This window comes from Lissotriton helveticus, chromosome 2_1, assembly GCF_964261635.1.
Source record: "Lissotriton helveticus chromosome 2_1, aLisHel1.1, whole genome shotgun sequence".
Taxonomy (NCBI): Eukaryota; Metazoa; Chordata; class Amphibia; order Caudata; family Salamandridae; genus Lissotriton; species Lissotriton helveticus.
Genome location: NC_136059.1, coordinates 737,598,530 through 737,742,708, shown reverse-complemented (window position 1 = coordinate 737,742,708; position 144,179 = coordinate 737,598,530). Strand labels below are relative to the sequence as shown.

The window sequence follows — 144,179 nt, the reverse complement described above, 5'->3', positions numbered from 1 at the left end:
AGCTGGATCTAGGGAGGGTTTTTTTAGCAGCGCCTTGACGACGGCCGCTTTCCAGCTAGGGGGGACGACTCCCTGTTGAAGAGAGGCGTTGATGAGCTTAGTAAGAGGAGGGATGATGGTTGGGGCGACTTCCTTAAGGGTCCGTAGCGGTGCGGGGTCCCTGGGAGATCCGCTTTTGATGGATGTAAGCGTGATCTCGACTTCTTCTTGGGTTATTTGTCCCCACGAAGATAGGCGAGGGGTGATCGAGGTGTCGGAGGACTCGTCAGTCTCACCAATATCAGACAAGGGGATGGAGTCAAGAATTTTTTGAATTTTTTCTTGGAAGAAGCATGCTAACTGACTACATTTTTCCTGATCCACCTTAGGGTCTGGTGGGTTTCTGGGGGCGGGGTCGGGGATCTTAAGCGGTTCTTTCAAGATGGTGTAGGTTTCTTTGCTTGAACAGGCAGCTTTTTCAATTCGTTCTTGGAAAAACCGACTTTTAGTCTTGTCGATAGCAGTTTTATATGCTGCTAGGGCGGTGGAATAGGCGTCCTTATTTGCATTAGATTTTTCCTTCCTCCAAGACAGTTCCGCTCTTTTGCAGTCCTGCCGCAGAGACTTGAGCTCGGGCGTATACCATGGAGCTGGAGGTACACGTTTATTGTGTTTCAAGGTGGCGGTTTTGGGAATAAGGATATCCAGGGAGGACGTGATCCAGGAGCAGAACTGTTCGTCGGCCGTTATGGCGTCGGAGGACAGTACTGGGGTGGTCTTAGCGAGGATGTCAGTCCATTCTGAAGGTATGAGTTTGTGCCATCGTCTGTCTTTGGTTTTAACTTTTGCAGGCTGGATAGGCACCGAGGGGGCTTCCCATGAGAAGGGGACTAGGAAGTGGTCGGTCCATGGCAGTGGCAGAGGTGGACTGGTGGTGATATTGGCGTTAGTGAGAACGGGGTCTAGTAGGTGTCCCTTGTTATGGGTGGGTTCCTTGTTGGCCAGCCTGATATTGAGTGCTAGCAGGTCCACTAGTAGGTCCGAGGCAAAACGGTCGGTGGGATCTGTGAAGTGAAGGTTCAGGTCGCCAACAATGAGAAAGTTGGAAACCGAAGCGGCTAGTTGGGAGGTAGTTTCGGTGACTGCATTGAGAAATTTTCCGGGCGTGCCTGGGGGCCGATAGATTAGGAGACCCGAGAGGGAGTGCCTCGGGGAAGATTGAAGGGAGAAGTGGCAGCTTTCGGAGTTGTCAATTTGGGCGTCACTGGTTCTACAGATAAGCTTTTCCCGGTAAATTATGGCCAACCCTCCTCCTCTTCCCTTTTGTCTATGGAGAGTTTGGATAAGGTAGCCTGGGGGAAGGGCGGATACCACGTCCGCATCGGTGCTGTTAGAGAGCCAAGTTTCTGTGAGAAATAGGGCGTCCAAGCCTTGCTCTTCGATCAGCTCATTGATTTCGAGTGCGTGCTTGGGGAGAGAACGACAGTTAAGAAGACCCAGTTGTAGACTGGGATTAACTGTGGTATGAGTGGTTGGGTGACAGCCCGGGCAGCTTGTAAAGGGTTTGCCTGTTTTGTGCAAGTAACTACATCCTAGATTTTTTTCAGGTCGGAGTTCCAGGAGCCTGTCTACCGAGTATGTCAGACGGCTGGGGGGTGAATCTGGCAGGGTTCCTGAGCCTGAGTCCGTTCGGGCCCGGACGGGCCCAGACGGGCTTGCCTTTGGCGCGCCTTCGGCGCGCTGACGGCGCGCCCGCTGCGCCCGTCCGCTGCGCGTCCGGGGATTACACATTTTTTTTATGGGTGACCACGATGCGTGTGGCGTGGCCTAGAGGTGGGCGTGGCCTCTTCCCTCGCCGTCAATGGCGGCTGGGTTTGTTAGTTCCACTAAATAATCGCTACAGCGCTAAGTCCGCTGTTCAGGGCGATGTCAGCTCGGTTTAAGTGATGCCAGAAGGGTGAGTGCAATATAAAAATAAAGGTCAAACAGTTGCGTGACACACAAAGAAAATACAATTTTTAAAATCAATTTCAGTTTTAGCTCCCGGCTTCAGCCTCAGGAGTAGCGAGGTTCAGGAGTGCGGCGCTTCAGATCGCGCTTTATACCTGGGGTGGGCGTGGCCTAGAGGTGGGCGTGGCCTCTTCCCTCGCCGTCAATGGCGGCTGGGTTTGTTAGTTCCACTAAATAATCGCTACAGCGCTAAGTCCGCTGTTCAGGGCGATGTCAGCTCGGTTTAAGTGATGCCAGAAGGGTGAGTGCAATATAAAAATAAAGGTCCAACAGTTGCGTGACACACAAAGAAAATACAATTTTTAAAATCAATTTCAGTTTTAGCTCCCGGCTTCAGCCTCAGGAGTAGCGAGGTTCAGGAGTGCGGCGCTTCAGATCGCGCTTTATACCTGGGGTGGGCGTGGCCTAGAGGTGGCCGTGGCCTCTTCCCTCGCCGTCAATGGCGGCTGGGTTTGTTAGTTCCACTAAATAATCGCTACAGCGCTAAGTCCGCTGTTCAGGGCGATGTCAGCTCGGTTTAAGTGATGCCAGAAGGGTGAGTGCAATATAAAAATAAAGGTCCAACAGTTGCGTGACACACAAAGAAAATACAATTTTTAAAATCAATTTCAGTTTTAGCTCCCGGCTTCAGCCTCAGGAGTAGCGAGGTTCAGGAGTGCGGCGCTTCAGATCGCGCTTTATACCTGGGGTGGGCGTGGCCTAGAGGTGGGCGTGGCCTCTTCCCTCGCCGTCAATGGCGGCTGGGTTTGTTAGTTCCACTAAATAATCGCTACAGCGCTAAGTCCGCTGTTCAGGGCGATGTCAGCTCGGTTTAAGTGATGCCAGAAGGGTGAGTGCAATATAAAAATAAAGGTCCAACAGTTGCGTGACACACAAAGAAAATACAATTTTTAAAATCAATTTCAGTTTTAGCTCCCGGCTTCAGCCTCAGGAGTAGCGAGGTATTTTAGGTTCTTTTATTTTAGGTTCTTTTATAGCGCAGGAATTCGATCTCCGGAGAGATATCTCCGCGCTTTGTTCTTTCCGATAGCCAAGCCGAGACAGTAAAATGTGAAAAGTAATTGATTGACATATGGGAGCTAAAGAGTGGAAAATAAGTATGTCTTTAAACATTTCCTAAATGCAGGTAGATTGGAATTAAGTCTGAGAGTGAGTGGCAAGGAATTCCAGATAGTAGGGCCTTTGTAAGATAAGGCTCTACCTCCTTGTCTCTCTTTCCTAACTCTGGGGATCGAGAGTAGAGCCTGGTGTTTTGATCGTAGAGAACGACCTGGTTGGTAAGGCTTAAAAACTTCTACAAGATATCTGGGTCCAGTGCCGAACAAGCATTTGTTAATAGAGATGGCGCGCTTTCCATATATGTCCCGATACGGACGGAGGAAGTGGTCTCTTCCATAGCACGCCTCAAGCATCTGAAAGCACCAGGGCTAGGCAGATTCTCCGCCGGCTTTTATAAAGCCTTCTGCCCATTGCTTGCGCCAGTCATCACCAGGCTGTTTAATTCCTTCCAGGGGCTGGGCTCCATTCCACCGGATATGCTCGATGCAGATATCATCGTCCTGCCCAAACCGGGCAAGGACACCTCTCAGTGTGCCGCACATCGGCCCATTTGCTTGCTCAACCTGGTTCTTAAAATCTTCACGGGAATTTTGGCCACAAGGCTTGGGCCATGCCTACCGGGCATTATAGAGCCCGATCAATCGGGTTTCATACCTAATAGGCAGTGCAGCGATAATACCAAGCGTCTACTACACGTCATAGATAAAGCTCACTTTAACGACTCGGATGCGGCTCTCCTATCTGTCGACGCCGAGAAGGCATTTGACAGGTTGACTGGGGATACATAGACAAGACTCTGGCGCACTTGGCATCGGGGAGCGCTTCCGCGCATGGGTCGCCAGCTGTTATGACACCCCCAAGCCACGATTCGGGTGAATGGTATTGGTTCGCAGCCCTTTGATATCCGGCGGGGCACCAGGCTAGGGTGCCCGCTCTCACCCCTATTGTTTGCGCTATACATAGAACCTTTTGGGCAAAAAATCAGTGACAACCAGGATATCACGGGTATCATGTTTGTAGGTGAGCCACACACCCTCAGCCTTTATGCCGATGACATACTGGCAGCGGTCGACAACCCCATGCGGTCCGTGCCTGCTTTTCTCTAGGAAATGGAGGCCTTTGGGAAGGTCTCGGGGTTTAAAATGAATACGGGAAAGTCCCTGTTCCTTCCCCTGGGCCGTAACGCCCGCAGATCCGCAGGCAGCCAGCAACAGTTTGGGGTACTCTCATCCCGTATGTCTTTGCCGTACCTCGGGATTACCTTGATGCCCAGCACAGCACAAACTGGTTGATCACAACTACATGATACTACTGGCTCAAATCCAGGGGGATTTAAAGACAGTTGCCATTGTCTTGTTTGGGGCGAGTGGCGGCGATTAAAATGTCTTTCTTACCCAAGGTCCTCTATGTGTTTCAAACCATTCCGGTGATTCCACCGATAGGGATGTTTCAGAAAATGCAGGACGCCTTGAGGCAGTTCGTTTGGGCGGGCAAGCGGCCGCTGCTTCGTAGGGACTTGGCTAGACGGGCTCCTGCGGAAGGCGGTTTGGGCATCCCTGACCTCTTTCGATACTTCCAGGCGACACTGCTTCGCTACCTTTTGGAATGGAATCGTCCAGAGTCGGAAAAGCGGTGGCTTTTCCAGGACCGAGCGTCTTTTCTTAAAAAGTCACCTATTACTCGTTCGCTACTTAAAGTGTGGGACGCAGTAGCGGTCAACAGGGGCCTTACTACTTTCCCCTCACCTATTACGCCACTGTTTGACAACGCGGCGTTTCCCCCCGGAATGGAGCCTAGAGCATTTGACCAGCCGAGCCTCGGAATGCAAGTCAGCTGGTCACTTGTTTGACCTAGACGGCTTCATCCAACTTGATCCCTTGATACCTTGAAGGAGATGTACGCGCTGATAGAGCCGCATCGGTTTCAATATTTCCAGATCCGTCATTGGCTGACACAATGAGACGTGCTGCCTAAGGTGAGCCGACGCCTCACACCGCATGAGAAGTGGTTAGTCACGAAAAAGAATGACAGGAAAGCAATTATGGACCTATATAAAATGTTAAGCCTGCCCCTGTCTATCTCATGCTCTGCTGGCCAGAAGCGTTGGGAAGCGGAGACGGGGAGGAATCTCACAGATAGTGGCGGGATATTTATCATAGAGCCCATTACACCGCTAGGAATGTGGCCGGTAAGGAGTTTGCAGTTAAGATCGCATACTACTGGTACTTGATGCCGGCCAGGCTGCATCAAGGTAATCCGAAGCGCAGGTACGCATGCTGGAGGGGATGCAACAAAGTAACCCACTTGTTGTGGGAATGTAAGTAGCGGCGGACTATTGGACGAAAGTACTGAACAACATTGACTTACATTTTGAGACGGAGATCCCCAGCTTCCCTGCCTATACACTACTAGGCCTACCAAACGCCTTGACATTTCCAATAAAATCGAACAGGGGAACGACAGTTGGGATTGGCAGCAGGGGCAGCAGCACATCAAATCCTCTCACTATGGGGCACCACAAAGCGACCTACACACACGGGCTGGCTTCACAGGCTTTGGTATATACTAGGTATGGAGCGGATTCAGGCGTCTCTAACTCAAGCCTCAGACTCCTTTACCACCATATGGCAACCTTTCCTTGCGTTGCTAGCTGGGGAATTCCATGAACTCACGTGCTCGAAATACCTTAGGTTGCTGCGACTCTCAGATGAGCCTGCACGGAGGGTCGTCTCCCTACGATAGAGCCCGCTTGAACTGGATACCGGACCATCACCAAGAGGAAGGCAGCGACACACCGAGGGGGTGGGGTGGGAGGGAGTTGGGGGGGAACGGAGGGGAGTTGGGTTGTTAAAGGGGCATCTAGACGCATTGCTGACAGAGGGCTTTACGCTACTTGCTTACATGGACACATCGTATCACCCGGTAGCTCGAGTAGCTTTCACATTGCGGCAGGAGGGTGGTTTAGCAAGGGTTTGCAGGGTTGCTCTCGGGGTCCATGTTTCTTATACTGTATTGTGATTGATGCGCTGGAACAAAAAAAAGTGTGTGGGGTTCAGCAGTGGATGTTGGAGGTAGTCAAGTTGGAGATGGAGACATTAGCAGGCACTCTTGATGGAGTATCTCAGTCCTAACAAGGGCATGACCAGGCAATGACTCCATTTAACTGATGGTTTCCTAGCAGATATAGCTGAAGTGACGAATGAGAAGAGTATGAAGATCGGGCTCAGCAAACATTCCAACAATATCATATCACTGAGCTAGAAAACACTGATTCCCCAAACTAGTCATTCAATTATGGAATGGAATCCAAGATGGACTCCTTCAATGCCACTCTTAATACTGTGTTAGAGAGTCAGCAGACATTTGCCAGCAGCATTTTCTACCCTCACTAATGTTATATCTTACTTGAGTCTGACGTCTTCTTTCTCTGCCAATTCTGCATCAGCACCTGTTCAAACTTTGGTTTCTCATCATTCTTTCATCCCACTGCAAGATGTATAGCATGCAGAATCAGCAGAAGATGAGGAAGTATACTTCTCAGTTTGGCACCGCAAGGCTGGGAGGTGAGCATTAGCGGGTCAGTTTTGACCAGTTCTTTTTTTTTGTTTTGTGTTTGTTGTCATGCCATCTTCTGCACCCCATCTGTAGACCACTGTTTCGGCAACAGTGTTTATTTTGTACATGTATTGTTTCCTGTAAGAATCCTTTTTAGATAATGGCAATTTCTGTATTGCTCTATTTATTAATTTCAGTAAAGTTGACTTTCCTTTCTGTATCATTATTGACACTCTGGGGCAGAAGTACAAGCCCCTTGCGCCACCTTTGCATAATTTTTAACATGGGAAAAGTGACGCGCAAGGGGCTTGTAAATCTGCCCCTCTATATTTGAATTAAATATTTTTAACACAATTATGTCACTCAAATATTCCTTCCTTGTCTTTATATTATTTGTTAAAAATGTTTTGACATCATAATAATTAAAACAAATCAGTCAAATGGGAATGACCACATCTTTTAAAGGCTATGTGCGCTTTAAGGTGATCTAAATAAAGAGGAATGTTTGACTTTAACAACCTTTTTGTAGGCATATTTCTGAGTCTTAGATCCTGTTGCTAAACACTGATCACTTCTATGTCCTGTGTTTGGCTATATCAAGATTTGTGCATGACCTGCTGTGACTGCATGCTCTCCATAAGAGTACCCCAACAATGAAGTGCAGTCTTCAAATTGAAATACATACAGAATTAGTTTGTCTTCATTTGCTTTTATTAAAGTCGAGTTTCATACTTGAGATTTTAAATTGTGGAGCTGGAAATCATCTTGGCTAAGTGCAGCACAATTTTATTCCAGTGTATTAAAGACTGAGTAGAACTGTTGAGAGAGTCTGCAATGTTGTGTGTGAGAAAATAAACATACTAAATTAGGAACACTCACGAGGAACAAGCTTCTGCATGTCCACAGACCAGTGGGCCCTGTGAGGAGATTGAGTTTGCCTTGTGGGAGCAAGGTCCAATAGTTGTCCTATGAAGAAGATCACAGGAACACATTGTGCAATCCTTAGCCATGATTAGAATCGGTGCTTTAGAATATATTCCTAGAATTACTTAATGCAAATCTCTGACATGCTTTTGGAATTGGTAATATGTTGAAACCAACTATTTGATTTTATGCCCCATTCTTGACCACACTGTAACCTGTCACGTGTCACTCTTTCTCCCGCCCCGAATGCCTACCCCTCCGGGAACGACATACCCATGTATTAGCCCTTACCTACTCTCCACCTATTTCCCGGGCAACCAAAAAGGGCTCATTCTGAGGCGGGAGCCCTGTAGTCCCTACTATCCCCTACAAGAAATGATTCCTTTTAATAAATCACCCTCCGAACCTTTCTAAAAAACCCCAAGAGAAATCTCAAACATAAAATCCTCAAACTCAAGAAAGAAACTCTCCTAATCAACCCCTACTTCTGGCACACTAAGGGTACCCTCTTTAATGACTTCATCTTTTCAAGCAATCGACGTGCCAAACAGAGGAAACTCCTCTCTACCTCTCCCAATACCAAAATCACCAAAAAAGTCCCACATGGCACAAACGTACTATTGAACCCTCCCTTATATTCAATGAAAATGCCACCACGCGGCTGACATAGCTGAGCTTATACTCAATTCGGACCTAGACATCCTCATACTCACTGAAATCTGGTTGAATTAATCCTTTACTCCTATCCTAGACACCATTATCCTTCCCAGTCATGGCATCATTAGACTAGACAGCTCAGGACACTCGGGAGGTGGTCTAGCATCTCTATAAAGACCATCACTCTCTATAAAACAATCACACACTATGTCTTTGCCCTCTAGACATAGTTGTTAGACATCACCACCACTAACAATTCAAGGTGCTCCATCCAAACGTTATATCACACGCCAGGGGAAAACCACACATTCATTAAACAGATCAAGGAGATTATTACCGCCAACAATGAAGAGCACAACAATCACATTTTCCTCTGTGATTTCAATATCCACTGGAACAATTCCAATGACCCTCTCATAAACAGTTTTAAATCTTCCCTCCAGGACCTCAACCTTCTCCAAGCCTGCAACAGCTCGACCCATAACAAAGGAGCCACCAAGACCTAATCATTGCTAAAGACCACACCATTCAAATCGAATCCATTCTTCCTTGCGATTGGACTGACACCACTGCAACACCTTCTTCCTAAAAAAAAAAAAAGCTATCACTTCAATGTGCCAACCAATGTTAGCCAAATACTGGGTCAGAGAAACTTGCAACATTATCTCACACACTTTATCGATGCTCAGCAACAACATCCTGCTCCCACCCTCCCCTATGAACAACATCCATGACCTCGCTGATCATTACTTCAATCCATGACCAAAATCATGGATACCCTGACACCCATCGAAATTGATGCATTTGATGGGTCTGAATTATTCGGGTTTTCTTTTAAGAATGCACAGAGGCATCTTTCAACTGGTATTATTTGCTATAGACCCCCTGGGATTTTCACCTTACTCCAGCAGCAGTTGTTACTGGAATTGTTCACCAACATGGCTGCTACTCATAGTCAACTGGTGATTCTCTGAGATTTTAATCTGTGGTTGAATGGCTCCCTTGATGTAGGCTTTTTTAATGTGCTCCATTCGTGTGAAGGTCTTGGGCTCCTCCAGCGGGTTTCTCAGGCCACCCATATAGGTGGAAACCTGTTGGATTTAATCTTTTCTGAGACCAATCTTCTCACGGTGGGGAATATTTAACCCATGGTCTGGACTAATCATTTTTTGATAACATTTTTTGTGAAGTCGGGCACGTGTAATGTCAGGACATCTAGTCAAGTGAGGGAGTGTTAGTAGGGACTGGAAGACTCTTGTTCGGAAAAGAGGCGTGTCACCCTTGTTTAAGGTCAAGGAGTGCTTCTCCCCTGCTATGCAGATAGAGGAGAATTATGCTTCTCTCTGCTCGAGGATCATTTCGGTCCTAGACGCATCCGCTCCATTAAAACACCATTGGAGCAGGGGGAGACCTTCGGCCCCCTGGTTCACGGATAGCCTTAGGAGCCTGAAATTAGAATGTAAACAAGCGGAGAGGAGACGGAGACAAGCATATCTGGATAAGGATAGGCTTATTTGGAAAGCTAGGTCGATAGATTACAAAAAGGAAATCCATACGGTCAAGGCAGCACACTTCTCTAAGGTGATACTTGACGCCCCGAATAGCTCTCGAAGCATTTTTAATATTTTGAATAGTCTTATTAGTCCGGACTGCTCGAAGAATGAATTTCCCCCCTCCCAGGAACTTTGTGAGAACCTGGCTAGGTTCTTTCAGGAGAGAATTAAAATGATTATTAATGATTTGGGGGGGAGCAGCAACATATCGGAGCCGATCCCTCAGTGGTGGGTGACTGGCGATCCTCTGGAGCAGGTTGTGGTGGATCTTGGGGCCGTCTCTGAACAGGGGGGAGATAAGTCCCTCTCAAAGTTCGCGTTGCTGACTGCAGAGGAGTTCAGTAGAATGGCCCTTGGTATCATGTCCGGGTCTCCGCTTGACCCGATTGCATTAAAAATTTGGAAAGAGTTCCGGGCAGAGCTTTTTCCTACGCTCCGGTTGGTTTGCAACCAGTCTCTTTCTACAGGAATGGTTCCACCTTAGTGAAAACATGCGGTGGTGACCCCACTGTTGAAAAAGAATTTTAGGCCTATTTCGCTTCTGCCCTATCCAGCTAAAATTGTGGAGCGGGTGGTGGCGGGCACTCTCTCCAGGTACCTAGAACAGCATAAACTCCTGGAGGAAGTCCAGTTTGGCTTCCGGCCAGCCCATGGAACCGAAACGGCCTTGGTGACCGTGTTGGATGAGCTTCGTTGGCTGACAGACAGGGGTCAGGCAGGTGTTTTGATCCTACTTGACTTGTCTGCCGCCTTTGACACGGTGAACCATGGGACCCTGCTGGGTAGGCTGAGAGAGGTAGGGGTTACACCAGAGTGCTTCCACACCTCTCTCATGGATGAAGAAATTGTTCCTTAGGGAATCCAACCCTAGAAAAGATGGCTGTCTAAGGGAATCCAACCCTAGAAAAGATCGCGGTTTTAGTGTCCTAGCTTTCCTTCTTGCAGTTGTGCTCCTAAGAGGTACTTCCTCCAGAAACCTGGTAGCATAATCTACCACAAGGTGCAATTTTTGCCTGGAACTGTGGTGCGGTCGGGTCAAATGGAACAATAATGCCAATGCCAGTAGAACAAAGGGTCCAACATACCCTGGGTCTTTCTGAAGCCCAGGTTTCCTGCTATGGGCACTCAATGGGCTACTAATCACATGACATTCTTGTGCACTTGTGTAACCACTAGCCTCTTGCTAGTTCCTGGCTCGAGATACACAGGCTTGCTACATATAAAAGTCTACTCGCTTAGCCAACATAGTGTCTTCAATCACTCCCTTGCAGACCAGTCCCTGGGCTTACTTCTGAATTCCTACAAGTTTAGGCTACTCACCTTGTGCCTAGCAGAACCCCTATCAGGTAGGTCATCCATCAGCAACCACCCCATTCAGCTCAGACAGTCAGCTAGGCTCCAACAGCGTGTCTGCTTCAGCTATGTCATTCTCCATCTGCTTCTTGAACAGGGCATTGGACACCACAACAATCTCCCATGACCAACTTACTAATTTGTTCTGATCTAGGCAAATATGGCATGGTGTCAGCTTGTTCCTGAGATTGTGCTTTGGCCAACAGAGTTGTTGTGGTTTAAGCCAGGTAGGCTTCTGATCCTGGTATTAATCTAGAGACAATCAAGTCATTAACGAAGAGACATCAGACATCTTGCTTCTCTCCTACCCTTACATTCATCATGGCCAACGTGCTACTGACTTCCATCTTAATTCAGGCGATTCCCACTGGCTACCAACCCTGTGCCATTAGCATCAGGGAGAATTGGTTTGAGATAGTTCTTCTCAACTATGGACATGTAAGCACCTGTATCCTTAAAGGAAGAAGGTTTGCTCCTATGGACACTTGCTTCCAACACAAACCCAATTTTATCTGGTTGGATGTGCTTAAGGGCATGAAGGTCCCTTTCCCAAATGTCAAATTTTAGCAGATTGACTAAAACAGAGCACTCTCAGCTACCTTCATCCGCAGTTACCAAACTTGTGATTATCAGTGCAGTTATATATGATCTTTCAGCTGTCTCTCTTTGAAAGGCCCCACAAATAAGTAATCACCATGGGATTTGAAGAACGTTCATAGCCTCCCTTCTCCATGTGTTCCTGAGTAAATGAATTCCCTTTCGGATAGTGTCTTCCCTAGGATTCTTGGTAATTGCCGGGGTCCCAGCCGTCCAGTTTGGTGCCAGTCTGGAGAGAGTTCCTCTCTACCTTTGGCTAAGAGCCAGGCTGCTCCGGTCCTTTGTTAACCTGTAAGCCAATCACTTGTCAAGCAACACTGCAGGTTTCTCTGGATCCTTTTCAGGCAAGTCTGACAGGTATTACTTAAGTGGGGAAGAGTACTCCTCCTTAAATCGCTCTATCACCATCAACTGGTCAGGCACATGAACATTTTTGTCTCTATCTCTTCCAGTCATTAAATACAACATAAATCTATGTCTCCTAATGTAGCTAATCTGCTCTCTTGCTTTACAGCGCCACCAGATTGCATTGAAGGGCATATTTGTTGCTCTCCTTGCATACATTGGTTTGAGCCAGTTCAGGAACCCTTGGTTCCTGCTCTGGAGCAAAACTGGAAAAAAGGACAGGGGAGTATCCTCCCCTAAGTCCAGCCCCCCCCCTCTTGGAGGGATCTCAAGAGTCCTTCCAACCCTTTCCTTGAATTTTTAAGGGATCCCTTGTGGGTGGGTCCTCAGATTCATAATACAACAAGACTCATCTCTGAAACCAAGAAATCTCTTCGACTGTCTGGACACTTGGACTTCGTTGCACTTTGCCTGGAACCAAGACTGCATCAAGGAAGACTCCTGCTGCTCCTAGTCTCGCTGTCCTGCAAGTCTTCTGCCTCGTCTGTGCTTCGCTCAGGTTCTCCAGAAGACCTGTGGGTATCTAGGACATTCGGAAAAAAATCTCACTTGGAGTTAAGGAGTCGCTCCCTTGCATCTGCAGGCAAAGCAACATAGCTGACCAGTCTGCTGTTCTTGTTGTCCTACGAACTTCCCGAGGATCATAAACAAGTCCCGAGCTGTCTTTACTGGAATTTGGAGGACAGTATCCCTTGTGGGAGCTGCTGGGACGTAACGCCTGTGCATCGAGTCTACTTGCCACTGCCAAGACTTGTTGGCTCTGCACTCCAGAGATATTCGGGCTATAAGAAGCTCCAGCCTCCAGCCCCTCATCCCTCGAAGATCAGTGTCCTCACTGCATCCTTTGTATCGTGGGACTCCATCTCTGGTGAGATGCCTAGGTCCTCTTGCGACTTCTGTGCCTTCAACCTGTGGGTCCTCTCAAGGATCAAACAATATGATCCTATCAAAAAGGTTTAAGTTTTATTTTACTTTTAATTTTATGTGTTGTGAAAATAGTGGGTATATCTGATCCTTCTGATTGACAAGGAAAAGCACTAAGTGTTTTTAAAATACCCCTCACACACTATGAATCCCATAGTGTCATGCTTCATCATTTTAGTCTTCCCGTCCCTCTTCGGGGCAGGGCGTGCTACGACCTGCGGACTACGCGGGAGCACTTGTTGTTATGACGATAGGCTATGTGTGGTGTAGGAGGAAAGTGTGAGTGGTAGGGGGGGTCAAAGTGAAAATAAAGTTACAAATTCCTTGGCTAGTGGAAAAAATAGTTTATTTGCTTCCCTAGCTGGAAATGTTAAAAAGGGGTTGTGGTAAGGTTGATTATTATGCCTTACTTGGTCGACATATTTCATAAGCAGACCCCTCTGCTTATTCATCAGGACCTATATTGATCCCTACTGCACTCAAAAAACTAAATAAAGGATAGTATGCCTACTTTCCTAAAATAAATCAGCAAAAATCAGCTGGTTTAATTATTCCAGGGCTTCAGTGGGCCCTTGTCAAAAAATGACCCAATCTGGTCTCTGAAAAGAAAGGAACAAAGAAAAACAAAGAAAAAGGATTCAAAAATGCATTTTTCGGAACTCATTGTTAATAACACATCATTTTTACGCAGATCATGATGTGAACCTGTTGAGAGAAGTGATATATTTTTCTTTTTCTTTTCCTCATATTTTTTCTCATGGGTTACCTCATTTTGGGACCATACGCACAAGTTACTACTTGTGTAACGCTATATCTGTAAGAGACATTAGTTAGTGATAGATTCCTTACCTTAGAATATCCCCAGGCGTCAGACTGGATCCGGAAATTATTTGCGTAGCAGTACCCTTGCGCGTCGGTAGGCGTCGTCTGCGGCTCCGCGTCCGTCGTCGGCGTCGTTGGTGCCGTGATGACGTCATCGGAGTACTTAGACGCCGCCTCCGCGTGCTGACGTCAGTTCTTAGACACAGCTTTTCCACGCCAGAAGCGCTGAGCCATGTTAAAAACCAACACTGGTGCCATTAAAACTAGGGCCCTGAAAGGGGATAACCCTAACCCTAGCTATCGATTCGCAGAACGGGGAGGATGGGTGGGTCGGTAAGGAATCTATCACTAACTAATGTCTCTTACGGGGGCGTGGCTTGGACGCTGAGGGAAATGGCTGCGTGAGCTCGGAGCTCCGCGCCCGATCCCCCGAATTAATCCTGTAAACGAGCGCTGGGGTGCCTGGGGCCGCTCTCCCGGACAAGCGGCGCCCGCACTAAGAGCGGAGGGCTTCCCTGAAGCCACACACGGAACCCGCCGACCAGGGATTACCGGCGAACGCCGACCAGCGCTGACTGTGCGTGAAAAACAAGATGGCGGGCGCGGCCGAAGTTGCGAGGACCTAGTCGCTGCACAGCACAGAGGGCTGGTGACTGAGGGCGACGACCGCGCACTGTGTGCAGACCTTCGGAGCCTACAGGGGGACCCGCCGGCGGCGGCCCCGTTGCCGGAAGCATCGATCCCGGCCGCGCTGGAGCTCGACCTGCGGGAGGGCCGATTGCAAAATGGCAGCGCGGCGCTCCCCGACCACTAAGCCTAGCCGAGCCTGAGATCACAAAGAAGGCTGATCCGCGGATCAGAGCCGCTGGGAGACAGACGTGCCACTCCTGCTGGGGGGGGTCGCAGCGGGACCGCGGCGACATCGGAGTGCTTGGAGGCGGGGGCGGAGCCACCGGGACTGATCGCTGGAGATAGGTGAGGTCCCTGAGCTTTCCTGAAGTGGCAGTGGCTGCTGGTTGCGAGAGGAGAGGTGGCTGGTGGAGAGCGCAGTGGCTGCTGGCCGCTGCGGGTGGTATTCTTGGACGGCGGAGGCGGCCGGCTGTGGGACTACGAAGCAAGAGGGTGATGGTCCCCTACTGAGCCAGTGGCGGGGAGCCCACCCGGGTCCGGCCCAGAAATGAAGAGCTGCGAGGAGTGAGCGCGAAGGCGCAGAGCCCGCGTGGTATTCAGCCGGCACGTGCCTGGAGACCGGGGCCCACGCCGATGAGCCACGGGGATAGCCTCCAGCGGAAATCGGGGACTCCTAGCCAAGAGAGGTGAGCCCGAGGCAGAGCTCTGACGGGGCATTGACGGCGAGGTGAGGAGCGGCGAGCGCTGTTGCTGTCGCAACGTTGCTGGACTGAAGGTGGGGACATCAGGAAGCATAGCCCAGAGATCTGAGCGCCTCTGGATCAGCGGCTGCACTCCCGACCGAGACTGTGCGGAGGGTCTGCTGGAGACCGCTATTTCGGGAACGACGACGCCCACGGGGACGTAATCAAGCACAAGGGCAGCCGACGCTGTATCTAGTGGTGACCATGGGGAAGCCTACCAAGAAAACTGAGGGGGCAACGACGTCAGAGACTTCGGATGGAGGCCAGATGGGCCCGGCGGACCTGCAACAGCTCCAGGACCGGATACTAGAGGCCATCGCAGCAACTAGGGACGCCCTACAGCAGGACATCGCGCAGGTGACCTCAGGACTGGGCCTCCTCCACGCAGAACACTACAAACTCAAGGACAAAGTGAAGAACGTGGAGGCCACCCTGCAGGAACTGTCCCCAGCCCACAAATCAACGGAGGGGAGGCTGACGGATGCCCTTGATCGCATACAAGCGCTGGAAAGGAGGGCCGAGGACACGGAAAACAGGAACAGACGTAGCAACATACGCATAGTGGGTATGCCCGAAAAATCAGAAGGAGGGGATATGATAGAATACTTGGACACCTGGCTTAAAACCGTGGTGGCCCCGAGGGCCTCTCCCCTTTCTTCATGTTGGAGAGAGCCCACCGTGCCCTATCCAGGCCGCTTAAGCCAGGACTGCCGCCACGACCGATCATCGCCAAATTGTTACACTATAGAGACAGGGATGTGCTCCTCCAGAAGGCTTGTGATGCGGGGCCATTTCAAGTGGCGAACAGCAAGGTGACATTGTTCCCCGACTTCACGTTTGAAACGCAGAAAATTAGAGCCTCTTTCCAGTCTATCAAGAGAGAATTGAGAACTGAGGGCATTCAATATTCTCTGCTTTTCCCGGCAAAGCTTCGGGTGGTGGTGGACGATAAGTCGACCTTTTTCTCCACATCGGCCGATGTCTGGTCGTGGTGGGACACATACAACGCCGGCACGGACGGAGCTAGGATTCAAGAGGCGAGAGAGGGTCGACACAAGTGCGGAAATCGCAGAGGCTGCGTGGGAAACGGCATGGATCGCAAAAACCCACTGCAGCCCAAACGGATGAGGAGAGGAGAGCAGCGCTGAAAGCGGTGGAATCACTGTCGAGAGACGAAGCCTCCTCGGCTAAGCTGGACACAGATTCGGAAGGCCATGTCTCCGGCACGGAAACGGACCACTCGGACACACTCAATGCTGAGGGCCCGCTGGTGACACCGCAGACCTCGGATGAGATCCTGAGCCAATGACGTGGAGGCAGTGGGCACTGGACATTCTATGAGTAAGAGGGGGGCCCGGGGAGTGGAGCTAATGGGAGGGGGCGGACTCGGGGCCACTGAGCAAGCACAGACATGGGGGGGATCCATGGGCGCGGGGGGGGGGTGAACGCTGCCGCCACCTTACCTGAGCCACACCTCATTAGCCCTTAAGGCATCCACGGTCACGGCTGTGGAGTAGTTGGGAGTGCAGGGATTCACCTGAGTTTGGATGGGTACCGATGGACCAATATTGGGGCCTGTTCTGGGGAGGGAGGTTTTGGGAGTTGTGGGGATGTTTATCTGTTGGATACAGGTTCAGTTTGCGCACTGGCAAAGTGCGAGTTCTAGAAATGTTGGGGACGATTGGGGGACATTCACCACCACAGTAGGAACGAACCACTATGACATGATGCGACACCTCATTAGGGACAATGGCTAATACGGGGGTATTACGGTGCATAAACTGGAATGTCCGGGGGCTACACTCAATTACGAGGAGACACAAAATACATGCTTATTTGATTCGTAGGGGGACACATATTGCCTTTCTCCAAGAAACGCACCTCACGAAACAAGAGGGTATAGCCTTACAGAGAAGGTGGAGGGGCAGTTGTATTACACTACTTACTCGGCGTACGCTAGGGGGGTCTTAATCTGGGTAAGGGCCGGGGTCCCTTTTCAGGCTACGAAACACGTAATTGACACTGAAGGAAGGTATGTGGCAGTAGAGGGGAGGCTCAGGGGCAAGGACATAAAGCTGTGTAGTGTATATGCGCCGAACACTGAGCAACTACACTTTTTAGCGCGCCTCTCTGGCACACTGGCGCATTACTTAGCGGGCCCTGTTATACTTGGGGGTGATTTTAACTCCATAACGGACGTTATCTTGGATAGATCACACCCGCCCCTCCACGACTCCCCTGTGCACCGTCTCACGAAAGGCAGGGTGGACTGGCAGCGACGCTGGGGGCTCTTGGATGCCTGGCGGCTGCAGCACCCCACGGACAGGGATTACTTGTTTTTTTCGGGACTGCATGACTTGCACGTGCGGATTGATGCACTCTTATGCTCTCCGCTTGTGGTGCCATTTATAGCGAGAACTGAGTACCTCACCAGAACACTGTCGGATCACAATCCTGTGCTGGCATCCTTAAATGGATGACGGAAACCCCATGTGTCCCCACATGGCGATTACGCCCGGAGACACTGGACGATCCGTTGTTTCACGAGGCGCTGCGGGACGGAATCACGCACTATTTTGAGGAGAATGAGGGATCCACGGCCCCTAGAGCGATGGAATGGAACGCCTTTAAGGCGACTATAAGAGGCCAATGCATAGGGAAGCACGTGGGCGTGCGCAGGGTTTTGCAGGATGGTCTGACTAAGGCCGATGATAATCTGAGGGAGGCCGAGAGGGTGAGACCTGGCTGCCCTGAAAAGCAGGAGGAGGTGAACCGAGCTAGAGAAGCGGTGGCGGTGGAACGCCTCCGATGCTTCGACCACAAGGCTTATCTGCTGAGAGCACACACTGAAGGGGATAAATCTGGGACGTTACTAGCGTGGCTGGCCAACCCCACTAAACGGAGCCCACCGATACTAGCCATTACAATGGCGGACGGGCAAATGGAGTACACCCAACCAGGGATACTAGAGGTTTTTCAGCAATTTTATGGGGCCCTCTATAAGAGTACACTAGCGGGGCATGGCACTGACATCGATGGGTATCTCGAGGACCTACAATTGCCTCGACTGCAACAGGAGCAGGCGGAAGATCTGGGTAGAGACGTAGAGAGCAACGAAATCAGAGCAGCGATAAAGCATATGGCCCGCAACAAAACGCCGGGGCTTGATGGCTTACCCATCGAATTCTATAGCAAGTATTCGGACGTCCTTGTACCCCGCCTCCAAGTGGTGTACAACGAGGCCAAAACTGCGGGCTTTCTCCCGCAGGCTATGCGGGAAGCGTTGGTGATCCGATTATTGAAACAGGGAAGGGAGAGCGATGATCCGGCTTCCTATAGACCGCTCTCCATGCTAACTACAGACTATAAAATCCTGAGTGCCATACTCGCGACTAGGTTGTTGCAGCATATGCCTACCCTGATACACCCTGACCAGTCTGGATTTATCCCAGCACGCAACACCGCCATAAACATTAGAAGACTCACACGGCTGTTGGCTGACCCATGCTCGGCGGCCCCAACGCCTCTAGTGCTGTCCATTGACATAGAGAAAGCTTTTGACAGCCTAGAATGGGAGTACCTATACAAAACTATGGAGAAATTCGGTCTCGGAGAGGGCTACATCAGATGGACTAGGGTGTTGTATGCTGCGGCAGTGGCTAGAGTGCGAGTGGGCCCTCCTATTTCGCGGCAATATCCAGTTGAGCGAGGAACCAGACAGGGGTGCTCTCTGTCACCCCTGCTGTTCGCTCTGGCGATCGAGCCTCTAGCAGCGGAGGCGAGGACAGGGACTCATTTCAGAGGCCTAGATAGCAGCAGAGGCACGCAACATATCGCGCTTTACGCGGATGATCTGTTACTATATCTAGAAAATGCGGAAGGAGCACTGGAGGGAGCGGAGGGAATGCTAGCAACATTCGATAGGATATCAGGATTAAAGGTGAATTGGTCAAAGACGAGTTTGTTCCCACTGCGCCATGGTACACCGCAACCACATTGTAGGCTGCAGCTGCAGTGGGCCCCCACCTGTCTGAAGTATCTAGGGGTGTACATATACCATGAGGCAGCGGACATGCTGGAGGGTAACATTGGAAGATGAATAAGAACACTACGGGGTAATATGGAGTTCTGGGCCACTCTACCCCTGTCGCCGATAGGCCGTATTTCCCTACTAAAAATTCTCACCTTGCCGCGCCTGCTCTACTACTTCCGCACTCTGCCCATCTGGGTGCCCAGCTCTGTATTCCGTAGATTATGTTCGCAGGTCAATTCCTTTATATGGAACTCGGGGAGGTGCAGAGTGGCACTGACAACGCTCATCCGTCCGAAGGAAGAGGGCGGTCTAGCCGTACCGGACTTTGAGCTCTACTATCTTGCGGCTCAATTGCAGCTCTTCACGCAAGAAGTAGCAAAAGTCTACCGTGGCCCGGAACAGGAAAGAGAGCGGGGGACGCCGCGTCACGTACTAGCGTATATAACTCTGCAACAGAAGATTGCCCTGACAGGTTTAACTCCTGAAGAACAGACGTTCAGGCTGTGTTGGAACCGATCGCAGCGCCGAGCGGGTCCGCAACACCCATATGCCCCTGAAATCCCGCTTGGGATGGTGACCGCGCTCCAACATGGGGGGGATTGGTCGCCGCTACAGCAATGGGAGGCGGCGGGGCTGCAGGTGCTTGGTGACTTGTATGAAGAAGGGGCACTGATACCCTAACAGGACCTGCAGGAGAGATTTGGCCTTCCGCGAGGAGATTACTTATTACACGCAGCAGTGACGAGGGCCATCCGAGCACATTGGAAGGGGGGCTTGACGGAACCGACCACCACCATGGCTTGCCAATATACAATGATGGCGGCGGGGACCTATAAGGCAGTGACGTGCCTGTATTCCAGAATGGTGAGGGAGAACCTTCCGCCGCTCACGGCGCTTAAATCCAAGTGGGAAGTAGACATTGGCAAAGGCACACCGGATGCTGCCTGGGCCCAGATAGTGCGACGGGCTAGTAAGAGCACGAGAAACGCGAGATTCCAACAGTTCCATTTCTACATCTTACATAGAGCCTACATGACACCGGGCAGAAATAAGAGACTCTTTGGGGCGACCGAGGCGAGGTGCCCACGCTGCACCCTGGAAGGGGCGGAGCTAGACCATATGTTATGGAACTGCATGAATACTGGCGGGCGATAGGGGAGACGCCTAACGAGGCCACCGACAGAACAGTGACCTTTGACATGGCGACCTGCATATTACACTGGTTCCCGCACACACCTAAGAATAAAACCACTAGTAAATTTATAGACCTGGGATTGATTCTGGCCAAGAGAGAAATTACAATAGTATGGAATGCGAGGGTGGGTCCCACACACAGAAAATGGGTGAATGAGCTTCTAAAATGGGCTACTTGTGAAAGCACGCTCAGATACCAAGCAGCCCGAAAACGACCAGACGAGAGAGCAACAGACACGGCTGCAGCATGGGAGATGATAGTGCAGGCACTGCGAGATAGCACTCTGCAGGAAGACGAGGAAGCTCTGAACACACATAACAGCCCCCAGGCCGCACCAGAAACACCACATGACTGATTACGCACCAATTCCTGGAAGAACCCATACAGGTAGTCAAGAGAAGGCATTCCTACGCAGATGGTGAAGTCACGGGGGAGGGGGGAAAGGGGGAGAGTTCGAATTGAAGTGTTCTGGATTGTGCCACGGGGAGGGGGGATGCACAACCACAAAAGCAGATGTACACGTTTTTTGACTTTGTAGAGTGCAATTGCTATGACACTGAACGATGGGCTTGTCCCCTTTGCTGAGTGCCGCCCGACCTCCGGGATGTGGGCTGAAAGGCTGCGTATCGAAAAGTATGGCGGGATGGATGAACTGGGGTTGACGTAGCACTGCTAACTGTGTGATATCAGATGTACTGCAAACCTGCAATAAAAATTGTTTTACAAAAAAAAAATAACTAATGTCTCTTACAGATATATCGTTACACAAGTAGTAACTTGTGCATCTGAAAGAGACACGTTAGTGATAGATTCCTTACCTTAGAATAGATACCCCAGCAATACCAATCCCGGTGGTGGGTCTGCGAACCAATAATCACACCAGAAAGTCCTGGAGGACAGAACGGCCAAAGAAGCCATCCCTCCGGACTTGGCTGTCCAGGCAGTAGTGTCTTGCAAACGTGTGCAGCGATGCCCACGTAGCTACCTGACAGATGTCTTGTAAGGGCACTCCCCGGCCCAGGGCAGTTGTAGTTGCCGTGGCTCGGGTGGAATGAGCCCGCAATCCAACAGGGGGCTCCTTTCTAGCCAAGGAGTAGCATGCCTGGATACACAAGATGATCCACGAGAGATGGTCCTCTTGTGCACCGCTTTCCCCTTCTTAGCGCCCACGTAACCAACAAAGAGTTGGTCAATCACCCGGAACTGGCGTGTGCGATCCAAGTTGAATGAGAGCGCACGTTTTGGGTCCAGACGGTGGAGCCGCTCTTCCTCTTTAGAGGGGTGCGGTGGCGGAAAGAAGGTTGGCAAGGTGATGGACTGCCCAATGTGGAAGGCTGTGACAACCTTGGGCAGGAAAGATGGCTTAGTACGCAACACAACCTTGTCCGGATGGGCAGAAAGGAAAGGAGGAGTACAAGAAAGGGCCTGGAGCTCACTCACTCTCCTGGCAGAGGTGATGGCAACCAGGAAAGCAGTCTTCAGAGTTAGAAGGCGGAGAGGACAGTTGTGAAGTGGCTCAAAGGGAGCGCACATCAAAAATGTAAGAACAAGGTTCAAGTCCCACTGAGGCTTCACAAACGGAAGAGGACGGAACGTGTGTGTGATGCCATTTAGAAATCTATTTACAATAGGGTACTTGAACAAAGAAGGTTGATCAGGCAGCCTCAGAAATTTATTTTTATTTATTTTTTAAATTTGTATGGCACACAGCTACCCAAAAAGGGTTTCCCGGCGCCGATTTCAGAAAGGCTGAAAGGGCAGAAAGGTAGCCCTTGATAGTGCCCAGAGCAGAGCCCTGCTGGGCAAGAGAAAGAAGGAAGAGAAGAACCTCAGAGAGAGGGGCAGCAAGAGGATCCACAGCCTTTGCTGTGCACCATGCCACAAATCTGTTCCACCTGCAGGCGTATACCGACTTTGTGGAGGGACGCCTGGCTGCCAGAATGACGTTACAGACTTCAGGAGGCAAGTCAAATGGCCTCAACTGTCGCCGCTCAATCTTCAAGCATGGAGGTGGAGACTGGACAGGTTCGGGTGGAGGACCGTCCCCTGTTGCTGCGACAGAAGGTCCTCCTGAAGAGGCAGATGAACCGGGGATCGACTGACATACTGAGTAGCTCTGGATACCAGTACCTTCGTGCCCAGTCCGGAGCCACATGGATGACTTGGGACCGGTCACGATTGATCTTCTTCAGCACTCTGGGCAGAAGTGGTATAGGCGAAAAGGCGTACAATAGACCGCAACTCCACTCGCGACGAAAAGCGTCTCCGAGCGAGTGCCGCCTTGGAAATTCCAACACGCAGAACTGATGACATTGCGCGTTCTCTTCTGTGGCAAATAGATCTAACCAAGGCTCTCCCCATTGCTGAAAAAGGCCTTGCGCCACGTCCGAGTTCAGACGCCATTAGTGATCCATCATGCACCGACGGCTGAGCTCGTCCGCCCTGGCGTTCAGAGAACCTGCCAGGTGTTGAGCCACCAGGGACACGCCCTGGCGTTCCAGCCATTGCCAGCGGTGCAGAGCCTCCTGGCAAAGGGTCCACGACCCCACCCCGTTTGTTGCAGTACCACATGGCGGTGGTGTGGTCCGTGAACACCTGCACTACACTCCCCCAGACAGAGGGGAGGAATGCCTTCAGTGCTAGACGAATTACCCGTAACTCCAACAGGTTGATGTGGAGCTGGGCCTCCGCCGGAGACCAGGGGCCTCTGATCTCCGCCTCTCCCATGTGGCCTCCTCAGCCCTGGAGGGACGCGTCCGTCACAACTTCGTGCTCCGGTTGGGGAAGGGAGAGGGATCTGCCGCTGACACAATCGCGGTCCGTGAACCACCACTGCAGCTGTCTTGCAGTGCCCTCCGAGATCAGGACGTGGTCGGACAGGTTGCCCTGATGCTGGGCCCACTGAAACGTCAGGTTCCACTGCAGAGCCCGCATCCGCCACCTGGCGTGATGCACCAGTAGGATGCAGGAGGCCATCAGCCCCAGAAGCCGCAGCGTCAACCTGACCGAGACCTGGGATAACGGCTGAAAGATGGGAATCAGAGCCTGAATATCCCGGACCCGCTGTTCAGGTGGATAAACCCGAAACCGCGCCGAGTCGAGAACCGCTCCGATGAAGAGGAGCTTCTGAGAGGGGAACAGGTGTGACTTTGGCACATTGATGGAGAACCCCAACTGGTGCAGGAGATCTGCCGTAGTCTGGAGGTGGCTGACGACTGTCTGGGGGCAAGCCCACCTTCAACAACCAGTCGTCGAGGTAGGGGAAGACTGAAACCCCTAACCTGCGCAGATGAGCTGCGACCACCGCCATCACCTTTGTGAACACCCGTGGGGCGCTGGTAAGGCCGAAGGGGAGCACGGTATACTGAAAGTGCTCATGGCCAACCGTGAACCGCAGGTAGCGCCGGTGGGCCGGCAGGACGGGGATGTGGAAATAAGCGTCCTGCAAGTCCAACGCTACCATCCAGTCTCCTGGGTCCAGGGCAGCTAAGACCTGAGCCAGTGTCAGCATTTTGAACTTCTCCTTCCGGAGGAAGCCGTTGACATCCCGTAGGTCCAAGATAGGGCGTAGGCCCCCTTTGCCCTTCTTGGGTACCAGAAAGTAGTGGGAGTAGCAACCACACCCTACTTCTGGCCCAGGAACGCGCTCAATGGCCCCCTTGGCCAAGAGGGCCGTAACTTCCTCCTGCAGAAGTCGCAAATGATCCCCCGATACACGGTGGTTCTGCGGAGGCATGGCTGGAGGAGTCGCCTCGAAGGGGAGGGAGTAGCCCCTTCGGACGATTTGCAGCACCCACCTGTCCGACGTGACAGTGCGCCAGTGGAGGAGGTGATGGCGTACCCTGCCCCCCACTGGCGTCACATGGGCCTGAAAGCACGGACTAGGAGCGTTTCGAGGCGGATGCTGCGGGGGAAGGTGTGGACTGACCTCGCCGCTGTCCCCGACCGCCGCCACGGCGGTTTCCACGGCCGCCACCCCGTTGGGTATTACCCTGCAGAGCGTGGCTGGCAGCACGTGTGGGTACACCCCTTCCGTGGCCACGAAAGGAGTGAAAGGTAGCCGATTGCTGGCGCGGGCCGAGAGGCCCAAGGACTTGGCCGTAGCCCTGGAGTCCTTAAAGGGCTCAAGCGCATGGTCTGCCTTGTCGCCAAAAAGGCGACGGGCATCAAACGGCATGTCCATCAGTGTGTTTTGGACATCGGCCGAAAAGTTGGCGGACCTCAACCAGGTGTGGCGTCTGACCGCCACCGTCGTTGCCATCGCTCTACCTAGTGAGTCAGTGGTATCCAGCCCACACCGGATAGAATATTTGGCTGCATCCCGGCCCTCCACAAGGGCTTGGCCGAGTTTGGCCCGTACCTCCAACGGGCACTCTGGCAGCACTTCCGCAACTGTATCCCACAGAGAGTGGGTGTAGCGGCCCAAGAGGCATGCGGTGTTGGAAGACCGCAGTCCCAGACTGCTCATACCTCTTGGATTCCCTATCCGGCGGAGCCGACGGAATGCGGTCTGGGAATTGGAGGCCTGGATGACCAGGCTCTCGGGGGTGGGGTGGGTGGACAGGAAACATGGGTCGCCCGGGGCCGGGCGGTGGCGTCTGGCCACGTTCCTATCTACCGGCGAACCCGTAGCGGGCTTGGACCAAGTGCCCAAAAGAACGTCGTTTAAGGCCTCGTTAAACGGCAGCAGAGGCTCGGCTGAACATGACTGCGGCTTAAGGACCTCGGTGAGGAGGTTAGTCCTCACGGCCGCGACGGGGAGCTCAAGGCCCAAGGCTTTGGCTGCCCTCATGAACACCAAACTATAGGTTGCCCCCTCCTCCGTAGCCACGGTAGGAGGCGAGACAAAGCCAGTGTCAGGCGAAGTGTCTATACCACTGCACGTGTACAGCTCCTGGTCTTCCACAGCGCCACCTGATCCCCACAGCTGCCTTTGAGAAGGTCCTTGTCAACCATCTGTCCCAAGCTCCCTGCCAACGGTGGGCATAGTGCTTCCATGCCTCCTGGTCACCTCTGAGTGGCATAGACTGTCACATCTGCTTGCAGGTTCTCCTCTTCAAGAATCCACCCTTAGATTCCACGGACATCTTCAGAGACTTCTCCAGAGCCCTTTCTTCCCAAGTCTTCTGTAGTCATATACGGGAGGTTCCGACGTCACTTCACCCCTATGCACCTGGCTTCCCTGGTGCAGGTAACCTGGTTCCTGGGTTATCCATGGGTTGGATGGCTCTCCTAGCTTCTGTGCTCCAATGGATTTCTACTGGGTCTTTTGGGAAGGGTCCTTTCTCTTTAAAACTGCAACTGCGACTTCTCCATAGACTTCAATTGGGCATGCAGCTATGTATCCAGTCTGCACAAAGCTTCCGTGGAGTTCCTGGTTACTTACCTCAGGTGATTCCTGGTTCTCCCAGCTCCTCTAAGTCCTTTGGTCCGAGTCCCATTCATCGTTGCAGCTCGCATTCCACTTCTTTAGTATATGGTTGGTCTGCCCCTCGAGACCAGTGTATATTTGTGCTACTTACATGATTTCTTTGAAGTATTTTCATGTGTATTGTTGATATCTCCGGGTAGGAGATATACCAATGTGATAGTGATTGTGTTGTGTAATAAATACTTACTTTTCATAACCACCGTGTAGTTCTTGGTTATCTGATCTACACGGTTGATTAAATGTGGTAAGATAGTATGCTTTACACTACTTCAAGATAGCTGTGGAGAGCAGCCTTCAGGCCTATCACTTAGAGAGCCTAAGGTTAGCAAAAGGCCACTACAGTCATGATTAAGGGTTGCATGGATTAGTGCAAGGTGCATTACTGCTTTCAGTGTGCACCATATACTAAGCCAGCCTCCTACAGTGGTCTTTAAAGAGGTTAGTCTTAAATTATTTCCTAAATTGCAAGTGCACAGTACAGTCCTGATGGGGTATACTGTCCAGATTCAGGAAGCTTAGATAAAAAAGTTCTGCGGTCTTTTTTTTTCTTTTTTCACACTTAGTCTGCAGTCTGCTGTTGTCCTGGTTGCAGGTGTGCCAAGAACCACCAGAGATGGTGAGTTTGTCTGCAAAATAAGCAATGGCTGGCTGGTCTTGGTGGCTTTGTAAATAATCCAGCTAGTTTTAAAGATGGTGTGGGCGGCAAGGGGATGTGGGTGATGCAATCATATTTCTTTAGGCCCTGGATTGGATGTGCGTAGGATGTACCGGAGTGGTGCCAGTGTGGAGTCTGCAATGCCATGCTATACAGCATTGCCAAGATCTAAATGTGACATTTTAAGGGTTTGAACAGCAGTTTTGAAGTCGGGGGAGATGCCTTGATTGAGGGATCATTGACAATAGAATGCAGCTTTTACAGAGAAATAGAAACATTTTAGAGCACTTTGCACCAATCACATAGGCTGTTACTTGCTTTGAGTGGAGTTTTCCCCTCAATGATGGGTCCTCAAAAAAGAACGTATGTTTATTTGCACTTCCTGATTTAAATCACATACAAAATCAAAGGCAGCATGATGTGGTGATACATCACTGGGCACCGCCTAGAAACTGCAAAGGTTTTTGGGAGCAGGGCAAGATGGCACCCTCTTTGCTGAGTTCCTGCCAGACGTGGCCACTACTGCCACTGACATCCTAGGTCCTGCCTCCCTCAACCTCATTAGGGCTGTACAGTTTCTTGAATAGCCTTTCATGGACTCTATTTTCAGCTTTTATTTCCTTCCAATTCTTAGAACCTCAAACCATCTTGCCATCAGTCAGTTTAAAAAGATGGTTCAGTCAGACTGGAGGTTCTGAGCTAGATTAGTGTGTCAAAGACGGAAGCTAACTATTAGTTGAACTGTTATATTGCTATTATTAGTTTGTTAGTGAATCAAAGAGTAGAGGTTGAGCAGTGCAGATGTTGAATTGCTTTTGTAGTCTAGACAGTCTTCTGGCTTAAATGTCATTAACCTCCCTGTGATGGGAATGTTAAGGCGGACGTCAAAAGTATGATGGCCAGACCAGGTAAAACTATGGTTTGCTGTGACCATGTTGGCCCTGAGGATATAAACATTGTGTTCAGAATGTGTACATGAGTGGGGTCGGAGAGTAACTTATGCAGCTTCAACGCTTCTAGGTTCGACAGCCGGGATCAAGGTTGGGAAACATCAGGTTTGTGTACCCAACGTTGCGGCTACCCAAGATGCATAGGTTTTATGATTGCTAATGACAACAAGGAAGGTATTTAACAATATATACAAGAGGTAGTGGTGGCATATAAGGTAGCACATCAATTCTAAGAAAAAAATAGTTAAATTCGGATTTTTCTATAGAAGCTCGTCAATAATGGTGCCCCTAAAGGTAACAGAAAGACGACACCACACTACCACGGATGTCACCACAAGGAAGTTCAGCAAAACTCCCTTGTTAGATTAGACAAAACGATTGTACCTCGGCACTCTCAGATTTCACATTTCTATTCATGAACAGTAAAGCATATTTCTTTATCTAAAATCAATGTAACAACTCACAGGAAAATCAGTTCAGACAGTCAATTACGCAAAAAGGAATATGCTACTTACCAGTATGCATCTGTTCTTGGCATGTAGGGCTACTAACATTTATATCTATGCATAGATCGCCGCCTAGTGTTGGGTCCGGATGATTGCACATTGTTGTCCTGGAAGAGTCTTCGAAGTATCACGAGATAGGTGGCTCCTCCCCTGGACTACAGTGCGCATGGGCATCCCCTCCATGCTCAGATTGTTTTTCGCATTGTGGCAGAGATGGAGTATGATACAGTAAGTGATGACCATGCTTGAGAATAATACTGTGTGCTACAGCTGCGACAGGCACCGGTGAGGAGGGCGGGCGATATAAATGTCAGCAGCCCTACATGCCAAGAACAGATGCATACTGGTAAGTAGCATATTCCGTTCGAGGCATGTGGGCTGCTGAATTTATATCTATGCTTAGAATAAATAGTAGTACCCTCCTTAACGGCGGTTGCCCGTGCCAGCTGCAGCAGTCTGAAAAAGAGTTCTGAGAACAGCCTGACTTACAGCAGCTTGCTGTTTGGAGTGTACATCCACGCAGTAGTGTTTGGTGAATGTGTGTATGGTGGTCCATGTGGCTGCTCTACATATATCCTCTAGAGGAATGTTACCTAGGAAAGCCATGGATGCCCCTAACTTGCGTGTGGAATGCGCTCTTGGGGGAACTGTTAATGTGCGTTTAGCCTTTTGATAACAGATCTGGATGCACTTAACAATCCATCTGGCTATACCTGATTTTGAAATTGGGTTGCCTTTGTGATGTGGAGAGAAGGCAACACACAGTTGCTTAGTTTTTCTGAAATCTTTAGTTCTGTCTATGTAATACAGGAGAGCCCTTTTAACATCTAGTGTGTGTAGTGCTCTGTCTGCCACTGAATCAGGATTTGGGAAGAATACTGGTAGTTCAATAGTTTGGTTAATGTGGAACTGTGACACTACCTTAGGCATAAATTTAGGGTTGGTACGCAGCACCACCCTAGTAGCATGAATCTGAACGAAAGGCTCCTAATAGTGAGGGCCTGCAGCTCACTAACCCGTCTTAGCGATGTGATCGCTACCAGAAAAGCCACTTTCCATGTGAGAAATTGTATCTCACAAGAGTGAAGAGGTTCAAATGGTGGACCCATGAGCCTGGTGAGAACTATGTTGAGATTCCAGACAGGCGAAGGCGGGTGTCTTGGAGGAATTACCCTTTTGAGTCCCTCCATAAAAGCTTTAATGGCAGGCACCTTGAAAAGGGAAAGGTGCTGTCTGTTCTGAAGATAAGCTGCCATTGCAGCTAAATGTATCCTGATGGAACTATATGCCAGATTGCACCTGTAAAGGTGCAATAAATAACATATGATGTTTTGCGCTGATGCATCTAGCGGATTTATGTTATTATTGGAACAATAGATGACAAAACGCTTCCATTTTGCCGCATAGCACGCCCTTGTTGTAGGACGCCTAGCCTCCTTGATGATGGCCATACAGTCGGGGGGCAGGTCTAGGTAGCCAAACTATGACCTCAGGAGCCATATTGCAATGTTCAACTGTTGCGGATCTGGATGCTGAATGTCTCCATGGCTCTGAGTGAGGAGACTGGGTGTGAGTCTTAGTCGCTGGTGGGGCAGCGCTGAAAGTTCCAGGAACGTGGTGTACCATGCTTGTCTCGCCCACGTTGGAGCAACCAGGATGAGGGTCATGGAGTGCTGCCTCAGTTTGCGCGCCACCAGCGGTATGAGCGGTGCTGGTGGAAAAGCGTACGCAAATCTGTTCGACCAGTTCATCCATATCGCATTGCCCTGAGACTGCAGGTGTGCGAACCTGGCGGCGAAGGTGTGGCATTTTGCATTTTCTTGTGTTGCGAATAGGTCTATCTCTGGATGACCCTACTGCTGGAAATACGGTTGTAGCACTGAGGGATGCATCTCCCACTCGTGCATTTGATGGCTGTGTCTGCTGAGCAGGTCCGCCATCTGGTTGTCCTTGCCTGGGAGGTGTTCCGCCATGAGGAACATGTTCCTTTGAATGGCCCACTTCCACATGCACTGTGCTAGGTGTGACAATTGTGGAGAGTGTGTGCCTCCCTGTTTCTGGATGTAATACATTGCAGTCATGTTGTCCGTCCGGATTAACACGACTTTGTTGCACAAATGCAACTTGAATGCCTTCATTGCCATGAAGATTGCCATCAGTTCTAGTAGGTTGATGTGCATCTTCTGCTGCTGTGTCGTCACAGTCCCTGCACCGTGTAATTGAGGACATGCGCCCCCCAGCCCTGGAGAGATGCGTCCGCAGTCAGCACTATCTGTGGTACAGGCTCTTGGAACGGTCGTCCCCTGCAAAGGTTTTGTGTGTTCGACCAATGCAGAGAGTTGTATGCACGACCGGTCACCAACACTAGGTCTTTCAACTGTCCCCGAGCCTGGTTCCACTGTTGCGCCAAGCACTCCTGAAGCGGACGCATGTGCAGCCTCGCATATGGGACTATAAAGATACAGGAGGCCATCATGCCTATTAGTTGCATGAACACTTGCGCTGGGAGTGAGTGTTGGGGCCTGAATTTTTGAATGAGCACCTGCATGCTGTTGACGCTTGCTGAGTTTTGCCGTGCTGTTGCTGCCAGGGTGTTTATTTCCGCGCCTAGGTACTGTTGTACATGTGCAGGTTGAAGATGAGATTTGGGGTAATTCAGTGAGAACCCTAGACTGTGTAGGAGGTGAATTGTGCGGGACATGTGGCTGGCACATTGCTGGGCCGACTTTGCTTGGACAAGCCAGTCGTCCAGATATGGATAGACATGGATGTGTTGTCTCCGAAGGTGTGCAGCTACTGTCGCCAAGCACTTGGTAAACACCCTGGGGGCAGTTGTGACCCCGAAAGGCAGGACTTTGAACTGGTAATGCTGGTTGTTAACGGTGAACCTGAGATATTTCCTGTGACTGGGGTGAACGGGAATGTGGAAATATGCATCCTTCAGATCTAGTGTTGCTAGGAAATCTCCCTGACTGAGCAATGGTAGAACTTGGTGCAAAGTGAGCATGTGAAAGTGTTCTGACAGGATGTACTCGTTTAAGGGCCTGAGGTCTAGAATGGGCCTGAGAGACCCGTCCTTTTTTGAGATTAAGAAGTACAGTGAGTACACCCCTGTACCCCGTTGTTCCAAAGGCACGAGTTCTATGGCCCCTTTTTGCAGCATTGATATGACTTCTTGCTGCAATAAGAGCATGTGCTCTGCGGACATAGGACGGTGCCTTGGGGGTATGTTGGGTGGAGTGGAGGTTAGTTCTAGACAATAACCGTGTCGTATAAGCGGTCTCACCCACCTGTCCGTGGTAATGCTTTCCCAGACTGGCAGGAACTGCTGAAGTCTTCCCCAGACCGGTGTTATATGGTCTGGGGGCAGTGACAAGACATCACTGTTTATTAGTGGCGGAAGATCTGGCATTGCTATTTCCTCGTCCTCTGCCTTTGGTACTGTTTCCACGGTATCCACCTCTATTGTTCTTGTTATAGGTGGTTTGTGTGCTTCCTTTGTTGTATTGGGTTTGCTGTGACGCTTGTCCTCTAGACGCTCCCCTGTTACCGGAGCGACGAAAGGAACCGCCCCTGAACTGCTGTGACTGTAGAGCTCCCATGGACTTGGCAGTCTCTGTCTCTTTAATTTTTTCTAGGGTGGTGTCTACTTCTGGACCAAATAGAAAGTCCGGGTTAACTGGCTGATTAAGCAGAGTTTTTTGGATCTCTGACTTGAAACCAGAAATGCGGAGCCAGGCATGCCTCCTGAGCATTACGCTAGTGTTGATGGCCCTAGCCGCTGTGTCAGCTGCATCTAACGCACATTTAATAGATGCGTTTGAGATTAGCTTCCCTTCTTGTATGAGCAATTCTGCCCCCTCCTTATAAGTATCAGGCAGGTGTTGCATGAGCTGCTCTAATGTGTCGTAGTGAGCCCTATCGTACCTTGCTAATAGGGCCTGTGTATTTGAGATTCTCCAAATATTAGCCGCTTGAGCTGCTACACGTTTGCCAGAAGCTTCCAAGATCTTGGATTCTTTGCCTGGAGGAGGAGCATCACCACTTGTTTGAGAGTTTGCTCTCTTGCGAGCATTAGCCACCACTAAGGAGTCCAACGGGAGCTGGCCCTTGATATACGTAGGGTCCACAGGTGCAGGGCGGTACTTCCTCTCAATCCTGGGGTTTATTACCCTTGCTTTTGTTGGCTCTTTAAAAATGTCACCAGCATGTTTGAGCACACCTTTGAGCATAGGCAGAGTTTTCACAGATCTTTCTGAGGTTGAGAAGGTATCAAACAGAAAGTCTTCCTCCACTGGGTCAGCGTGCATGTCCACATCATGGTTAAGGGCTGCCCTCTCAATCAATGCGTTAAACGAAGCTGTATCCTCAGTAGGTGATATCTTGACCGCATAGGACTGAGTGTCAGGGTTGGTGTGTGGTTCATCAGGGTCAACAGGGTCAGCCCATGGTTGGGACTCCTCCTGGCTTGTATCAATGGGATAATTAAACTGGTCCTCATTGTACTCTTCCTCCACATCCTCGGTGGCAGGTGTGGGAGAGTAAGTATAGTTTTGTCCATAGCATTGTATGGGTTCAAAAAGAGTAGGTGAGGTGGCAGAGTCCCTTTTTCTCCTGAGTGGTATCTTGTAGGATTCCATAGGAGTTTCAGGAACGATTTTCCGTTTATAAATGGTGAGTCGCCCTGATTCGGAGTCGATGAATAGTTTCGACTGGTTATCATAGGACGGTGCCTGGAACAGAACGTCTTCCTGCATGTGCTGAGCCATTGCGGTCGCCGATGATGACTTGGATGCGTCGGTGCCCTTTGGGAGCTGGACCGTCTTAGGCCGTGCTGTTGGTGGCAGTCAGTATTTTATTGGCGCCGTAGGCATCGGCGACGGACTGACCTGCTTCGAGGTAGGCGTCGTTTTCGATCCGACAGACTTCGACGGTTCAGCCTGTTGCTTATGGCTATGCGTCGACTCGAGCTGTTGTTGCGCAGTAGGCACGCCCTTTTGCTTCGACTTGCTCTGTTCTTGTGGGCCGAGTTTTGTTTTCAACTCGAAGGCCTTCACTGTTAGTGGCTTTCAAGGCTTCGGATCGAGGCTCTTTTGGGTCTTGCGTCCCTTGGAAGAGTCGCCATCTTTGGACCCCGACGTCGCGTGAGCTTAACAGCAGACACGGGCTTCGGCGCCCCGATCTTCGGGTCGACACCCCCTTGCGACCCCGAGGGGTCGTTCACACGTTTTGACTTGGTATGTTCCGGAGTCATCGAGCCGATAACTGTCTTCACCAGTTTCGGTTTCGATTTAGTGTCTTTAGGTTTTGGTTTCGATTTCTCCACTGTTTGTGGCCGATCGACCGATGACTCTTTGGAAATGTTCTTAGCCTGGCTTGGAAGCGGGGCTATAGAACGTGTATGAAGGTCTTGGATAAGGCCTTCCGGCGATGCCTCGACCTGAGCCGTGGAAGTCTTTTTATTGGGCCCGGCTACTGCGGTTGGGCCTTGTTCATCGCCTGAGTCGTCATCGACGGCTCCGATGGGTTGCGCGTCGTCCCCTACCTCGACGATGTCTTCATCAAGAACGTAGAATTCTTCTTCGTACTCATCGTAGTTGGAGTCTCGCCCCGACGCGGGATCCGACTGTCGATCAGGATCCTCCTCTTCGACACTTAACTCGTCGTCAGCTCCGAAGAGGTTTTCTGGTTCGGGAGCTGATTCCCGCGCCGACTGTCGTGCAGCGCGTCGAAGGCGAAGAGTTTTCTTCGATCTGAAGTGGGAACAGGCCATGCAGCTGGCCTCGTCGTGGTCCGGTGAGAGACATTTATTGCACACCGGGTGCACATCGATGTGAGGGTATTTGGAGTTGCAAACGGGGCACAGTTTGAACGGGCTCCGTTCCATCGTTGATCGTCAACGGGGCCTTTGGTGTCAAAAAGCAAGCGGCCTTCGACGTCCGTCTCGAAGAACTGGAACAGTACAAGGTTCCGAACGAAGACAATACCGACGCCCCTAAGGCCTTCTGGCCTCGAAAAAGGTGTTTTATATCGATTCCGAACGTGAGTTACGAAAATACATCCGAACCCAATGGCGGAAAAAAACAATCTGAGCATGGAGGGGATGCCCATGCACACTGTAGTCCAGGGGAGGAGCCACCTATCTCGTGATACTTCGAAGACTCTTCCAGGACAACAATGTGCAATCATCCGGACCCAACACTAGGTGGCGATCTATGCATAGATATAAATTCAGCAGCCCACATGCCTCGAACACTCCTATTTATTTCTTATTGATATTGTTTCAACATCATATAACACTGTTTACAATTTCACATGTAGAGGTCCCAAACTTGAACCTTCTTTGTTAGCATACAGAGATGGCAGCCGACACGTGTTTCGTTACTGATGTAACTTCTTCAAGGCTTATATTTGTATGATTGTTGACTTTTATCAATTGTCAACCCAAAACATAAAGTCAATATTGCCGGTATCGAGTCATTCTTTGTGGACATCCACATCGAATAAAGGGGATCCTAGGAAAGCTGTAACCAGCCTCCAGTATTAGGCATGTACTCTTTGTCGTTTTCTAACTTAGTGTGTAGAAGTAACGGGCTCAAGTGTGCCTTTCGTTGTAACATGAAAGCACGAGGGCTAAGTTGTGCCCCTGCTCGCCGGCATTCCTGCCGTATGTCCGTATATCCCCTCGAGTCCAATAAGAATACTGAAAGAGAGCAAGACCATCTGATGAGAATGGAATTCCACTCTGCTGCTGCAACGTACTACAAGCTGGGGGTGGCTAAGGAACCCTCAGGGCAGCTACACCTCTGATTTATTTTTGTATTGTGGTTTATTGACCAAATAAGGTAGCCAAGTCTTAGATATAAAGGGGGAGAATGATCCAGCCTAGTGTGCATGACCAGGTCATGAATATTCAAACAATTCTTATTTATGGATCTAGTGGCATCCAGGAAGCTGGGGATAGAGAATTGACAGGGGTAGTGTTGAACTCAATTGTACGAATTGTGGTAGGTGGGACAACTGAGAAAGATGAGATGCAATAGAGAGGAAGAATAGAAAAGGACATGACTGGGAACAAGTAAAAGGTGCTACGATGGCAAGGCTTGACAGAAGATAGAGGAGGGTGGTCTGCATCACCTGTGCTAGGACTCCTGGGGTGAAGCATGTGTAAGTGGAAAGCAAATATAGGAATTAATTTTAGAATGAGAACTTTGAAAGCAGAGAAAGAAGAGCTGGGTTAGGATATGTGGTATAGGGCAAATGAGAGGGGATGCTGACAGAGGCAAATCCATCACAAGTGCAGGGTTGGGTGAGGATTGGGGAGAGATGGAGTTAAAGGGGGAAGAGGGGGGCTAGTCTGCCACCCTCTGTCCTTAACCAGGCAACTGTCTCTTTGTTGCAAGGAGTTCTATCAAGAGAATGTCCACTTTTCTGTCCAAATTCCGTCTTTTTACGGAAAGATGAATTCCGAACTGATGCACTTATGAGACTTGGGAATACAGCAATACCAACTGCTGGTTGACCTACCTTGGTTCAAATAAAAAGAACAGCACTTCTCATGCTACTTTATTTCAAGGGATCTCCTTTGTAGCTCTGTGGGAAGGGCCCATTTGAATGATTGTGCCTGAATAGATATGCTCATCATGCAGCTTCTTTGGATCAAAGAACCAGCCACTGGCACACCAATACAACAACCTACTAAGGGAAGCATGCGAGTACTTTCCAAGGTTGAACTTGTTTCCAGTGCTGTTCACCAATGAAGAAGTGTTACGAAATTGTTTTGAATTGCCAGTCATGGCCTATGCAGAGTTTGTCATTCACTCATTTTTCAGTGTCATTTAAACTGACCCAGGCATTATGCAGAAATCCATTTATAGCACCTTAAACTCAATCATAATTTACTTGACTCATGTCAAGTTATTAGGCTGCTTGTAACTAGTGAGGATCTACCTTGAACCAATTTGGAGTCACCGTTAAGCAAGATGCCCTGAATGAAGACTTGCAAAAGAACTTCGCAGTCAAAAGTTAAGGAACAACAATCACAGACAGACCATATAATACCAAAGAAATTGATATGAAAGATGCATTGTTAAATTTGTGAAAAGAATGCGTTATAACCAAGAAAATAAATGGTTGTTTTTATATACTGTTTCTTACCACAATCCCCACATTTTTAAGCACTGAAAGTAACAGGGCCCAAGACAATGGTACTCAAGGATGTACTTATATCAATTGGTTGCATCAAGAGGTCACTGTTATCTTCACATTATGACTGATTTATTGGTGTCAAACCTAAGCAAGTATCACGACCTTCGACAAAGACATATGCTTGAACTAGGAAATGCTGCACATCATTCTACAAGTAAAGAAACTTGGGCAACAAAAATAAAAAACTATTTGCAACAATAATATTGTTTACCACTGTATCTTAAATTAAAACACACAACACAATTTCACTTCCCCATTTAATTTCAAAGTCAAAATTGACAGGTTTATAGGGTGATCAATAAATAACAATTTTGAGGCTTCAAACAAAGTAAACTAGTAGCATTCTTCCTATAAAGTCATGGATAGCAAAACTACATGTTCTTTATAATCAATGTATTAGTTCAATTCTTTGCAAAAAGGACGCTTCAATGTTAAAGCCTCAACTGTAATAGCAAGATTTTGTACACAGGAGAAAATGGTAGACCCGTCAGACAATCAGACTGTCTATCAATCATAGTAAGTGAGATCACAGATACAAAAATCTGTTATTTTACAAAGTACAGTGCATATGTATGCCGGAAAACTACAATATTTTAAATAGACTAGAGGGAGCAAGCTACCCCACAAGAAATTAGCAGGTTTAGAAAGAAATACATTTTCTATAAGGGGATAAATACAACTGAACATTTTATAAAAGCTGCTGGTAATAGGTTATAGATCAATTTCGGCTCCATGTTTTGCCCGTGAATCATTTATACAGAAAGGATCAAAAATATTATCTGGCAAACGTAACCACATGTACATGGCTTATCAGAGGCCATTTCCTGCTGCAGCACTAGAAATGATCCAGGAAACGAAAGTGCTGCACGTTAACAAGCAACGTACTTACAAGCAGTCCTGCAATGTGCCCAGTGCCTGAAATAAATCAACTTTAAAGAAGTGCATGAAGTCACTTATTTTAAAACTCATGTACAATTTGCTGGACAATATGGCTTAAGTTACTTCTGAATATAAAGTTTAAAGTCGCAAGGTGGAGCTACAGTCGCACAGCGGCCATTACACACGATCATTGCTTCCACAGTGACTAATGGTAGTCCATTCATTGTTCACCTTCAAGACAATGTAGGTATCGTGTTAGTGGTAAGTGAACGCTGATCAGTGTGGACAATAACAACAGTGATGCATATGCAGTTTAATGTGCAGACCAGCAATCAGCTACTCCCTTTTCAAGAAAGTAGGCCTGTCTAATTGCTCATGGAAAGCCAAGAGCTTTGTGGCTGTAATGAAATACAATACTCTGCCAAAGCCTGAATAAATAGCAGCATTAAAATAAGACAGCTGGAAAAACCAAGTGTAGCTGTGACATCTGCAAACATTTTTCCAAATCTAAGATTTAAATGATTTGATCATATAAACATAAAACTGTTTACCAAATAAAATACACTCTTCTTTTTGAAAGCAGATCCTTAATGTTCGAGTAGTTTGTCATTTGCACATATACTCCCCTTTCTTTCAGACAGAAATACCAGTAAGGTCATCGACCATAGTAGTTTTTATGGTCACTACACTTGAGCTTCCGAACGATGCAGTCCAGCTTATTCTACAAGATTACAGGGCTTCATCAGGGTGGTAAAAAAACCCGCAATGCACGTTCTTGTACTTCGAAAAAGAATCTGTTTTGGAACCAAACAATTTTAACTTTGAGGTCACACTTAAATCAACTGCAAGGAATTAAAAAGGTCAGTGAAATTATGAACTGAATGAAATAAATTGACATAAAAGTAGATTATGTGCTGTGAATGCTAAATTTGGTTGAAAAGTAAAAATCCTTAACAAATAAGAAAAATTATAGGCAATACCAGAAGCCCCCTTACCAAGCATGGATTTGCCTTGACTTTCTCTTTCAGTCGAGACGCGCATCAACTACAAAGAAGAATGCCAGCGGAAGCAAACGACCTAGGCTATTAGTCAACTGTATATGAACGCTGTCTGCTATTCTTTGACATACAGAGGGTACACAACTGTAGAATAGTTAAGTGTAACTCCCCAATAAACTCATTAACACATGAGCATAATCAAGGAAATCATTCAGTTCTGCACACTGGAACGCAACAGTTACCCTATGCTGTCCGTGCTCAATAAAGGTATAAGTAAGGAATCAACCAATGCACTACTTAAAAAAGCAAGTAGGAGTGATAATGCTGGCCAACCTATATGTTCTAGGAGACATCCTACAGTTTAATGAACTTGGGACGTTTCATACTCCAGGACAAACCAACAGGCTGCATTCTTGACATGGAAGCAGAAATGGCCTATCACCATTCACTACCAAAGTTGAGAATGGAATCAGCTTCCCCTTCCTCTTTGCTGTCCCTCCCTCGTGATTCGTCCTGCGGTAAAGCCCTAAAAACCTCTCTCTTCTCAGCAATGTAGCTTGTTCACCTGGTCTTCCTTACTTCAAGCTTTCAGCGACGTGACACTCTCTGGTGAAGCTGTGTGCTTTACAAATCCTCCTCGTTCGTTTATTCCCTACTGCCATTGTGGCAGCTTCCTACCCAGAGAGAAATGCAGAAGCCAACTGTAAAAAGTTTGACACCCCATAAACACATACATTTTTTTAAATGAATTACTAAATTCCTTCATGCGCCTCCAACAAGCAATTTTTTCAGCAGTGCTTGATCCAAACATTTCAGCCATTAGTTTAAACTCCAGCAGACCTTTTAAATGTGTGAACCAGGGCACCAGTGCTCCCTCAGAGAGGCTGGAGTTGGGGCAAATGACATCTGTTAATAAAATGTTAAGTCAAAGATGCAGAATGACAAATCTAGGCTACATATTTATTGGAGTTCCCCAAGGTCTGCCTTTCATTGAGGATATCATAAAGGCAGCACCTATTCTGCTGTGACATTCGATCTGACCAAAGCAGCCCTAAATAGGGGCACTGTAATCTATTGCCTCTCCCATGACCACTCGCCAGAGACACCCTGCCTGAGTCATATCAGAGAGGCGTATGTATCTCTGAAGATTCCTTTTATCCCCCCTGGGGGGTGATACAATTTTGATTACTCGAAAGTAGAGTTAAAGGCCAGATTACGTGAAGAGAAGTAGGCTGCGAGAGAGCGACACAACCTCTTGAAGAGGTCAGTGGTCTCATATTTATCTATTTCTCGAGTGTGCGGCATGCAGCCATATCCGAGCGACATTTTATCTGCCCACCATATGTTTATGTTAACTAGGTTCCGCCATACTTTGGTCCATTTGATGGTGGCCTACCTTCTGGAAGCCAATGCAACAGAGAAAGGAGGGTCTGTCCTTGGGAAGTGAAGTCTGTTCAATGCACGGTGCACTTTGTTTTCTTTTGCACTTTTTACTGCTCTATCAGAGCGAGATTTAGAAGACCATATGTTTTAAATTTTGGGCAATTTAGGCAGGCATTGTTGTTTCTTAAGACTGTTCCTAATGAGTTGCAAGCCCCATCAACTGATTTGTATGCCATCACAAAATGTAGCTGATAATGCCTAGCGTGTTGTTATTGATAGATGTTATTCTAGGCCTTAGCGTCATGCATTAGTTATGGATGCCAGTCTGACATTTTTATCGGTTTGTTCTTTCACTGTCTCGTTGCTTTTCCCTGCATTTAGTTTTATGTGAGGGTAGAGCGAGGTTTTCACTCCCACTAACATTAGTTAGGTTTTTGTTTGTAGATTTAGACAATCTGTGCTTCTATCCTCAGATATTTATGTCTAGCCATAGGGCGTAGGCAACGAGTTTTGTGATCTTGTTTTAAATGTTACTGTGAATACATTATTTGTATAAATTGTGCAGTTTTATTTAAGTATTTTGTTCTCTTTGTCAACATATTAACTATGGTGTTTTAACTGTGTACCTTTATGGGCTTACTTGTGATATCAGAATAAAGAAAAAGAATCCAATTGATTTCCCCAAAAGGCTATGGTAAGCAGTACTGTAGATCCAGGATAATCACAGTTTACTTCATGCAGACCGTATTTATCTTTTGAATCTTTAATCAGCTGCAGTAGGAACACGAAGCAAAAGAAGCCCAGTGGCCTGAAATCAATATGCTGCTACTTGAGAATCCTTCACAAAACTGTAGGTGGGTGCTAGATAGTTGGACACGCAAGAACAATACTTGTGGAGCTGTTATATGGTCATGAGAGTTCTTGAGTCCCAATTTTACTTCTACAGGAATAACAGCTAAACGTGTGAGAAAGGAGTAACATATGAGGCAGGATACCCAGGTCAGGGTTGTGCTTTCTAGAGTTAACAGGGAGCCAAAGAACAGCTCTTACAAATTAATATTATGCGTTGTGTACACACACACAAACACAGGTGTACAGTGTATTGTTGTGTAAGGTGCCATGACACCGCAGAGAAAGCCTCTCAACTATTCTGATGGCCAGTTGTTGTCAGCTGTAAAGAGATTGTGACCTATAGTCTGTGAGGTATTAGTATTAGGCAAAGGTTTTTCAATTACACTGTTGTAGTAAGTGTGTGAATATAGGTTTAATAGTTCAAGTGTCCAAATTAGCATGTTTTATTGGGTTTTATTCATTATTACTTTCTGGCAGAAATGAAGTTACTTACCTTTGCTAATGCTCTTTTTGATAGAGACTACCTAGCCTCAGATTCCTCACCTACTAAATATTCCTCCAGTGTCAGACTGGTTCCGAAATAATTTCAGCAGTATCTCTGCGTGTCGGTATATGTGGCAGTGCGTTTTCACACATATGCCATTTTGCTCCAGAAATGACGTGTGGTGCCTATAAAGGCACCACTCCCACATGCTGACATTCGTTGGTTTCTATGTGTCTATACCCCCAGACGCAGAGCCCCAAAATAAATTTCGTGTGACCAGTGTGCAGAATCCTAGAATTGGGATCTTATTAATGGATAGCGTTCAACCATGGAATGGGGAGGATGGGTGGGTCAGTGATGAATATGCAGCAAGATAGCGTCTATACCAGAAAGAGTGTTACTGAAGTTAAGACTTCTAGCCCCAAATTCCTCACCTTCTGAATAGAAACCAAAGCAGTACTTATTTGGAGATGGATCTGTAAATGCACTAAAACCAGAAAGACCTGCAGGAACAAGCAGGCAAAATGCCCTGCATGGAGAACCCTACTATCCAGATGATAGTTTTAACGAACATCTGGAGGGACACCCATGTAGCTGCCTGGCAATGTACAGGACAGCGAATCCATGTGCCAGCGCAGTGGTAGAAGCTTTGGCCTGGTAGAATGACCACGCAGTCCTTCCAGAGGCTGCTTTTAGCCAATGCATAGCACGTCTTAATGCAAAGCATGATCTAGAAGGAGATGGTTTCTTTTCTGACAGCCTTGCCTTTTTTTGCTCCAGAGAACCCTACAATGAGCTGATCATCCACCCAGTGTTCTTTGGTATGATCTATGCAAAAGCTCAGCGTGCTCCTGGGGTCCAAACAATGAAGTCTCTCCTTCTCTTTACAAGGGACAGGTGAAACACAGAATGCTAGAAAAGTGATGTTTTGACTGACTTAGAAAGCTGTCACAACTTTAGGTTGAAAGGATGCAAAACTAGCTTGTTTTGGAAGGAGGTAATATACGACGGTTTGACACCAAGAGCTTGAAGCTCTCTCACGCCGCGCCGATGTTACGGGACAAGGAATACTGTCTTCAGGGTGAGTAGCTGCAAGGAACATCTGTGAAGCAGATTGAAGGAGTGTACTGCAGAAACTCTTAAGAACCAAGTTGGTCTCATTGTGGCATGGCAAACGAAGAGGGAGGAAACAAACGTTCTAAACCTTTCATAAAGCGTGTATCAACGGTGGACTTAAACAATGAGGGCAGATCCGGCAAAAGCAAAAACAGCAGAAAGAGCCAAAGGGTGCCATTTAACTGTGCGCAGTGCAAAGTCTTGACGAACAGTGATAAAACAAATCACAAAATGTCAGATAACTTTGCCTCAAGGGGGCCTATCTGCAGAGTACCGGGCCAAGCCTGTGTTCGGCAAGAGTAGAACGTTTTTGTCACGAGACACCGTGCTGCCAAGAATACAGGAGGCAGGTTAAATCATGCATTGCACACACCGCTCAGCGGCTTTGCTTATTTTTGTTGCTGCTAGAGTTTGGACTGACTGGCTGCTATCCATCTTGTACTGACCTTGTACTCCCGCAAATGTAATTTCTGGATTTCTCTGCATTATTATCTGAACATTGTATAGACCCGGTTATTCCCCAAACGTTTCACTTCCTTCTGTCCCATCTCATATATTTTTCTTTCTTTGACTATTTCATACTTGTATACAACGTGTTATCCCTGTAAAGCACTCTGATACCCTAACGGGTCACGTTCATGCTCTATAAAACACTAAATAAATAAATAAATAAAATGTTGAAATTGTTCAGCTGTCCCTGCTTAACCTCCAAGCATGATGGTGGACATTGCAAGACCTAGGTGCAAATCTTTACCCTGCTGCTGCAACAGCAGAGACACTCGGGGGGCAGCCTGATTGGAGGGAAGATGCTCAAGCCCAGGAGGTCTGAGTACCATACTCTGTGCCCAATCTGGGGCCACTAAGATAAGTTCTGCCTGATCTTTTTGAGGACTCAGGACAGGAGTAACATCGGCGCAAAAGGCATAAAGAAGTCTAGAGTTCCACACGAGGCAGAACGCATCTCCGAGATAGAGATGCCTTTGAAACTCCAATGCGGGTTAGGGCGGATATTGCAGGTTCTCTGCACTGGTCAAACAGATCGAACTAAATTTCTCCCCATTTGTGGAAGAGAACTAGCACCACCTCCAGGTGCAACTACCACTTGTCATCCATTAAGCAACAAAGGCTGAATTTATCTGGCCTGGAATTTAACGATACTACCAAGTGGTTCTCCTCAAGGAAAACTCGTTAGTGGTCCAGTCCTCTCTAGTGCCATAGGACATCCTGGCACAGAGTCCATGTCCAGCCCTGCTTCTTGCAGGACCACATTTCGGCTGTGCTGTCATTGAGCATCTCTAGCTGCTTTCCCTTGAGTTGAAGAAAGCCTTTTAACACCAAGCAGATGACCCTCACCTTGAGAAAGTTGATATGGAGCAACAACTCCACCAAAGATCAGAGTCTCTGATCCCCACCTCTCCCAGATGGCCACCTCAACTCAGTAGAGATGCATTGGTCAATGCTGTCAGCTCTGTGTGGGGAAGGGAGGGCATGACTGGCACCCCTTAACTCCAAAGGTATGCTGCCACCCCCACTTTCGTGAACACCTGAGGGGCACTGGTTAGGCCAAAGTGGAGCACAGTGAACTGAAAATGACGTGTCCCATCACAAACCACAGGTAGTGCAGATGATCCGACAGGATCCGTATATGGAAATATACATCCTTTAGGTCCAGGGCCACCATCCATTCTTCAGGGTCGAGGGCAGACTATGCCTGGTCCAGTATTAGTGTTTAGAATTTCTCCTCCCAGAGGCCCTGCCCGATAGAATCGGTGGTGTCCAAGGTACAACAAATTGTGAACTTGTGTGCATCATGACCGTCCGGGATAGCCTAGGCAAGGACTGGTCAGCGATCTCGAAGATGTTCTGTAACACATTGGAGGACTTGAGCCACCGATTCCCAAAATGTGTGGTAATAGCGCCCCAGAAGGCAGCTGGAGTTTACAGACCTAAGCACTAAGCTGGTGGACAAGAAAACCCTCTTTCTGAGCACCTCCACATATTTTGACTAACTATCGGGGGACTAACTGGGAACATGTTGGGGTTAGTCATACTTGCAGATGCCTGCATCACCAGGGAGGGGTGGGGAGATAATAAATTAGTGTCACCTGGGGCAAGGCAGTGGCGTTGCGCAAACTGGTGGCTGACTGGTGGGCTAGAGCAGGGTTTGGCCCATGCCCTCAATAAAGTATCTGTAAGGGATGGGTTAAATGATAAGTCAGTTCTCAGTAGATGTTTGCCCCGGCAGAAGAACCTCTGAAAGAACAGTGGTCTTGACCACCAAGGTGAGGAGTGGGAGCTTAAGACCTTCAGCTATTCTATGAATTTTCCTGGCGTAAGTAGCACTATCCTCAGTGGCAGGACTGGGGGGAAGAGGAGTCACGACTCCAGGCCACTAGTCTTTAGCAACTGATTGCACTACTTCTCTTCATAACAATGGCTGCCCAATCTCATCACCTGCGGCGTAGTTGTTCAATCATGAAAGGGTGGCTGGGAGAAGAGGGCACACACACTTAATGTAGAAATAAATCAGCAAAGAGTCCCAATCACTCAAAGCTTGCCCAGTTTTAAAATAAACATTAAAAAATTAATGATTGATTTAAGTAATTCCGCTAAAATGTAAGATATTATTTATTCTGAAAATGGCGGTTTAGAATGGGCCCAAACATATCTGAATCATCAGTATTAAACACACTTGAATAAACAATGGTAGGCCAAAAACCCTAGTCACAATAGAAAAAAAGGAAAGAATAGGTCTCTCACAAGGAAAAACAACAGATCCCCAGCTGGGCACATGTTTTTTTTTTTTACTTTAAGAATGCAACTAAATAGAACAGTAATTGCATTACTAGTCAAAAACACAAAATCTGATTTCAATCACAAAAACAACTGGCTACAACCTATTTCAACCAGATCAATCTAAATAAAAATATGCCCAATTTAATCAGGCTTACTTTTCCTTAAAGGTTGTTAATGACTAACAATTCATATTTTACTGTGAATGCTCATATATTGCAAATAAGTGTATACGAGTGCCTGTCTTACAGCACTTCCCGAAAGCAAGCTGAAATGTTTCCAGTGATCAAGCAGACAATTTCAAATAGGTACAGCATTTCAGATTCAGTAAATATACATCAAGACGCGTTCTTATAAGTTTAAGAAAAAATTGTGCGTCCAAGGATGACTTGAAAAACCTTTCCAGACTTTGCCTCCCTTAGCCATTTTTTTCAATGCCGAATTCTACATTCTTCAAACCCCCCCTTTTTTTTAATTTAACAAAATTTCACTATTCATATAATCCATTTCAGACAAACCCACATACAAGGTGGATACAGTGCAGCACTGGATTCTTTCATATGTATGGAAAGCTTCTGCTACCATCGGAATCCAACTAATTTCAGCTCCAAGCAATGGCTGCCACCTATGTATTGTTTCGTGCAAACATACGGTCCCCTCGGAGGGTGAGGTGTTGAAGTTGGTATTGCAGCACTTCTGTGTCAGCTGGCTCTTTGATGTTCATTTTATCTAAATTGAGGTAGTCCAACGATTTTGAATGTACCCTTTTACCTTTGAGGAGGCACAGTGGCAAAGGCCCGTGCAGGGCTTTGCAGGGTTCGTACGGTAAAGTCTTGGTACATTTATCCCCTGAGCTCGGCATCCGCCGTCGCCTGCGTCCATTAACAGCTGGGATCTCATATGGCTGATAATACCTACTTCTTGTTCTATATAAACGTGAAGCACGAGTAAGTCCTGTATCAAGTGGTTTGGGGCGAAACGTAGGTAAAAGGTCTCCTGTACTCTCTTCTGTTCCTGTGCACTTTTGGGCTAACTTCAAGAGCTCCTCACCTGTTGTGAAGCCAACTAAGTAGTTAGAATCCATGTGGAGTATCTGGTAACCAGACACAGTCCGTCGCATTGGGGAGCAAGGGGTACTTGAACAGCGAGGCTTTTCCAACTCACATTTGGCTGGAGAAAGTCCTTCTCCTAATGTTGGTACAGGAAGAGTAGTCCTTGTATTCCTTCTATCTCCACTGATGTCCACTTCCATCATGAATGTACCAGTTCCTCCTACAAAATAAAAGAGTTGAGTTAGGTGAAGCATTCCTTCATCTAAACAGTGAAATGAATCTGCATTCCAGGCTCCTCAAACCACCCTCAAATGTGTTTTAAATGGCTTTCACTGTCTTTAAGTAACAAGCATTGTAATACATGCATTGCTCTACTTTGGACAACCAATTACTATCAAGAGCTAAGAAGAGATCATGGGCACTCCAGTCCAAAAATCAGATCCATTGTGAAATGGATAATAACTTCAATGATTCACTACAAAAGAAATATGTGACAATTATTGGCACCCTTGACAGAATGTGTACAAGAGGACCACCAATCTGCCGGTTCAATGTATGTGCACCAAATAACTATCATCACCCTCAACAATCAGGCTATAGATTCCCTGTGCCAGTTGGTAGATCTCCGTCTTCATTAACCACCTAACTTCACAAGCCCTCTAAGGTCTTGGAATTTCGCTTTTGTTACAGTTTTGTTTACACAGCTGGTGAAATGGCAGCACTTCCTCTCAGACCCCACCATAATTTTCTGGGAAACAAGTTCAGGTGCAGAGCAGGGGATGAAGCCCGGAATAGACACCCAGTACCTTTATGGGCAGAGAGTAGCTAGAATATGAAGATAGTATGTTTCTACAACAGGAAGAGACGTGAAAAGCAAGAAAGAGTGCAGTAGGGTAGACAGCTTGAGCAAGCTGGTGTAGCTGGGTCTGGTGAAACCTTTAACTGAGGAGAAAGTGTGGGGGGCAAGGGAAGGTGGCAATAAACTGAGTGCTCCCAGATGCAGTCAATTCCACTTTATGCACACAGGCCATATTGTGCAAGTGGGCATTTAACATGAGACTGCTCACCACTTGAGAACATTACACTGAAGTAACCCACATTTATCTTTAAGAAGTGAGCCATAATTTGGCTACCAAAATTCAACTAAGTCTTAGTGTGGCTTTTAAGATCAACATTACTTGGGTATCACAGTCACAATGAAAGTGGCACAAAGACATGGCTATAGCTGACTTTCGCATGAAGAGGTCTTGCATTAAAAAACTGCACTCAATGAGCGATTAGTGATTGTTTTCTATTATAAACGAATAAGAAATGTGAACAGATTATGAAAAATGCACTTTCAACTAGCCTGCTAAATAAAACACCACATACCTTAATCTGCAGATTTCAGACTCTGGCATTTCAACTCCTTCCGAACAGTTCCAAATCGTCACTTCTTTCAACACTACTGTATAATCCCCATCTGTATATTTCTTTTGATGTTGTCTATACATGTTTGTTTCCCAATTTATGCCCTGAAACTAGTCAATGGTTTCCCTGCCAGAGGAGTCATTCTTGTGCATTAAGCTCATAACTTTCTCCTAAGCACAGCTGGGCAGAGGTCAACTCTTCTGTGATCATAATAAACGCAAGCGAGATGTAGATTAGGAATTAGTTAACAAGGATTCATGGGTTTATACAGCACTTTTATTTTAAGCAAGGTTGTTTTCAGCATTAAATATTCAGCTATGCTCGGTACTCTACTGGAAGCTTAATGTTTAATTAAAGTTAAAGCGCCTGTCAGATTGTGCTAATTCCCATATAATAATTGGTGGAAATATAATATGGTGCTATACTTTATTATACAGGCACTGTCAACATAGACTGTGGTAGTGCACAGTCATCCCAGAGTTTATGTCCTCTTACAGTAGGTTTAACAAACTACACTGAACACTAATTGGAATCACTATCCTCAATACAACAATCTAACCCTATATGAAATATTTTAGCATTATATGATTGTGCTTTTGAAATCAGAAATTATCGTCGCTTAAAGTTCCATTTGCCTATCGTGAATAATCCTTTGAGATGAGGCTCTACTCCACGGATAAACAGCAGCTTTCTAAGACTTGGCTGCCTTCTCAGTCCTGCCTGATCGTGGTCTACATTTCTCCCCTGCCCCCCCCAGACACCAGAGAGCCCCAGATCACTTATTCAAAGAGTACTGGGTTGCTCCTTTCCCCTCACATGATCTCACTGAGAAATACAGTTTAAATGTGTACAAGATTTTTTAATAATTCCCTGCAAGCCCACTTTCCCCTCCAGTTGACGTCCACCTCCAATTCGGCACATGAATAGCTTCAATATTCATTCTGAGGACCCTCCCTGTATTTGCCAAAGTCCATAATTTTTTGCAGAGAAACAAACTTGCCGTGAACTGCTCCTGTACTATGTCCTCTATAATCCCCTTTTCGCGGAACTGTTTTCCTCATAGCCATGCCCTTCCTTGCGGTACTCAATAAAAAGTTACTTACCCTTGATAATGATCTTCCTGGGGGATACTCTTATCTACCTACCTGCATATTTCTCACCTCATGAATATCCTCCAGGTGGCAGATTGTATATTGAAACTTTGTATTATCCCTGCAGTGTTGATTGCTGGCACCCTAACTCCAAGTTGACTCAAGACACCTCCCAGAATGGCACCCAGCGTTTGGAAATCAACATCTCGTCCTATTTTTCCTCCACGCCCTCAGGGGTAGAGACAAGTCTGACAACTGCAAAGAAATGCAACGCACAAAACTAACTCAATACCATGCTATCTGCACACTAATCGCTCTTCGACTCATCACTAGACAATAGAGTATCCACCCAAAGTCATGTAACGTCTTCCTCTGATGAATACTTCTACCAGCTGATTCTTCACTGCATGAATCATACCCAAGCACGACCCCATGGATGCGTGTGTGAGGAGAGAAATAGCCAAAGGGTCTGTTTCTATGGCATCAAGGCTAACAAATCGAACCCTAGGACCTAGCAGAAAGGAAGTGGATTCTGCGACACAACACAATTTGAGAGATTGGCAGCATTCCAACATGCAGCATTACTAAAACAATGCAGAAGATTAAGCTGAGGGATCCCCTAGTCATATCGCCGGGCACTAGCTTTTTGCAGAGAAAAGCATAAGATGAAAAACTAAAATTGTAACCGATAAAAATGCATATGAGAAAAGAGTAAAATGCCTGGACCATAGCACCAAATCCCGCAGAACCAACAGGTCCATTGGGTGAGGCCAACAGACAAGCTATGACAATGAAAGGCATCTAAGGGGTAAGAAAACAGTCAAGTCTCATATTACAACCACCTGAACAATGAGGAGGCAAGAACAAACACAGATACCAATACTAAAAGCTGCCTTGTTACACTAACTGTACAGGGGTCTCCAACTAGTAGCTCGTGAGCTACTGTAGCTCTCCAGCTATCTCCGAGTAGCTCACCTGTGTGCAGTGCAGCTTATTAAATCAGAAAGCTTTTGCTTAGTTGAATTAATATACATAACAAAATTGATATTATACAACACTAATAATATTAGTAGTTCTCAATGAGTTTCATTGAACATAAGTAGCTCTCAGTACAGAAAAGTGACTAAGCCATTCTTCATACAACAGTGTCCTAGCCAAACAAGCACAACTGTAAATTGAAGCACCAAGTGAACGAAGGACAAACCAGTGTATCAGTAGAAGCCCAAACATGGGTCACCAGGAGAAACACACACAGCGATCAGGAAAGCAAGGCACTAGAAACTGAACCATCCAGTACAGCCTATAAAATCTGTTCAACCCAACCAACCACTGGGAGTAGTACCAAGATAACCACTGCTGCCATGGCGTATCCAAAAATGGACATCCATTAGCCTGCATAAATGGTAAAAGGAAGGATCACTGAAACCAAAACTCAGCAACCTCACAGAGAGACAGTAGAAGACAGCCATAACAGAAAAAGTCAACAGATGAGCTAACACATGGTAATAGGACCTGGGGAAGTTTAAACACCAAGTACAATGAAGGAGAGCCATAAACAGGAATGAAAATAAAACAAGGACATCAAATCTGAGACTATACACTTGTCCACTGTAGTACCAAAAGGCCAAGCAAAGCCTGACCTGAGCTTCTGTCCCTAGGCAAATGGTAACAGCATACAGAAACAAAGGAAGACGAGGAAGTATCTAAAATGGATACCATATCATGCACAAGCGAGAGTATCAACCTTAAAAAGTACAGGAACAGATTGAGCTCTGAAAGCGCAATGCGCCACAATTACAAATGGGGAGGCAGATATTGTGTAATGAAGGAAAACCTTTAGAGATCAACTTTCTCCAGACAAAAGGCAACAACAAAGAACAAAAGCCACAGCACCAAACTCAAACTGCATCAGAGCAAGACTCCGATCTGCCCTACCTCACATTACAGCAACAGACTGTGGTGTCCTTCAACTGCACCGGTCAAGTCTCCTTGCAGGGGAAGAGTTGGCCTCAGTATGTCTTTAGAGAATAGACTTTAGGAAAAAGGGAAAACATCAGGATAGTAGCCTAGAATGGGCAAGATGCATGCCAAGGACAGAACTGGGACTGGTGCAGTGCATCCTCCCTACTAACACCACACATAATATGCAAGAAAATAAAACAATGTGGTACGATTGAAGGTCAGTATAGAACCCATAACAGGAATCCCCTATCTGGCTGTAGCTTGATCAAACGAATAACAACCCAGGGCAGAAAAACACAAGGCCGAAACCCCGACATGGAACCACAGGGAGGACATCCCTTAAAAATACCATATATCACATGGAAGACATCCCAAGGAGGCAACACGTAAAAGGAATAAACCAAACCATGTCACCTTATGTCAGTCCAAGCAGGCTTCCCCTACAGCAACAATTTCCACCAGAACTAAGACCTGGTTCACAAGAATGTGAAGAATAAACACTGATGTGAACACCAGGATGAATACCCTTCCTATTCACAACACAAGTGTAGATGCACTAGGCTGGTGCACATGAGAGGGACAAGCCTAGCAGAACGACACCTGAGGCTGTTTCAAGGACTCCCCAAGACATGATGCTCCCCTTCAACAATAGGGAATTCCTTATTACTTTGGAAAGATTCACCAGACAAGAGCCTCCTATATATTCTTTCACTTGGACACCCATTAGCCTGCCTGTGCAGCCTCTCTTACATATTAAAAGGAGAATCCAACAATCTAGAGTATTAAGGAATATGCCCCCACGTGTGCCTCTTCAGGACCTGCTTGGCACTGAAAAGACCAGAGCTATCAAAAAACATTTCCAAGTCAACCATGTCAGTCCTCAACAGACCTGGAAGACCAAAGACAGCACTAAGCCCTAGGAACTGTTGAGCAGCTCCAAATCCATCATGAACCACCTCAGCAAAGTAGCCGCTCGCAAAATCTGGAGGCAGTTGGGACACCATCTGCCAAATAGCATGGACATAGTGGACCAACAGGCATACAGCATTGCGAGAAGATTAAATGAATCGCTTTATGATCCACATCTGGTGGAAAGATATAATGAGTGCTTCTGCCCATCTTATGTTTATCACTCAATATTGTCAGACTGAAAATTAGGTTCACCTGGAACCAGAAGATAATGTTATGCTATTCGCCCAATTACTACTGAAGCAGAGTTCAGTTTATTCCAAATATACTAAGTGGGTTCCATCAATTCCTCATTAATGGGCAGCAAGGGCTCTGAGGAGGAAGGATCAGATTGCAGTATTTCTATCAATAAATTAGTTTTAAACAATGTCATGGCTAGAGGAAAATCCAAAATGAATGCAGCTTTGCAGAGAGTCTCATCAATAGAGGTAAGGTCTTCAGAAGGAAACTTTGGGACATTCGAGATCTAGATTAGGCTCAAAACTCCTATCCATTCACATTATGAAAAGCACAATAGAACCTTCCCTGAGACTCCGGATAAGACAAGTTGCAAAATGCTTCCATGATCTCATCAACATAATTACACATCTTCCTAATGCCAAAACAAAGTCCAAAGAAGATCTAGAAGAGTGAGCTGGATACCTGGGTTGAGACCGGGAGGCGCAAATTAACACAATCACCTTAAACTCAACCAAAGCCCCCCCCAGATACAAGATTGGCTAAATAACCTAGATTCCCTGACATGTAAAATGATTCTGGCAGACTCTGCTAAATCTCTGGGGATCACGCTGGACTCAAATCTCAACATGACCACTAAAATAAAGACTCAAACAAAGGGTGCCTTTTACAACCTAAAACGCCTTAACAAAATTAAGCCTGTTTTCTACCGAATTACCTTAAAAAATAAAAGTAAAAATAATAAATAAAAATAATCGACATTCAAGCTCTGGTACTATCGAAACTGGACTATGGAAACGCCACCCTCACAGACATCCCGAAATCTCACTTAGCCCCTCTGAGAGCCACTTTTAATGAAGCGCCAAGGACAGTCAGAGGAGAATAAAAATACAACCACATCTCCCTTGCAATGAATAGTTTAAAGTGGCTACTAATCGAAGCACCATGTTGCTTCAAGACTGCCTGCCTCACCCACAAATTTCTGCACAGCGGAAAACCAGCATACCTCACATCCAAACTCACAAAGGCAAACCAAACAAGAAATCTAAGAAGCACCAACAAACGTCTCCTCAATCCCCCCGTCCCCCCCCCCAAAAAAGCCTTTTATTATTATTATTATTATGCGTTCTTATATAGCCCTCGATTACCCGTAGGCATCTCGGCGCTTGCCTTGGGAACCCGTCCTGGCTTTTTCCCTATGAAATACCCGTACTGGGCATCCCCAAGGTGAAAGCCAGGCATCCCGCCGCGGGGGGGCCGTAGTGGAGATTAAGCAGCTAATGCCCAGAGCTGCAGAGTGTGAACCCGTGATTCGAGTAGGCACCGAAACGAGAATTATCGAGTCCGTGGATATTTGGGCTCAAGACCCTGCCGCGTCGGGAATTGAACCCTGGTCCCGGGTCTGACCTCTGCTTCAGGGTCTGCCTTCTCTAACCAGTGAGCCACACTTCTCTTTTCTGGCTCTTTCTCAGGTAATACCCCCAAAACCTGGAACTCTTTCTCTGTACATTTCACAACTAACCCTTCTTTCATGAGCTTCAAAAGACAACTGAAAGAGTTATTGCTCATTCAGCACCTCAAACATCCAGGAAATAACCTCTAACTCACTCTGGAATCGCTACCTTATTCTATCTCATTTTCACCCAAGCACTCTACACTGGCTTGACACTCGTCAATTTAAGTATAATGTGACTGATAATGCCTTGACAATGCTGTATATTCTCAGGTTCTAGCCAGCACTATAGAAAACTCTTAAAATAAATAAATAAACCCTAAATGTCAGGCAAAGAGAACAGCGAACACCTGGAAGATAAGGTGAGGGCCCAGTGCATATGCGCTGCCATCATCAAGCCGGATGGAGATAACTAGCTGTCAGAAGAGGACTGGTCCCAGGGTAGAGATAACTGGAGTGCCCTGGAGTGGAATCGCCTTGGGAACTCTTTGAGGCCTATAAGGACATCAAAGAGTCTGAAGGAGCCAGAGCCTAGCTGATAAAGTCTGGGTGAACACCGCCATTTAAATGGAGTCAGCACTGGCAGCCAGAAAACCAAGAGTGGATCTGGCAGCATCAGAACCGAGTCTGCCAGCCAGGCTCAGTACTGGGCATCTGGACTAATGCCATCCTCACTGCCTTGTGAGGTCCATTCGAGGGTACAACTTCTGCAACTAGAGTCTAAAAAAAGAGTCAGGGAGAACTCAGACTCACTTAGGGTGAAGGCACTGGAATGGTGAGATACCAAATGGGAGCTCAATCTGCCAGAAGAAGGATCTACAGAACTGTAAAAAAAACCTGAAAATTCAAAAAATTCAGAAGAGCAAATTGGATCAGCATCTATGGGTGCAGAAACAAGGAGACTGACGTCAGAGCATGGGTGGTGCCATATATGGCTCTGGTAAGTCAAATCCAGGAAGATGTAACCTGAGGCCATGCCCACACTTGTCGGCGCTTGAGAGCTATTGCCTAGTTTCTCAGATCCACGCTGGCACCTAGAGATGCGGAATATGTAGGTAGAGGTATTCATCAGAAATTCAATTCATGCCTCACTTTTTTATTTGTATTAGCCATCTGTCTTTAGTATCAGCGATTCAGTGTTCATCTCGTGTGATGATGCGCATGTTGAAAGGTAAAGCCACTTTATAGATGTTTGCCATTAACAGTGATTTGCATTTTGTTAGACTGCACGTCACATTGTAGTGTAGTTCCTATATCCTTCATAGGCTCTGCGCATTGGAATAATATACACTATAGATTTGACATAGGACTGAGGTCAGTATGTCTCTATCGAGTACATTAAACTTAATTACTTGTGTGTGGCAGCTAACTCAGAGGTCACTAGAAATGTCTCGAATAAAGAAGAAGGGATACGTTTATGACAACTGAATAAACATGACAAAGTTTCAGTCGCAGAATCGTAGAAACAATAGATAACAGTTTCACTCAGTCAATCGTGCATGCTTCGTTTCTACAGTTTACACAGAAATAGATACAGGCGGTTCAGTAAAAAGGGTTTATTGAACAGTCTTATTTCTCGTGCAAGAGATATGAGCTGCTACAATCGTAAGACAGAATGCAAAGTATAATACGTACAGCGTTGGCAGTAGAATTAGATGATACTGCAACAGCATGGTTTATAGCTATGACATATATTCATAAAAATACATACATAAATAACAGGCTAAAATGTGAATACTCATCTGATGCTTCTAGTTAGTTCTACCCCAGAGTACCCAACCTAAGTGTAGTAAGAAGTAGCTGCTGTTTCTAAAGTATAGCTAGCTGTAGTTTAGTTTTGCCAGAGTTGCCATGAGTACCTCTAGGTTCTAGTCTGCTCCATACCTTAGAATGAGAGAGGTTGGAATCTCTTTCCGGGTCTTAATCTGTAACACCCCGCAAGGGGAGTCAGAAACACTGGAGCTGGATTTTCTGCGAAGAGGATGACAGCGTCTGGTCAGTGCATCAGGCGGGGACTTGACTTCCTTCCGAACTTGCTGTGAATGAACCCCTAAGAGGGAACATCCTTTTCAACGCTGATGTTACCCCGCAGTGCTTTTACGATGCGTCCTTTACAACGCAAGTCGTAACCACGACTTGCGCTGGAGGGCGCTAAAGGATAAAGAATAGTATATTTACTATTCCAACACCTTCCCTACTATCCACGGGGAATGGTGTTAGAATAGTAAATTATAATATTCACTATCCGCGCCCAACAACGCAAGTCATTGTAACGACTTGCGTTGTTAAAGACGCGTTGTAAAGGCACGCGTTGAAATGGTGTGCATTGTTCAGTCATACATCCACCCCTAAGGAATAGATGTTCAAGCATACTAAAGAGTTCTTGGAGAAATCAATAATCCAAGCAAGGGGAAGTCCTAAAGGCTTAAGAGTCTGGTTTTCCAAGAACTCGTTGTGGCATTGATGGACGGATGTAGGTGGCCATGCCTGTATTTGGTTAGTATGGATAATGCCTCAATAAGGGTAGGATTTCTATGCCTAAATATGGGCAATGCGAATTGTGACCGTATAAGGACATAAATCGGAAACCTATATACGGTATCTAAATCGACACACAACAACATAAAACACCTAAGATGCAATCAACGCTGTATCCGTCAATATGCTCCTATCTTGGCTCATTTTAAAAGAGGAACAACTTTATGTAATTTCTCATCCCTATGGATTCTCTGATGATACAGCTTATTCTTTTTCAATCCATTTCTTATTTTTGTCTCCACTATTTTGGATGCTGTTGAGCGAATTAACTGCCTTTTCTGTGAAAACACTTTATTACTACTTTGTTATGTCCCTTTTCTCACAGAGCGCTGCTGTATCTATGAATATGTTGGCCTCTTACAAAACGGTTGGCTCTTCCAATAAATTGACCAACTGATGGCACTTCGAGGTAATGTGCATTTCCTAAACATTATCTTGCGGTTATTTAGTGTACTCTTCTCCTGTTGTATCTGTCTCCATTGGAAGAAATGAAAACCCTATTACTGAATGCTCTGATGCAATAGCTATGATGAGCTTGGTTGGTTTTTCACAGATCTGGTCAGTGCAGTTCCATTTTGCCTGTACGATTTCTTATTAATAATGCAATATAGAAGTGGGATGGCTGTTGTGGGAGGCTGGCTTAGTATTTCGTGCTCACTTATGTAAGTGTGCACCCTGCACAAATCCAGACAACCCTTATGGTGATTTTAGTGGTTTTAGACAACCGTAGAAAGCTAAGTGGTAGCTGTGGAGATCAGTCTTCATGCTTAGTCCAGAAGGAGTGTAAAGCAGCTTGTTTTACCAGATCTTAATCTTATTGGTATAGGTTAAGTGAAAAAGAACCACACAGTGGATTTATAAAAATAGGTATTTATTATAGGACACTCACTAACACATAACAATATTTCCTTTCCGGAGATATAACACAATGCACATAATACTGTGCTAATAAACAGGCAAGTAGCACAAATGCACAATGGTCTCCAGGGGAAGATCAAACTATATGCTAACATAGTGGAATGCGAACCACAACTCACGACAAGAGTGGACCCAGAAAATGTAGAAGAACCGGGGACCCTACAAATCACCCAAGGTGAGTATCTCGGAACCCCCACCGAGGTCGTGTGCAGAGTAGGAACACGAACACGTACTCAATAGAAATCTATGGTTAAGTCGCGGTTGCAGTTTTCACGAAAAAGGACCCTTCCCAGCAGCCCATGAAGAAACCACAAAAAAGATGGAAGGTTGGAGAGTCACCCCTCCCGTGAATACCCCAGGAATAAGGATAACTACACGAGGGAAGCTGGGTGCATAGGTGTCAAGTGACGTCGGAAACTGCCGTAGACCACAAGGGAGGACTTCAGGAAAGTTGCTACTGGAGAAGAAGACAAACAAGTCCGGTGGAACCCAAAGGTGGATTCAAGGGGAGAAGAACCTGCAAGCAAAAGGGAAATGTCAATGCCACTTAGGAGTGACCAGGAGGCACGGAAGACTAATGCCCACCGATGTAGGAGATGCAGGAAAGTTTGACTGTGCCATTCAAGTTGCAGCTGCACAGACCAGGCGATACAGAGGATGACCAGGAGCTGTTTACGAGCTGTCCCATTTCGGATGTCGAGAGCCAAGAGGTCAGTGTCCGGCAGGGGCACCAACAATCCTTGGCAACAGCAAACAATGTAGATGATGAAAAAGGAGCAGTGTTGGGACCAACAAGGTCCAAGTGACTCACCACGCACAGGTAAGTCGGAGCAGGCATTGAGCAAGCAAAGGAGCCCACTGGAATCGAAGAAGACCCTCAAGAGGACCCACAGGCCAGAGGCACTGGAGTCGCAAGAGGACCTTGAGCAGCTCATCAAATGATGAAGGCCCATGGTGCAAGGAATATGGTGCAAGGGATTTGGTGCAGGCAAAGATCTTGGCTGCAGGATATGCTTGAGGTTGGATCTGAGCCCGAAGATCTCTCGAGGGGAGAGTCAACAAGCCTTGGCAACGACAAGTCTACCCAGTGCACAGGGGTTCTGTTCCAGTGGTTCAGACGAGGGATACTGGCCTCAAACTCTGCATGAAATCAGTTGAGGCCTTGACGGAGTTGCAGAACCACCACCTGTGTTGATGAGCCTTTCGGAGTCTGTGGGAGCCCTGGATCAGCAGGCTGGTCAGCTGTGTTATGGTGCCTGCAGATGCAGGGGAGTGATTCCTTCACTCCAAGGGAGATCCCTTCAGGTGTCTTGGATGTCCACAGGTCAGGTGTAGAACCTGTATGGCGCACGGACACATGTTGCAGAAAACCGCTGGACGACAAGACCAGGAGCATCAGGAATCTTCCCCGGTGCAGTCTTGGTTCCCACAGCGAAATCCAGAGTGTCCAGACGGTCGAAGTTGAAGTGGTATGTGATCTGAAGCTTGTCCCACGACTAATCTAGTGGCCCACCCAAAGGTAAGCCTTTAAGTACCCTTAGGAAAGGATTGGGATTATTCAGGGGTCCTTCTCAGAGGAAGGGCTGGACAGGGGGAGGATACCGCACCAGAGCGGGAGCCAACAGCACCCTGAACTGGTTTGAGCTGGAGTATGCAAGGAGGGTACAAAATGTGCATTTCAAGCAGTCTCAGTGGCACTGGCAAGCACCCACACACTGCTCAATAGCACCCACACACTGCCTCAATACACTAAAACCTATCTGGGAGGTGGTCACACCTCCCTGTGCCAGGATATCTTTTGTTCTGCCTGACCCTGCTCGAGCTTGGCTCAGCAGCAGGAGGGCAGAAACAGGTCTCAGGTCGGCAGTAGTCCTAGCTTGCTGTCCGGTTCTGAAGACTGGTAAAGGGATCACTGGGTGCCTACTGTAGGAGATTTACTGTGAATGGAATCATACCTCCCACACTGAATCATATGTCCTACACCGTTTATGGTGGGGGTATGATTCCAACATGTTTGATACCAAACATGACAGGGTTCGTTACAGCCAGTTTATAGATAGTCATTTCGTAGTGATGCATGGTCCCTCTATATATTGTAATGGCGGTTGCACTTACAACACGGGAGAATGTACTCCATAGGTTGTATGGGTGCCCCGCTCATGCATGGGCACCCTTACACTTAGAACCGAGCACCCTGCCTTCAGGATTCAAAGCCCTGCCTTAGGGGTGGCTTATAGGTTTTAAGTGTAGTGAGGTCAGATGTAAGAAATGTATATCTGTTGTAAGTGGTGCTAGCACCAGTTTACACGGGCTGCAATGGCAGGCCTGTAGTCACAATTTGAATGGTCTCTCATGGGTGGCATAATGCATGCTTCAGCCCACAGGAGACCCCTGGTGTACCTATGCCCTGGGTGCCTTTACCATATACTAGGGACTTATCTGGGTACATCAGTAGCCAATCAGGAGTACCTAAGTTACTCACCATGTCCAATTTAGGGAGGAAGCACATAGACTGGGGTCCTGGTTAGCAGGATCCCAGTCAGACTCGTCAGAAAAACATAATGACACTAGCAAAAAGTGGGGGTAACCATGCAGAAGGATCCTACCTTAGAACAGCTGTGGTAAGTGGATGCAGTATCATAGCTGAGCCACATTTCCGTAAGGAAGGAAGGTCTGGTTTCTGAAGGCAGATCAAATATGTTAAAGGGTTTTTTGTTTGTTGATATGCATATCTCGTTTCTTAATGTGATGGTGCTTTGAGAAAGTCCAAATGTATGTGAGGTGTGGGTAGGGGTGAGCTAGGGGTAGTCTGGCTGGGGGCTAGTGTGGAAAAGGAGGGTGTGTTGTTGGGCTAGATAATTCTGACGTTTGGGAGCTCGAGAACGCAATGGCCGCCTTTTAGCTCGGAACCGTCGGCCCTCCGGCTAACCTCGACTATCCTGTACTATATCCTGCTCCGTGACAAAACTTCAATACAGAATTTGAAATTTGAAGACCCACTCTTACTCACCGTCTGGTCTGGAGGATCCTGTGTGCTGTGGGTCTGCAGCTGTGCCCTCGGTGAGAATTGGGCCTCCGGGCACTCGAGACCGGGACCTCGCCTGCGGGACCCGACCGGCGGAGAAGAGATTGCCGGCCCCGGCCGCGAGAGTGAGCCACTGGTGAGAACCGTTGTGTGTATGCCCCGGAGATCCTGAACCGGCCCCGATGACTGGACCGTGCGGCTGGAGGGGGACGAGATGTGTTGGGGGCTGACTGTGTGAAGGGGTCCCTTCGCCTTTGTCCTGTCCGGCGGCCCGGAACCCCGCGCCTGGCTCTCGCTTGTGGGGCCTGCCTCTGTTCGGAGGGGACCCCCTCCCCCATCTGGCGCTTGCCCATCCTGTGCCGGTGAGGCCGTTGTTGGGAGCCTCCGGAGACCTGTAAAGTCCTACATTTGGGGACTGTTTGGGGGCCCACGGTGGAGTGTGGGGCGGCGAAACTCACAAGATGGCTACCGATAACGCTGGGGGTGCTCCGCTCTGCGCCGACGCTCCTTACCGGCCGGATTGTGCGGAGGCCTGGGTGTGTACCCGAGCGCCCACGCCCGGAGATGTCCTGGATGCCTTGATGTCATTGTACGCTGTCTTGGCCCCCGGTGCCTCTGCCGACTCCATGCGGCTCGCCGCCATTTTGGGCCGCCGCTCTTTCATGCACCCCTCTTGTCCTGATGCCGCCATTGCTTCGCCCCCTTCGGCTGCGCCAGGAGTTGCTGCTGTTGTTCTTCGGCCGCTTGATGGGCCGGTGACTTTTGACCCTCTGCTTTCTCACCGCCTGGATTTCGAGGGCTTCCACACGACGCGGAGATCAGCTCCTTCCCGGGCACCTGGGACTTATGGTGGGCCGCCGTTTGCTCCCGCTTCGTTGGACTCGGACTCTTGTCCTGGAGGGGAACCTTTGTATTGTCGACCTGCACACCTGGACTCCGGCTTGCCTTTGCCTGCCCTGTCGTTGTTGCTACAATTGACTTGCATTATTGACTTCCTGTATTCCCTCCGTACGAAGGCTCTCCCTGATTTATGTCACTGCCGTGATTCTGGACAACATTACGATTTTTCTGTGCTGGGTGGTCCGCTCCACATTATCCTTTATTGGGTTGGTTTTGTGGTTAGAAAGGGTTGGGGGTGAGTTGCACGACATGATCGTTTGCTGGTTTACCCGCCCGTTGCACTGATGCTTGTATTCCCGTCACGGGGAAATGTTACAATCTCTTCCTCCTCCCCCTCCCTGTGGGTTTTTGCTGTATGTTAAGGTGTAGTACTGATTTGATACTTATTCATTTGTTGGTTGGGGAAGGGTCGTAGCCGAATGTGTCTGTTCATATCCTCTGGCTCCTCCCTCACATTTTATTTTCTGTTTCATATTTCCTCTCCTCCTCTTTTTGTCTCCTTCTTCTACTTTCTTTCTTAACTATATTTCGGGTTTCGGATTAGGGCAACAGGCACGCTGTTTGGAGGGTAGGCCGTAGCCTTCTGCAGGGGTGCGGGGTGGGACGGGTGGGCGGGGTCTTTCGGATGTTTTCCTTTGGTTCTATGGCCCTTTTCTATCCCTTTATAGCGGTGCCGCTTCTGTCCTCGCTTCTCAGGCATGTGTGGGTCATGGTCTGTTGCTATGTCACTTTTCTTGGTTTCGATGCTTCGTCGCGAATGCCATACCCCTCCTCTCGCCAGCCTCCACTTTCTTCTGTATTATTAGCCGCGGGTTGCCTGGCCCGGGGTGGCGCCCATCTTGCACGACTGTGTTTTCCTTTTAATTTTTCTTCATTTGTTCTTCCTCTTTCCCCTCTTTTTGTCCCTTCTTGGTTTTCTCCCCTCTGTTTCCCCCCCCCCTTTTTTCCCCCTTTCCCTCCCCCTTACCCCCCCCCCCCCTCTTTCTCAGGCTCGTATTGAGAGAAGTGGGTTTTGTCCGTACAGTTCTCCGCTCCCCTTGCCTTTGTTAGCGTGTAATTAGGTGGGGGACATGAGATTCTGGTAGCACTTTTTTTTTTTTTTTTTTGTAAAAACGGTTTTTATTGGCAATCAAGTGTGGAGGGTACATTACAGGATAAAAGCAATTCAGGCATCAGCTAACGATGCAGTAAAGCAACACAGCTCCAACAAGACACCTTTTATAAAGAACAATTCCCAACTGACCCACCCCACCCCGCATTCCCCCCCCATAGCCAGTGTGCCGTACTCCTCCTTTCCCATCGTTGACATGTTAACAGTACTTGTCCTGGACAGGGACCTCAGTGAAGGGTAAGAGGCGCCCTTCAACGGAGCGTCAAGACCCCCAGGTCTGTCATCAGTAAGTGTAAGTAGTGCGTGCATCTTGGTGGATGTGAGGAATCCCAGGTCCAGTGCCCTCACCCTGGAGTCCCTCCCTCATCTTCGCTCTGGTCGCCATCCGGCTGTTGGATCGCTACTACCAGGGCCTCCCACGCCCTAGCCACCTCCAGCGCTTTGTCATTATCTAGGCTCCTAGCCTGTCGCAGCCGCAATGTACTCTCTGCCTTCGCCCAGCGCTCCAGAGTGGTCTTCCAACGCAGGTAGCTGGGGCCTTGAGTAGATTTCCAGTGCATGGAGATTTCACGCTTAGCCAAAATCAAACCCAAGTCGCAAAATTTGCTGGTAACTCGAGTACGAGGGGTGTGAGGGAACCACAATAATAGGCATGTGCCCATGTCAAGAGCGATTTGCCGGTCCGTGACAGCATTCAGGCAGGACATTACCGCCTCCCAGTAACCCGCTAGTTTGATGCAAGTCCAAAACATGTGGGCGAAGTCCGCATCCGCAGTGCCACATCGGGGACAGAGCGAGGAAGCCCCCTCAAAATACTGCGAGATTTTCGTCGGCGTCAGGTACGCTCGGTGTAGGGTAAAAAACTGGACCAGTTGGAACCTGGCATTCCTCGTGCCCTTCCACGCTCTGCGCAGCAGCTGTGGCCACACCGTGTCAGGAATAGATCGCCCAATGTCCCCCTCCCATTTGGCTCGCAGCCCGTCCAGGGGTCGCAAGGCAGCAGACGACAGCCGTCGGTAAAGGCATGTGACAGCCTTATACGTACCAGCGGCCGTCACCACATATTGGCAGCACTCCGAGGTCGGCGGTTCAGTGAGCCCACACCCCCAGTACCGGCGAATACCCGCCACTAACGCAGCGTGTAGCAGATACCCGCCCCTCGGCAGATCGTAGGAGTCCCGCAGCTCCTGAAACGGGAGCAGCGAGCCCTCCCTGTAGAGATCGCCGATCATCTGCAGGCCAAGCTCCTCCCAGATCGCCAGTGCTGACCAGTCGCCGCCATGGGGGAAGGCCGTGCACATCCCGAGCGGAATTTCTGGGGCGTAAGGGTGAACAGCACCGGAGCGCTTGTGTGCCCGAAGCCAACAGCTGCGAATCGTCCGTTCCTCCAAAGTAAGCTGAGCCAGGTCCAGTCTCTGTCCCAAAACTATAATGGAGACGATGTGTCTCGGGAACAATTTGCCTGGCACATCCTCTGGGCCACGGAACTCCAAAGCCACCGCCTGGGTTAGCCACTGCAGCTGTGCTGCTAGATAATACCACTCAAAGTCCGGGGCCGCAAGGCCCCCGTCCGCTCTGGGGCGCATCAACGTGGTCAGCGCAACCCGTCTCCTGCCCGAACCCCAGATGAACCCCGTCATCTGGGAGCGGAGTCTGTTGAAAACGGACGCGGGTATCCAGACCGGCAGAGTGCGGAAAAGGTACAACAATCGGGGAAGTGCCACCATCTTTAGCAATGCGACTCGTCCCGCGACCGAGAGCGGCAGCGTCCGCCAGAAACCCATGCAACCTTGTAGATTCCGAATCGCCCTGTTGATGTTACCGTCTAGGAGGGCCGCCGGTGAGTGATAGATGAGAGTGCCCAGATAGGGGAGGCAATGGTGCTCCCACTGCAAGGCACCCTCCGGTTGGGTGTCATCAGCCCTCGGAGTCAGCGGGAAGAGGCAAGACTTCCCCCAGTTGACTTTCAGCCCCGAGAGTTGACCAAAGTCCGACAGGAGCCGTTCGGCCCCACGTAGGGAGTCGTTCGTGTCCGCCAGAAACAACAGACAGTCGTCCGCATAGAGAGAGATGTAGTGAGTGTCGGTTCGCAGCCGAAGCCCCGCATACGCCCGGCCCAGCCGGGCATGCGCAGCCAGTGGTTCTATGGCCAGTGCAAATAGCAGGGGCGACAGAGAGCACCCCTGCCGGGTCCCTCTACCCACCGCGTAAGAGGCTGAAATGGTGCTCCCCGTTTTGACACGGGCCGTGGCCGCGGCATAGAGCAAGGCAGTCCATTTCACAAAGCGTTCACCCAGCCCAAAGGCCTCTAGGACACGGAGCAGGTATGGCCACTCGACGCTATCAAACGCTTTCTCGATGTCGATCGAGAGGATTGCGGCATCCGGGAGGCCAGCGGCCTCACCCCCCATGACCCTGAGCAACCGGCGCACACAGGTGGCAGTGGTGCGCTGAGGAATAAAGCCCGCCTGGTCGCTATGCACCAAGGAGCGCATGTGGGTTAGGAGCCGCGTCGCGAGAACCCGGCTCAGGATCTTGTAATCCGTGGTGAGCATGGAGAGCGGTCGGTACGCCGAACGGCAGCTCGCATCACCCCCTCGCTTCAGTAAGGGTATCACTAAGGCCTCGCGCGTAGACGCCGGCAAGCACCCCGAGTTCCAGGCCTCTTGGTAAACCGCCTGCAGTCGCGGAACCAGCACATCCGCATAGGCCACATAGAATTCAATCGGGAGCCCATCCGTACCCGGAGTCTTGCGGCGAGCCATGTGTTTGATGGCCACCCTGATTTCACCCTCAGAGATATCTCCGCCCAGCTGTTTCGCGTGCTCTGGGTCGAGTTTGGGCAGCTGCGCCGCCACCAGGAACTCCTCCAGCTCCGCCGGGGGAACCGGCATCCTGCTCCTATAAAGGTGTTTGTAATACTGAAGGAACTGGTCGTTAATGTCTAATTGCGTGTAACCCGCTAGTTTGATGCAAGTCCAAAACATGTGGGCGAAGTCCGCATCCGCAGTGCCACATCGGGGACAGAGCGAGGAAGCCCCCTCAAAATACTGCGAGATTTTCGTCGGCGTCAGGTACGCTCGGTGTAGGGTAAAAAACTGGACCAGTTGGAACCTGGCATTCCTCGTGCCCTTCCACGCTCTGCGCAGCAGCTGTGGCCACACCGTGTCAGGAATAGATCGCCCAATGTCCCCCTCCCATTTGGCTCGCAGCCCGTCCAGGGGTCGCAAGGCAGCAGACGACAGCCGTCGGTAAAGGCATGTGACAGCCTTATACGTACCAGCGGCCGTCACCACATATTGGCAGCACTCCGAGGTCGGCGGTTCAGTGAGCCCACACCCCCAGTACCGGCGAATACCCGCCACTAACGCAGCGTGTAGCAGATACCCGCCCCTCGGCAGATCGTAGGAGTCCCGCAGCTCCTGAAACGGGAGCAGCGAGCCCTCCCTGTAGAGATCGCCGATCATCTGCAGGCCAAGCTCCTCCCAGATCGCCAGTGCTGACCAGTCGCCGCCATGGGGGAAGGCCGTGCACATCCCGAGCGGAATTTCTGGGGCGTAAGGGTGAACAGCACCGGAGCGCTTGTGTGCCCGAAGCCAACAGCTGCGAATCGTCCGTTCCTCCAAAGTAAGCTGAGCCAGGTCCAGTCTCTGTCCCAAAACTATAATGGAGACGATGTGTCTCGGGAACAATTTGCCTGGCACATCCTCTGGGCCACGGAACTCCAAAGCCACCGCCTGGGTTAGCCACTGCAGCTGTGCTGCTAGATAATACCACTCAAAGTCCGGGGCCGCAAGGCCCCCGTCCGCTCTGGGGCGCATCAACGTGGTCAGCGCAACCCGTCTCCTGCCCGAACCCCAGATGAACCCCGTCATCTGGGAGCGGAGTCTGTTGAAAACGGACGCGGGTATCCAGACCGGCAGAGTGCGGAAAAGGTACAACAATCGGGGAAGTGCCACCATCTTTAGCAATGCGACTCGTCCCGCGACCGAGAGCGGCAGCGTCCGCCAGAAACCCATGCAACCTTGTAGATTCCGAATCGCCCTGTTGATGTTACCGTCTAGGAGGGCCGCCGGTGAGTGATAGATGAGAGTGCCCAGATAGGGGAGGCAATGGTGCTCCCACTGCAAGGCACCCTCCGGTTGGGTGTCATCAGCCCTCGGAGTCAGCGGGAAGAGGCAAGACTTCCCCCAGTTGACTCTCAGCCCCGAGAGTTGACCAAAGTCCGACAGGAGCCGTTCGGCCCCACGTAGGGAGTCGTTCGTGTCCGCCAGAAACAACAGACAGTCGTCCGCATAGAGAGAGATGTAGTGAGTGTCGGTTCGCAGCCGAAGCCCCGCATACGCCCGGCCCAGCCGGGCATGCGCAGCCAGTGGTTCTATGGCCAGTGCAAATAGCAGGGGCGACAGAGAGCACCCCTGCCGGGTCCCTCTACCCACCGCGTAAGAGGCTGAAATGGTGCTCCCCGTTTTGACACGGGCCGTGGCCGCGGCATAGAGCAAGGCAGTCCATTTCACAAAGCGTTCACCCAGCCCAAAGGCCTCTAGGACACGGAGCAGGTATGGCCACTCGACGCTATCAAACGCTTTCTCGATGTCGATCGAGAGGATTGCGGCATCCGGGAGGCCAGCGGCCTCACCCCCCATGACCCTGAGCAACCGGCGCACACAGGTGGCAGTGGTGCGCTGAGGAATAAAGCCCGCCTGGTCGCTATGCACCAAGGAGCGCATGTGGGTTAGGAGCCGCGTCGCGAGAACCCGGCTCAGGATCTTGTAATCCGTGGTGAGCATGGAGAGCGGTCGGTACGCCGAACGGCAGCTCGCATCACCCCCTCGCTTCAGTAAGGGTATCACTAAGGCCTCGCGCGTAGACGCCGGCAAGCACCCCGAGTTCCAGGCCTCTTGGTAAACCGCCTGCAGTCGCGGAACCAGCACATCCGCATAGGCCACATAGAATTCAATCGGGAGCCCATCCGTACCCGGAGTCTTGCGGCGAGCCATGTGTTTGATGGCCACCCTGATTTCACCCTCAGAGATATCTCCGCCCAGCTGTTTCGCGTGCTCTGGGTCGAGTTTGGGCAGCTGCGCCGCCACCAGGAACTCCTCCAGCTCCGCCGGGGGAACCGGCATCCTGCTCCTATAAAGGTGTTTGTAATACTGAAGGAACTGGTCGTTAATGTCTAATTGCGTGTAGACCATGCGCCCCTCCGGCGTGGCGAGCGCCACTATAGGGGAGCCACGGGTCCCAGGGTTGGCCAACCACGCCAGTAGCGAACCGACTTTGTCCCGCTCGGCATGAGCTCGGACCAGGAACTCCTTATAATCAAAGCAGCGCAGTTTTTCCAATGCTGTCGCCACCACCTCTCGTGCCTCTGAGACCGCTCCATGAGCCTCTGGGTCCGCGTGGCTGCGCCGTTCCTCAGTGCGCAACCGGTCCTCACTGCGCTCTACATCTTGGAGTAGGGTTTTTCGGACACCCGCGGTAGCCGAGATGCAGACGCCCCGAACCACCGCCTTAAAGGCGTCCCACTCCATAGCCCTGCAGGAAGCCGTGCCCACATTGACGTCGAAATACCCCTCCACCCCACTACGTACACGGGCCTTAAATGCCGGGTCCTCCAGTGTCAGCGGGTTCAACCGCCACGTTGGAATAGCCTGGCGGCGCCTCATCCACTGTACCGTCACTAGGCAAGGGTTGTGGTCAGATATCGTCCTGGTCAAGTACTCACTGTGGCGGACCAGGCTCTGGATGTCCAATGAACACAGAATGCTGTCTAGGCGAACATGCAGATCGTGCGGGGGGGAGTAAAAGGAGAAATCCCTGTCCGTTGGGTGGTGGGTCCGCCACGCATCGACTAGGCCCCAGCTACCCTGCCACTCTCTCCTACTCTGCGCCAACTTGTGAGCTGCTGCCTGCGCTAGCGGTGGGTGAGAGCGATCCAGCCCCACGTCCAGCACAGAGTTAAAATCCCCCCCAAGCAGGACCGTGCCAGCCAGGACAGTCGCCAGCTTCCCAGACAATCGCGCAAAGAAGGCAGGCTGGTCCACGTTCGGGGCGTAGACGCTGCAGAGCGTCACGTCCCTCCCATCTAGGCGGCCCTGTACAGCAACAAACCGTCCCTCAGGGTCAACTATCGTCACCAGAGGCTGAAAGGGAACCCCCGCCCGGACCCATACCAAAGCCCCCCGTGCAAAGGCCGAGTAAGTGGTGTAAAACATATGCCCCCGCCACCTGCGCTGCAGGGCCCGCCCCTCAGTCTGATCAATGTGAGTTTCCTGCAGGAAGGCAACCTGCACCCCCCTGCGGACAAGATGGGCATGGACCCTGTGGCGTTTCAGCATGGAATTCAGACCCCTCACATTCCAGGTCACACACTTCAGATCAAGGAGGGTCCCCATTCCTCATGACAAGCACAACCCCAATGAAAGCAACATTCGTACGCACACTGGCTACTCCCCAAGAAATGAACCCCGACAGTCCCCAACAACCCCATGTCCCACCCCTCCCCAGAATAGGTCCCCAACAGCAGAAACCCATCCAAATGAGTAGTTCCCAACAGTAACAGTCCCTGGTAACAACCAGAGTCCCACAGTAGGTGCGGGAGATGAGGGGGTGGCCTGTCGCCTCTCTCACCAGACCGCAAGCTGCTCACTCCCCCGAGTCAGTTAGGCCTCCCCTACGTGCCCCATGCGCCCCGCATCCCCTCCACAAGTAAAGCAACCAGCAGCACAGAAGGTGGTCGCCCAACTCCAGCCCCAGGCCCAACAGGTCAATGCCGCCAACCCAGGTCAGGAACACAGCAGGTCATACAATACCACTGCAGGGGAGCATCAGCCTCATTCGTCCAGCAAACCATCTGCAGTCCCAGGCGTGACATGCGGTGGTGCGGGGTCCCCAGATACCGACTCCTCCGAGGTCCCCCCGTCAGTGCCACCACGAGATCCTGACTCCACAGCCGTCGCGGAGTCCAATGTCTGGGAAATGTCGGTGACTGCCCGGAGGGCATCCCTGCGCTCCTGCTCAGTCTGCGAGACCGTGGGTGTCCGAACATTCGGTGGTCGTTTCCTGCGTCTCCTACCCCGTCCGGGTCTCGGTGGCGCCCTCCGCCGTTCCCCGGGCGCGTGAAGCGCATCCGCGCCGGTCCTGTAGAGCTCCAGCCAGTTCCAGACGTCGTCGGGAGAGTCGTAGAAGGAAGATTTGCCATCGAGCATGATCCGCAGGCGGGCTGGGAACAGGAGAGAGTAGCGGACGCCCTCCTCCCGAAGCGCCTTCTTGACCGCCAGAAAAGTCGACCGCTGCCTCTGGACTTCCAAGGAGTAATCAGGATATATGGAGACCTGGGCGTTGTCCACCTTATAGGGTCCCAGAGCTCGCGCCCTTTGCAGAATGAGGTCCCGATCCCTGTAGTGCAGCAACCGCGCCACCACCGGGCGGGGAGGTAGGCCCTCGGCTGGGGGACGAGCCGGCACGCGGTGAGCACGCTCTAGTGTGTAGAACGGCGACAACCCTTCCGGAGCAACCACCTCTCGCAGCCAGGCCTCCAGAAAGCCCAGCATGTCGGTCCCCTCAATTTTCTCCGGCAGGCCCACCACGCGAATGTTGTTGCGGCGGTTGCGCCCTTCCGCATCCTCCGCCCTCTGTTCCAGCAGGTGCACCCTCTGCTGCAGCTCCCCCAGCAAGGCGTCTGCCGCCTTCGACGAAGGTTCCAGCGCGTCAATCCGGGTCTCGGTCTCCTTGACCCGATCCGCCAACTTGCCGTGGTCTGCACGCAATAGGCCCAGGCTCGTGGACACCTGCCCGATGTCATGGTGCAGGGCCTCCCGGGTATCGGCGATCGCCTTCAGGATCTGCTCCAGCTGGCTCGGCGGCAGACCCGCCGCCGGGACAGTGTCCGAAATGGGGCCCCCATCAACCTCCGGCCCCCCAGCAGCCTCAGGGGGGGTTTTAAGGGGCGTTTCCCCATAGGGGTGGTCGCGTCTCGCCCCCGCAGCAACAGGGTCAGCGTCTTACCCCGAGTCCAACTCGCCAGGCCGCAATCCTCAGGGTCACTCGCCGCACGGCACTTCTTCAGGGTCCGCCGGCCCTCAAAACCAGCCACTCTTCAATGGTTCCTGGGCCCCACTCGTCGCTCTGCTGTCCACCGATCACCAGGAGCCCCCCCGACTGCAGCACTCCCCCAAGTCCGAGTGCTAAGTACCAAGCCACCAGCCCAAAACGGCGGCAGGGGCGACCGTGGAAGGTTCCACGTGCGTGGGGGCAGGGGGTAGCGTGCCCGGGCTCCAAGACACAGGTCTCCCAGAACGTCCCTAGTGCCAGGACACTAGTCTTGTCGGCGGCGGCAGAGTCCCTCGACGGTAAATGGCCAGGGTCAGCACAGGAGCACCCCTCCACAGGACGGTGGCCCAGAATCCGGTCTCGTCCCAATCCTGGGGTCCGGGGCCTACGACACCTCACCCTTCCGGATCGCACAGGGCCGGTCTGCACGCCAAGCCCGTGCTCCACAAGTGGCGCTCAGCGGGGCCCCCCAAGTTCAAGCCGGCAGGGGCAGCGTCGGGCAGTCGCGTCCTCGGCAGGCCACGCGGAGATGGGTCCGAGCCCAATCACGAGCTCCTCTTCCGGCCAGCAGCAGGGCCCCCCCGGGCCGAGGGCCGCACCCGGTCTTTACTCCTGCAGGCGCCCCCGTCGGGTCTCCGCAGATGCACCGCTGGAAAGCGGCTCAAGCCTCGCCGCCGCGGCGAGCTCCGAAACCAGGGCTCCGGGTCATGTGGCAGCCGGTGGCCGGCCAGGTGCCGCTCAGGGTCGGCCTTCGGATCACTGGAGGCCGGGGATGCGGCCGAGCGTCAAGGCCGCAATATGGCCGGCGCCGCCCACCGACCTGCAGGCGTAGCGCGGGCTCCGCGCAGCCGGGGCTCGCTCCCACCGTCTCCGGTCAGGCCCCCAGGAGTGCAGGAGGAGACGCGGGCAAGGTCAGGGCGTCAGGGCCACCAGGATCGACAATGTCAGGATTAATGGGGGAAGGCCGCTGCGGAGCTCAGCGCTCACACGTCTTCCTCCATCGGCTACCAAGCCACGCCCCTCAGATTCTGGTAGCACTTGTATGCTTCTTAAATATGTTTTGCGTTTATTTTGTGCTACGGGTGATTCGCGTCCTTACATCCTCCTCCCCCCCACCCCCCCCCTTCCTTTTGTTTTGGCGTGGGTGTATTTCTGTTTCTTGATTTCCCCGTATTTGTGACTCAGCCATGAGCCTTGTCCCCTTATTATAAAATTGACCTCATTGATCCTGATACTGGGCTGTTATTGCCGCTTATCCCATCTCTAGCACTGTTTAATTATGTCTGTCTGCCTGCCAACTGGCCTTGTGTCGCTTATTTTGACTTTTGATCGTCTTTGAATTGTGGCCGGCCGGATTGGTTGTAGGCCCATGCATGTTTATCCCAATGATGCCAATAAAGGTCTTCAAAAAAAACAAAACAATTCTGACGTTTGGGTCGATACAGGTGCTCTCTATGGGAGGTGGCAGCTGCTGGGTTGCTTGGTGGGTTGAATGGGACATGGTCTTTAAGCGAGTGGGCTGTCTTTACATATGTTGTGGGACTTAGGTGTGGGTGCTTAGATTCGTTGTAGATGAAACTAGATTAGTAGTGTGGGTACTAGTGCGGATTCTTCAAGAAGTTCATTTCAGGGAAGTTTTTCGCCTATTAGTTCTAAATTACAAATGATATGACCAGCAAATATAAGTGCAATTTTGTTAAATCGGGGCACTTTCTCCTACCCTTCCGCCCTCGTGGACTTTCAAGGCCATTTACTTTTCCCAAGTCTCAGAAAGGAGTTATGCCCTCCCAGTCCCCATGCTACCGACTTGACACCAACACAGCATAGAGAAACCCTCATCATGAAGCTACAAGGCCAGGATAGCATCAGGAATGTGTTTGGAGTGCCACCATGCCCCTAAAGAAAGCCAGCAACAAGCTATAAACTCTAAAAGCAGGTGTATCCTTCCCAGTAGCTCCTAAAACAAATAAAGTCAATAGGAAGCAAAGTTAATGAAGATGGGGAGGAGAAATAGTTGAGTAAGGAGTGTTTATTATTTCACTGTTTGCGGTGTATCATCCTAGCATGGCAAAAGTTGTATCAGACAAGTACGTTTCTATACCAATACATTTCCAAAGGTAAAATCTCCTGTACAAACCTATCACATAAAGGCTTTAATATGCATTTAAAATCTCGAACACATGGTTCCTCAAACACTCGATGCGCCACAAGGAAAAGTACAATGCCTACATTTGTTGATCTAGTACATTCCATATTCTAATCCAAAATTACAAACTAGTTTTATAGCAAGCTAGTCAGGAACACTGTTATGCAAACAGTGTCCACACTTCATTGGTTGTATGTGGTACTAGGCATAAGGCTGACTGCAGTGGGTTTTCTGTTCTATTTTTAGTGAGAAAGCTCAGCTGAATACGATTGTGCTCAATACATATTTTATTCAACCCACTGAAGGAGAGTAACATTAATCAAAAATGGCAGCCAGGCCCTATTTTTGCTAGACCAAAGCTTTCTAATGTACTGGAGTATATTCTGCCTTAGTCATCACGTATTGCATCAACCAGTCCAAGGTTCCTAAAAGCTGCTTTTAAATATTTTCCTGGAATTTCTTGCAAAGAGGGTGCGCGTTTTACAGGCAGAATTTATTGAACTTTTTGGCAAAATATGTCCCATTTTACATTAATCTTTGCACATTCGCATTTAACAGATAAACAGTTAGAATAAATCATGCCAAATGCCACTGAAGGTAATTCAGGCTTTGATGTCAGAAGCTGAACCTTTAGTTTTATGACTTGATGAGATGCAGCGGTCAGGAATAATGCTTAGCTTCTGTACAATTTAAATCCTAAAGCATACATGTTTTACTTTATACAGAATTGAAAAGAAATGGCCATCACAATACTTATTTGTGTCAGTGAGTTCATTAGCTCGCCACGGTTCTGTCATCTTACATTTTTGCACATCCCATTACAATAAGTTACTACAAGAGGCTTTGCACCTAAACTGAAATGTAAACAATGCTGTGGAAAACGTCAGAGAGGATGATGGTCATTACTTACTTCACAAACGTTTTTGTTCAAGGTACAGAGAACTGAAATGTGGAAGATGAAAATGTATCCAGAAAGCCGAAATCTGTGCATTTTTATTTGTCATCCTTCCGTTCGCGTGGCAGCTAGGCAGCCCAGTGGCGCAACCCCTTCTGCTTGTTCGGGCCTTTTAGCAACAAACTTTTCATGATACTAAATGTAGCTGGTCAAAAACCCAGGACAGACTGAAGATGTAACAGACGACACATGGCGTCGTATAGCAATGCGTGTGTGGCTGTGTGTGCACAGAGGATATCTAAATACCCGGGTGTCTGTCAAACAAGTAATTGTAAACGTGGGATCCACTCACAAATTGTTTTCTACCCCTATAAACAAATTCCACAGAAACATATGGTAGGCTGGAAATGTCCGTTATTTTCGATGTGGAAAATAATAAACGTCCAAGATTGGGAAGGAAAAACGATGCCCCTCCTACCTGGTCACTGCTGCAACCCACATGGATATTCTTGGCACTACATAGAAGCCATAAGTATTGTCTTTGCCTGTGCTTGTTCTAACAATCTAAAGACATATCGCCAATCCGGTTTGGGGCGTTAGGCTAGTTTCACAGTTAACCAGGAAATGGATTTAACAGAGTATATATCAACTTACATCTAAAGCTAAAACATAGAATCAATGATTGATTTTCCTGTTGAAAGTTATTGGTAAAGAGGAGGGTCAGTCATAACACAGATGGTCTCAAAATAACTCTCCCAAACATCACTGCAGTGCTTACCTGTATCAGATAGTCCCTTTGAAAGGAAAATACCAGTTTTGACTCATGTCTCATAACGTTCTATGTTAGAACAGGTTACATCTAGGAGTATATCCAATTTGTCCCTTACATTTGGGCTTTTTTAACAGTTACAACAAATCCATTATATCAAACAAAATCCTACATTTCTTTGAAATATGCCCTAGAGTGGCCAATGGGAAACAAGTTGTCTTATCCTTCAGTCTGACACTGATGAAACTGGAAGGCCCACTACTTATCTGCCACTTTAGACTTCTTTAGACTTTTTTCCTCACTTGGCTTGTTTTCTAGAATCTTTCTCCTACAAAGAGATCAATAGAGTAAAATGATGCATTTCCTCTGGCAAGTAGCAGTGCAGCAACATAATGGTTTACACCGACAGCTCCAGGTGTGGCATGAGGGAACGAAGGAGTATAAAGTATCACATCTAGAAATTCTTCCCATAAAGACTAGCTCTGGTACAAGCGCTCAGTCTGAACAGTCTCTTGCACTAGCCCTTTGCAGTCACTGGGTATATGGATAACTTCTTTGAAAGTGCAAGGTTTGGCTCGACCACACTCTGAACTCAATACCCCAAACTGTCCACGGAGCAGAAGATTTCAGCTCGAACAACAAATTGCATATTTAGGTGCAATATCACCCTGACCTAAGGTGTGTCAGGTTTCACCGCACGCCAATTATGGCTTCTTACTACTCAACCAGGGGCAAGAGACCGTGTTTCATTGCTTGAATTAGGGCCCATCACACCCCTAGTAGACTGGTTACCCAAGACTTTCAGTTTGATGGGATCAGATATTGATTGATCATTTGGATCAGTACACCTTGCTACAGTTAACGGTCAAAAAGACAAATCCTTAGCTTTCCCTAGTAATAAGACGTTTTACACGTAAAACTGGTCATCCTACAACGGCAACATTTGCTAAAGTAATTTTATTAAAATATTTGTTGGGGACAAAGGCGTGTATATTCTTGCTGCCGATTTCCAGTGGTGGACCAGGCAGCTTCTGCCACCTGTGCCCTTCAAAAGCATCTACATTAACACTAAATGTCTACAGCTAGAACTCCCCATCCCTCCAAGCCACCCTGACAAGACCTGCCATCTCTCCTAAATAACTGTGATAGATAACACATCTGGATTCTGGGTGCAAGGTAATTATTTACATACAGATGAAAAGCTTGGGACAAAAACACAATCTTGTTTCATCTTTTGGTGTGTATGGAAAGTAACTGTACATTTTTCATTTAGGCCATATCAGACCTTTCTGTATGTGTGAGAGTTCAATCACAGCTGCATATTTGATTGGAACACATTTTTGTAAGTACGATTAAGTATTTATAATATAAAAAATGTTTAAAGTGACCATGAGAAAAACCCTTACATTATCCCTGAGAGATCTTGTATCCAGAGATTGATAACATTATTTTCTTGTGTGTGTTACAGAGCATCCCTTAGCCAAATTATGTCTCAGGCTTAACCCTTCTTTGAGAGGTGTAGTTACCGATTATTTTTGTAACACAGTCAATAGATAGATATTTTGGTGGCTCTTCTCATAAATAGAAACTAGGATCTATACATTTTTAAATCTTCACTGCCAGACACAAGATCGGACCTAAACTCATACTTGTAAGAATCATGACCTGCAGCAATGGCCCAATGTTTTTTATATTAAGCTTTAATAGTTCCAATGGGAAACAACCCCTTTAGCCTTATTCATTTGTTGCCTGGACTGCAATTTATAAAAGATCTCGCTTCAAATTGAGGAGCTTTCCTTTGGGACACAACCTCTTCTCCGTCTCCCAAACCACCATGGACGCTGTCTGTTGTCGAAAAATGTATTGTGAATTATACCAATACTAACACAGGGCTTTGGATCTGACAATTGTTTCCTTGTCCAATTTATGTGCTTGCTTTTTATGGGATGGCGTACCTTCCTCTACTGGAGTTTGTGCCTCCCTCAGAACAGAGGTGTTTTGCAGTTTATGACTGGATAACTTGCATCCTTCTTATGTTTACATTCCAGTGGCTACTTTTCTATTTCATTCAGTTTCCCATAGGAGTGCATATGTTTACGGACTCACTCACGTGTGCGGTTTCCTCGAAGTGAAAAGCCAACAGGCCAGATAAAGCCTTTCAAAGATGAGACCTATTGGATTCTTTTGTGTTACCCTTATGAGCCGCTGCAGTGACATTCCTTATGCCATCCTTTAAGTGACGCCATCCTTTAAGTGACGTAAGGCCCTCTGAGCCCGTTTGTCTCTCTGCATCAAACCATTCGCACCCGAGAAGGAAACAAATCAACTTTCAATATCGACCTCACTTGTTTGTAAGCTTGCAAGGCCAAAGCACAACATTTTCTCCAAGAAAATCTCCCCCAACAGGGTAAACAGAGTTCATTGAACTTTGCAGAACTATCTTCCAAGTTAAACTTAGCACATCTTAATGTACACAAAAAGGTAATCGCCCCTGGTTTCAGAATGAGCAAGCATGAAAGGAGTGAAATAGGAAAACAAACATACTGCTACAAGAGAAATGGATTACAAGGGATTTCCACTCACGGGACCTTAGTCATAGCATTCCCAGGAGCAAATGGCGATAACAATGATATTATTATAATGCAAAGGGTTTAAAAAAGTCAAATTAGCAAGCAATTTGATAGTGATTCTCCCATTGAGAACTTGTGTCCCTTCTTATATGCATGAGCTCAGCTAACATGACACAGTTTTATTACAACTTGGAACTGATGCACACATCCTTTGGGGGAGGGGCTTCAGGAGGGAGGTGGGAAGAGAAAGGTCTAGACGTTTGAGTGTCCTATACAAAACAACTCAAGGATGTGTGATCTTAATAAGAGAATAAGATCACTAAGCGTCACATGCCTTAGGCAGACTTGGCTCTGTCCCCCACTTCACTTCTGGAGTACCAACAACAGTTTATTCTCATCGTCTGAGGAGTCATGTCTGAACACTTCAGTGCTGTAAAACATGTACCAATCTATAGGAGCAAGATGTATGGCAACTTAAAGGCAGGTCACTTAAGAATAAAAATAATAAACCACCTTAGGCTGAACGTGAAATTCTTTTTGAGCTGCTACACTGTACTGAACACATACCCTTCTTTGTGGACTGCACATTGTTCGGTGTACTATTGTCAGATTTCCTGGAAAGGTTTTTCATCACAGTAGTGACTGCAAACTTCCGAATACAAGATAGCAGCAATACGGCTACCTGGAGAAGAGGCAGATCACATATTCAAGCCAAAGACACATGTGAGCACCCATAAACAGCTAAAAGACTCCGAAGGGATAGGATAACGCTATATAAATGCAAATAGAGACAGCTATGAAATGGCCCTTACATTTGGGTCCACCACTCAGCCATCCTCAACCGGAGGTGACTTATGATCAGCACTGAATTGCTGTTGCAGGTCTTAAATATGCAAAAAGGGAAAGGAAAGCAAGCCCATGGGGTTAAAGAACAATTGACTTACATTTGTTAACACTTTTTTTGGTGGACACAATCTAAATGCAGACTCCACTTGTTCAGAGTAGCCCCAGACGCCACACTGGATATGGAGAAATTTAGTAACAGTGCTCATACAAGTAGGTAAATAGCATTGTGTGGCGCCACGGTGAGACCGCACAACCTGGGAAGTGATGGAGCAGAGTTGCATAAAAGCGATAACGTCCGTTCATGTACAATTCTCATTTTGCACCCTCAGAGATGGAACATGGAATATGGAACACATTCGCGGAGACACTGTGCTAATCTCCAACATCGAAGGAATAAAGATGGACCTTGGTTCCAGTATATAAGTCAGAACACAAGATGGTATGGGCCAGGTTGAGGAGACAAAAGGTATCGGGGACGGTTCCGTCACTGGAAATCCAATTTGATACCCTTGTGGCTCCTTGTTGACCAATGATAAGCCAAAGAGATCATCGCACTAAAGATTTGCAGCATCGCCTCTTTGAAAACTCATATTTGCTGTGGGGTCCAAGTGAACCTGGGAAATTCGGGGCAGACTGCGACAAATTGGGGAATCAGGTCAGATTTGGTTGACAGCAAAGTAGTGCAATCTTTATCTTGACTTCCTTGTCCCATCAGACTAGACTTCAAGTGCCAAAGTGGGGTCGAGTCACGCTTTGCCCTCTTGTACTTATGTCTAGGCTTCAAATTAAAAGAAGACTTTGATTGGGAAGTGGACTTTGCACAGGAATGACTTCACTATTAGAGCCTTGATCGATCCCACAACATAGAGTGGGATCTGTGCTTTTACAACGACCACTTCTCAGTTTCACAACATAGAGCTTCACCCTCCTATTCCCGGATCACCTTCACTTGTTGCACGACTGGGTCGTGGCTATAGCCCAATTAACACAAACATACCTCATGAAGGTCTGAATGACATATGCTTCTTGTAGACTCATCACAGTTTAAAGCCTGCTGTTTTGGGGGGACAATCTCCCTAGCACACAGTCCTGAAAAAATTGTGGAAGTTATCGGAAGAAGTTGTGAATACAACTCTGGATACATCTTTTGAAAGGAGCACAATTGGCACAAAGAGGAGTCATTACATGCTGCTCTGCTCCATCACGTCTATGGCAATGCAGAGTCAGCAAAGGGCCGCAAAATCCCATCTATTGGTGTGCGAAAAGCTACTACAAAACTCTCTGATGTGTGTCCGATAGCCAGCGATATTGCAAGCACTACTTGCACTATTCAAAACCTTTTTTGGATTAATACACCTAACAGATCCCTCTGCAGAGCAATCTACTGTTATAAGTGTCCATCACAAAATAGGTTTTGTGTAGTTTTGAGTAGTGCAGACAGACTCCCACACCTTCAGTCATCCATGCACATGCAAGACCAACATGCACGTGAATACCCATGCTTACAGACAAGCTCACACATACACACAGAATACTGCTCATGGACACACAACATAAGTATTCACATAAATACACACTCACAAACAATACATGGTGGGTTGGGGTGTCAATATACAAATAGATAAACAAGTGAATATATGGGTAATTGTGCGCACTTCGATACACTGATGGGTAGATAGATGAATGAAAATTAAAAATGAATACATTTGAATTATATGATGGCCAATGTTCTTGCTTTTGTAGCTTTCAAGGGAAGTAATTCAATTAATTTGCTGAGCATCAGCTGCTCTTAACAGTAATGGCCTCTAAACTAATACCAACAATCGCTAATGTAAGTATGGCGATGAAAGGTCGAGACACTGAAATGCTGGACAGGATTCAGATAGGTGCATAAATCCACCTCAAGCTTGACCTATCTTGAAGAGCAGAAAAAAATGAACACAAAATCAGCCAATCAACTAATTGTTTAAACCAAGCCACTAAGCCTTATGGTCAGCACTTCAACATAATCAGTTATCAAAACACCACGAACATCTACATGCCTCCATGAAGAAATGAGATCTTATGGAGCTATGGACAACAGGCCTTTCCTATGACACCTTTAGAAGGGTAACAAACAAAACCACAAAAATGATCTCCACGCTGGTAGACAAAAACAACTTGAGTACCCAGTTACATGCATGGATGATAATAAAATACTACACGGACTTCTCTGCGCCCTCGTATATGGCCTCCCCTTTTTCAGCATATATAAAAGGCAGATATCTTTCCCTATGCATGGGAAACATACCAGCGGTAGCAGCCTTGCCAATATGGAAATAGAACGTCTCTACGGCATGCAGTCACTGTAACAATAAGTGAGAAGACCTAATACACCTGTTCTGTACCTGCCCAGGTTTATAAACAATCAGACGATGAGATCTAAAGCGCTGTTTTAATGAGAGCAACTTACGGGTTTGCAGGGAAACTGTAAATAGCCTGTTTTTATCCTGGAAATCCTCAGTTAAACTATACATTTGGGAAATTCTTAGACAAAGCCTGTCAAGAACATCCCAAAACCACCCCTCACCTGCTGACAGAAGTATGATACAGTACACACAATAGTGTTGGTGACAACATGGGACACTGAAAAGTCTGGAAAATGGAAACTAATCGATGGTTGTATAAACATTCAATTCCGCACAGGTGTTTTAGTATTTGTTTTAAAATCTGAAACATCAAGTCATTATTGTTGATGAAAGTTTATAATAATTTTAACAATAAGACTGAAGTATGCTTTTAGAGTAATTTTAGCTAATGCATGCTATACTATGTTTTCGTACCTATTTGCTGAAATTTTGCTCCATTTTGTGTTGCAACAGATGTTATTAAGAGCAATTAAAAAATTAGTTTTAAAAAAAAGTGGAGGGTCGGAAAATGAATATTTGGACAAAACTTACATACAGATCCACTTAATGTAAAAGGACCAAGAATGGAAAGTGAAGTGGAAAATGCTGACAAACATCCACATATTTATTGGACCTGAAGACGAAGGTATTTTTCAACCTGAGAAAAAGGTTTAATGTGCTAATGGACATTTCAACCACAATACGTAACTGCAGAAAAATTGTGAATTGTCTACCCCGAAAAACGTAGCAACTATACCGAGCTTGGAGAAGCAAGCCTGCAAGGAGTAAAATAAAGATAGTGAATTAGGTCCATGGACCCTACATTTTAGGACATGATAAACAGTCAATGAATGAAGTGATGTCAAGTGGAGACTCTATGCTACATTATAGAAGACCTTTGCCAAAAAACAGGTTACAGATCTGGTGGGAAGAAAAGGCAGTCAGACATGTAAAAGTATACATTATTTAATGAATATATGGTCAAATAAAAGTGTTGACGACCGAGGGGGCTTGATAAGGAATAATGAGAAGCAAGAGATGCCCAATTCCATGAAATACATTAATAACCTTTTCCCATCTCAACATATTCCTAGTAAGGGTAGTTAGTAAGAAGGTATAAGATCTGTCAGATATTTTATATTGTAAATTAGAGGAATTCAAAGTAACTAAGCGGAAGGAAAGTGGTTTATTGTGGACAAGTAAAGGGAATTGCGAGTTCAGTGATATGATGAGGTACTAGAATTGCTGCGCTAACACTTATTCTATTGTAGCCTCAAAATAATGGTATCATTGTTCCATCAAATATGTAAAAGCACTGGTATTGTGGGCATTAATGCAAAAGAATGGGAATCCCATTAAAAATGTTAAAGTACTCCATGCCACAAGATATCCGCTTGGATGATTCACTTAAACTCTTTGCAAGGCAACATTTGAACCATTTTAAATATTTAGAGGAGTTTAATCATCAAAATTTGTTCTTGAACGTTTTCTGCTTAGCCTATTTATGTTTTGGACACGAGTCCATAGAGGTCATTCAATTCATAGTTCCTCCCGAAAGGAGTATAGGAGGCCAGGGCTATAGGCTCCAAAGAGAGAAGCTATTTGTAGAAGAGTTCTCCATTTATGAATGACGCTTTAAGTGCAGGCATCCAATTGGTAATCAGACTGAATGCTAACGACTCGGCACGCTCTAAAACGTGAGAAGATGTTGTGTAATTCTCAGTTTGCCGCAAGTTATTTCTCATTGTGAAGGCTTGGTAAACCAAGGATCATACAGAGATGGTGGTGCCATACTTTATGACCGGAAATGGATGCCAGTAAACAATTTCTATTCTAACTCATATATGCAATTCTGAATTACAAACATCAAGCACAGCTATGGGTGATCAACATCGCTCCATCCTATGTAAATATTTATTTGTACTGAAATAGAATTCCTCCTGAACAACCCAAAGAAATAGTTGTGGTAGATTTGTCATTTAGTAGATTTCTGCAGATCTACAGATATTCTCTTGGCGTTGAACAGTCCTAGCCATCGACTTTAACTTACACTGAAAATATGATCACCGAGTGTTCATTACCTTGATGTAAACATTACACTACTAGCTAATATATTCATAGCTGCTGTCTACAAGAAATTGAGGATAACATGTTCTATCATACAGTTTCATCCAACATCAATAATAAATGGGCTCCTGTGAAGATAATGAAGGAAATTACAATAATTTCAAAAGAGCATTTACTTATAGAAAAGCAACAGAAATTGTTTAAGAAATCGAAATCAAGAAATTAAAAACAGCAAATATTACAGAATAAGCATGGTCTAAAGTACAACTACCTTCTAGACAATTGTTGCTATAACCCAAAATTAAAACTCAAAATGAAAATCATATAAATCAGTTCAACAATTAGAAAGCTATCCTCTTTGGAAAAAAATCTCAAACAACAATATAGAATCCAATTTTGCATATAAGAATGTGTGTTTTAATTATAACTGGTGGCTAAGACTCAAGCCAAAAGAAAATGGCAATTGATAATTCAAAGAAAACAAAAAGCAAAATATGTTTGCACTTGTTCTAACTCTGTGGAAAACAATTCTAAGATTTACCATGCTTGCCACTGGCAAGCCAATACGAATCAAGCATTCCACAGCAGGCAAAACAAATTAAGTGACATATACTATTTGATGCACATTTGGACATGAAGCAGCCCACTAGACCAGGCAAATTTAGGTGGGATTAGAATGGCTAGCACATAAGGACCTTAACCAAACCTCACCAGTAGCAAAACACTTTCAGAAAACAGCATAGGGAAAGCCAACTGGTCCGACTGTACGATTCATACACTTATAATCATTAGCATTTACAAATGCACTTACAAACGTGTTAACCTGGTCAAATGTGGCTTGTGAGAAAGGTTGCCTGCCCTATTGGCTTTGCCACAGTGTGGTAGGAAAGTTAAAGAAAAAAAAAGGATTTCTTTCTGTAGGGAATAATTACAAATGATCATAAATTGAATCTGACAAGCATGATTGAGTTCACATTTTAGATTTAAAAGTCACTCATGCATTCCAATAGAAGCACTTTCGCGAAGGCAGAATAAAACAGCACAGCCCGAATAACATTATCGGGGAGAGTAATGAGGATTGGCGCCAAAGCCCAGTCTACCTGTATTTTAAACAACTGATTGTAAATCGGTTTACAGATAGCTGCTCTGTCAAGCCAAACTATACTAGAGAAATAGTGCCACGGATAAAACTTAAAATATTAGCTCAAGTAGAATACTATGAGAAGTTAGAAATGGGTGACGCATTTAAGTGAAAAAGAAATGCTGTGGATCGGTGCACTGGGTGCATTAAGTTAAAAAAGAAATGAATGAGTATCAAGACTGTGATAATTTTAATCCTCAACTACATAGCTTTAAACGTAAATGATAATGTATCGAGTTGTAGATACATTTTAATGAAATTAGACTGCTTATGGTAGAACATCGTGGAATTTTCTATCTGGAGATGACTGCCAAACATGGAAGAAATCAATAGATTACAAGTGAATTGTACATTATGGCTTGACAAGTACAATACATCGATTAACAACCCGTATACTAGATACCTTTAAGAGTTGAAAAACTATTACCTATTATAGAATTTACATAAATGTTAAGGACCATAAAAGGGAAAACAAACAGTAGGTAAATGGTGAGTGAAAAATACTTCCAAGCTAGAGGGGAGTGAAAAATAAGCATGTGGATATTTGAGCCTGTGACTTCTTTTGAAATGGCACGGGGTCAGCAATCCAACCAAGACTTTACCTCAATGGTATTAATCCTTACAAACACAAACAAATCTCAGAAGTGGGAGGGCGATCTCAATATCTCAAATAATATTCCATCGTTAAAACAATATTATTTGCAATATTGAGACTGCCTCCCACTTCTCAGATTTGTGTTTGTTATGTGATTTGAGGTTTGATGGCCGTGAAATCAATGGGAGTGGGTAACATTGGTTAAGCAGATACCCACCGGTGCAGTGTATTGATCCTACAATTGCTTTTGAACCCTTGTTAACCTGTTGCTATTAACGCTGACCCTATCTTGGATTTATAACTTGAACATCTTTAGAGGGATTTGGAGATTGTTGGCCCATAAATCTGATTACTTTGCTGTTCATAGAGTAAAGTTGCATTTGTGAGTAGCCGTTTGAATGGCATGAGGAAGCAGAGCGGCAGATGCGGATGATCCGGGGGCGAGCCGAGCCAAACGCCAAACTTTGTGCTACTGCTGCTGAGGAGGAGCTGCCGAAGGGGCAGGAGAGGTGGCGTGCCGCGAGGAGAGGAGAGGGGAGGCCAGGCCGAGTTAAGGACTTGAATTTAACAAGAAAAGACAAGGGGGGCCGCGAACCGGGAGCTTGCTGCACGCTGTCATCAGAGCCGACCTGTGACCGACCTGTAACCCATTCCGCTTCCCTCCCGCCGCCGCCGCACTCTTGTGACCTGTGTGGCCGCCGGGCGGAGGGGAGTCAGGAATGCTAGGACTACTGATCCCAGTCCACAGTGCGGGTGGAAGCAGTTTGCCGCTAAGGATCACCTCCGATTGTCCGCGTCGCGGGAGCAAGCCAGGGCTAAACCCGGGCAAAGGGCGGGCCATCTGGGGACAACGGAGGACGGGACGGCCTACCCCCCCCTTTTCGCCTCATAAAGAGCAGCAGACTGACTACCGATATACACCCCAAGGTACTGTTATTAATAAGTGGGCCAAACAACAGCTGGGACTAGCGCCTGAGATTTGGATATTGCTATCTCGTGTTTCCAGTCAACAGCATGAGCAACAGGGGAAAAAAAGCCAAAATGCCTGCCACTCGATCAAACACTAATCCAGGCAGAACCCCAGCCTTTACCCACTTTGACTGCGATTGATAAAATGTTGCAGCAAACGATCGGGGTGGTAGCCACTGCTATCGAGAACACCGAAAGAAGACTGTCACTAACTCCATCATTCATTCTCCAAAACCAGGGAGGGAACACCTCGACCACCATGACTGATGCCCTAGAGGCTAATTCCTACTTATCATCATCTTATGTAGACCTGCCTTGTAGCCAGGTACCTCTAGAGACTTCAGCGGATGCCCTGGACCCGCCGATCATTTTAACATCCCCATCCCCAGTAAAAATACTGGAATCCTGCAAAGCACGTCCCAGGAAAAAGAAAGAGCATATCCCAAAGAAATCGGGCAAAAGCAATTTGGTAAATCACAACTTGGTGACCCCAACCCATTAACAGCGTCACCAGGCATTCCCTGCTGGGTCACCAATATGGTGGCTGACCTACAAGCATGCCTTGAGAGGACTATTGTGGCCCAACTTAAACCCTTGGTCTCAAAACTTGATAAATTAATCTCCGTCGTAAACGCTAAGGGGGCTGGAACAGCAGAGACAGCCAAACGACCGGGATGTGTCGCATCTCCAGCACCTTGCACTAAATTCAACAATTCTCTCAAGTGCGGGGAAGCTGGGGGGAAAATTCCTACACCACAGACCATTAACACAGGAGCCCCGTCTAACACTCCCAAGCAGATACAAGCTACACCTCGCCCCCTGCCCAATACCACCTCCCAGGGCCAAGCATGCCAAGTTGCGGTAAACTTGCCCCTCGTCAGGGACAAGTCTGCCACACTTGCTAAAGAGAGTGAAAAGGGAGGCAAGGCTAGCCCACCAGAGATAAGGAATGCTACACCAAGATCTGCCCCCAATCGGTTGCCAACAATAAATCTACCCCCAGAAGCCCAACTGTACGTGGTAGCACTTGCAGGTGTCCCATCTTTAGGCGAGGGGAAAAGAGAAAGTGAGAGCGAGCTAAAAAACAAGTGCATTCAATGGCTCAGCGTTAACAGACCTCTCCCGCCTAATGTCTCGGGTGAAATCTTATCAGCTAGGAGAGTAGGCTGGGTTGGGAGGGGCCCCAAGTCAGTAGCAGGAGATGTTATAATTTTGAATTTTAGGGACGCCACTGCTGTTGAATTTATCTGCAACGCCCCTCTTCATAGTTTTAATACCCAAATTTGCCCACTACACCTTTCCTATTTCTACCCTACCCCTAGCCTGGAGCAATTCCACCCCAAAAGAGGATATAATAACAGGGGCCGCTACCCCCCACCCTGTAATATGCCTTATCGATGGTCAACCAGAGAGGGCACGCCCTTCTGTAGTCCTTTCTTCCCGCTTACAACACACTGGAATAGGTTCAGTGTGTTGGAAGAGGTGGATTCCAGATTCTCAGTAGCAAGGGAAGCTCCCCCCACAAGAGGACAATGAATCTCTGAGCAAGGCAGGGCGAACTGAGGAAATCCCCCACTGCCCCCACCCAGGGTAGTGTCAAAAACTCATGTTGCATTGAGGGAGAGGTCTACCACCAAGGGGAGCAAGGAAACAAGCGGTCCTGTTAAAACATCCGATGGGAGTTTGAAACTAATCTCCTGGAATATAGCCGGGTTAAAAAATAAGTTACTTACTCCAGAATGGGAATCCTTCATGGCGGAACATGACATATGCCTGATGCAAGAAACCTGGGCACTGGAGGAAAGCAGTAGCCAGAGTTTTGCAACATTTGATGTCCTGGCAGTGTCCCAAAGTAGAGGCCGGCCTTCGGGTGGGTTATCCATCTGGATTGGACCCCATTTGGGTATTCAGGCAACTCAAGTTGCAACTAACTCCCGGGATATCCAGTGTGTCTTATTAAAAACTCCCATCAACTCCCAAGTAGCTATAATAAACGTCTACTCAAGGCCCTCTAGGAATGGGCAAGAATCTAAAACGATTACAGCCCTGAATTCCTTTATCCAGGTGTTAGACCCCTCCATTGCAATAATCCTCGGCGGAGATTTCAACTGCCAATACGAGCCGCTGGGCAACTTGGAGCTGGGTGAGCAGGACGAAGTGGATGCAATGTGGCACATTCCCGAGCTTAATGCCGCCCCGCTCAGGGCATGGACCCCGCTGGCCCTTCAAATAAAATCCCTTACCCTTGTAACGTCCTTGCGGGCGTGCAATGGAAGACTAGACCCAGACCGCCCAGGTTTAGCTACCTATAATAGGGCAAGGCAAACTTCCATCATTGACTATGTCATGGTGGAGGCAAGCAACTGGGACAAGCTGAAGGAATTCAGGGTGGTGAAAAGGCACGACAGTGATCATAATGCCCTTGTCCTAACCCTAAAACCCGGGTCCTTTGGCCTAGCTAACCCTGCTCCAAACTTTGACACGGCACCACCTCAATTGGTAGTGTCTAATAATAGAAGGGTCAAATGGCCACACCTAGCTGAATCAGCTTCACAGCTAGCAAAAATATACCAGCTTGCAATCCCTTTTATAAGGCAGATGGGTGATTCGACGTTTGCTCAGGACCCAGTAGACATACACAGGCAACTAGCAGTGGCTTTGAGGGAAGTGCTTTACCCTGTAAGTAGGAATAAGCTATTAGTGCCAAGGACACATCCCTGGTTCAATGCTGCCTGCAAGAAATTAAAAAATGAGCTCCTTGCGGCAATCAAATCCGGTGATCTAGTCAAAACCAGGGCAATCAGGCCGCTGTATAAAAAGGAAATGAGCAGGGCTAAGAGGGAGTGGGAGGAAGACAGGTGGGAAAAACTGAGAGGTGCCTTGCAGGTAAGGGACGCTAAATTATTTTGGGCAATAGTAAGCTCTGGTGCGAGAGGCGGAGGGGAAATTTCTCTACCAAATATCGCCCCCTCTGTCTGGGAGGCGCACTTTGCAGCACTCTACTCAAGCCCCGAGCCTGACACCCCAGAATGTACAAATAGGCCCCGGACACCTGAGTTCGACAGTGCCTCCCAGCCTCCTCTGGCCCCAGACCCCTCGCATGAGTGTCGACTGCGGGGGACCTGCGGTAGGGACTGTCTGAGGGGCGAGAAGGAGACTGGGACAGAGGTAGGCCCGGGAAAGATCGAGATCATCTCCCTCAAAGAGGTAGAATCGGCCATCGCCAGGCTGCTTCCGAATAAGGCCCCTGGTCTCGACAGGCTGCCAGGCGATTTATTTCGCTCGCAGCCAAAAATCTGGGCACCGTACCTCGCTGTATTGTTTAATGCGGTTCTTGGCGGAGCCGACCCCCCGGATACTTGGTTGGGTGCTGAGATTGTCCCCATTTTTAAAAAGGGTTGCCCTCTAGCCCCAGCAAACTATAGGCCAATCAGTCTTCTGGATACTTCCCAGAAACTAATGGGCCGAGTCCTCCTAGATCGTCTACTAGGGTGGATGGAGGACTTTGAAATATTGACTACCCTCCAGGCAGGTTTTAGAGCGGAATTCTCGACCCTGGATCAAATATTTAGGCTCCAGGTCCTTTTCTGGAAGACAGTTTTGGTAGAGGGTGGCAGCCTCTACCTCGTCTTCGTGGACCTGCGGGCTGCTTTCGATCTTGTGCCCAGGGCAAGTCTTTGGCAGGTTCTGAAAAGTCTTGGCCTCCCGTCTTACCTATTAGACGTCTTGTCACGCTTGCATTTAGGGAACTATGCCCAAGTGAGGTGTGGCAGGTATGGAGACTTATCCCCCCGCTTCCCAGTAATGAGAGGTGTCCGGCAGGGCTGCGCCCTAGCCCCGACGCTCTTATTTATTTATTTTTCGCAATTTTTAAAGCGCGCAAATACCCATACGGGTGTCTCGGCGCTAACGTTACAGAACTCACTTATGAGATGAGGGGGAGATTAGGAGGAGAATAGCCATGTTTTGAGGCTCTTTCTGAAATTGAGAAGCGTGGGGGCTGTTTTAATGTGGAATGGTAGGGTATTCCACAGTTTGGCAGTGGCGATAGTGAAACATCTGTCTCCCCAGCTGACCTTTCTTGTCCGAGGGACATTCAGCAAATGGGCTGAGGTTGATCGTAAGGTCCTGCGTTGTTCCAGTGGACGCAGCGCTTCTTTTAAAAACTGTGGTCCCGCGTTGTTCAGAGTTTTGTAGGCTATACACAGAGCCTTGAATTTGATTCGGCTCCTAATAGGGAGCCAATGTAGCTCTCTTATGTAAGGGGAGGTAGATGTAAATTTAGGAATGTGTAGTAAGGTTCTGGCAGCGACGTTTTGCACTGTCTGAAGTTTATTGAGGACCTTTTCCTGAGCATTCAGGAAAAGGGAGTTGCAGTAATCGGTTCTTGAAAACACTAAGGTGCTAATAAGTGTTTTGCCCGCCGACTGTGGTAGGTATGGAAGTAATTTTTTAATTTTTTTTAGGGTATAAAAAGCAGATGAAACAACCGCGTTAGCGTGAGGAAAGAAAGTCAACTTATTGTTAAAAGTGACTCCTAAGTTGCGGACTTTAACCGCCGGTTGGGGGGGGGACCCAACTGGGATGGCCACCACTGTGGGGACCATGCCGGCTGCAAGCTCCCGAATGTCATCACCTCCGTTTTATCGGAGTTTAGTTTGAGGCAGTTTGATGACATCCAGGAGCTTATCGCCTTCATTCCCTCCTGAAAGTTGGCTGCAACCGATGTTCCATTGTTGTACACCGATAACACTAGTTGGGTGTCGTCGGCGTACGTAGTAAGGGCAATTCCATATGCTTTTATTACCCTCGCTAAGTCCGATACATAGATATTAAAAAGCGTCTGACTTAGCGAGGAGCCCTGAGGAACACCGCATGGGAGGGAAAAAGTCTGGGAGGTGAAATTGCCCATCTTGACTGTTTGGGGGCGATTAGCTAGGAATGAAGCAATCAGATCTTTAGCCTTGCCTCTTATTCCTAGGGCCGAGACACGGTCGATCAGAATGACATGATCGACCGTGTCAAATGCGGCGGAGAGGTCCAAAAGTATTAGGACCGCCGCTCCTCCCCTATCCATTGTGAGTCTAATTTCATCTGCGGCCTTTAGCAGTGCTGTCTCCGTCCCATGCCCCTGTCTAAAGCCAAACTGAGTGTCATCCAGTAGATTGTTATCGTTGATGAAATTCGAAAGTTGGATATTCATTATTTTTTCAAAAATTTTGGCTGGGAATGGGAGACAGGCGATAGGTCTTTAACTGGCAGGGAGAAGAGGGTCCAGAGTTGGCTTTTTTAAAAGAGGCTTGATGATAGCCTCCTTCCAGACTGATGGATATATGCCTGTGGAGAACATGGCATTGCAGATGGTGGATAATGCAGGAGCAATAGCTTCTGGGATTAGATTCAGAATAGCAGGGGGACAAGGGTCCAGAGGGGATCCAGATTTGGTGCCGATTGCCAATCGTTGTATGTATTCATGATTGATGGTGTCGAAAGCTGAAAAAATAGGGGAGATGCTAATAGGAAGTACCGCAGGAAGGGGAGCAGGGGAGCTCGAGAAGGTAAGAAAGATAGAACTGACCTTTTCCTCAAAGAAGCTGGCCAGAGCGTCCGATAAAGACTGAGAGCCTTCTAGGCGTGGGGCAGGGGGATTGGACAGAATTGTGACCACCCGAAATAATTCTCCTGCCGAGTTTTTCGCCTGGTCAATTTGGGAAGTATAATAGCGACTTTTTTCAGAAACTATAAGTCTTTTATAGATTGAGATGGCATTTTTATAGGTGGTTTTGTCTGCAGGACTGTAGTGGCGACGCCACTGCCTTTCAAGGTTCCTGCAGTATTGTCTCTGAATCCGAAGGGTTTCAGCCTGTATATTAACGGTCTGGTGGGGGATCTACTTAAAGTCAGGGATAGTGATGCCCCGCGGTTGTCCACAGGCCGGGTGCCCGCTCTGATGTTCGCCGACACCTTGTTGCTTTCGCGAACATCAACGGGCATCCAGCGGGTTCTAGACGGGTTTGTAACATTCTGCGCCTCGCGGGGCCTGGAGATCAACCTGGGTAAGACCAAGTTCATGATCTTCGGCCCCCCGAGGCGCACCCGCCCGGTCCCCATGCTAAATGGCACACCGCTTGAGCGGGTAAAAACTTTCGTCTATTTGGGCATCACCCTAACGGAAGATTTTAGCTGGGGCCCACAGGTCGCCAAATACACCTTGAGACTCTCGCAAATCACTGGGGGCATTGGCAAGTTTCAAAAAACAACTTTCTTTGAGCCAGTTACCCCTGCCCTCGAGATCTATGGTGTTCAAGCAAGACCAGCCGTAACATACGGAGCGGAACTCTGGGGTCACGCGAACACGCGAACCTTGCTCAAGGTAGAGCAGGCCTTCATGAGGAACCTGGTGGGTCTCCCCCAGAGCACTCCGTTGACACCCTTGCGATTAGATCTGGAAATTGAGCCCATTACTGAATTACTTTCTGCACGACCGCTGCTGTACTGGAGAAGGCTGTGGACTGTGCCAGAGCTTGAGGACTACAGAGCGGAATTCTCAGCTGTTTGGGCTCACTTGAAGAGCAAGCGCATACCATGGCTATTGCATATTAAAACCCTTGCTCAACAAATTGGCCTCCCCCAACTGTGGGGATCCCCGGAGGTGAGCTGCCCAGCGGTGCAGAGAAAAGAGTTGCTGGCCACTGTGAGACATTTCAACCTAAGCTTATTATGTAGCTCGGCAAGTATGGGCAGGCTGTCCAAAGAGTTCTTACAGGTAAAACTGGTGCCTCAGAGGGAGGAATTCCTAGACTTAATACAGCCTCCACTCGCGAGAAAACTGTATATCCAATTAAGGCATGGCTGTTTACCCATTGGGGCATTGACATCTTCATGGGCAGGGAGAGAAGATGGATCCTGCCCAGCCTGTGATTGTAGCAAAGAGGACATTGCCCACATTCTGTTCTTCTGCCCTGCATACAGCAGAATATGAAGGTGCTGGCTGGCGCCGCTGTGTAAAAACTTGGGACTAAGGCAATGTGTGCAGGCTTGCAGAATACTAAGGCACGACACTTCCCCTCCCATCGTCTTCTCGGTCTCCCGCTTTTTATATGGAATGTGGCGAAGAAGGTCTTCCCTGATTAATTAATTAACTCATCATTTTAAAATTGTGATGTGCACTTCTGATAACTTTCAATTTAATAACGTTTTAACTTAAAGTTCTCAATTATTTATGCATTTTATTGCTATTTATGTACATATTTTATCGGCACTTTTATGGTCTATGACCGGAATAAAGTTATCTTAAGTAAGCATTTGTGTGCTTTTCAGCTTCTATTTATAGAGATTTTATCGCAGGAAGTTTCTGATGACTCAACATACTTCCCTTAATGGATTAAGTCAATTGGCAATGTTTAAATACAAGCCTGAACGAGCCATTTTGCCTTAAAGAGAGCATTTAGTTGTAGGTTGTCAAAGACCTGTTGTGGAAGATACCAATACTTTCATTAAGCTAAAGTCAGCTCATTCCTTAGCATTGGTTTGCTTTCAAGTCAATCTCAAGTGCATACTTATTAAATGGCTTTCCTTTCTCTTTTGTTTGTCTCTCCCCTGGAGCATAGCTTCTTTACCATCCTGATGAGTGGATACCTAGTATCCTTCCACTGATCCAAAGCAGGGAACTATTTTTACATTCTCTCCCATATAATACTTCCCTCCTCAAACACCCCGCATCTGTGTAGCTCCCCACCTTTTTTCAAGCTTGTTACTTTTGTATGTTTTGCCCAGATCCTATCCCCGCCCCATCCCTTTTATGCTTCTATTTGTTCAAGCGGTGTTTGCTTGTTTATACTTCCCCATTCAAGAGGTTTTAGCCGCTCCCTCATAACAGCACCCCAATGTGAGCTACATTGTCGCTTTGTGCCCAGTCATGAAAAGATGGCACCGAGCACATCTTTAAACCCTACTCCTCGGTGTGTGAGCTAATCACAGAGATTGTGCATGCCTACAAAGGGGGATCCTGCAGCGGTATAACACAGCCTAGGAGCTAAATGTCGGCTTCTTAAACTTGAGTTTTTACAAATGTGTCTGTTGCCGGGCTATCTTTTGATTACCTTCTGTATTTACGCCTTGTTTTAGAAGGCTTAGCCCTTGCATGTATTAATGAAAACAACTGTCCCCAGTTTCCGTGTTCGCCAGTGACGCAGACAGTTGTCCTACAGGACTTTACGTTTAAATACCTCCTGATGATTCCTTCTTGTTTTTCTTCTCTAAACCTTACCGTATACTGCCCAAGTTTATTTTAGATACTACAGCCATAAATCTGTTGCAATCAAATTAAAAACACTCAAGAACACAGGAGGAATTTGCATTTCTAAAATGAGGAGTACAACTCACTTAGGGTGTCCACCTGCAGTTTACGGGACTTTCTTCAATAGAGCAGGAACTAAAATGTGCGCACGTGCACTGAATTGGAGGAGTACTGCAGTGACACTAAAGAGCAGCTCGTTACTTGTAGTACTTACAAGTTGGAGTGCTTTTTCAAAAGCGATTTCCATGTGGTACTATAATACTTGCATTATAATAAATGTAGTACCAACTAACACCGTTTGGCCATTTCTAAGCACCGTAAGTATCACCTGTCTCCATCAACACATCGAACAGTATTCGGTTTATCAACCTCTACAGGATAAAAGGCTGTAGTGCCTCATGAAATTCTCTTACCTTTATGGTAAACAAGTAAATACAATTTCGATCACAGCCTCTTTGCATGTGTTGAAATGCTCGAGGTAACTGTTCTTTGCACGGCATTGAAAAACCAGCTCTTGAGCTGGATTACTCTCACTTGACAGAGTGGTAATGACTGCTCTGCAGGGAGGAGGTGGATTCCTAGCCAGTGTCTGCAGGTTTTAAAAAGTTCACTTCAACATGCACATTAACCCTCCTATCTATCCAACAAATAAAGGACGAACGGGGCTCCACCCTGCAAGTGGAAATGTAGTGTTCTATTTATTGAGGAACAACTCGTATGTTTTGGGGTTTGGGCTAATGAGGTGTTTGAAATAGTTTCTTGGTCGATACATTATTCGACAGACAAGATGAAATTTAACATACGTTTAGAAAAAGCTGTTGATATTGTCCCACGAAGAAAACTTACAAGGGTTTCTAAGTGTCACATCCTTGTTATGTTTAGAGACCTACTGTCTACGATGAAGTAGAAAGACGAAGCCTTGGGTCTGTGCCTTGCCCTGGTGTGGATGCTTGTGCTGCTTCTGAGTCAATAGCTTTCCTTGGTATTCTTGTTAGCCAACAGACAGCTCTAACTTTCTGTTGTTGAAAACCTACTTGCTCTTGAATGCATGGTTTTCTGGTCTATCGCATGTCACTGCTTCTTATTTAATGGTTATGGCTTTCCTGACTATTCTTGTTTCGGTCCCACGTTTGGAGCATTTCTTCTTTATTGCGTTCTAATTCGTTTACTTGTGCTATTCCATGATTGCATTGAGGATACTTGAAAACCAACACAAAGGTAGCACTTGGTCAAAACCTCCAAAGAGGACTGCGTGGGTGTGTGTGAACAGATTGCAAAATCGTTTATTGGGCACTTTCAGAATGTTATTAGTGTCCCCATCAGAAAACCAACCTGTACCGCCCTACATCATTTGGGAAAGCGTCAGACAGCACACTGGAAGTGGCCCAATGTGCGATAAGGCACAATAGTACCCTAGTAGTTCACCTTTTCCCAATGTGTCTGGTCATTGAGTGGGTATCAGGAGGTTTCTAATAAGCAGTGCTAAATAGTGAGATAAGTAAATTATATCAAAATGTGGTGGTGTAGATAAAATAGGGTAAAGGAAGGAAAGAAATTTTAATAAAGACCTTCCTTTCCCAATATTAAAAACAGTGAAAAAAGGTAGTGCTAACAAATAACTACCCTGACAGTTGTCATAGTCACTATGACTTTTGATATAATTTACTTATCTCACTATTTAGCACTGCTTATTAGAAACCTCCTGATACCCACTCAATGACCAGACACATTGGGAAAAGGTGAACTACTAGGGTACTATTGTGCCTTATCGCACATTGGGCCACTTCCAGTGTGCTGTCTGACGCTTTCCCAAATGATGTAGGGCGGTACAGGTTGGTTTTCTGATGGGGACACTAATAACATTCTGAAAGTGCCCAATGAACGATTTTGCAATCTGTTCACACACACCCACGCAGTCCTCTTCGGAGGTTTTGACCAAGTGCTACCTTTGTGTTGGTTTTCAAGTGTAAATAGGGCTGTAGTACTGTGGTCGTTAAATATTCCCTCAGACCCCTGTTCGAGTTAGTATTAATGCATTGAGGATACTACTTTTGAGCTCCTGCCTAACAGACACTGCAAGCGGTCTGGTTGTGAAAGACCTATTGTGAACTTACAGTGGGCTCACAGCCCGCCCACTGCTTACAAATGACTGATTTTATCAGTCATTTGCTTACTTCTAAATCCGTGATTTGCCTTCCTCTTCTTGTGTTTGTCTCTCCCCCAGAACATAGTCTCTTCACAACACTTTTTAGTGGCTGACTTGTATACTTTCACTGCTCACATTTAAGGAACTATTTATTCTTTTTAATTCAGCACTTTATGGGAATATGTTTCTAGCTCCCTTCTTTGAGTGCCGCCTGCCCCTTCAAATATTCCCCTTCAAATATACCCCTCACTTTTGCGGTTTTGTTCCACATCTTCCCCACCTAGTCTGTAAAATCACAGCAGTATATTTTTCCTGTGGGAGGGCTAACTTTAAGGGTTGTTTTTTTTATCTCCAGAAATTCACACATTGCATGAAAACACAAGCTTTGGCACACATAGTATGTATAAAAGCGTACAAATAAGAGGTGGAATGAGGTTACATACCATATTTGGCAAGGGAGGGCAGGAATCTTTGTATTCAAGACCCTTGCCACAAAGACTAATATTTTCTAACACTAACTCCAACTAACCATCAGTCATAGATATTTTGTTGGAGGAGCTGTTAGAACATGAGGTAGCTCTTGTCTTTTTAACTCTTTAGCAATTTTTGTATAAACATACTATGGTAATTAGTCTCATTTTCTTTTCAAAGCGTGTCTAACCATATACATTCTAGCACAAGACAGTTCTATTTTCTGTGCTCTGTTCTGACTAACAACTAAGTAATATCTTCAGGGTAACATCCTCTTTCAATGAAAACTTCAGAGACCATTAATATTGGTATACAAATCTACCTGGGCTTCTGCTGTTGAGTCAAGAAGTACCACTGCAACATCAATGTCATCATGGTCAAGGATAATAAGAACCTTGGTTTCAGAAGAGACTATAGTAGTTCTTCAAACCCTGTGGCGTTTATGTTTTTCTAAGATCCTCACAAAGAGGCACAGTAATAGAATTCCTCAGCTAGATGTGGGTCTCAAACTTAGGGCTGGATCACATTTACCTGAAAATTGCATTTTACCTAATTTTGTAGCTCAGGATAAAGCAGTGATTTTAAAGAATATTTTGCTTCCCGATTAATAGATTTTAGCCAGTATCAATAAGGGTTGTGTGTATTCATTGAAGTGCTAACACCCGAGTGGAGATGGAGTGATGCCGAGGCCTTTATCTTTTCACTGGACACTATTTCAGTGAGACAACAATTGCATCAATGGCTCCAGGAAGCAGGGCCACATCACAATCAGAGCAGAACAAGGTTGATTCATGGGTTAACAGCTGCTAAAATTCTTCTGATTTTAAGATCACAGCCTTGAGTGCGATCAATGGAGTAAATACAGCCCAGAACATGTCATGTTAACATTATTTGTATACCTCAATATGCCATTACTTTGGCACAGCAGCAGGTTGTTAATTGTTGCACCCTTTCAGTAGAGCGGAGATTCCATCTATAGGTCGTTCATGGTTGCAGGCTGTGTATGGTCATTTTAGATGACCAACTGTCTATGCGACAACAAGCAGTCGAGAACACTTCAATATGCTTTGCCAGAAAGATTCTATGGATGCTGCCGGCTGGGGCTCAAAAGACGGTGGTCCAAGCCTTGCTTGCGTCAAGATTGGACTATAGGAATGTCTTATACCTAGGGGCCAACAGGGATGTCATTCGGAGGCTGCAAGTGGTTCAAAACTCTGCAGCCACACTCCTACATCAGCTTCCTAGAATGACCCCCATCACCAGGTCCCTTCGCGACTTACATTGGCTAAAGATCGAAAATCGATCTAAATTCAAAGCGCTCTGCTTCATACATAGAATCAACACCGGGACAGCGCCTAGCTATCTTAGTGCTTTGGTTAAACAATACATCCCCACTCGTTATCTACGATCTTCCAAGCAGGCCAAATTAGTGACCCCCAGGGTGAAACTGGCTCGGATGGGTGGTCGTTCTTTTGCTCAATTGGCCCCTGCATTGTGGAATTCATCACCACTCTTACTCTGTCATGAGCATAACTACGTCAAATTTTGGAAAGGCATCAAGACGGTTATTTAATCAGTAAGTTTCATTGCTACATTGCTACTCCTTTTCTTAGCATGTGTCCGTAGACGCCGGGAAACTTCCTCTGGGTACCTGTTGCGCCATATAAGTTTAAATATAATAATAATATTAATAATAATGGTAAGTTCAGATGTATTGCTTGCCAAGTTCAATATTAGATTGTGTTAGAATATGTGAACGTAAAATGAGTTTGAAACGGCTTACGTTCTATGTAGTGTTTTATAAGGATAGGTGTTCCAAAACACACTGCATTGAAATAGTGTTTGTGCTATAAAAACCAAACGTTGGCAAAGCTAATTGGTCTCACATTTGGCTTTGTGAAGGTACACATGTTGGCCTTGCCAACGCTGAACTGTTTTGTCCATAAATAAATAAAGTGCAATTATTTTACGAGTTCATCATAAAGATTTGCACATGGAGCTCTGTTCACTGCTGCGTGATAAAAAACGTTTGCATGCCTCAAAACACATGCATGCACATCATGATGCAGCAGCCTTGTTTAATTTACCAATCCAAGATGACAGACACTATTAACTAGTACATTTAAAATTTAAAGACTGTGCCAAAGCGGGTTTTTAAAATGTAGCCGCCCAGCTCTACCCTCCTAAATAAAACATTTTTAACAATATTGAATAAATAAATTAAAAAAAGAACAAAACAAAAAAATAGTAGGGGTGGTGTAACAATTGGGGGTTAGGGTGAGTTAGGGTGGGGGGAGAGAACATCGGAAGCGGAAATCACACAGTGATGTGGAAGTGCCAAAAGGAAAAGGAAAAAAAAAACTGTTCCCTGAATATAGGCAGCAGAAGGATACAAGTCATTAAACAAAAGGATGGATATGATTGTAAAGCAGCTATGAAGAGAAACACAAGAAGAGGCGGAAAGCAGATAAATAAGAAGAAAGCACATAACATCGTCAGGAAAGCCAAGTAATGGTAAGCAATGGGCTGACCCAATAACCATGTAAGTACTGATATTGTGCACAATAGATCTTTCGACAGCGTAGCTGTTTGTAGGCGATATCCAGAAATGGGTGGATGAATTACGTCACTAGTTGTGTCAATTATGCACAGAGATCACAGCTTTGACAGTCACCTTTAAAATAAACATGCATGTGCAAAGAAGTCTCCTGGATCCACTTTTTATATAGCTATTCAAGTCAGAGGTGGGTAACATGCGAAATAAACTATTAGCAAGGTTATTCAACTGGAATGAAAAAGAGGGACAATTTTTGCGCTGTTCCAAAACCTTGAAATTTGAGCAGGTGGGGGACTTGTGCAGGGAAATTATTAACAAGAGAGCAGCTTGTTTGATCCAGTGAGAAGAGCCGAAATACCACTCCTTAACTTCAACCCGCTCCAAAGTTTTGCCCTTTTTAGGTTTCGCCTGCACAGCACTTGCGCTGTGCTTGAGAAAGCTATTGTTCTTAACAAACTTAAAAGGGACTTATATCCTGCCTTCTCGCTTCCCTGACTTTTCATTGGTTCCTGTGCCTGCAGCATACCCTTCCTTCATTTTCATTGGCTGTAGCATATTTTCCTGTATTTACCAATGCTTTTTCCTCGTCTGCTTCTCTGATCAGTTTCCCGCCGCTGAAATACTGTTAGCATCAGCTTTAGTGGAACTATATTTTCATAAAGTTTTGCCTTTTACTATTGAAGCATATTCATATAACAATTTATCACCTGGAGTGTTTAAGTAATTTTTCATAGAATTGCAGGAGGTTGCAGGGTGCTGCAGAGACTAGAACCGGGATCCACAGCTCTTGAGTCAGCAGCTCTAGCCGCTGCGTCACATCCTCTCCACTCCATTGTTATCTGTCAGGGAGCTCTTTCCTTCTCCCGGACGATGATTGATGAAAACGGCTCTTTATTCATACATCCATACATAGATAGGCTAAACCGATGCATTACCAATGCTTGTTAATATATTTCACTAGTAACCTGAACTGGCATACAAGTTCATCTACAAACCTATTTTATAAATGGACCATGAATTGAAATAGTGGCAACCTCCTGAGGTGTTCAGCTATAAAGTGGCGGTTATGATCAGGTTGCAGGAATTTAGCTTTTGTTCACCTTAGTACATTTTGATTCTATTTGACTCTTCACTATGCTCTGCATTCATTCTATAAACATTTTATATTATCTTTTTACTTCTAATCCACTTCTACCTCACAATTAATTATCTACTACATTATATAGGTCTACTTCTTTCTCCTCCATCCGTGCAGCCTTATTATGTAACTCTGCTAACACATTTTTTATAATTTTGTTACAGCATTTTTGTTTCATATTCTTTTCCTTTAGAACCCAAAGGTCACCTCATTTTCTTAAAAAGCTCACTATTACATCATAGTCTGAATATTTTACAGACTCATCAAGGGTTGCAGTAATATGCCCTATTAATTTCCCCTTAAATGCCGAGGGTTCCACTGGTGAGCCACTTTGGGGCAGTTTGGACTCAAATCTTCCCAACCTTTTTTCTACAAATGATATCCAGGCAAGATATAAATTTGTTGCCACATGTTGGAGAATGTACCCCTGGTACCATGGTGGGGTTCGAGTAAAAGAATCCTGTACAAGAAAGTGTGTGTTTTTCAACAAAAGTCTGCTGTGACAAGATCGCCCTTATCCCAAATTGCAAGTTTTTAAGTAGTGGTAAAGAATTTCTGCTTTTGCGCCTTTGACCTACTTCTAATTTCTGTGAGAAATCGGTCCAACGCCCATAAAGCTACATATTTCTGAGAACTGAATAAAAGTCGGAATTTTGCAAGGGATTATTTGTTTAAGATTATCATGCAGAAAATAATAATTGGATTGAAAAAAGTGAACGTAAGTATGTGGCGATAAAGAAAACTTGGTGCAGGGTTATGACAATCGAGGAAAATTATATGATGCTATGCCCACCAGACTCTTCTGGTCACAGATATATAGCGTTTGTAGTTTCTCTAAAGACCCGCAAGACCCAGAGCAACAAACAAGCTGTGGTTTACAGTTATTTTTTATTGCGAGCCAACCATGCATCATCAATAACAAAACATCTAATGAATAACATGCTATGAATGGAAGTTATACACTTTGCACAATTACAGAAAAACAGAGATTAGATATAAGGGTCATTTGTACCACTTCACATTTGGAAATATACACAATACCGCCAGGTGTTTGAGACTTTTTTCAAAATGTGTGTTTTGTGAGTCCTCAAGATCCCCACACCTACCCAATAGTGTACTTAGCTCTTTCACAAGGGCAACCAGCATGCAAGGAACCCTACCAGCCCAAGCCATTTCAAGAACGCAAGAGACCCAGGAGAATATAGGCCACCTGACTTGCATGGATCACATCATTCGTTTCCCCAAATGCTCTGCAAAATTCACAGTTTGAGTAAACACACAATGTTCTCTTATTTATGTATCAGGAAACTAACTTCCAGCAAAAGGCAAAAAGTCCTACCATCAGCATCCCCTAAATTCTTCTGATAAAGCAGCACCCCTCTTGTGAGGCTGAGCCTGTCCCACAGGACAGGAATAGACCAATGTGGAATGTGAAGTCAATCCAAGCACTCCACTTCATTTCTCTGTGTGTCATATGGTCACAAATGATCCATGGTGTCCAGGTTTCAAGTCCTCCAAATTGGAAGTGGGAAGAATGACCGTCTGCTTCCCCTGGTACAATAAAATTGAGATGGTGGGTAGAGGCTAGAGCAAGGCACACCATGTGCCCAAAAGGCATGCCTCGCTCTGGCTATCTGGCCTTTATCCACCATCCTGTTATTATGTTTACAGAGAAATGTTAAGGTGGCATCTTACATATATGAGCTGAAAAGGAGATTTCCAATAAAAGCAACGGCTGCTGGTTTTTTACACAGTGTAGTGATCTCTTGGCTTAAATACTGCCCCTTTTACTGGAAAGTAGCGTTATAATAGATTTAACAATCCATCTAGCGATTACTCCCTTTGTCTCGCATCTGCAGTGGAAAGAGCGCTGCATAACTTAGATATCACTCAGTCACTTAAGTGATGCATGAAGGAGGAAAAACCTACATGCCAAACACAGTGGTATGCACCATATGTATTGAGGAAGCCAGTGTGTTTAGCATATGGGTTTTTATCTCCTCGATGTTACACTTAATTGACTGAGTGACATTTCAATTTACACTTGTCAAAAAGCCATCTTTAAGGTTAAAAACATTGAAGGCACGTGAAACATTGGTTTAAAAGGAGGTAATGTTAACCTATATAAGACCTTATTTGAACTTCATGTTGGTGGAGGTGTGGCGAGTGACGGATAAATTAATTTCACATCAACCAGAAACCCATAAATGACTGCAATGCTGAAGAGTGGCATTGTTGAAGACTTCTCATATATGGTGATAGAGCAGATAACTGCACTCTAACAGAAGTGTGCCCCAACTGAGCGTCAGACGAGCACAACAAGTACTTAAGTATCAAAATGGAAAACCCGTTTGTCTTGGTGATACCATATTGTGAGTCCTTTCCAATTTGTGGCATATCCACAAGCTTCATTCCGAAATTTCTATACATGATAGGGAGTTCAATAACCTGCTGGGGAGTTAGTAGATGTGCTTGTTGTGGGTTACCGATACATAAGTTAAGGGAAACACATGTCAAAAGAGCAAGAATGTTTACTGTTCTCATTGCCAGAACCCCGTGTTCACAACTCTCCACACACTATCACCAAAAACCAAACTCTGACACCAACCAACAAGTTATATTTTGAAGTTTGTTGCTGGGTGTTAGATCTGAGGGTCTCTAGTTGACAATGGTATTCACCGTTGTCCAAATAGGGACCCTTACTTCTAAGTCAAGATAAAGGGATTACACTCCTTAATAACCCCTGCTCATCCTCTTGGTAGCTTGGCACAAGCAGACAGGATTATCTCAGAAGCAGGGTGTTAAGCATTTGTGAATATACACAGTAATACAGTGAAAACACTACAGATGGACACAACACAGGTTTTATAAAAATAAGTATTCTTTATATAGAATTAAACACAAGACCACAAACAACAAAAATCCACAGTACTACACTTAAGACTGCTTTATAGATGATCAAAGTTACTTAGTTCAAGTTGATAGATGCAAGAAAGCTCTCAACAAAGTACCTGGATGCGTAACGCAAAGTAAACAAAAGGCTTGCAAAAGGGGAGATGCGTTGGTTCCGTGATCCGGGGGAAATGATGCGTCATGCCTCAATGCTTGCGCAGAGTAGGGGAGGCGTCGTAATCCTTATCGGTGCGGAGGGGATGCGTAGATTCTCGGCTGCGGGCCCGTTGCAGTGTGCAAGATGGCGCCTTGATGTGACGATGTGATGGCGCTGCGATATTGATGGGTAGGCACCCTGAAAGCCTTGCGATGACTCCGTACTTTGGAGCCACGACAAGCCCTGCGACACGCTTCTCTGGTGATGCGATGGTGACTCTCTCGATGGCGTCACGCTTCTACAGTGATGCAACAGCAGGCAGCTTCGATGAACACATGCTTCCAGGGAGATGCGGCAAAGGTTCGCTTCTCCGGCGATGTGACAATTTCAGCTGAGGCAGAGACACGCTTCCTCTCGATGCTTCGCGCTTCCAGCTCCCAGCAACACGCAAATGTCTGTAGATAGAATTCCCAGCAAGGAAATTCACAGGGAGAGCTGGAGATGAAGTCTTTTTTCCCTGAGACTTCAGCAGGAGGCAAGCACAGTTCAAGCCCCTGGAGAATATTCTGTAAATGATGAAAGTCCTTAAAAAGTTCCTTCTCCTTTCCTTGGCAATGAAGCAACCACTGCAGGCCAATCCAGCAAACAGAACTCTGGCAGAGGGGCAGTCAAACTCCTGCAGCTTCCTTGGTTCTTCTCCTTGGCAGAAAGGTTTCTAGTCCAGAAGTGATCTAATTTTTTGGGATCAGGGTCCCAATATTTATACCCCCAAATCATTTGTTCTCTGAAGGCAGAGAGGCCTCTGCCTAGTCCAAACCATTTCATGTGCACTTTGCTTGTTTACATGACTCTCTTCTTCCTTTCACTGTGCAGGGCAGAGATATCAGCCGCCCCACAGGAGGTGGAGCCAGCACAGGGGAGGGAAGATACAGCTCTGGAGCACTCTGGTGACATGATTCCCCCTCTCCTTTCACAGAGCAGGGCAGAGATATCAGACAAGTCAAATGAGGTGGAGCCAGCATTCTAGAGGGAAGGCCCAGCCCTATTCAGGTCCCAGGTGCAACTCCTCCCTCCCATCTAGATGCAGATCTCTCTATTCACCACCGGGCTGCCCCAGCCTGTCTCCTGGAATCCCCCAGCCCTGTCACTCACAAACCCAGACAAGGAATACACAACCCAGCAGAGGCAGGCCTGGATAGTTAGGCAAGAAAATACCTACTTTCTAAAAGTGGTACTTTAAAACACAGAATATTAAAACCAACTTTACTAAAAGATGTATTTTGTTATTCTCAGTTCAGGCATTTCTACCATGTTCCCTGAGTCAGTTAGGATTATAAGAATGTAATAGACTAACTGCCCATTCTGGCCTATGAGAACAGGTAGCCTTCAATAGTGAGAAACGAAAATGGCTGTAATTGACTATTAGAACATGCTATACACATCAGAGCATGTCCTACCTTATACTTACAATGCACCCTGCCCTTGGGCCTACCATAGGGCTGTCTAATATGAAGCAAAGGGAAGGTTTAGGGACTGGCAAGTGGGTGCACTTGGCCAAGTCGACATGGCAGTGCCCGACTGCACACAGGCCTTGCAGTGGCAGGCCTGAGACACACTTTACAAGCTGCTTCTGTGGGTGGCACAACTAGTGCTGCAAGCCCACCAGCAGCATTTGATCTACAAGCCCTGGGCACACATGTTGCACTGTACTAGGGTCTGACAGATACATAAAATAACCCAATCATGGAATAACCAATTAGTACATAAGGAACCCTTGCAATGTGGCACCGATTAGCAGTGGCACAGTGCCCAAAGCATAAATCCAGCAAAAACATATCAAAACAGAGGAAGCAATCCGTCAAAATGGAAGGGAGACTCACGCCAATGATGCCAGGTCTAACAACACGTATTTGTAAAGTGCACTTCACCCATAGGCATTTGGGCACTGATTAACAGATATTTATTGTTACCCAAATCAATGATACTCATGTTATCCACCTCAGATGGATAAAAGGCTAAGTGAAACTGCCGGAATTTGAATCTGTGACCATGAGGTTGAATACAGGCCACTGCACCGGACACATTTGTCCACTGAGCCAACAGAGCCGGCAGAAATAAAAAATGCGACGGACAACCACAAATGCTTAAAGAAGTGAAAAAACTGAGCCAAACTTTCTGCATCCTAGTGCTCAATATCTAGTTTCCTTCTCCATCAAAACTGTTAACTGTTAGGCAGCCAGTCGTACTGTGTGAGGAGGAGAAAGTCTGCAAGACTTCTGCTTGTAACAAAAACTGGGGGCCAAGGCATGTTAGTCTTCCAGCTGGGTGAGGGGACAAGACCCAGAGAATCTAAGACCACCTGCCCTTGAAGCCTGGAACAACAGCGCCTGCCTGCTGGCCAACACCAGTGTGCCCTATGAGGGACAGGAGAGCGATGGATGGAAAAAGATCTAGCGGAGCACCACAGTGATTGGATCTCCATAGCGAGGACACGTCTGCTGCAATGATCGGGTTGTTGCCCATGTGCAGTTACCACGTCTGGAACCCCGTATGCCAGGTGGGCCACCGTGAAGATTGCGGCCATTTCTATTAGGCCATAGTCAGCGAGCGGGACCAAGTCACAACCCTGTATGACAAGAGGGGCCACCGTGAAAACTGCTTCTGTGCCGATCTGATCATAGCCTATGTGTAGAGAAGGAAGAGTAACCATGTATTACGTGGTGGAGAGGGGACCAAGGCAAGGAGCGTCGTCTGGTAGAGGCCGTCATCTGAGGAGGGAGGCCACTATGGCGACCTGAGAAGGTCCAAGCTGTGACGGAGGACCAGTACCCAGAACATCGCATCCCCAACTCCCCTTTGGGGGAAGGACTCAAACTTGCCAGCATCAAAGGAGCATCAAGAACCCCCGGGCTGCTGCAGGACCGCATTTAAGGAACTAGAGGACTCCCGACTGCAACCCTCCCATGCAAGTCATGTGAAGGACTTATCGGAGATGCTCAGAGACTCCGGTCACTTGAATCCTGCTAGTAGGTCAAGACTGATTGATGGGCCAGGCTTTACTAAAGAGTTGTAGAAGGACTCCTGAGACTCGGACTACTAATGGTGCCTAGCCTGAATGTTGTGTATACAAAATGGGGATAATCAGTATCACTATGAGAGGGAAAAGGAACTCAGGGACTCACCAATGAAACACTAGAGCCCTTACCTCGGGGAACAGGGCGTATTGTTTGGGAATGTTGTATTTTACTTTGTGTTTGAATATAAATACTCCATTTTCCATAAACGCAATTGTTTGACTAGACAATCATTTATTGCTGCTGAATGTATTTTGAGTTGTGAGCCTATGTTCCACCCACTGTCTCTACCTTCCCCCGGAAAAGCCTTGGACTGCTCAATCCATGACACCACGAGAGTCAAGCGTTGAAGAGTACTTGGCCCAGTTCCTCAAGATCTACAGTAGGCCGGGCCCCGGTACATCATGAGTAAAAGGCCTCAACCCCCACCGTTGGGCCCAGTCGCTCCTCCTTGCCAGATGGCCCTCTAAGCAGTGTTCTGATAGAGAGTATTAAAGATTTTCAGGGGAGGACGGGGCACCAAATTAAGCCTAGTTAGGGCTTGTTGTCTCGGATCCTGTGCCAGTATACATACTTAATAAGAGCCGCTGCTGTCCTGGCCAGTCCACATTGGAAGCCTTCCTGTACTACTCAGCTGATAATATATTGGGTTCAATCATCGTTTGAGTGGTAGGAAAGGCAGAATTTTCATCAGCATTTTGTGACGCTGGAAACAGTTAGAAGCAACTTTATTAATCCCAGGCAATGAAAAGAAAACCGATCCCTGTTTTGGGACGTTTTGCTTCTAAACGAAAAACTCCCAGATTATGTGTAGATTATGTGTAACACATTTATACAAAACAATGTAGCTTTTGTGACTGAAAGAACTCTTTTAGGAACAAATCTGTTGTTTTTTTAAATTATTTTTTTCATTGGCATTCGACGTATATCCAGAGTACAACCCATTTAAGCGATTACAGACATACAGTACCTTCACCTGTGTCTATTATAGATCATGTCCTGTATTTACAGCTTCTAATACACCAGTGTGCATGGTACTATATTTTGCAACACAATAGGTTCTTTTTAACAGCCACATTTTTATTTTATGTTATAAAGCACGGATATAGAAGTCCACGAATCGCATTTATGTAAGTGAACTATACACGTCATATCCAGAGGCAGGTTTACGACCTTAACGAGTCTAAGGACTAAACCACAATAGGTTGACGCAAAGCCTACACTGCGGTACCGGAAGAAGCCCGTTGCCTCAGCTATTGGAGGTTTAAACTGGCAACAGGCCCTGCCACTATTAACATTGTTCGTGGTCTTAGAGTGAGGATAGGTCACATATTGGAACAAATTAGATTTAACAGGGCAATGGTGTCATTACTCGGGGTAATCTCCATTCAGTCTTCCTCTTGGAACAGCCTTCCCAAAAAGTGCATGTGCTTAAAGTCATTTTAAACCTCCTTGTTTGATGTTCCAGGTACAGATCGTGCGCTCCTTAAGTTCTTCAAATATAGCCTGAGTCTATTTATATCCTTGTAGCCACCTCTAAGGCGCGTGCGGGGAGACTCTTGGCGCATTCGTACACTGCAAACTCCAGGGCTGTTTCTTCAAATATGAAGTGCTCCACTAGGGAAAGGCGGTACAAAAGGGGGTGGATTAAACCCAGATCTTTTGACTGGGTGTGAGTGTTTGATTGATTCAGATGCTCCGTCCATCACCCCCCCCCTTTTGTCCCACTAGGGAAAGGCGGCATTTTAAACACAAACTGCAGGTTCGACCAGTGATAATGAAGGCAGGCCGCAACACGGATTTCTTTCCGATTTACTGGACACTGCGCTTACAAGATATTATAAAGATGAACCCCCATGACCTGAAAATACCACTGATCCAAGGAGGCTTTCTCAATGCAATCAGAAACTCCATCCAAGTGCAGGACTCATCTGTATCCGGTCTCCCAAATTCAATGGAGGCCGGATTTTAACCATAATAATGTAGGACTACAGCTTTTGGGCGAGGGACATGTGAAATATTACTTTTGGTTTGGCTATCACATTATAGGACAATATTTTGGGGAACGGCCAGTTGCATTTCCACCAATCGTTGCACACGGATAGTCCTGCTTATTCAAAATAAAAGGGCGTCCCTGGAGGTGCTGACACCGGAAGAAGCACTGGCCCTCCATACCAGCTCTCCTTTGCTGTTCCTCGCACATGATATGAACAATGTAGTGCTCCATTTGTGCGCTCTTGCTTCCCTGCTCAATAGTGAAAATGTACTTCTTACAATTATAGGCCAGTTCACTTTTCAGAAACATCATCTATTTTTAATTTCGTTCCCTTTTTTGGTGGGTTTTCAACCGGCACCATTTTTCATTTCAACTTTTCCTCTCAACTTCACCTCTAACTCTGGTCGATCTGTGCGTTTAAATGTGCCTTGCAGACATGGGCGTATTCAGAGTGTTGTTGTACGTGTTCTTTAAACACAAATCATGCATGCCACCTCTTTATTATTTTAGTTTTGGTCTTTATACATTGCAGATCCAGTTGCAAGTTGTAGCGCTGCATCATAGCGGGGATAGTTGTAGGTCGAACCAGACCTTCATTTGTAAAAGAATACGTGTTGGGGCCCAAAGTTTTGGCCAGTAGGCTGCAGCCAGCCCTATTGAATGTCGGCGTATAGAATATCCAGGCGGTTAGTTTTGATTCCACCTCATGCCTCTCTAATCCACCACCATGCAGGTTTTGTTTAATCCCAGCTTTGCCCTTTGCAATGGCTTTTGCATCTTTCTCTTCCTCAGTTCCCTCTTTTTTTGTGCTTTTGACTCTTGTACTGGGTCAAAGTCTGATGAGGAAAAATAAATGCTGGTGGGCCCGACCTACAACCTCCAGCTCAAATTAAGCAATAGGTCAAGCCCCGTTTCAAAAGACAAGCACACCTACTACTTCACCTCTGGTTGGCATTACTAGCACTCATTTGCATGCTTATTATTCAATGACTTTCCTTACCCATCTTGTGTTTGTCCCTCCCCCCGAAGCATAGCCTTTTTACCATCTCTCTAATTGGCTGAATTCTAGCCTTCAACTGCTTACCTTTGGGGAAATATTTATATTGTTTTTAGCTCAGCACTGCACGTGAGTGCATGTGTTTTTCAGCTGTCACCCACTTGTGTTTTTGCCAACCCAATTAAAAGCCCCAATGCGGTCTCCCTCATGTGATGCAAGCTCTGTTTTGTGTATGCTTCTCTTTGCCAAACTCCCCTACTCTCTCTCTATGTTGCTTCTTCTTCTTCTTCTTCTTATGTTGCATTTTACCTTCCCCCCCATCCACTCAACGTTGCTTCCCACCCTATATGCCCCTGGTTCAAACAGCAAATGACTGCCAGTACATCGCGTTTAAAAAGCACTTTTGCGCTAGTTCACTGTTATATATATTCATCTGGGGTCAGTAAATAAAAACGGTGACACACGCGTGCTTTCTAAAGTATTCAGGCGACTGCGTCATCGTACTTATTTTTTAATTCATTATTAATATTTTTTTAATTTTAGTGGTGCTGAACAGAAATGCCTAAGCCCCTGTCAAAGTCCTAAATGGCTTTCCTAAAGTTCGTTTAACAAGGTCTTTAACTGGGTAATCTAATGAAGAAGAAATGGAGGAGGGTGGGGGGCACGGAGTACTGAATGTGATTATGTAGTTAATTTTACACCAATGACGGAAATGAAGTGATCTAAGATTATACTGTGTGGCCCTGAGCTGTAAGACTGTTTACAATGTTTGTCTGTTTTAAGCTTTCTTTATGCACCTGAATAATCAGTTATAATTATATTTAAAAAAAATAACAAATGTTGGCATGCTTAAATGTATTCTCATTGGGAATCAGTGATGTAGAATGAATCAAACAGCAGCTTGTCAGTACATCTATTCTAATGCTTCTCTAAAACGAGGAAAGTGATAATTTCCTATGCAGTTGGGAACATCACATTTATAAAACCTGCTTCAGAGATAACGAAGGAAATCGACAAAGTCCCACGTTCACTGATGCGAACAACGTATGTGTGAGTTTAGGATACAACAGGCGGCTTGCCATTCACTTTCCTACTTCGCTAGATAAACGGAGAACACCTTTCATCGGTTATATGATGAGGTAAAGAGGACAAAATAAAAGTAGGGTGTTCATTTCTTGGAGTAGGCCTCGGAATTAAATTCCCCGTGAGTGGGAATGGGGAAAAAAGTATTTGTGTCACAACCTAACCCAGATCACGGCCAGAGGTCGACATAGGCAAATGCTATTCCAAAAGTTACACTGTAAGCGTGGGAGACAGGCTGCAGTATGTTGCACTCTTAGTGTATGGGAGTACTCCAGACCGGGCAATTCCCTCATTTTCTTTATCTGAAAAGGTAGAAATAGAGATTATAGTCCATATAGTATATGGGATTTCCTCATTCATTTTGAACTGGACGCCTACTTGTGAGCAAGATCATGAGATGAGGCATCATTCACTGGGATATGAACATAAGTAAACCAAACTGTAATGCCCATACATCCGGGAAGCTTTAAATTGAGTTTATTACAGGTTGAAACACCACAGCAAAGCTCCAGGAAAAAACGCCGTCTCTCCTCCAGACCAGCCTGTATCTCCAGGTTCCAGTCAAGGTCTAGAACTCTGGTGATACAGGGGATGGAACGCAGGAGCGACTTACAAATAAAAACAAGAACAATAAAAAGGTACACTACATTGGTAAAAACTAAACATACAGAATAATATGAAAATACATTAAAATAAAATATACAAGGTAATGGAGGACATAACACAAACATTTCATAATAAAAAAATCAAAGAAAACATGAGCTCCTGCCATGAGCAATTCCACCATCTGTCTGGCCCGATGCTTTGGGTGAGGTGCCCGCCCTGAAGAAGGAAATCAAGAGTTTGGGGGTCTGGCTCGAACCAGATCTGTCCATGAAAACCCAGGCAACCAAAACAGCGGGAACTTGCTTCGGACTCATGCGTTCAGTCCGCAAGATCCTTCCGCTGCTCCCTCCTCCATCTAGGAAACTCCTGGTTCAAGGTCTGATCCTTGCACGATTGGACTACAGTAACGCAGCCTTTTTAGGAGCCCCCGAAACTACCCTGGCCAAGCTACAACGTACCCAAAATGCGGCTGCCCGGATGCTGATGGGTCTTCCCTCTAGGGCCTCTGCCAGACCAGCGTTCAAGGCTCTCCACTGGCTTCCAGTGCGAGAGAGGATAAAGTTCAAGGCAATGTGCATCGCCCACAAACTCCTCAACGGTCAAGGCCCTTCCATCCTGAGAGATATGGTCACCCCGTATAAAGCACCGAGATCCCTGCGCTCGGACAATGAGCGTCTGGCTAACGTCCCCAAATTCAGGAGGGTTCGCACTGGAGGTCGACGCTTTTCAGTAAAAGCATCCTCAGGCTGGAACTCGCTCCCACGCAGTCTGCGGCTGGAACCCTGCTACTTACGCTTCCGCAAACAGCTAAAAACCCTTCTCTTTCCCAAATAGGACCATCTTTCCACTTTTGGCCTAACGCAAGTTTCTTATAGCGCGGGAATGCCTCCGGGTCACCAGGCGCTCTACAAATCGTTAAATAATAATAATAATAATATTTACCTTCCTTTTTTTCACTGCCATTATCAGTAGCAAAACAGTTTTTTTCTTTTGGAAAGGTTCATGCTGTGCAGCCATTGTACACGTCGATTTAGGAAACCTTTTAGTCAGCAAGCAACATAAACTTTCGTGAAATAAATCAGTGCTAAGTCCTGTGATTTAAAGTGCCATTTTAAAACTAGAAAGCACACATTGGAGCTGGGCACACAGAAGAAAGCCACTATTCAAGCAGGCAGATGTTCACCCGCGTCAGACTCACATGACGCTGGAGACAAGAATATTCAGGTCATTAGCTTCAAGAGATCTAGTATCACAGACAGCAGCATATACTCTAATATATTAGGCAAAAGCAAGCAGACAATAGGGCATCAGCCCAAGGACGGGTTCAGTCAGAAGAGCATAGAAAAGAGCAGATGAAAAGGAGGGAATTGTAACATACTGACTGAACTGAGAGTAAAAACTTGTTACTATGAATGTGACGGAAGAGCATTTACATATCGAGATCCGACACGATTTCAATTATTGGCAGTTTATATGGTGTGAAGAAATTCCAAGAAAGCATTTTATAAACAAGCGGTATCACAGAACAAAATATCAATAACCTCGTAAGGTAATCATAAAAGCCACAGAAAAACAAAATCCAATATTTACACAGAAATTAACACAACTATACAAAAATGAGATCATAATGTACAGTGACACAGAATAATCTGACCGCACAGAAGAAGTGAGAAACAAGTAAGCAAACTAATACAAATAATCAATAATTGTATTAGCATACAGTCTCATGGAGTGTTTTCTGTTACTGCACCACCCTTGCGTATCATTTACAGGTGAAAGTGACCCTGAGGAATCAGATTCTTCCAATCTTGATTAGCTCATAGGGTGATGCTGTAAACAGTGGATTTCAGCTCGTTTTGGAAGGCTGTAAGCAGACGATTCCATTAAAAGATATGAAAACACACCAGGACATCAGCCTCAATGACGCCTTGTTGTTTTTTTTGGGTGGGGGGGGGGGGGCGGGGCGGGCCTGGTGCCTCAGATAGCCCTTGGCACCAGGCCCCATCCTCTGCTCACATGGAGCAAGTTATTTTGTAAGTTAGAAGGTATGCATTTACATGGAACACACAGGAGAGAGTAGCAGGAGGCTGGAAAACACATACACACTCTCAGAGAGCTTAACTAAAATGAAAAAGCTCCCTAAACAAGAGCAGTGGAAGAATGGAAGACAAACAAAACAGAGATGGCAAAATGGGATGGACAAAAAAGTCTGACAAGCTGGCACAAAGAAAGCCATCGAAGAAGAAGCAAGCAAATAAGGATGAAAGTAAAGCCACCAATGATAAGCAATGAGCGGGCTGTCAGCCCAAGTACATTCTTGGTAAGCTCACCATATGAATCTTTCAACCAGACAGCTTGTGCATGCTAGTCTTCAGGCTTGAACAAAAGTTTGCTCTAATATTTTGGTCTTCTTAAAAACCCAATGAGAGGACCCCAACCTCTGGACAAGATAGTTTGCTGTTTCTATGTGTGGTGCCATATGTGATGCATGAGAATTTGTAAATGTTCCTGTCTTGTGGTATCACTACAGTGAGATCAGACAAGCTGCATGCAGGAGTGTGTTGAGAGGGGAGAGAGGCAATTTGGGAACTGCTATGAAGCAGTATATGCCAGACCCTAACATCAAACAAACTAGTTCAGTCGTTCATGATCCAAACTCAAAAGCATAAAGGACTGAGCTGCTTGTTTGAAATCAGGGTCTGGGATGAACGGTTTCATCCTAGGGGGTCAGAGCTGAAATTAAGCTCTTTTCGCCAGTAAGTTATTATGTGCATTGAAGTGAACACATTTCTCCAGGATGAAGCGGAGAGGTTCAGCACAGTCCACACATTTATGGCAGTGCTTATTTGCTGATCTAATTCTGAATTGGTATAGAGCAAAAGGGGAGAGGGTAAAATCAAGAGGAACTCGAGAACAGTTTAACTTCAGATTGTGTTGCATTACCCATGTTTTGTATGTCATCACAAAATTGGGCCATAATCTCTACAGCCATTAATACGTCAAGGAAAAAGAGGAGGCAAAAGTAGCACCTCTATAATGCGGAGAGTGAGAACATTTTTAGAGCAATAGTCTACCCATGTTGCATCCTGAGCTTAGAATTTATAGAGTGTACCATACAATTAAACAGTTCAATGATGTGGGATTTTATAAAGTACCTCCTAGGTCAAAGGACGAGATGGTTCAGAAATCCACCCATCCAGTAAACAATCCACTTGTACCACTAGGTGGCACACAGTGAGGTGAAAAATACCCTCAGTTTATGGTGGGCTCATACTGTCATGTAGTAGGGTTTACATTTGAGCACTCATGAGATTATGCAAGCTTTCTAATTAAACTATACTTTATATACCAGGCTCTATTTAAATAAAATATTTGAATATTTAAAGATTCTGCGTATGCAGGGGATCAATTAATGTAGGAGTTCTATTTAGAGCAGTTCACTGATCATGGTAAAGCCAAGACTATTTTGACCAACAAATTACCTGATACACCCTGAATGTTTTTTAACACTACTGGGAGCCCCTACAATTACTGAAGGAGAATCCCCGAAAGCGGTTTTCCCATTAAAAAGGACAAAGGCCCTCACTCACTGAGGTGACATTCTTCATCATCTGGCCCCGCCTTCACTGCAGGCATAGCACTGTTATTTTATTTTTTTTAAGTATCCTCATCTACGTTCCTGGTTTCCAACTGCCATGTAGTGGAACAAGGGAGAAAGGCGTAATGAAGTACAGTCGTCCTGTCTCAGCCTAGAATGGTCGGGATGGAGAGAATACGGAGATGGCAACCCGTTCCCAACAACAACGGCTGGATTCATACCTATACTCTCAGCTTGTTGCACAGGAGACAGATAACAACCAGATAGCCAATTACCATATAACTATTGCCAAGCCAACAGACAGGGAGCGAGGAAGAAGAAGGCTGGCATAGCAAGGAGGGTAAACCATGGCCACGTAATCATTGGATCCGGGGAAAAAAAAAAAAAAAAAACCTGGTTCATTCATTCATTGGGACCAATCAAGCATATGCCAAAACGCTCTTTTATCTGGCTTTCCAACCCTGGCGAGATCTAGTTTCGAAATTTGAAGGATTGAAGAGCGCCAGTCGTAGAAGGTCGGGGAGGAAGCGTCCTTCCACCGCTTACAATTTCTCTGCGAGCTGCCAGAATAGAATAAAACAAAAAGTTCTTTGCGGGACTACGAGTCTGGTCCCCAACTCCAAAAATGACGAGGCATAGGTCAATCACTACTGTAAAGCCCAGGGAAGATGAAAGTTTTACTGCGGAGAGATTCCCAAAAAGGTACTAGGTGAGGACAGTCAAAGAACATATGTGTGTCCGGGGCTTCCTTCAGAATACAACGTGGACAAGCCACCAGGCCCCCCCGGGGTAAATTTAGACAGCCTCTGAGGGGAGCAATACGCCCTGTGCAGGGTAAAAAGATGGTTTCTGCGAAGCCAGGCTGGTTTGACTAAGTCCCACATTACGCTGCAAGACATTAGCCACAGATCTTTCACGTTCAAGCCGGGCATCAGATCACCCAACAGTAATTCGGGAAGATGAAAATCAACGCCAGTCTCTTCCAGTATCAAATTGTACCAAAGGGATATCTCTTTCTTTGCTGGTGGTTTATCTAGCAGAAGAGATTCAAGTTCGCTGCCTCCCCCTATTGGCAAGTTGTTTCGACGTGGAGTTCGAGTGGTTGCTGCTTGAGACCAACTTGATATTTGCAGGTATTTAAATCTCGAAAGATCGGGCCCCACCTTATGTACCAGATATTTCCATGGGAGCAGGGTCCCATCCGTAAACTGATCCCCCCATACTGTTAACCTGGCCTCTCTAAGTGGGAGCGCCAGGCTGTCACCCACCCAACCTGGAGCCAAGGGAAGGTCCCATATTGGGGATCTGCTAGAGTAATATCCCAATTTTATTGAAGACCTCACCTTGGCCCATGTTCTTGCTAAGCCCTGCAGGACCTTCAGTTTTTTATTTTTTTATTTGGGATCCCCAAATTTAAACAGGTAACCAGACTGCCCAATTCATTTATTATTCAATAAAGCCGCAAACATACTGCCAATGCCCCCATGTGCTGGCATCTTTAGCAGCATTCTAGCGTGTGAGAGTTGAAATGCCCACGCATACATCTGCAAGTCTGGGCCTGCCAGTCCCCCCTTCTCCCTGCGACGCCTGATCTTTTTCCAGGCTATCCTTGGATTTTTATTGTTCCAAATAAATGAAGTGATTTCGCCCTGTAGTTAAGTCAGCAAAGTAGGGTAAAAAAATAAAGGAATTGGATTAAACAAGAAAGAAATCTTCGGTAGGATAGACATCTTTACTAGATTGACTCTACCTAGTAGAGACAAAGGGAGGTGCTGCCATGCTATCATCAGCTTCCGACATTCCTTTGCTACCAAAGCAAAGTTGGAAGGGGCGATTAGGCTAATATCCTTAACAATGTTTAGCCGTAGGTAGCGCAAAGATGTACTCAGTTGCTCATTAAAACCGCTCACCTCATCGTTCCATACCATTATCTCTGTCTTTGAGGCATTCACCTCATAGCCTGAGACTTCCCCAAATTCCAAGGCCAGCTTTATAGCAGCAGGGAACGCGGTACTAATCTCCGATGTCATTATCATAACGTCGTCCGCGTAGAGAGCAGCCCTCTTTTCCCAATCTTCACAGATTAAAGGCTTGATGGAAACATCCTCTCTTAATCTTTGAGCAAACGGCTCAATATAGAGATCGAAAAGCAGAGGTGATAAGGGGCAGCCCTGCCGTGTTGCGAATGGTTCTGAGAGACCCCCGTTCACCAATACAGAAGCGGTTGGGCTATGGTACAAGAGTTTTACTGCTCTGCGAAAACCCTCGCCCATGTTGAACTTGGCCAAGGCCCCCGAGAGGTACATCCAATTGACCCTGTCGAAGGCCTTGGTGGCATCCAACGTGAGGATGCTCAATGGAATGGAGTCCTTAGTCGCAATGTCTATAGCCCCTATAAGATCATAAGTTAACTTGTGGAGTTGACGTCCCCTAATGAAACCCTTCTGGTTAAGATGCAAAATGTCGGGGGCGACCTGGCCCAATCTGTTTGCCAAGAGGGATGCGAAGATTTTATAGTCTGCGTTGAGGATCGATATGGGACGATAAGAGCCACAGTTGGAAGCAGGCTTACCCGGTTTTAAAATGATCGAAAAAGATGCGCTGTTCCAAGATGATGGTGGGAGCGTCCCCTCCTGTAGTATCTGATTGAACAGGACAGCAAGGAAGGGAGAGATCTCTGCTACCAAAATTTTGTAAAGCTCTGCTGGAAAACCGTCTGGACCGGTAGCCTTACCCCCCTTACTGCCCTGAACCGCCAACGCGACCTCTTCCTCGGTAATCACTTTGTCTAAGAAGGCCTTCTGTTCAGAGGATAGCGACGGAAGCGAAATACCGTCGAGCCACCTTTCTATACTATCCTCTGTGATGTTCCTAACCTCCTGATATATATTCTGGAAGAAATCTTTAAAGGCTGTCCTGATGTCCTCGTCTGAATGAAAGGTGCCATGGCCAGTTGTAACCGAGTCTATGATGTTACGTGCCCGGTCTGTTTTTGATTTCCAGGTCAATAATTTACCGGCGACTTCGCCGTATTCGAAGTGGGCTAGCTTACTCGCCTCCCACCTCTGGAGGATACGCTGGTTTAAGACGGAAGCCAAGTTCTCCTTTAATGCGAGCCAATTCCTATGTAACAATGGTACGTCGCAAGTAGGATCATTGCTGCTAGCATCTATTTTGGCTTGTGCTGCAAGCAGATTCGATTAGATGGACTCTATTTCTTGCGTATACTGCCTACTTCGAAACCCCACCTTACTCTTAATTATACCTGGGAGAGAGCACTTAAATGCATCCCATACTATGCGGGCGCAGCAGAGCCTATATTTACTTGCATAAACTCCCGTGCTTCAGATTTAATAAATGAGACATCTTCCAATGATGAGAGGAAAGATCTATCAAAAGACCAGGATCTGGAGGGAGGTTTAATAACCCCAGCAAGGTCCAAGGATACTGATGAATGATCAGACAAGTGTGATGGCAAATAACTTACATTTTTTACAGAGTCTACCAGATTACGACTTATTAAAATGAAATCGATTCTGGATTGGTGACGATATTTATAATTACGAAAGGAAAATCCAGAATCTGATCCTGCTCTTGCCCTCCAAATGTCTATGTATCCATACTGATTCATACAATTAAGTAAGAAAGCTCTCGTCCTTGATAGAACTTGTTGCCTACTACAAGGAGTCTTACCTAGCTTGGTATCAAGCACGATGTTAAAATCCCCGGCTATAATAGTTGGCTCAGGGAAATGCAAAAGTTGAGAAAAAAGAAGTTCTAGAGCTGTGGGGTCGTCACGATTAGGCCCATAATAACCTACTAAAGTCAAACGTGCTCCACTTATATCAACCGCCACGATTACCCATCTTCCCCCGGGATCTACCTCTTGCATAACAACCCTTGCATTCATAGTTTTTTTTAAAGGAATAGTCACGCCCCTTATATTTAGTGTTTGAGAAGTAGATATTGAGATGTCTATCCACCTATTCCTCATGACAAACTCGAGCATTTCTGCCTCAATTTAATGTGTCTCCTGGAGTATAATGCATCCAAATCGCGTAGATATTGCACGATCTCGATAGCTCTTGGTTTGGTGCGCAGGCCATTTACGCTCCAGGAGAGAATCCTTGGGTTACTCATATGTCGGCCAACCTATTTGACCCCATAAAACAACAAGTCTAGCTACAGGAAAAAGAACACTCCAAATTAAGTATACTATCCTTGTTTTATCTAAACAGTTGTCAATAACCAGAACGGCAATGAGAAATATTTTATGTTTTTTTACCCTACCCCCTACACCCCCGTGACCCCCCCCCCCCACCCGCAGGAAACCCATGTACAATCTAACCGGAACAGATCCGGTTGATGGTACCCCTTGCCCTACCCAAGCCCTCGCAGAGTGCATGTTGAACATTTTTTTTCTTTTTTTTCCCTTTCCCTCCTTTTTTTTTTTCTTCTTATACGAGAACTACCCTTGTTGTGTGGACTCGTATTCGTTAGTATAGCTTATTTTACTTTACTCAACTAATCCCCTCCAGTGGACCCTATTTATGTAAAAAGAGAGAAAAAACTGGAGACCCGAGAGCTAAAAGACAAAAAGCAAAGAAATTAGAATCGAAAGGCCTTAGTCTATTAAGGCGAAATAGCTACCCTTTACCCCAAGCCCTCTTTGTCCCCCCCCAAGAGACATCAGTAACTCATCTGCCGCCAGGACAGAACGAATATTGTGCATCTTGTTTTTAAACATGATTTTTAAGGCGGCAGGGAAGCCCATCTGGATTGTGGCGCCAAGCTTCCGAAAGGCATCCATCCTCCTTCCCAGCTCCCATTGTTTTTCCAGCGTTACCCTTGATAGGTCAGATCTTATTTGAAAGGTAAACCCTTTCCCTGCTAAAGATTTTTGCCTAAGGGCTAGGTTGAGGATTTGCTCTTTAAGAGTGTACGTATGGAAGTTTACTAAGATCTTCCTTGGCTTTGTCCTCTGGGGGTTACGCTTAAAAGGATCCCTATGTATCCGTTGGATATCCTTAGCTATCTCGTCTTCAGGCTGATCCAAGTTCAGAGACTGCTTTAAAAGCAGAATGATGAAGCTTTTAATGTCGGTGCCCTCACTCCCCTCCGGAACATTCAGAATTCGGATGTTGTTGCGCCTTGCATTATTTTCCAAAATCTCCATTCTCTCGTCATTTGCCAATTCTTTCCTCTTAACTTTCTGTATATCATCTTTTACTTTTTCAAGATCCTGAGTAAAACCGCCGACTGCCCCTTCCAAGACTTCAGTTCTTGAGGTGAGACCGTCTATTTTACTATCTAAGGATTCACAGTAGCTTCTTATTTCTCTCTGGTTTAATGCTGACTCCTCAAACCCCCTTTTGATGTCAGCCGAAAGGGTAGAGAACATAAGCTGCAATGAGGCTACTGTGATACATGCTGCGGAGGAAGGAATCGGAGTAGGAGTGGGAGTGAGCATAGCATTACTCCCACCTTCGATTGTGGGGGGTGTATCGAGGGATATCTGCAGTGAGCTGCCAGGATCTAACAGCTCCACCCAAATTTGCCCCTCCTGGTCTACTTGGCCTTGCTCCGTGCTTGCCCTGCTACATACATGAGTAGACGAAACAGTAGCTGGGACAGCAATTAATGTGGTAGAGGACACTGAAACGGTGCTACAATCTGTAGAAGTCTCAATCGAGGGTTCCAATGGAGCTTCTACCAGGGCAGTTGAAGAATTTGGGGGTGTAGATGACATAGAACAGTTATCTTGGGTAGTACTACTAGAGGCTGTGCCCCCCCCCCCGAGGGATCCAAACCAACTGCCTGCATAGTTAAGGTTGAAGAGACCAGTAGTGCTACGTCTAGGACAGTTGTTGCTGGAAAAAGCGCATCCGTGGCTGGCAAAATGTCAAGGAGGTCCGATTGCATTGGCGCGTCCCTTGAACCGGGAGTATCCGGGGGCGGAGGGGTTTCACTAGCTGAAGAGGAGAGATGAACCTGACACCGGTCCTGACATAGGTCTTGCCCCAAGTACAATGCCTGTGGTATAACTTTAAAGTATGAGCGCAATGAAGGTGTTATCCTGGCGCTAGAGGCAAACACAGACCTTACAACTTTGTTATCTCTTTTTGAACGCTTAGCCTTCACCTCTGCTGAAAGAAATGACGAGGTCTTTAATGGGACACAACCTCCTGGAGGTGTCACCCCGCCTTGAAGAGAGCCCACTGACTCAAAACCAGGAGTGGACTGAGCAACCTGGGCAACCGGGGCAAGCTCCTTCCCCCCCCTCCTTCTTTTTGCGCATTTTCCCTTTGCTGTTCTTTTTGCTGTTCTTTTTACTCAGGAAGTCCCTGTTAGTCGCAGGCAGTGTGACATGTGCATTTAAAGGGGGGGGGTCGACTTTACCTGGCAACACAAGTACCAGCAGCACCTGCCTCTTCCACAAATGACTCCACCGTCGCAGCCCCTGCCCCTACCACTCTCCCCTTCACCTCTGGTACGGGTGCTGGAGCCACTCCCCTCTTCTCCGATTCCGCTGATTTCACTGAATCCGCTGACTCCGCCGATGCTGGTGAATCCGCTGAGGCCCCGGTGAGAGCTCCAGCACGAGAGCCCCTCCAGAGACTCCTCACACGTCTCCCTCGACAGAGCTCCAGGGCGGCCCGATACCACGGCCGCAGCTCTGTCCGCGTCAGCACGGACGGAAACCCTGCGACGATAACCTCAGGAGCCGCCGAGCCAGCTGGTGCCACGCCCCCTTCAGCGAGGCACATTCAAACCGAGCCCGGGAAAAGCCCGGGAGAAAAGAGAAAAATACGGAAGAAATACGGGAAAAAGAACATCCAAATTGCAGCAGAAGGGTCTGTAGGAGCCTCACACTCTTGTATAGAGAGTTAAGATTGTAGATGCCGGAGGCTGCGCTGCGGTGGTCCTCTTGGACCTCAGCGCAGCCTTCGATACGGTCAACCACTCCCTCCTGATCAGCCGCCTTGGCGAGGCTGGCGTCTCTGGAGTTGCCCTTAAATGGCTTCAATCTTTCCTAGCCGAAAGAACATTCTCTGTCTTTGAAGGGGAGTATACTTCAAGACAGTTCCCCCTTCACTACGGCGTTCCCCAGGGATCCTCATTAAGCCCTACCTTATTTAATATCTATATGAGGCCCTTGGCTGAGGTGGTGCTTCCCTGGGGAATAAAATTGGTCACCTACGCCGATGACACCCAGTTGGTGGTCTCACTCACTAGGTCTGAAGACGGGACCTCTGGACCAAACAATCTGTCCCCCTGTCTCACTAAGGTCTGCGAATGGATGGAAGCCTCATTTTTTAAACTAAATGGGACTAAAACCGAGATCATGATCATGGGTCACAAGGCTCCTCTGAACCTTAATCCATGGTGGCCGAGCTGCCTGGGACCCCCTCCGACCCCAAAGAAACAAATCAAGAGTTTGGGAGTCTGGCTTGATCCCTCTCTCGGCTTTCAAGTGCAGGCAAAGAAGGTAGCCGCAACATGCTTTGGCCTGATTAGGACTTTAAGGAAGGTTCTCAACCTCCTTCCTATTGATTCCAGACGACTCCTGGTACAGTCATTGATCATCTCCAGATTGGATTACTCCAATGCACTCTATCTTGGCGCCCCGTTAGGCACTGTCAAAATTCTGCAGTCAGTCCAGAACTGTGCTGCTCGACTTCTGGTCAAAGTTACTAGACACAACTCGGTTAAGCCTGCTCTGCGTGCTATTCATTGGCTTCCGATTCAGGAGAGGATAGGTTTTAAGGCCATGTGTATGGTCCACAAATCCATCACAAACAACGGCCCAGATATTCTTCGCCCTCTCTTTTGCCCTTACCGACCCCTCAGAACCCTTAGGTCCAGTGAACTCAACCTTCTGACAGTCCCGAGGATCAAGAGATCCCGTACGGGGGGTCGGCGGTTTTCCTTGCAAGCGGCCAAATTCTGGAATAATATTCCTGAGAGCATCCGACTCCTACCGAACCATCTCATGTTCCGGAAACAATTAAAAACTCTTCTTTTCCGATGAGTGCTGATGATGTTGCCTGGGTCAAAGCGCTGGGATGCCCTAGGGTAGCCATGCGCTATACCAAGTATATTTTCTTTCTTTTTTCTTCTTAATTCCATAAACCGCTTTAAATTTGGTCTAGGAAAGCCATATTAGCGCTGCACTCTGCTGAGGACTCGGGCGGAGTACCGCGGCACCTAGCCTGCTGCCGCCATGTTTCCCCCTACCAGGCATAGCACTGTTAATCACGGTGGGATCTCAGTAGATCTCTTTAGCTGTAAGAGTAGGTAAGTATGACTAGCTGTTTGTTTGCAATCACCCCGGGTACCAGTAACTAAAAGTAACAAATTGGGTAGAGGGGTGACCTTTGTGGTACTTGTATTGTTCACTCTGTCACATGGTTAAAAACGCTGAACCTGGGAAGGCTGTGTGATGCATTCACCTGGTATTATGCCAATATGCTTCTGCGCACATCGAAGGCCCCGTTGAGTCCAGGGTATTCATCATGGCAACAGGTCCCCCTGAATCCCTAGAGTAACTCTGCTCTCGGTCAATACTTTCAGCCAGAGTTCCGATGAAAGCATAGCTATAGCAATGTTCTAAATGCACCACTGCTCTATTTCTTACTTTATCTTCTGAGGTACGTGTCTCGTGTATTGCTCTGGCAACAAAAGGTTTTAAAATGTGACTGTAAATAAATCCACATAATACTTCTATTCCAGTGGCATGCTAACCATTCAACTGAGGAGATCACACAGACAGACCTGCAAATGACCACACTATATACATTCTTAGGAGTAGCACTTTATCTGGCTGCACCTCAGTTTCCTTAGATGAGCATATATCATCAGATGCAATCAACATCAATGAGTAGACATCTACATCTAAATTAATTTAGCACGGTTTGGTCAGACAAAATTTGATAGGCCCAATCCTCAAAGCTACTTACAAGCCGAAGTTTAGCTACACAGATAAAAGGTGATTTTCCTCTCCTAAAAGGATTTACTTACATGAAGATTTCTGAACAGACCGAACCTACTCCTGGCAGGCTAAAAGAGGCCACGATTGTTATAAGGGGTTCGCGCCTCATGCCCCCCTCAAGCTGCTGAAGGCTCACAAATGTGCGCCAACACCGGTTAGGCTAGCTGTAGTCAGGTCGTGGCTCAGACCATGGTTAACCTGGCACCCCGCACACCAAGGGTGCAAAATGAAGAATCTGGTAGGCTGCTGCCCAGAATGAAGAATACTGGAATAGTCGCACAACTTACACTATTTGCTGTTGGATCCCAGCGGCCCTTGCACTCGCTCCAGATTGATTATTATGCATCCTTCCGGCCTCGTATACTTTCTTCCCAGTTTACGCTATCAGAAGAGAAATAACAACTCAGGGCAAAAAAGAAATCGTGTGGTGATGTTGTAGGTGAAGGGCTTGGCCCCATGCCCATCTCCACTATTAAAACAGGCAGCAGCCAACTGTGTTTGCAGACGATAGTTGGTCTTGGCCCCAGTTAAGCATGCGACTGCAGACTTAGCTCTAAAAATGCATCTGAAATTGAAGAGCCCACTCATTGGCTGGTGCTAAGACAGGCAAACTGAATCTCAACACTTGCCCCCAAAGTACTGCACTATCTGCGCTTACTGCTGCAAAACGGACTGTTGATAAATAAGCTGCCAGGATGGCATGTGACTAGGGCCTCAACGACCATGATGATCACAGGAGTAAGACAACACTGCCAAGAATCACCTACAGATCTGATCATCGTTGAAAGAATATGCGATTTAAACAGCAGTGAACTTTGCACTTTACAACGCCTGGTAAGTTGCTTGCTCTGCACTGTGAAATATGAAAGCTCCCCTTCGTTTATCCAGACTTTGCCATTAATGTCTTCACCATAGCTACAAGGGACTATGCCAGTCACACCAAAATACGAACGTTTGATGGTGCACTTATTTCCCAAGAGTTGCATACATTGGATGAGAAAGCCGTTTACATAACAGCAGTAGACAGCTAGTAACTTACTGTAATACAACACATCTAACAGGAAACTAACTGGCTAACTCGCAGGCCTTCTAAAAAATTTGTGAAGTCCATCGATTAACTAATGCCTCCAAAATATTTTCAAAACATCCTCCCTTTTTGCACTCTTTCGGTCACATTTTATCAACAGAGACCACAACCAATCATGTTGTTCGTTACAAGCAGCCCAAACAATTACAACACACATTGGAAAGGCCAAGAAGGCTATCTCTAATGCACCAACACATGTAAACACAGGCACACATGCAATTTACGACTGTTGTATGCATAAACACTTTCACACAAAAGTCAATAATTAACTTTCCCAATACTGGGAAAATGAATCATAAAAGACTGAATACGGGAGAAAAACAATGGAGCTGTAAAATAGTCCTCATGCATTCTAATAGAGTCATGGAGGTGGAATGACAAAACCAAACAGCCAATCTCAAGAGGTGAGGGAGTTACATACTTCTGGGTGGAGGTATTGTCCCCTCTATGTATATTTTAAGTAACTGATAAAAATATTTCAGGTAGACAACTGTGCTGTCAAGCCAGATCTAATAATCAATATTTAGCATGGATATCAGAGAACGAAATGAAATAATTGTACTCACCATCACATTTATGGTATTATTCTTACAAGTCCACGTACATCAAGCAGTTTCACCTTCAACACACAATGCCAAACATATTTTGTGGTGTCCAAAAAAATAACCGCTTCAAATAGTGGGGTTCTGTAACCACCACAACTGCTCTTTTCCATTACCATGCCCAGTGTTGACTATAGAAATTACCAACTGCTATGCCTAAAGAGTTAACCTAAAATCACACATGAAGCATTAATAAAACAGGGCTTCTAATGCCATTCGTAATGCCTACATCCATTGGATTACAAGACTCCAATTGCAGTACGGATTCCCAGCAAGGAATACCTATTGCGTTAGGGTTATATTTGGCATCAGTCGTGGCAGTACTGTCAGAGCCGAAGTATGCCCCCCTTCCGATACAAGATACAGATTGATAACAACACCACACTTCACTCCACAACCTTTTCTGTGCATCAGTGTAACATACCTTATTTTACCTGTATTCAGCCAGGAAGATCTTCAAATGATCATCAACAGACTTCATCCAGAACTGGAGCCACATCCACAGAAAAAGCCGAAGAACATATCCACCCCTTAAAAACATAAAAACATTAACATGTTTGGTGCTTTTCATAGGCTACAAGGCCAAAGAGGAGGCGATCTGAAACTAGAATTATTCAGGTAAATCAATGTCAATTGCATTAAAGCTCACAAATACAAGCATAACACATTTTTAAACACAATGTTAAGTGTATTTCGAAATTAGCTAAATACACGTAGGGAAACCAACAATAAGTAACCATATTAATAAATGTAGGATACATGTCTTAAATACACCAACCGGAGGGACGCTTTCTGGAGCTTTCCTAGACCCCTCAAGGAATGTCTTGCTTTTAACCAAGTACATCCAACAAGCGGATACTGGCAAGTCTATCTCCTTTTGTATTCGGAAGTCATGGCTGGCAGGACTTACCTGCCACTGGAAGAAGGATCTGAAAATATCGGTACCCGACAATTCTTGGGCCTATTGCTGTGCTCAATTTCAACGTATACCATTTAACTACAGACATTAGCTAATGCAGTTAAAATTCTTCCACTGGTTTTATTACACACAAGATCACCTGGCTAAATTTACGCTAAACCTTGATGTTGCATGTAAAAGGTGCGTCAGGATAAAGAAACAATTTCTGACATGATACCTTATATGAATTACGAACGTTTGCATGTAACGTAGTTCCTCCTTTTTCCCTCTCATTTTCTTGTCAGAATGCCTTCGAAAAGAGTTCTCCGTTGTCAATGAGGTGTGTTTTGTAAAAAATACAATGAATATCGCTAGAAAAGTAACTACTGTAGTACTTCAAAATGATCAAAAAACAATAATGTGTGGTGCTGGTGAGTACAGAAACTAATGACATTTTCAGTTTATGTATTGTGGATCTATGTTTTCTGTTTGATTTGATTTACGGGAATATTTAATATGTACAGCCCTGATAAACCGAGTACGCAAACCATACGCTGGCCGTTTCTTTAAATACCTAGGAACTTCTATAAAGTAATATTTCTCAAGAATCATATTATTGATATTAATAAATAAGTTTTCACTGACTTACCAGAAGGTTCCCTTTTTTTATATCAATGATGGCATCAGTTAGAATTCCTATGGACTTCACACTGGGATCATGAGCCACACTCCCATCCCAAGTAGTCTTTGAAAACGCTATATTGGGCAGTGACTAAACTTGGGAGTGGCACTAGTTGTGCTGAAAGTTCCTTCTTCGCATCCCCAAACTGAGTCTAAGGGAGAACATGTCTACCAATGAAATGTGTTAACCTCAACTGAGCACATACTTTGTTACGGTAAGGCAAAGGCAGCGACAAGTGCTTCAAGCTTATGCAACTGAGAGAAAGTCTAATCTGGAACATTGACTCAAAACACTAATCAAGCTGCTTGGCCAAATGTAACAATCACTCCAACTAAATTACATTGGTTGGTCTTCCCTGGACAGTACTGGGGAAGCATCTTCAAACTTTAATCATGAAAGGATAAAGAAAAGAACACAACGTTTCAGGAAGGGAGCTTTAGAATACATCATATGATGTTTGTGCCAGAGGCCACTAATTGGCCACTTCGAATACTTGCAGACCAGATCAATCAGTACTCAGAAGCACTCTCAAAATATGCAAGCTTGATGGTTAGAAACTCTGGGGGCACTCCTGCAAGTTCGATATCGTTAAAGTGGAGAATACATTTATGAGGCAGTTACTTGCACTCCCTCTAAGCACTCCTCTCCTCCCACTGAGATTGGACTTAGGACTGAGTTTTATCCAGGATGAGCTAGCTCTGAAACCTCTAAGGTTATGGCGCAGGCTATGGATAACCCCAGAACTGTCCAATTATAGGCATGAATTAAAGGACGTGCTGAGTCGTGGTAGCGCAGTTAAAATCCCCTGGCTTGTATTCGTGAAAAACGAACTAGGAAAAATGGGACTATTGGACCTCTGGTACGATCCAGAACGGGCATGTATGGGGGGTTCTGGCAAAATGCTAGCGAAGTCCTTTATGGATTACAAACAGAATATATGGTTGCAAGATTCTAAAGCTGGCTCCCTGACAATAACCTTTTTAACACTCAAACATTCTCTTGCTTTTGAGGAGTTTTTGAATGTTATCTACCCAGTAGGAGCAAGGAAGTTATACATCCAATGGAGGCATGGGTCATTACTGCTAGGGGTATTTGTAGGCAAGTGGTCGTCTTCCATGAGCAAATCCTGCCCTGGGTGTGGGGTGACTAAGGAGGATGAAATGCACATGCTCTTCTTCTGCCCTGCTTATAGAAAAGCTAGAAAGTACTGGCTTGTACCCCTATGTAAGAACATGGGTTTTGACAAATGCTCTGTCGCAATGAGAGTTTTTAAGACAGACACATCACCACACATAATTTTTGCACTTTCAAAATTCCTTCTAGCAATGTAGTCCAAAAGATCCTCCCTTATTACAGTGGTACCCAGGGGAGATTTTATATAGTGACTGTGTATATTCCATGACAAATCTGTTTTTATTTAAATCATTTTATGTTCTCTTTTTTGTATATTGTTTTTACTGTAATCTTTTATGACTGAAAAAATGCCGAAATAAAGATTCACGAACGAACGGTTAGAAATGGATTCTTTTTTGGGGGTTTTGCCACTATTGCAATTAAGAACTATTTAAAAAAAAAAAGCCACTGTAACTGCTAAAGAGGAAATTCAAGACATAAGAGACTTGTATTCTTAACTAACACATTGGATCGTTTTGAGCAGTGGAGCACAGGGAAGGTGCATCTGCTAAAGTAATGAAAGCCCAGCCTTTCCAGCAAGAACCTGCAATTGATCCAGCGCTCATATTGAAAAACTGTCTCAAAAACGCTACCTGTCACCTCAATACTCACCATAAATCATGAAACACAAATAAAGGCCCATAAAAGAAATGAGACAATTTTTGAGCAGCCGAATCAGGTGGTATGATTAACTAAACTACTCACATATTATTTACATTATTATATACAACTGCAGTTTATCTATTTTTACCATGATTTTAACATGTATTATTTATTAATCTGACCACCAAGGCGATTGGATCAACTGATGGTAACTAGACCATGAATAAACAAGACCAGCTTGTCTTTTCAAATCTAATTTTATTAACTTTATTTTTCATAAGGAAAAAGCATTTATGTTTTGGAATCTTTATTTTATAAGCAATAAAGAAAGCAGCTTTTAATAAGGAAATGAATTAATAAACTGACATTTTCAAAGCAAGCTAAGAAACATGAAATATTATCAGAATAACAGTTTCCATTCCCTAAATCTATTTCCCTGTCTATTTCTCACTTCACCTAGAAAGGAAAAATCATTTAAAGTCTGCTGTCCTTACGTGCGCCAAAGGTCCAACAGCATGTCACGTCAATCAGGAATCGGAAAGTAAGAGAAGCAGCAAGCCTTTTTCCTGCTCATGGTGTCAGGTTTTATACCTTTCTTTCTAGCTAAACTTTCTACATTTTACATTCTTTTAAGAAAATCCGAGCTTTTCATTGGCTGTCCTGTGTCAGTCCATGATAAAATACATTAGGTCATCTCCGATTCTTGACCAATTCCAGGCTTCACATAAGCCCTATTGTCTTTCATTTCCACATCTTTCAACTTCCTCAAGAAAGTTACTTTTCCTCGAGTTTCGAACATTTACTTCCTAGCCTTGGCAGACACTTTAAGTTTCTGTCCTAGAGCCTTTTCTTCATGAGCACGTTCAACTCAACCAAAGAACTGCTTTTTCAATTAACGATGACAATGCAGTAAAAATCTTCACAGCTACGCATGTGCAAAGACTTCACTCTGAACAAACTTTTGCGTCTGCAGCTCTGTCAGCCATGTTTTCTGAACCACCTTTAGGCCTCACTTTGGAAACTATTACTAAACACACACAAGACATCAATTAATTTAAGAATTGAGACCCATTCTGTTACCCACCCCCTTTACTAATTAATCTTGTTAATTATGTTACCTAGCAAAAGCACAATCAAGCAGCATTATATTTACTTCTCCTTTAGGAACTGCACAAACTCCTTGAGCTTTCGTCACAGAAAAGACATAACATAAGCACACAAAATAAGCACATGCCATTAGTTACACAGCCGCATATAATACTGACAAAGACAATAGACAAGGCTAGTTCATTATTTTTTCCAATGTGTTTGCAACATAAAGCACATTAGTTTATCCCGCATGTATTGATGAATGTGTTCTTAAACTAAGTTGATTAGTAATTTCACCACAAACTTATTAATTTATTTACCGTTATGAGAGATTAACTTCACAAGTTTGAACAACATCTTGTTCTTCACCCTGCTTCATCAACTCCCTCACCTGGTGATTTCTAAATCACCAAATAATACCCAAAATGTATAAATTTTCAACCTTTGAACATGTTTTGGACTTTCTTAATATTAGTATTTCTAAACTTTAGATTCATCTGGTTTTCTGCATTTTTCATATTGAGTTCTCCGAAACTCTAATTCTATTTCTTTTTCTTTTCTTAGTTTGCAAATTCTTTTCTTTTCTATTACATGTTTTCTTCTCTTATGCATCATGCAACTAATTTTTAACAAAAGTATCACTATAGCTATGACTATTAAAGGAAAAACTATTTTACCTATAATTGAATTACCAGTTTCTTGAAACCAGTGTTTAATTGCTACAAATCTTTTACTTAAATGTTCTGAAAAACTTTCGTCTTCTAAAGGTTCAACTTCATTATGTAATTCTGTAATGTTTTTATATACATTTCTATACTCTGACTTTTGTCAGGTATGCAAGTACAACAATGTTGAACATACAAAATTCCACAGACTCCACCCTCTTTTGCCAGCAAAATGTCAAGAGCAAGACGATTTTGCATCACCATACTCATAGCAATAAGCTCTGTATTCACTAATTGAAATCCACTTGCAGTATCTGTTGACAATCTATCAACAATTGTAGGCATTTTTCTGATTTTGTTTGCATTCAGGGTTATTCCTACCATAGGTATTAATGCACCAAATACGTCTCCCATTATTTCTGTAAAGCTTTCCCTTCTAAATCTATTCAGGTGATTGCTAATTTCAAATGAACCTTTTGCATTTCTATGTATATGAAAGATTTTGGGAAAAACTAAACCTACATAACATGTCCCATACCAATGATCTGGGAGATTGTAATAAGCTTTATTCCCACAAACAAAATAAATTCCTGGAAAAATTGGATCTTTGCCTCCTTTAAATCCCCAACCCCCTATAATACGATAAGTGTCTTCACATTGACTTGCACCTACAAAATAATTATCAAACAAAGTATTATCTCTTCTTATACAAAATTTTCCACTAACAGGTTTATCTATGTGAATTGCAACATTTTCATTTCTACCATTGAGCTTTTCATCTTCCATCTGCCAAAATTTAGACAGTATGTTTCTGTATCTCATTTCGCTTGTAAATTGCCCTTCTCTCTTCCACCATATTTAAGAACGTCTTTTCTTCTGTTCTCAATTTACATGTTAAATTATTTCTAAAAGCGTACTCGTAGGTGAGTTCACTAGGAAAAATTCCCTCATCTGTTTAGCATATTTCACTTTATTCAAGCTATCTTCAACCTTTAAATTTGCAAAAATCTCATAAAAATCTGAATAATAATATTCCAAACGTCCAGTTTGATAAAACAAACTAGCTATTACACTACATGTTATGCCATAAGTAAGAGGAAGCATATTATACGTAACACCTTCAGACACAGAAGTAGGTAACTTCACACAAATGTAGCAATCTTTTGCGTCCATCACCTTAACATATTCAGATAAAAGTCTTGAAAATCTATTACTAGAAAAATCTCCAACAGATCTATCTTGATGAATCTCTGGTTTATGTACAATAATTTTATCAGTCTTATCAACTTTATCATGATTAACCACAAGTTTACTAGCCATATTAGCTTTATACATCTCTTTATCTATTCCAAAAGGAAAAATGACAGCTAAAATTAACCAAACTAAAATTATCAAGATTACACATATTGGAGGCAATTTGCAACATCTTTTGAAAATTGAGCATCTTGAATTATTATTAGTAGAAGGCATCTTTACTTTCAAACAAGAGCCTTAAAAAAGCATCATCTAAATTTCCATGACTACTATTTACTTCTACTACTGGTGGAATTATAATATAGGTCCACTCAGGTGATTTGTACTTCTGATTTGGTTTTATTACTCTTTTTGCTCTGCTGTTTATCACTTCTATTTTCTTTCCTGCTTGTTTTTTTCTTATTTACGTCTTTTTCATTTTGACTTGTGATCTCATTCACCTGCTCTTTTGCTTTATTCACTAATTTAAATTTCAGGCCTTCGTTTTCATTTGGCCAATTATCTCCTTTTCTTGTTATTTTCCTTTTCGGTTCCGCTAAATTATACTCCGCTCTCCAAGCTCTTTTCCTTGATCTTTTCACTTTCGATTCATCTTCACTTTCATCTGTTTCACTTTCTGTGTTATCAGCTGATTCATTAATAATCAATTTTATTGTATCAGATTCCTCTTTAGATTCAGGTACTTCTTTACTCAGCAGTTCCACTCTGTTAGGAACATCATTCTTATAGCTGGAACTTGGGATTTCTTCTTCTTCTTCTTCCTCAATTACTTCCAATTCTCCAGTTTCAGAATTTTTGTTCCTTCTTTCAGAGCTTACAATCTGCTTTTCAATACTCTCCTGATCTTGAATCACATCTTGTTCAGTTTCTTTTTCTGCTACTTGATCTAGCAGATCTTCATCATTTTCATTTTCTTCAGAATCTTGTATCACAATTTCTTCATTTTCTTCATTCAATGCCTCATTCGCATTTGAATTTTCCAGATGTCGACTTTCTTGTCGATCTTCAGGATCTGGATTTCTTTCAGGTTCTTCTTCTGAATCAGAATCAGCTGTTTCACCTTAGTCAGGATTCTCAGGTGCTGGCACACGTATTGTGTGGCTAGCATGAATCCATCTCTTCAATCCCCTACACCTTACTGCATTTGTTGTGACTAATATCACCTGTCTTGCCTTCTGCCACCTTGGTACTAGGCAATTTCTTCTTCGATGTACTTTAGTCCTTACCCAGTCTCCTGGTAACAGATCATGAGCTTGATCTTTCTCTTTTGTAATTACTTCAGTTCCCACCTGATGGAACACAGAAGTCACCACATCAGATAGATTTTTGCAGTAATCCATAATGACGCTATCATTAATGCTCAACAGTTTATCAACTGGAACAAATGCTTGCCTCATAACCCTGCCCATTAGAATTTCATGTGGACTCAATCCTGTTTTTCTATTTGGAATGATTCTCAAAGACATCAAAACAAGTGGAAGTGCATCTCTCTACTTCATTCCTGTTGCTAAGCACATCTTTGCTATTCTGTTTTTTATTGTACCATTCACTTGCTCAACAACACCTGATGCTTCTGGTCTGTAAGCACAATGTAATTTTTGCTTTATAGCCAGTGCTTCACAAATCAATTTTAGCAATCTATTTTCAAAATGTGTGCCACGATCTGTCTCGACCGTCACTGGGAAACCATACCTTGGTATGATTTCTCTCAAAAGCAATTTTGCCACAGTAATTGAATCATTACGGCGTGTTGGGAATGCTTCTACCCATCTCGAAAATAAACAGATCATCACCAAGACATATCTGAGTTTGTTGTGAGCTGGCATATCAATGAAATCAAGCTGTATTTTGGTAAAAGGACCACCCTCCCGTCCTATTGTTCCCATGCTTACAACAGTTTTTCTGCTTGGGTTGATCTGTTGACAGATAAGACACCTTTGACAAAGGGACTCTGCAATTATTCTGAATTTTGGATTGTACCATGTTTGTCTGAATAATCTAATCATTGAATCTCTACCAATATGTCCTGGACCATGGTACATGCGTGCCATGTCAGAAATCATACTATCTGGCATTACTGGTCTGTCATCTTTGTAAACCCAAACCTCATCTTCTTCTCTTTGTCTGCATCCTGCTTTTAACCATGTATTTTTCTCCTCATCATTTGCCTCATCTTGCAACTGTTTTACTCCCTGCCAAGTCTCAACTACAGATGTTAGCATAAGTGAGTTCAAAACATGTTCATTTTCTTTTTCCCGATTAATTGACACATTATGTTTTGCACATAATTTTGCTATTGAGTCAGCATAGGAGTTTCCTTTTGTTATGTAATCCTCACCTTTTTTATGTGCTGTGCACTTTACTACTGCAATTTTGTTATGATAGCTGAATTCCATCAATCAATCTTTTAATCAACTGTGCATTTCTTATTGGTGATCCTGCAGAAGTTAAATAACCTCTTTGAGACCAGAGCTGGCCCTAGTCATGGACTACAACATAACCATATTGACTATCAGTCACTATGGTAATTTTTAACTCTTTTCCCAATTCACATGCACGAATCAAAGCAATTAATTCGGCTACTTGAGCTGAACGAATTCCTTTGAGACAGGAAGCTTCAATTACATCTGCAACTGTACATACTGAATATGCTGCACTCAGAACACCTTCATCTGTTCTTAAGCATGAACCATCAACAAATAAAACAATCTGATTCAGCTAATGGGACATCTTTTATGTCCTGTCTTGGTTTAGTGCAATATTCTAATTCATCCAGGCATTCATGATCAACCTCATCCCTGATTTCAGTTTCAGTAGTGTCAGGTAATAATGTAGAAGGATTTAAATTCACACATCTCGCAATTGAAACATTGTCCGAGCCAAGGATAACTTTTTCATATTTTGTTAGTCTATTATTTGTCAAATGTTGTGTTCTGCTTCTAGTGAGAAGAATATCAACTGAATGTGGTACATATACTTTTACAGGAAATCCTATTATTATTATTCCTTCACTTTGTTCCAAACTTACACTAGTAGCAGCTACTGCTTTTAAGCAACCTGGTAATGCTTTTGCAACAGGGTCAAGAACAGCTGAGAAATATGCTATTGGCTTTCTCAGTCTTCCATGTCTTTGAATCAGAACTGATAATGCACACCCCTCTCTTTCACTGAAATACAGCTCAAATTCTTTTTCATAATCAGGCATTCCTAATGCTGGAGCTTCACACAAACCTTTCTTTAATTGTTCAAAAGCTTCTAATTCAGTTTTTGTTAGGCTAATCGGGTCTTTTATGTCTGCTTTTGTCAGTCTCTGCAGTGGCTTTGCAATTACTGAAAACCCACTAATCCATTGGAAACATTCTAACTAGTCTCTGTGTTTTTGGAGGTTGCATTGCTTGAATCATTTTTATTCTTTCTGTTTTTGGAGGTTGCATTGCTTGAATCATTTTTATTCTTTCTGTTGTCACTTGTCTGATTCCCTTTGCAATTCTGTGACCAAGATATTTTACTTCTTGTTAGCAAAACTGTAATTTTGCAGGAGATACTTTATGTCCCTCATCTGCCAGATGATTTAAAAGAGTAATGGTATCTGTTACACAATTATCTCTTGTTTTTGCAGCCACAAGGAGGTCATCAATATACTGCACTAACGTAGATTTTCCAGGTAAATCTAGATTTTCCAATGATTTCTTTAGCAATTGATTAAAAATAGATGGACTTTCGGTGTACCCTTGAGGAATTCGACACCATGCTAGAATACGCTCTTTGAACCGGAACGCAAAAATTTGTTGGCTTTCTGGATGCACTGGAACAGTAAAGAATGCATTACACAAATCAATAACCGTATACCATTCTGCATCATGCGGAATCTGATATAAAATTACCGCTGGATTTGGTACAACTGGGCAACATGGAACAACAATTTTATTAACCTTTCTCAGGTCTTGAACAATCCTGAAAGTTCCATTTGGCTTTTTAATTCCCCATAATCGGTGAATTACATGGACTACTCTCAATTTCTTTTAGAACACCTTGTTTTATGAATTTGTCTATTACAGGGGTAACACCTTCAATCACTTCTGCTTTCATTTTATACTGAGGAATGTTTGGATAATCTGCTCCTTGTTTTACTGATATTTTTACTGGATCTACATTTTTCATCAAACCCATTTCATCTCCAGTGAAATCCCACCTTTTTACATTTACTTTGTCTTTTAATTCTTCAGGTAGATTATTCTTATCAAACACAGGAAATAATTAACTTTTTTCTGCCTAAAACCATTGACAGTGTTAATTTGTAAAGCCCATCTTCTTCTGGAGTTTGAAGCTCTATACCATCCGGTGAGCAATATATTGCACAGTTCATTTTACACAGGATATCCCTACCTAATAGATTTACAGGACTGCTATCACAAACTACAAATCTATGCATGTCTTTAAATGTACCTATTTCAACTTCAACTGGTTCAGTTAGATCTGTTTTTATTTGCTGATTAGCTACACCTACTACTTGGATTTTCTCTCCAGAGAGAGGAAGATTTTCTATTTCCACTGATCTAACAGTAGAACGGGTAGCACCTGTATCCACTAGGAAAGTAATTTCTACATCATTCACTTTACCATTTACAAATGGACCAGATTGATCTACCTCAAGAGTGGCTCCAAGCACACACTCTTCCTCCTCTCTCAGGCACCGTCAGAAGTATTCTTCAGATTCACTCCCTCCATCTTCTTTCAACCAATATTGTTGAGACACATTGGACACATTCACTCTTGGCGATCTGTTTACCTGTTCACCTCCGCTGAATCCTGTTTCTGCACTGTATCTCTGCACATTTACACAGTTTGGAAGTGGCGGTTGTGGTAACTGACTTTGCTGAATCACTACCTGTCGCTGTAGCTGTTGCTGCTGATTTATCTCATTCTGCATCTGTGAATTTAATGATGAATTTTTAAAATAATTTCTGGGCGGATTCTTGCATTCACGCTTCCAGTGTCCAATCTCACCACAATTAAAACATGGGAGTTTCTGTTTTAACTCTTCTATATTTCCCATCAATTTTGGTTTATTATAATTACCTTTAAATTTCCCTTGATTCTGATCAACATTTTTATTTCCTAAAGTTGCTATTTGTTGTTCAGCCACTTTTACCTGTGCCCACATAGCCTTTTCTTTCAACTTCTTTTGTTTAGCATCTATTTCATCACTACAGTATTTTGCTTTTCTCAAGATATCATCTACTGTGTGTGATTGCCATCCAACTATTCCAGTTTTTACCATTTCACTAATTTCAGGTCTCAAGCCATATACAAATCTGTATATAAAATGGCTCAGGTCTTTTTCACTTAAATGTTCATAACCACTGTATTGTTTAAAACCAGCAGTAATCTTTCATAAATTGAATGTACTGATTCCTTTGGCTCTTGGGTTGTTCTATCTATTATTTTAACCCAATCTATCTCTTTTGGGGGAATCTTGTTTTTCAAAAACACAATTACCTGTTCGTACTTTCTCATAACATCTGGTGAAGGAGCACCTGTTACTTTATTTCGAGGGTATTCTTCTCTAGGCCAATCTATAGTAGTTTTACATTCTGTCCATAAATCTGATGGGACAACTATGTGAAAGAATCCATCAAGATCAACCCATAAAAAACTTTTGAAACTTTCACAAACCTATCTACCTGTCGATACCATTCTACAGGTTTCTCTCTTAATCGAGGAAAATCATTTGTAAACAGTAAAATGTCCTGTCTTGTCCATGGGACATGCACATACCCTCCTCCCGGTATTTCTCTCATTGGAAATTCATTCACTACTTCTTTTTTTTCTCTGATAGGAAAAGCTAAACTTGTTCTGTCTTCATCTCTTTTCTTTGTCCATTTCACTCTCCATTTACTTAATTCACCCCATTTTCTCAAAATCACAATTAAGTCTTTCATATGAATTATTCTTCCTGTGGTATTCATATTTTCAATATCCTTTTCTGAAAAATCCACCCTATAAGTTTTCTGCAAATTCTTCTGCTTACTTAAATCTACTTCTAATTCAAGAGCCATATCCTCTAATTGATCATATTTGTTTTTCGTTTTCCATGTTATGCTTTTGCAAATAAATAATAATTCATCATCCTGATATTCCTTCAATCTGTCAGTTCCAATTGTTCCAATTATTAATTCCTCCAAATCTGCTTTCAATTTTGCAACATCAAGTAATTTACATTCTGGTGTTCATGTTAAATCTATTTTACTCAGACTCTTTTCCAGAGTTCCAGAATCAGATTCTGTGCCTGATGGAGTTTTACATGACAAACTTTGATTAAAAGTTAAGTCAGGCATCATTATTTTCTCTCGATGTATTTCAGACAAGTCTGAATAACATTTTTCAGTCACTTTCTGTATTTCTGAATTTATTGGAACAGTTAAAGCTGAATACCTAATTTCCTTTTGATCAAATACTGGAAGAACAGGTCCAATCGTTACAGGTACTGTTACTGCTTCCATGCTTTTAGTTAACTGCTGTATTAATTCATTCTTTGAACGAATATATTCTGAGGTATTTTGTAAATCCTCATACTTTTCTGTTCTATTTCCATTTCTTGGGGATTCATTTCTTTGAACTGGGGTTTCAGTATAATTCCTACTTTCTCCTGATATATTTGAATTACGTCTTGTTTCTACTCTTTCGGGTGTTTTTCTATAATTCTGATTTGTTTTAGGAGATGTCTCATCAATAATTTCTCTTGGAGGGGCACTTGGAGAAGTCCATGAACAAACTGGTTGATAAGGTGGCGGTTTCCTAGTATACATTTCTTCTAATACCGCATCTTCTGAATCACTTTCTTCACTATTTTTCTTTTTCTTTTGGGCACTCTTTTGTCCAGTTACCTCATCAATTAGTCTCACTGGGTACAAGCCATCACACATGTCTGCACTTCTCCATCGACGCATTCTTTCCTCATGTGTTTCTCTATCAAGACCTAATCCTGTTCTCCTTAATATTCCTCTACTCTCTCGTTCTATTTCAAACATTTCATCTTCCCATTCAACTAAAGCTTCAAATTGAGTAAGTCTAGGCTTTGGTACGAGTTTCATCATTTTTTCTCTTAAATTTTTCAAAACTGCTATGTTAAATGATCCATCTTCCGGCCATGCTAATACACCATCATTTTCAGTATATTTCATCCAATTCTCAATCCAAAGACAAGTATGATAACCATATTCACCCAACATATAAGCTGCAGGTGTTTTGTACTTATGAAGTAATCTTCCACCCTGCGTTGAAATTTTCTTGTAAGGTTTAATTTTGTTTTTCAATTTCTGAAACCATGTGAGCTTCTTTTTCTCCTTCATATAATAGTGATTCAAGTTTATAAACAAGTTCCCTTACTTCGGTAAAGATCGTAACAACTTCCTTGTTATTCCACAACACCAACCAATCCGTGCGCGAAACTTACCAACAAACCAATCAAGTTAAGCTTCGTCACTATTTTGCTCAACCAATAGAATTACTGTTTTTCAGGATGAGCCAATCAGCTGTAAGCTTGCCTTAGTCACATGAACCAATCTGTGCGCGAATACTGTGACGTATGTTAGCCAATCACAGCGCGACACTTGTGACGTATGCTACTGCTGCAGCTGCTCTGTCCCTCACTCCACTCCTTAAACTAACACCTCCTTTACAACATTTTTAAAGTGCCATATTTACAAATCTTTCAATTGAATTCTGTTAATAACTCCACAAAAACAAACCATTTGTCTGTTTCAGTAAAGTGATAGCTTTCCCAAACATTCAAGTATTCTTTTCACGTGAAATAGACGACACTATTTTTACAGAATATTAAATTCGGCGATAAAGTAAGGCTACTTTACCCTTCTAGCAGGTAATAACGAACTCGTTTCTCTCTAAATGCACATACAGAGATATTTTACACCTCCTTAGAGACAATTCAGAGTTTAACTCGATCGTACATAACAAATTCATTTTCGCACATTCATACAGAAAAATCCCTAACCATGCATATATAAATCTTTAGTAGGACTTTAACCCACTAATAGAAATCCTCACTCGCCAGTAAGATAGACGACGCTTCCTTACCCTTCACTCAAGCTTAGATAAATTCTACTACTCTTTTCACAGTGAGTTTTAAAAACAGGACATAAGTCCCTATACTCGAAAGCTACGATTTCATAGACAATCCTCACTATACATTCTACCTTACACACCTAAAATCCCTAAACTTGTGCTGTACGACCACAACACTTGTGATATACGGCGATACCACTATTCTGAAACAGAACAAATGCATTGTGTAACTTCACCTGTCATACTTCTCATGCCGGCATAAACCAGGAATTTTCACGCTGCTGGAAAAAACCTTTGGACTACATATAACAACCGAACAAACTTAACATGTTTTAGACATCAATCCTATGAATTACCATGTAACATACTAATTACCATAGAAACCGTAACTCTGCTTCCAAGTAATTGATCCAGCGCTCACATTGAAAAACTGTCTCAAAAACACTACCTGTCACCTCAATAGTCACCATAAATCATGAAACACAAATAAAGGCCCATAAAACCAATGAGACAATTTTTGAGCAGCCGAATCAGGTGGTATGATTAACTAAACTACTCACATATTATTTACATTATTATATACAACTGCAGTTTATCTATTTTTACCATGATTTTAACATGTATTATTTATTAACCTGACCACCAAGGAGATTGGATCAACTGATGGTAACTAGACCATGAATAAACAAGACCAGCTTGTCTTTTCAAATCTAATTTTATTAACTTTATTTTTCATAAGGAAAAAGCATTTATGTTTTGGAATCTTTATTTTATAAGCAATAAAGAAAGCAGCTTTTAATAAGGAAATGAATAAACTGACATTTTCAAAGCAAGCTCAGAAACATGAAATATTAGCAGAATAACAGTTTCCATTCCCTAAATCTATTTCCCTGTCTATTTCTCACTTCACCTAGAAAGGAAAAATCATTTAAAGTCTGCTGTCCTTACGTGCGCCAAAGGTCCAACAGCATGTCACGTCAATCAGGAATCGGAAAGTAAGAGAAGCAGCGAGCCTTTTTCCTGCTCATGGTGTCAGGTTTTATACCTTTCTTTCTAGCTAAACTTTCTACATTTTACATTCCTTTAAGCAAATCCGAGCTTTTCATTGGCTGTCCTGTGTCAGTCCATGATAAAATACATTAGGTCATCTCCGATTCTTGTCCAAGTCCAGGCTTCACATAAGCCCCATTGTCTTTCATTTCCACATCTTTCAACTTCCTCAAGAAAGTTACTTTTCCTCGAGTTTCGAACATTTACTTCCTAGCCTTGGCAGACACTTTAAGTTTCTGTCCTTGAGCCTTTTCTTCATGAGCACGTTCAACTCAACCAAAGAACTGCTTTTTCAATTAACGATGACAGTGCAGTAAAAATCTTCACAGCTACGCATGTGCAAAGACTTCACTCTGGACAAACTTTTGCGTCTGCAGCTCTGTCAGCCATGTTTTCTGAACCACCTTTAGGCATCACTTTGGAAACTATTACTAAACACACACAAGACATCAATTAATTTAAGAATTGAGACCCATTCTGTTACCCACCCCCGTTACTAATTAATCCTGTTAATTATGTTACCTAGCAAAAGCACAATCAAGCAGCATTATATTTACTTCTCCTTTAGGAACTGCACAAACTCTTTGAGCTTTCGTCACAGAAAAGACATAACATAAGCACACAAAATAAGCACATGCCATTAGTTACACAGCCGCATTTAATACTGACAAAGACAATAGACAAGGGTAGTTCATTATTTTTTCCAATGCGTTTGCAACATAAAGCACATTAGTTTATCCCGCATGTATTGATGAATGTGTTCTTAAACTAAGTTGATTAGTAATTTCACCACAAACGTATTAATTTAATTACCGTTATGAGAGATTAACTTCACAAGTTTGAACAAAATCTTGTTCTTCACCTTGCTTCATCACAATCCACTGAGGGCCTAGTCCCTCTAGTCAGAAGGAGAGGTAGGAAGTAGATATTACCAAGCCTAGTCATGTACCTGCCTAGGAGCATCTTTCTGCAAGCTACACAAAGCTTTGTGCCAAACCGCTTCAAGCACTGCCAGGGAAATGAAACGAAGCCTCAGTTGGCACTAAATGCTGGTACAATTTAAATTACTATAGTTAGGAACTTTATAATTCAGCCTCCAGGGTCAGGCTAATTTTATACTCAAGCAAAGTGTATCCAGTGGCGGGTAAGCAGCTGTGACACTGACCTTGTGAGTCAAAGAAAACAAACCCGAAGAAACCAAGACGAGGTTTATGTGTAACTAAAAGGAAATATGCAGCACTTTAAAGATGGCATAAATCAATAAATAAAATAAATATGTCTTCTCTCTACCGATCATGAACATTTAGAATGAAGCCTGAACTAACTAATTGCCAAATTCTCTCAACTCTACCAAAATATCAATAAAAGGAGCTGGAACTGGGAGTGGGCCCGTAGGTATAGGCCAAGTACATAACTGAAATCTTATAAGTATGCATTGGAGACACCCTAAACCACAAGGGATCAACCAGATGATGGCTGAGGAATGTTACATATGTTTTAAAGTGACCCAAGTTCTTAGATAGGTTATGGTGATGGTGATTTGAATAAGACAGGTGAACTGTAAGCCGAAATCAAAGGCTTTCTTGCATTTAGGCCAGTCCCTGAATGAACAGGTTCTTTGGCAAGGCATACAGCACCGTGAGAGTCTACATATGGGCGCTCTCTCACATTTACACCAGACTGGTTAGGCTCACATCAGTGCACCTGAACATTAAAGGTGTTAACTGACTGGTTGATTAGTATTAGCGCAGATAAGGGTGACATTGTATACATACATTCTTCCCAAAAAATGACTGCTTTGCACACAAATAACACCCAAATATACTAGGCCAATGAAAAAACAACTGCCACCCCTATCGTGACATAATTCCATACTGAAGGGAATAAAGAAGGATCAGCAATGGAGGTTTGTCATAGTATCAGTTCCAAGTGAGACAAATATGTTCACAATGCCATCTGAAGCCTTTAACAGGCAACTGGAGAGTTAACTAGATATTATAGTAAACACAACTAAAGAACTTGAGGTACAGAGATAAATCAGCCCAGGATATAAGAACAAAATATAAGCACCACAAAAATATAACCATTCTAATACTAAGCACGTGGCCTGTGTATCTCCCAACTGACTTTATACTGAACATTCAGACAAGGAGCCCTTTAGATACAAGGATAGAAGTCAGACAAAGAAAAGGGACACTGCCTGCATAATACAGCTTTCCACTTACAAATAACACGGTTCCAATCAAACTCTGCACCAAGCACCAACGAATACATAATGAAAGTATGCAAGAACAATGAAAATGTGAGTCAATGATGCACACCTCTCACCCAGGTGAACAAGTCGCTTCTTCACTAACATACACAAGGCAAACACTGGACTCTCGTGATCACTATTAGATACACATATCAGAAAAAATAAGATAAAAAAATACAAAAACTCACTCCAACACCACAAACAAGATAAAATGGCACAAAATACAACTCTTCACCACCCACACAGCTACTTTAAACCCCTACTCCTGTGTCTGTACTAGACAAACACCGCCACCCACAACTGCAACACCACACTCAAAATCACCACCGATATAAGGCACAGGTCTAAATGTGGATTTACAGCACTAGCACAATCACTAGCTCGCCCACACTACTATGTGTACATACAATGGCGTAACTTTAACATGCACGTTCCGTGCGTATGCACACTGGCAACCATCACCTACATCTCACAAGCATTATATCACTAAGGATTACTCCTAAGCTTCATACACCACAAATGATTACATATTCCTGAATGACCTATTAGTGAGTGGGTCTCAGCAAAGCTACAGTAACTTTAAGGGGGTGAGCAGGGAGGGCTACTCTAATTCAGAGGAGGAGATATGGCACAAGCAGACGGAGGATTCCCCATCTAAACTACATTTAGAAATACTGTATACCAGATGACGAGACTCATGTGAGGCAAGCATCACTCTGAAATACCTTCAAGGCACTTACACAAGGTAACTGCATAGCACTAGCACTAAACTTAATAGGTTGTGGGTAGCATGGTGGCAAAACACAATATTGCCAGAACGTGGAAGGGAGGGGTCGAACTGCGGCACACGGATGGGGAATCCGACATGGACTGGTGTATGAAAGCAGGGGATGCCCTGGTAAATGGACTAAAATATGGGGCTCCTTGAACGAGAGTAGAGATTTTATTTGTACTTCATTTAATTATGCGCCCTCTGTTACGGTGGAGAATGAGACACTGTAAGCTTTCCTTTTGTTACATGGGACGATGATACAATTGACTTGCTTTTGACCCAATGAATTGAGTTAGTTTGAATGTATCTTCTATTTTTCCAGTAATTATTCTACGGTTTGAGACTGCACGTGTTTTCATTAGATTGGGTCATGTTCATTTTTTCCTTTTTAATAAAAATAAATATTTAAAAAAACTTAAACAGGATGCAGACACAAGAACCACCTAAGAAGAAAATGAAAGAGCAACTGAAAATGGAAGAAGAATGACATAAAAGAAGGGAAGGCACAAAACATGCACCTTGTAACAACCGAGAGGGGAAACTTAACTTTGATACACAGGCAAACGATATCCAATTTAAAACGAAAACAAAAATGCTGTTACACCAAAAAAAACAAAAACGGATTAGATACTGTCTTCCTAGTAGAAGTTGAAATTATGTAGGCTTTCCTAAAAGTGATGAAACATCACCACTCTAATAGAAGAAGGAAACGCAAAGGGGAAGTTTGGGGAGTTTTCCTGACACTTTCCTTCTGCTGCTGAATCCCAATAAAGCTAAGGAGAATACCTCAACAACACACAATACCCTTTAATCACACTGTCATTATGTTAAGACCTGAATCAACAAATATACGAGGAGGTGGAAATTGTGCTGGTGAAATAGCTAAAACGACATAAAGGACAAGGCCAGACAGTTAACAGTCTCATTCCATAAAGCCGTTTTCAGATTGCAAACAAAACCACTTTAATATGACAAGTAGCGCAGCACTATGGCAGAAGCATCACTAGCCCTTATGTTTGAAACAAGTGCAGGTCAAACAGATTGAGCAACTAACCAACTGCCTTCATCAATACTGCTGCCAAGATTTTCACAAAAATGATATACACTAGGGGGCGTGGCTTGCCTGAGCAAGATGGCTGACCCACTTTGAGTGCACTCCCAGCCATCCTTATAATCCTCCATCATCCATGCCACTGTGTGCTGCTCAGCAACAGAGAGACCTTTGCAGTGGTCGCGGGGATCAGCCAGATGGTGGTGTCCGACCATCATGAGAAAGCTTATGGAGGACCTGACAGCCTGGGGACTTGAGGCAGAGACCACAAGAGACACTTGCACCTTCCCCTAAGATGCCAATGCGGGGGAATACCGGGGCAGAATGAGCACTGCTGCGCTGCCCCATGCCCCAGAGAGAGACAAGTGAGCTAAGTGGAGAAGGGCCGCCTCGTCGCCGAGGCAACTGGAGCATGGGCCCGCCTGCGAGCCGCTAGGCTCGTCGGACGTGAAGAGGCCTTATATTGCCCCCCTCAGCAGGCGAGTGGCAGAGAGGGTAATTGGGCTGGGAGGGTGTGGCATCTCACAAGCTAGTAGAGAGCCCTGACAGGGCCTTGGCAGCCCGACAGCCTAGCGTGGCCCAGAGGGATGATGTGGGGTATCAGAGGCATTTGCGAGTTTCCCCTTTCCTCTGGAGGCCGCAGAGGGCAGTAGTGCGTGTGAGAACAGCCTGGGAGTGGAACTGCTCCTCTGCCTAGCGGACAGCGAGGAGAGTGGTGAGAGTGACAAACTAAGCAGCAAATCTGATGGGCTTGTCGCTTGAGGGGGTGGGCATGGTGACCGTCCCGATGTACTAACCGCCCTGGCGACATTCAGTGGGAAGAGGAACGAACATTGATGGATCACCCTAATCGAGGGATGTCACAAATCCCTCCCATTCCCCTCTTCTCCTGTCTGGTCGATCTCACCTGCCCCGGCGTTTGCTCTGCAAAGTCTGGATCCGACTGTGAAATCTTAACCAGAGGGGGCGCAGAGATTTGTTACCTGCAGCATTGACTGGAATTTTATTCGTGGTGGTGGGGTGGGGGCCTCGAGCTTTTTGTGAATACTGCCACCGGTTGGTAGTCTGGAACTGGTCTCATATAGACAACATGGTCACTCCTCGCCAAGCACTTTAACAACATTTTAGCATAAGGGCGCGCTGATAGCCCCTTGTGGGTGGGGGAAAG

General features: G+C 45.7%; 1 protein-coding gene across 1 annotated transcript; it reads right to left on the bottom strand.

The window, feature by feature from the left end:
* Window positions 1-42,480: 42,480 nt before the first annotated feature.
* On the bottom strand, window positions 42,481-123,967 carry MACIR (macrophage immunometabolism regulator). The gene is made up of 3 exons (XM_078675454.1): window positions 123,860-123,967; window positions 43,255-45,966; window positions 42,481-43,180 (listed from the first exon to the last, which is right to left on the bottom strand). The coding sequence occupies exon 2, from the start codon at window positions 45,947-45,949 to the stop codon at window positions 45,320-45,322; it is 630 nt and encodes a 209-aa protein (XP_078531580.1). The 5' UTR covers window positions 45,950-45,966; window positions 123,860-123,967; the 3' UTR covers window positions 42,481-43,180; window positions 43,255-45,319.
* Between the last annotated feature and the right edge of the window lie 20,212 nt (window positions 123,968-144,179).

Bases quoted from the DNA above. Each gene is read 5' to 3' on its own strand.
- MACIR (XM_078675454.1), bottom strand. From the start codon at position 45,949: ATGATGGAAGTGGACATCAGTGGAGATAGAAGGAATACAAGGACTACT.